Here is a 136,104-nt window from a genome sequence, read left to right on the forward strand (position 1 = left end):
TGCAAATGTTTCAGCCTTATCTTTTGCACTGATGTTCTGGGCTTCCCCATCATTGAGGATGGAGATATTTTTGGAGCGTCCTCCTCCAGTGAGTTCTTTAATTGTCCACCACCATTCACAACTGAATGTGACAGGACTGCAGAGCTTAGACCTGATCTGTTGTTTGTGGGATCACTTAGCTCTCTCCATTACTTGCTGCTTATGCTGCTTGTCACAGAAGTAGTCCTGTGTTGTAGCTTGACCAGGCTGACACCTTTTTTTTAGGTATGCCTAGTGCTGCTCCTGCCATGCCCCCCTGCACAGGGTTGATCCCCTGACTTGGTGGTAATGGTAGAGTGGGAGGATATGGGAACCTTGAGGTTACAGATTGTGGTTGAGTACAATTTCTGCTGCTGATGGCCCACAATGCCTCTTGGATGTCCAGTCTTGATTTGCTAGATTTATTTGACATCTATCCCATTTAGCATGGTGGTAGTGCTGCACAACACGATGGAGGGTATCTTCAATGTCCTTGGTCTCCACAAGGACTGTGCGGTGGTCACTCTTACCGATACTGTCAAGGACAGAAGCATCTGCGGCAGACAGGTTGCTGAGGACAAGGTCAAGTATGTTTTTTCCTCGTTAGTTCCCTCATCAACTGCCACAGACCCAGTCTAGCAGCTATGTCCTTTAGGACTCAAACAGCTGGTCAGTAGTCATGCTATTGAGACACTCTTGGTCATGGACATTGAAGTCCCCCACCGAGAGTACATTCTGCACCCTTTCCACCCTCAGTGCTTTCTCCAAGTGATATTCAACATGGAGGAGTACTGATTAATCAGCTGAGGGAAGGCAGTACATGGTAATCATCAGGAGGTTTCCTTGTCCATATTTGACCTGACGCCATGAGACTTCATGGGGTCCAGAGTCAATGTTGAGGACTCCCAGGGCAACTCCCACTTGTTTACCACTGTGCCACCACTTCGGCTGGGTCTGTCCTGCCAGTGGGACAGGACATACCCAGGAATGGTGATGGTGGTGTCTGGGACATTATCTGTCAGGTATGATTCCGTGAGTATGAATATGTCAGACTGTTGCTTTGACTAGTCTGTGAGACAGCTCTCTCAATTTTGGCATTAGCCCCCAGAGGACTTTGCAGGGTCGACAGGGTTGTTGCCATTGTTGTTTCCGGTGCCTACGTGGTCCGTCCAGTTTCATTCCTTATCCAATTTTCTGTAGCAGTTTGATACAACTGAGTGGCTTGCTAGGCCATTTCACAGTGCTTTTAAGAGTCAACCACATTGCAGATGTGAGGCTCATTCCCATAAGTTAAAATGTTCATTTTGGAAACAGAGTACGGGAAGTTTATTAATAATAATTCATTTATAATTTATTTTTAATAAATCAACAAAACCTTCTTATTTAAAGATTCCAAGTTAAAACATTTAATTAACAGAAGGTACCCTAGCAGTGCGTTGGGACAGATCGCCCCACCTCTGCCCTATCAATCTTACTGGAAATGTTATTTGGTGGCAATGAACTCAAAATGCCATAGATACACAGCGACACTCCTCAATCAGCCTCCTCATTTGTGCATCTTGAGGTCCTCCTCCCACTTGTTCTGACACGGCCCTGATATCTACCCCACCTTAAGGGGGCGGGGATGCATCTCCCCGACCACAACCTCCCAGTTGTCCCTCAGCCCTTACTCAGTCTGTGGGTATCCTGACACAGGCCCTGCAGTAAGAGCTTGGCATGAGGCGGAGGTAAGTGCGTGTCTCCTTCGGGGTGAGGTGGTGGTCAGGAGTTGGTGAGGGGTCATAGTAAAGGTATTCTGCACTGAGCCCAAAGCAGATACCTACTACCATGCAACTGGCACTGTCAATACCAAGTGGCCCATGCACTGTTTCAGGAAATATATTTAAAAGATATATCTGTGCAATAGATCCCGATGACACCATAAACATCTTGAACTCTTTCCCTGAAAGTAAATACAGCTCACACTGAGCACTCTCTCCTTTGCATCCCACAGCTTTGGCAGGCCACACTGACAGTTCTGACATATTTGTTGGCTAACTACAATTTGATATACTCCCAAATTGATCGTTCATGTTACACATCACTGCTTGGCTGTTTGGATACCAAGTAGATACTGATAGATCACAGCTGCAGGGCTCTGCGAGACTGCCAGTGTGAATAACACTCCCCACCGCTATACCCAATCCCCATCGGCATTTGGACTGCTCTATCTGCCACCCAGACTTTGCTGAAAGTTAATACAAAAGCAAAACACTGCGGGAAATCTGAAATAAAAACAGAAAATGCTGGCAATACTCAGCACTTCAGGCAGCGCCTATGGGTAGAGAAACAGAACACTATTTTTCTCTCCCCACAGATGCTGCCAGACCCGCTGAGGATTTCCAGTATTTTCTGTTTTTATTTCTGGTGGAAGTTCCTCAGGCCCCATTTTGTGATCAGGTTGGACTCCACCCCTGTCCCCTCACCTGGTATTAAGAGTGACTGATATTTTGATCAACTGACTATGTCAGAGGTGAAGAACGCCACCTCCACTCCCTCCCCCCCTCCCTCCCACTCCTCCACCCCACCCATTTCATCAATCTGTCAACATCCTCTAAAACCTGTTACTATCCTCCCCACTTCCTACATTTCCAGGTTTTGTGCCATGTACAAACTTTAAAATTATGTCTTCTATACCCACGTTTAGGTTATTGATATATGTCAAAAAGAACAATGGCTGCAAAACCGATCCCTGGGAGGAACTACTTCAAACTTCCCTCCAATCTAAAAAACACCCTTTTAGCCATTGCTCCTTTAATTTCATGGGCTTCAATTTGAGGTAAAATATCAACTGGGGTCCACTTTACATCATAGCACCCTGATTTCCATATTCATATGAATCAGTTGGACACTTTGGGCAGGTGGGGGATTGGCCCCTTTCAAAGTGGCACTGGCCACATTGGCAGTGTCATGGACTCCATTCTGAGGCCTCATTGTTGTTCTTGAGTCACTATAAACACTTCCTCTTTTTAACAGTATTAATTGGCATGAAATTTTCCTGTGTTTTTCTGCATCACATCTTGAAAATAATGTTTCCATTAAGATATAAACATTAAATGGCAATAGTAAATATTGCTACACTGAAGATGCAAAGCAAATCCACAGCAGTGTCACATGGAGCAGTGCTGGAGTGAATGATTGGGATGGTGAGTGAGCTAATGAGGTGAGAGGAAAAGTCTGAGACTGAAGGTACCAGCCTTGAGAACAAATGTAGTCTCAAGCCTCCCTCTTCTCCAGGCCCTTCATTATGTCTAATGATTCCAAGGTGGCCTCCTCAGATTCACTCAAGGGGCCTTCCACATGATGGGGGCTTCTTCCAGTCAGTATCCAATTCCTTCTGATACATCATTCCAAATGTGCCAAAGTCAAACACAGTAAAATAAGTTTTGATTGTGTCAGTGTCAAACATGCATTAAATTTAAAGACTATAAACAAATACATCATCAATGTAAACGTTACCTTTTTCTTATCCATCTTACTCTCTATCTCTTTCATCATCCAGAGATAATGATGGTTTTGTTTTCCCTACATTTCCTCTTGTGGGAATGCATCTCTCTTTAAATGCAGCCAATTGTGTTTTGCCTGCCAATCCTTGATTCCAATTTGCTTGAGACAGATCTGTTCTCAGTCCACTGAAATTAGACTTCTTTCTTTTTTACTTTATACTGCTCCTTTTTTCTTTCCCATGCCTAATCTAAACTTTATGATAGTATAATCTCAAAATGTCCCCTAAATGTTCCCCGACTGACACTTGATCCACTTGACCCTCCCCCCATTCCCCAGATCCAACAATGCCTCTTATCGCATTGGGCCGGAAACATACTGATCTAGAAAATTCTCCTGATCACACTTCAGAAACTCTCCCTCTGTGCCCTTTACACCATTATTATCTATATTTGGATAATTGATGTCTCCAATCATCACTACTTTATGGTTTTGCACCTTTCAATAATTTCCCTGTAAATTTGTTCCTCTACATCTTTCCCATTAGACAGTGGCCTATAGAATACACCCGGTAGTGTAATGGTACCTCTATTGTTTCTTAGCCCTAACCAAATGGATTCAGTCCTTGAATCCTTGAAGGATTCCTTCAACAGTTTAATATTCTACTTAATCAATGGTGCCACTCCACTTCCTTTCACTCCTTCCCTATTATTCTGGAACAACTTGTATCCAGTGACCTATAGGAACCAGTCCTACTGTTTTCTGAGCCAGGTCTTTGTTCTCACCATGGCCTCAGATTCCCATTGCACCTACAGCTTACCAACCTTATTTGCCACGTTTTGTGCATTTGCAAACATGCACTGTAAACCTAATTTGGATTTTTAAAAAAATGTATTCTTTCCTGGGATGTGGGTGTCACTGGCAAAGTTAGCAGTTGTTGCCCATTCCTAATTGCCCTTGAACCGGTTGGCTTGCTAGGCCATTTCAGAGGGCAGTTAAAAGAGTCAATCACATTGTTGTGTATCTGGAGTCACATGTAGGCCAGACCAGGTAAGAATGGCAGATTTCCTTCCCTAAAGGACATTACATAAGAACATAAGAAACAGGAGCAACAGTAGGCCACTTGGCCCCTTGAGCCTTCTCCACCATTGAATAAGATCATGGCTGATCTGCTTGTGTTTCGAATTCCACATTACCATGCCAATAACCTTTGATTTCCTTACCTAACAAGAATCTATCTACCCCTGCCTTAAAAATATTCAATGACCCTGCCTCCACCAGCTTCTGAGGCAGTGTTCCAAAGTGGTACAACCCTCAGAAAAAAATTCTCATCACCAGATGAGTTTTTATGACAAACAATGATAGTTTCACAGTCACCATTACTAAGACCAGTTTTAAATTCCAGATTTAATAATTGAATTTAAATTCCACTAGTTGCTGTGGTGGAATTTGAACCCAACCCCAAAACATTAGCCTAGGCCTCTAGATTACTAGTCCAGTGACATTACCACTACACCACAGTCTCCCCCCATTATTGCATTAGCTCTGAGTCTGACCTCATCTAGTACCTTACTATTTATTACTCTGGTGTTATATGTCTCTCCTAATCATTTGTGCACTTTGTGTTTCCTTTCTAATGCTACATCCTGTTTCCCATCCCCCTGTTCAAACCCTCTCCCACAGCACCAGCAAATTGCCCTGCAAAGACATTGGTCCTGGCTCTGTTGAGGTGCAAACCCATCAGGCCTATACAGGTCCCTTCTTCCCCAGAACCAGTCCCAACATCGCAGGAATCTAAACACTCCCTCCTGCACCATCTCTCCAGCCACCTGGTGTGTGCTCCTATTTCAATGCACACTAACACGTGGCACTGGGAGTAATCTGGAGATTATGAACTTTGAGGTCCTGCTCATTAATCTCTTTTGTACCTCGCTAAAATATGCCTTTAAGACCTCATCCCTCGATCTACCATGTCGTTGGTCTGATATGAACCACAATCCCCCTTCAGAGTGCTCTGCAGCCACTCCGTGACATCCTGGACTGTGACACTAAAGAGTCACATAAAGAGTCATACCATCCTGGAATCACATCTGCAGCTGCAGAAATGCCTGCATGTACCCTTATCGAGTCTCCTATCACTATTGGTTTCCCAATCTTGTTCCTCACCCACTGTACAGCAGAGACACCCATGGTGTTGTGGCCTTGCTGGTGACTACACTCCCCAGAAGAGCCATCACTTTCACCATTACACAGAACTGAAAACAAGTTAGACAGTATGGGACGCACTCAGGGGATTCCTGCACTCCCTGCCTAGTCCTCCTTGTCTGCCTGGCAGTCAGCCATTCCCTGTCTGCCTGCAAACCCATACTCTGCAAACTGACCATATCCAGATACAATAATAACTTATATTTATATAATGCACTTCACGCATTGAAACATCCTAAGGAGCTTCACAGTAGCATTGTAAAACAAAGTAATACGCAACTATGAAAGTCAAAACAACTAACTGAATTAAGATGTAAAATGGCAGGATTTAGAATATCAATGCTATATTTCATCTGCACAATGAATAAACCCTTACAAGGTACAAGGCAAGGTACTGCACATGCTAGAAATCTGAAATAAAAACAAATTGCTGGAAATACTTAGCAGTTCTGGCAGCATCTATGTACAGAGTTAAGGTTTTGAGTTGAATATGACTCTTTCTCAGAGTTCTGACAGCCTAGTCAAAGAGGTATATTTTAAGGAGTGTCTTGAAGGTGGGACATGAGGAGAGATGGAAAGCTGTAGGCAAGGTATTTCACAGCTTGGAGCCTAGGTAATTGAAGGAGTGGCCACCAACGGCGGAACATTTAAAATCAGGGATGCACAGGAGGCCAGAATTAGAGGAGCGCAGAAATCTCACAGGATTGTGTGGCTGGAGATGATTACACATAGGGAGGGAGAGGCCATGGAGGGATTTGAGAACAAGGATGAGTATTTTAAAGACAAAACTGCTTGACCGGGAGACAATGTAGGTCGGTGAGCACAGGGGTGATGGGGGAACAGGGCTTGCTGCGAGTTAAGACACAGGCAGCAGAGTTTTGGGTGCCCTTAAATTTACAGAGGGTAGAATAGGGGAGACCACCCAGGAGTGGATTGCAATAATTGAGTCTAGAAGTAATGAAACATAAAGGAGATTTGCAGCAGCAGATGAGATAATACAGGGCCGAAGAACAATCCAGGGGGTTACCATTGACCAGAAACTGAACTGGACCAGCCATATAAACTGTGTCTATAACAGCAGGTTAGAGGCTGGGAATTCTGTGGCGAGTAACTCACCTCCTGACTCCCCAAAGCCTGTCCACCATCTACAAGGCACAAGTCAAGAGTGTGATGGAATATACTCCACTTTCCTGGATGAGTGCAGCTCTAACAACACTCAAGAAGCTCGACATCATCCAGGACAAAGCAGCCCACTTGATTGGCACCCAATCCACCACCTTCAACATTCATTACCTTCACCACTGATGCACAGTGGCAGCAATGCATGCTGTAAATGGTGTACACTGCATCAACCCACCAAGGCACCTTCAACAGCACCTTCCAAATACACAACCTCTACCACCTGGAAGAACAAGGGCAGCAGATACATAGGAACACCTCCACCAGCAATTTCCCCTCCAAGTCACACAACATCTTGACTTGGGACTATATCACCGTTCCTTCACTGTTTCTGAGTCAAAATCCTGGAACTCCCTTCCTAACAGCACTGTGGGTATACCTACACCACATAGACTACAGCAGTTCAAGAAGGCAGCTCACCACCACCTCCTCAAGGACAATTAGGGCTGGACAATATATGCTGGCCTAGCCAGCAAAGCCCATGTTCTGTGAGAGAATCAATAAAAAATGTTGGGTGATGTTACGAAGGCGGTCAAAGCGATGGCATGAATAGGAGGTGCGAAACTCATCTCGGGATCAAATGTGACACCACATTTCGAACGGACTGACATAATCTCAGATTGTTGCCAGGGAGAAATGGAGTCAGTAGCTAGGGAAAGGTTACGGAACAGGATTTCTGTCCACGTCAGATACATGCTATCCATGTCTGTTTTCTCTGTGGACAATCGATTGTATAAGACACTAGTTAGGCTTCATCTGGAGTACTGCATCCAGTTCTGGGTGCCATACTTGAGGAAGGATGTGAATGCATTGGAGAGACTACAGAGGTGATTCACAAGAATGATTCCAGGGATAAAGAACTGTAGCTATGAGGATAGATTGGAGAGGTTGGGGAAAGTAAGGCTGAGAGGAGACTTGATAGAGGTATTCAAAATCCTGAGGGGTAAGGACAGGGTAAATAGTGAGAAACTGTTCCCACTCAAGACAGCATCAAGAACTCCAGGGCACAGATTCAAAATAATTGGCAAAAGGAGTAAGAGTGATCCGATGAATTTTATGTCTGAAACAAACTTCCTGAGAGGGCAGTAGGGACAGATTCGATCAAGGTATTCAAAAGGGAGTTGGACGGCTACCTGGAAAGAGAGAATGTGCTATGTTATGTTGATACAGCAAAGGAGTGGGTCTAGGTAGAATGCTCTTTCAGAGAGCCAGTGCAGACGCCATGGGACGAATGGCCTCCTTCTGCACTGCAAAGATTCCGTGATTCAAATGTTGCTCTGAGGCTGCCAAATCCACGACAATGATGGCAAGCGCTGCTCAAACTCCCAAACCCAGAGCCATGATGCCATTTCCTGCACACAGTTGTCCAGGACACGAGAAATGCTTTCCATGGGACTGAGGAACATAGAACTTAGGAGCAGGAGTAGGCCATTTGGCCCTTTGTGTCTGCTCCACCATTCGATAAGATCATTGCTGATCTGATTGTGGCCTCAACTCCACTTTCCTATCTTGCACCATTACCAGCTCCCTCCACTGCTCTCTGGGAAATAGAATTCCACAGACTACAAATATATCTGTGCATATCCATACATTTATCCCACCATTAGCCAGGCTCACCAAGGCCCCTCACTCCAGAATTCCTAAATCCCTTGCTCTTTGGTGAAGTCTTTGATCACCCCTCCTGATCCCGTGCAACAATTTTCTTTATTTTGCCTCTATGAACCTGCTTAGGATAAAATAAAAAAAGAAAATGCTGGAAATACTCAACTCCTTAACATGAAGAAGGGGGCTGTTGAGAATAATCAGGGGAATGTTCCACCTCGGCCACATTTACGGTGCCTCCCCTTTACCGTAATTTCCAGACATCGGCGCAGAAGCCTCTGACGTCAGGTATCCCCGCCCACCTCCTCCGCGCGCTCACGCCCCTTACCCCACGCATGCGCAGCCACGCTCTCCCGGCGGGCTCTACCCAAGATGGCGGAGCAGGCGGTGAAGGTGGAGGCCGGAGGCGGCGGGGAGGGAGTGGTCGACAGTCAGCACCTAGTAAACGGCGGCCCGGAGGATAAGGAGGAGGAGGTGGCTGAGGAGAGCGCCAAGAAGAAAAAGAAGAAGAAGAGAAAGGGGAAGAGTGGTAAGGAGGAGGGGAGAGGGTAGGCCGCAGTCCGGGGAAGAGGCAGAGGACCCGGCTTGCCGGCTGGAAATCAGGCTAAAAGTCTCGGCACAGAACAGAAACACTCCGTGACCGTGTCAGCAGCTGGAACTTAATCTCTCTCATGGCTTCCCCTTCGCCTCCCTGGCTGCCCTCTTACCACCCCCTGGCTGCCCCCTTACCACCCCCTGGCTGCCCCCTTACCGCCCCCTGGCTGCCCCCTTACCGCCCCCTGGCTGCCCCCTTACCGCCCCCTGGCTGCCCCCTTACCGCCCCCTGGCTGCCCCCTTACCGCCCCCTGGCTGCCCCCTTACCGCCCCCTGGCTGCCCCCTTACCGCCCCCTGGCTGCCCCCTTACCGCCCCCTGGCTGCCCCCTTACCGCCCCCTGGCTGCCCCCTTACCGCCCCCTGGCTGCCCCCTTACCGCCCCCTGGCTGCCCCCTTACCGCCCCCTGGCTGCCCCCTTACCGCCCCCTGGCTGCCCCCTTACCGCCCCCTGGCTGCCCCCTTACCGCCCCCTGGCTGCCCCCTTACCGCCCCCTGGCTGCCCCCTTACCGCCCCCTGGCTGCCCCCTTACCGCCCCCTGGCTGCCCCCTTACCGCCCCCTGGCTGCCCCCTTACCGCCCCCTGGCTGCCCCCTTACCGCCCCCTGGCTGCCCCCTTACCGCCCCCTGGCTGCCCCCTTACCGCCCCCTGGCTGCCCCCTTACCGCCCCCTGGCTGCCCCCTTACCGCCCCCTGGCTGCCCCCTTACCGCCCCCTGGCTGCCCCCTTACCGCCCCCTGGCTGCCCCCTTACCGCCCCCTGGCTGCCCCCTTACCGCCCCCTGGCTGCCCCCTTACCGCCCCCTGGCTGCCCCCTTACCGCCCCCTGGCTGCCCCCTTACCGCCCCCTGGCTGCCCCCTTACCGCCCCCTGGCTGCCCCCTTACCGCCCCCTGGCTGCCCCCTTACCGCCCCCTGGCTGCCCCCTTACCGCCCCCTGGCTGCCCCCTTACCGCCCCCTGGCTGCCCCCTTACCGCCCCCTGGCTGCCCCCTTACCGCCCCCTGGCTGCCCCCTTACCGCCCCCTGGCTGCCCCCTTACCGCCCCCTGGCAGCCCCCTTACCGCCCCCTGGCCGCCCCCTGGCCGCCCCCTTGCCGCCCCCTGGCCGCCCCCTTGCCGCCCCCTGGCCGCCCCCTTGCCGCCCCCTGGCCGCCCCCTTGCCGCCCCCTGGCCGCCCCCTTGCCGCCCCCTGGCCGCCCCCTTGCCGCCCCCTGGCCGCCCCCTTGCCGCCCCCTGGCTGCCCCCTTGCCGCCCCCTGGCTGCCCCCTTGCCGCCCCCTGGCTGCCCCCTTGCCGCCCCCTGGCTGCCCCCTTGCCGCCCCCTGGCTGCCCCCTTGCCGCCCCCTTGCCGCCCCCTGGCTGCCCCCTTGCCGCCCCCTGGCTGCCCCCTGGCTGCCCCCTTGCCGCCCCCTGGCTGCCCCCTGGCTGCCCCCTGGCTGCCCCCTTGCCGCCCCCTGGCCGCCCCCTGGCCGCCCCCAGTGATAGGTGGAGATAACCAAAAGATGTCACAGACAAAAGGACAAAGAGGTGCTGAAGGTGGTGATATTATCTAAGGAATGTGATAATTAAGGATAGAAAGCAGGACAAGCAAGGTACAGATAGCCCTAGTGGGTGTGGGGTGAAGGAATCGAAAAAGGCTAAAAGGTAGAGATAAAACAATGGAAAGGAAATACATTTAAAAATAATGGAAATAGGTGGGAAAAGAAAAATCTATATAAATTATTGGAAAAAAAAGAGGGGGATCGGAAACGGGGTGGGGATGGAGGAGAGAGTTCATGATCTAAAATTGTTGAACTCAATATTCAGTCCGGAAGGCTGTAAAGTGCCTAGTCGGAAGATGAGGTGCAGTTCCTCCAGTTTGTGTTGAGCTTCACTGGAACAATGCAGCAAGCCAAGGATGGACAAGTGGGCATTAGAGCAGGGTGGAGTGTTGAAATAGCAAGCAACAGGGAGGTCTGGGTAATGCTTGCGGACAGACCGAAGGTGTTCTGCAAAGCGGTCACCCAGTCTGCGTTTGGTCTCTCCAATGTAGAGGAAACTGCATTAGGAGCAACGAATGCAGTAAACTAAATTGAGGGAAGTGCAAGTGAAATGCTGCTTCACTTGAAAGGAGTGTTTGGGCCCTTGGATGGTGAGGAGAGGGGAAGTAAAGGGGCAGGTGTTGCACCTGCTGCGGTTGCACGGGAAGGTGCCGTAGGAGGGGGTTGAGGTGTAGGGGGTGATGGAGGAGTGGATGGAATGCCGCCGGGGGGGTGAAGGGAAGATGTGTTTGGTGGTGGCATCATGCTGGAGTTGGCGGAGGATGATCATTTGAATGCGGAGGTTGGTGGGCTGATAAGTGAGGACAAGGGGGACCCTATCATGTTTCTGGGAGGGAGAGGAATGTGTGAGGGTGGATGCGCGGGAGATGGGCCGGACACGGTTGAGGGCCCTGTCAACCACCGTGGATGGAAAACCTCGGTTAAGGAAGAAGGAAGACATGTCAGAGGAACTGTTTTTGAAAGTGGCATCATCAGAACAGATGCGATGGAGGCGAAGGAATTGAGAGAATGGAATGGAGTCATTACAGGAAGCGGGGTGTGAGGAGCTGTAGTCGAGGTAGCTGTGGGAGTCGGTAGGCTTGTAATGGATATTGGTGGACAGTCTTATCACCAGAAATTGAGACAGAGAGGTCAAGGAATGGAAGGGAAGTGTCAGAGATGGACCATGTGAAAATGATGGAGGGGTGGAAATTGGAAGCAAAATTAATAAATTTTTCCAGGTCCAGACGAGAACATGAAGCAGCACCAGAGTAATCATCGATGTACCGGAGAAAGAGTTGTGGGAGGGGGCCGGAGTAGGACTGGAACAAGGAATGTTCCACATACCCTATAAAGAGACAGGCATAGTTGGGGCCCATGTGGGTACCCATAGCCACACCTTTTATTTGGAGAAAGTGAGAGGAGTTTAAGGAGTGTGAGAACAAGTTCAGCCAGATGGAGGAGAGTAGTGGTGGATGGGGATTGTTCGGGCCTCTGTTCGAGGAAGAAGCAGAGAGCCATCAGACCATCTCGGTGGGGAATGGAGGTGTAGAGGGATTGGACGTCCATGGTGAAGAGGAGGCGGTTGGGGCCAGGGAACTGGAAATTGTTGATATGATGTAGGGTGTCAGAGGAATCATGGATGTGATTCATCCTGAGTTATGATCCCCGCATGTAAACATAGCACTCTGCCGGGGTCTGACTGAGGCCAGTGCCGGAGAAGCAGAACTTCCTCAGTTCTCTATTTCAGCTCTCGAGATGACATTCAATCTTTGATTACTTTCTTCGCCTGAGCAAGTTGCTTCATTTAATATCAATAATATTTATACACCTTCACAGAGAGAAAGTTTTGTCAGAATTTTTATTGCAGCTCAGATTGTAATTCCAAATAGATGTGATCTGCTTGCTTTCTAACCCAGAATGCATGTCCTGTTACCCCAGTCTTAGAAATTTAAAATGTAAAGGAATGAAGGAAAATCTTGGATATCAGTTCCCTTTCTAGTGCTAACAGACTATCTTCCAGTTAACTAAAGGAAGAGGGAAGAAAGACACATTTATATGGGCCTTTCACACCACCACTGAAGTACTTTTCGAGAAATCGTCACAGTTGTAACAGAAGGAAACTGAATTTTTCGAATTGTTCTGTTAGTTCACTTTATTACAGAAGTGTTTGTTGTTCAGTGAAACTATGGTGTTACAGAAACTATATCAAGAAGCATACAATATTCAAGTTTGAGAATTCTGAATTGCTCGCTTATCAGAAAACAAAATGTAGCTGGGTATGCTTATGAATCTTCACTTTGTAATCAAGTGGTTATGTTTTTCAATTTTTGTTCAGTTATAAAGTGTTTGAGAATGGCTTGATGCCAAATTTGCTGCAGTACTATAATTCTAAACGCACATCCCATGTTGTTTAGACATTTAAAGCACTTTAATGCTGCCACTTTGTTTGGTTTGGATCTCAGAAGACCAGTATCGCTGCATTTACACTAACCCATTCAGCTCACCTATAGCAGGATTGAAGAAGCAATGTTTTTCATGCATGTATAGTTCTGACAACCAGATGAGAAAGTCGAATTTAGCAGCTAAACATCAGGTGTCAGTACATTGACCCAGGCTTCCAGAATCCATACCGGACAGGCACCAATGCAAATGTTTTATCTGTAAAGAAAAGGAGAGCTACTTTGTGTAGAAACATTGTTTTAAAATATAAATCCAAGTACAGGTGTTTACAGAGGTGAACATGTTTCAAATTTCATCCAAGGAGCTGTTTATTCTATTTTCACTGTCCTAAGGTGGTATAAGGGAAAGTATCTACATTAAATATGAATATCTATTCTAAAATATGAATATCTGTATATTTACTTGTGTCAGGCACCCTCATGATGATATATGCTTTAAATTGCTGGCTAGATGCAGCCAAGAAATTTCTAGATGACAATACCCAAGCACTATTAGGTTCCCTTCTGGTAGTTTCATAATACAACAATAATGGAGTTGTTTGCTAATCACAGCAATTAATCTCTAACCATTAGTCTACAACAGCCACAGACATGAGACAAGGAATCTCCCGTGGTGAAGAGCTTTGGAGACGATAGATTCAAAATCACCTGTTCGTCCCGATCATGCTGGACTTAGTACATATCAAGCCTCAAACTAGTCTACCCCAAAATGTTATTTTCTAAATGGAATCTATTTAATTTGCTTTTGAAAGATCCAATACTATCATCATCTGTTGTCGTCTTAGGGAGCATGTTTCCTAAATTGAGCACAAGGTGAAACAATTTGTGAAGGTCTGTATAATCCATCCCTTTAAAATCCAAACAACAACATTCATATCATCTCTCAACCTTCTCTTTCGCAGTGAACATGCCCAGTTTGCATGATCTCTCACCGCTGGGGATCAGAAAGGAAGTAGGTTTTCTCTAAAAGAAGATGGATTCCACTATGTGCCACATGTTATACCCTGAACATTTTCCATGCAGCCTCTAAAACATAACGAGGGACGACGGACACAATTATGTTTGGAGATATTCCCCTTTATAATATCTAGGATTATGAAACAATGTGGCTTTGCAATAAACAGACGGGTATACTCTGGAATCTCCCTCAGTCGGTATCGTGTTTGATCCTTTAAAACTGAATTGTCTAAATAAAAAAAACTGTAGCTGCTTAATTATGTTTAATTACACCAGCTTGTTAGTAAATGATTCCCCTACAGTTCAGCAATAAAAGGATATTGCCTCAATGGGAATCTCCAGCATAACTGCAGTGTCAACCTGCCTATTGAAATGCTGTCGACATGGCCTGACATCATGCTACTGGTTGTCTACAGGGTTGGGTTATGCCAATAGGTTTGCATAAACTTGGCTTGTATTCCCTTGAGTCCAGAAGGATAAGAATGATCTAACCGAGGTGTTTGTAATGATAATGGGAATCAGTTAGGTTGGTGCAGAGAAACTATTTCCTCTGATGGAGAATCTAGAACAAGTGAGCATGGTCTTAAGGTTATAACTAACAGATGAAATGGTGATTACTCAGTTGTCTACCTGAACCACATCAAGTGATAATGAGGCAGATGGACAAAAACTCGGTTAAACATTTTAAGGAGCTTCTCAGAGGAAAGAGACATAGAGGGCCTGGCAGGTTTAAGGAGGGAATTCCAGAGTTTAGGGCCAAGTTGCTGAAGGGATGGCCACCAATGATGGAGCAATTAAAATGGGGGATGTTCAAGAGGCCAGTATAAGAGGAATGCAGCTATCCCAAAGGGTTGTGGGACTGGAGGACATCAGAGTTGGAGGGTGTGGCCATGGAGGGATTTGAAACAAGGAAGAGAATTTTAAAATCAAGACCTTGCCTGCCCAGGAGCCAATATAGGTCAGCGAGCACAGGGGTGATAGGAGAACATGGCTTGGTGTTAGGGCATCAGCCACAGAGTTTTGGATGACCTCAAGTTTATGGAGGGTAGAATGTGGGAAACCAGCCAGAAATGCAATGGAATAGTCTAGTCTAGAGGTAACAAATGAGGGTTTCACCAGCAGATGAACCAAGATAGTTGCGAAGTTTGGTGATGTTATGGAGTTGGAAATCGGCAGTCTTAATGATGGCACGGGAGCTCATCTCGGGATCACATGTAACACCAAGGTCGTGAACAAACAGGCTTGCTCTCAGACTGTTGCCCAGGTGAGAGATGGAGTCAGTAGCGAGGGAACAGAGTTTGGAGTGGTGACCGAGAAGCAATGGCTTCAGTCTTCCCAGTATTTATTTGGAGGAAATTTCTGTTCATCCAGCACTGGATGTCAGATAAGCAGTCTGATAATTTAGTAACAGTGGGAAGGAGTTGAGAGAAGTGGCGGTGAGGTAGAGCTGGGTGTCATCATTGTACAAGTGAAAACTAACACTGTGCTTTTGGATGATGCTGAAGAGGGGCAGCCTGTATATTAGAAATAGGAGGGGGCCAAGGATTGATCCTTGAGGAACACCAGAGGTAATGGTGCGGGAGCAGGAAGTGAAGTCATTGCAAATGATACTCTTGCTATGATTATTTAGATAAGAAAGGAACCACGTGAGAGCAGCCCCAGCCAGTTGGACGACAGTGGAGAAGTGTTAGGGGAGGTTGGTATGGTCAACCATGTCAAAGGCTGTAGACAATTCGAGGACGAGGAGGAGGGAAAGTTTGCCTTTGTCCCAGTCACATAGGATATCATCAGGGACGTTTGATAAGAGCCATTTCATTAATAATCCTTAATGTAATTAATATCATTTGTTGCTTCGAGGCAACCTAGAGTGAACATTTTGTGTAGACCAGTACCCCATCCCTGGGGACACTGATTGGGGAACAGTGAATTATGAATCAATTTCCCTTTTCCTCATGTCATGGGAAATGCAACCTCTTGCTCATAAGCTCCTTCTAATCTGTAGTTATCAGATGTAAATGTGCAGCGGGGACAGAAGTAAATGGAATGTGCCTGTATTTAGTGTTGTCTGCAGGCATCAGATGTCTTCAGTTCAGCACTTAGAGTTTATAGTAGCTCTGTAATTTAACATTTGAAACTTATTCTCTGAAGGGCCGCAAAATGAATGTGAAAAAGAATCTGCAGGAGTTGATGATGTAGCAAAACAGCTGGAAAAGCAGGCCCTTGAGGACAAGGAGAAAGAGGAAGATGGGGAAGAAGGCAAGTAGACTGTTGAACGAAAGGAACTTCTGCGCTGAATGTTTTAGTTACACTAAAGAGAAGTACACTTGTTGATTTAAAACCTTTTTACCCAACAGAAGGAGATGGTGAAGGAGAAAGTTCCGCAGCCAAAAAAAAGAAGAAAAAGAAAAAGAAGAAAGGACGTGAGTGGGCTTTGAACATCCTAAGAAAGTTGTTGTGACAGTTCAGGTTCACTGGGCTCTAAACAGTGTCTCAAGTGAATAAATACATAGAAATACACAGCACAGAAACAGGCCATTCAGCCAAACAACCCATGTTGGCATTTATGCTCCACTTGAACCCTCTCCGGTCTTTCCTCATTTAACTCTATCAGTATAACCCTCTATTTCTTTCTCCCTCATATGCTAATCTTACCGCCCCTTAAATAGATGTACTAGTCGCCTCAACTATTCCCCATGGTAGCGAATTCCACATTCTCACCACACTCTTTTTGAGGAGAAAAGTTCTGAATTTCTCATTTCATTTCTTGGGCACACCTATTTGCTCTTCCCAAAAACTGTAAGCACACTCAGAGCCTCCCCTATCAAAACCTTTCACAATTTTAACGGCCTTTATTAGTCACCCCAAACTTCTCTTTTGAAAAGAAGGACCCGGCCTGTTCACCCTTTCCGAATGGATAAAACTTTGCATTTCTTGTATCACCCTTGTAAATCTTTTTTGCATTCTCTCCAGTGCCTCTACGTCATTTTTATAAATTTATAGCCACAACTGTAGACAGTATTCCAAGTGTGGTGTAACCAAGAAACAAGTTTAGCATAGCTTCTTTAGTTTTTAATTCCATCCCTCCAGAAATAAATGCTAGTGCTTAGTTTGTTTTTTAAAATGGCCTTTGTGTTTAGATTCTTATTTTCCAAGTAATGTGTGGATTTATTTTTCTTAAAATATAACATCTCACATTCAATGTTCCCTTTAAAATTTAGTAGTTGTGTGTGGTGCCTTTAAATTTTTTAGTGTGGCTGCACACTTTTTACTTACTTCAGGGGAAGGCCTGTGTGGTGCCTTGCAGGCTGCTGTGTGACCATGCATCCATGTAGCTTTGTGACCGCATTGCTCACATTGATCTTTTCTGTGAAATTCATTTGCCAATTATATTGCCATTCTGCAAGTTTATTAATGTTGTCTTGTAATTTGTTGCAGTCCTGTTCAGTATTGACTCACCCCAACCACTAATTTGGCGTCATCTACAAATTTAGAAATTGTGTTTTTGATTCCAACATCTAAATCGCTAATATAAATTGTGAACAGCACTGATCCTTGTGGGGTCCCACTTCCCACCTTTTGCCATTATGTGTTGCTACACTTGATCCCTAATCTCTGCTTCCTGTCTAGCAATCCATTCTGCTACTTGTCCCCTAAATATGCAAGATCTGACCTTATTCATTAGTCTATCATAAGGCCTCTAATCAAAGGGCTTTTAAATATAAGTTGCATCTACTGCATTACCCTTGTTTATTACAATGAGGTTAATCAAGAAGAATTTCTTTGAAAATCCTAGCTGACTATTCATTATTTCTGTTTTCTATGGGTTTTTCTGTTTTCTCTTTTAGTGGCATTTCCATTATCTTTCCTGGTCTATGGTTTCCTGGACATGTTCTATCCCCCATCTTAAATATAATACCGGGGGGACACACAGCTTTTCATTGTAATTGTCAGTGGTTTAGATGGAGCGATAGAGAGCCGTATGTTCAACTTTTCTGATGAAAGTGAGTTAGGTGCCAGAAGTGTAAATGGAAGCAGAAAATTGCAGAGGGACATTGCTTGATTAAGTGAATGGGTAAAAGATGGAGTTCAGTGTGGGGAAGTGTGAGGTCATCTACTTCGGACCTAAGAAAGATAAGTCAGAGAACTTTCTAAATAGTGAGAAGCTAGTGATTGTGGAGGAGCAGAGAGATTTAGGGATCTAAGTAGAGAAATCATTAAAAATTGGTGGTTGGCACAAAAATAGATTCAAAGGCTAATGGAATGTTGACCTTTATCTCAAGGGGCCTTGAATACAAAGGAATTAAAGTTAGACAAAACTTTGGTTAAACCCCATCGGGAGTACTATGTTCAACCTGGGACCTGCCCCTCCGGAAGATTGTAATGGTCTTGTATATGGGGCTGTTCAGATTCACATGCATGATACTTGTACTAAAAGGGTTAAATAATGAGGACAGTTTGTAAAGATCAAGCCTGGAGTAAAGAAGATTGAGAGGTAATCTCATTTCAGGTGCTTAAGATGGTTAAAGGATTTGATCAAAGCAGATAGAGGAAGCTATTTCCTTTGGTTGTTGAGTCAGATAAGGGGACATAACCGTAAAATGTAAGCTAGGTCATTCAGGGTGGATCAAGAAACACTTTTCCACACAAAGGATAGTGGAACTTTGGAATTCTCCCAGAAAAGCTGCTGGGACTGGTGGCTTATTGAAAATTTCAAAACTGAAATTTTCAAGTTTTTGTTAAGATTTTTAAAATTCTTTCACAGGGTGTGGGCATCGCTGGCTAGGTTAGCATTTATTGCACATCCCTATTTGCCCTTGTGATGGCAGCATAGAACAGCCTTTTTAAACTGTTAAAGTTAGTGTGGTGTAGCAATACCCACAGTGCTGTTAGAAAGGGAGCTCCAGGATTTTGACCCAGCAACAGTGAAAGGAACGGCGATATATTTCCAAGTTGAGATGTTGTGTGACTTGGAGGGGAACTTGCAAATGGTGGTGTACCCATGTCCTGCTGCCCATGTCCTAGGTGGTAGAGGCCGCGGGTTTGGAAGGTGCTGTTGAAAGATCCTTGGTGATTTGCTGCAGTGCATCTTGTACATGCTACACGGTGCTGCTGCTGAGAGTTGGTGGTGGAAGGAGTGAATGTTGAAGGTGGTGGATGGGTTGCCAATCCAGTGGGCTGCTTTGCCTTGGATGGTGTCGAGCTTCTTGAGTGTTGTTGGAGCTGCACTCATGCAGACAAGTGGAGAGCATTCCAACACTTTCCTGACTTGTGGCTTGTAGATGTGGACAGGCTTTGGGGAGTCAGGAGGTGAGTTAGCCGCTGCAGGATTCCCAGCCTCTGACCTGCTCTTGTAGCCACAGTGTTTATATGGCTGATCCAATTCAGCTTCTGGTCAGTGGTAACCCCACCCCGGATGTTGAAATGGGGGATTCAGTAATGGTATTGCCATTGAATGTCATGGGGAGATGGTTCTGTCTTGTTGGAGATTGTTACTGCCTGGCACTTGAAAGGTGTGAATTTTACTTGCCAATTATCAGCCCAAGCTTTTAAGGTTTGTGGAACATGGTGGGCAGGTGAAGTTCAAATACAAACCAACCATGATCATATTAAATGACAGAACAAGTCTGAAGTGCTAAATGACCTTCTGTTCCTCTGATATGAGACAGATTTTAACGCAACTTGGTGTTTTATACAATGGTTAACCTGTGTCTTAATATGCTTTTATCTGTGAACAGCAAAAGTTCAGACAGATCCTCCTTCCATTCCGATTTGTGAGCTGTTCCCTTCTGGTGTATTTCTTAAAGGGCAAGAATGTGAATATCCACCTTTACAGGATGGGTAAGTTCTTCATCCAGATACTAATGTGTCTCTATATATTTTGAAATTAGGCAATTTTTCCCGCTCCTCTTGCTTTTACTCCAGATGTGTTCTAGATCAGAAAATGCCGTTTGATTTTTTTTTTTCCTAGGTGTTTGCTGCTATATGAAAGTAGTGGCCATTCTTCACATAAACTACAAAGAAAAGACAATTTGATCCTCATATTTTGTACTGGAGGATGTTGTATTGATGGCTTCAATAGCATTGCATAGTCATTGCTATTGAATCTATGAGAGGTAAAAGGGACATTCTTGAATGGCACCATCAAATGAGGGATGTTACTACTTGGAATACTTGCTTATCTAAGGAAGTTGGTGTTTAGTAACCCCAGGTCAGGTATAACGTGGTTAGACACAGTTTAAAACTCCTCGACTCTTTGCATCAATATTTTTTTTGAACTTCAACTTCACATAATCATGCTGCAGTGCACTGTGAAATGCTTCTATTTCTCATCCTTTGGGCACTGTCTGACTAGAGGGTGCTTGCTTATGTAGGCAAAGCTTAGAAGGAGCTGGACCATGATCTTCACACACATGTCATCAAAACTCCATAGCCAGCAGGGATAAAAGAATGTTATGCCATCACTGTATTTGAACTTTTAAGAAGATTCATTCTGGAATAGAAAATTCTATGTCATTTGGAAAAAAAAACACACATTTGTTGATGTCTATGGCTCCATGAAAGTAGCAGTAAGTCTACAGTGAAATCAGTACAAGTTAAAATTGATGTTTTGAGCCCTCTTATTATCTTTACCAATAAATTTATTCAAATAAGTTTTATTCAGTTAATTGTCTTGTTTTTGCCCTTGTATGAACAAATAACTATCTGGAAGCATTAATTATGGCAAATTTAAACTAGTTTCTGAAAAAACAAAGCCTTTCCAAAAGTAGTTGTGAAGGGTGTGGTAAATTCATTGTCTGGAATATAAATTGAAGCTCCAAAGAATGTATCACCTCTATTTTATTAATGACTTGCAGGTGACCCCTGTCAAGGTTCATTTATTGGAGTTTTGCAATATCACCTTATCTTTAGTTAAGCAAGTGATCATAGTGCTGGTCACTGCGTTGAGACCAAACTCTTTAAGGCCAAGTCATAAAACCTGCTTAACAGAATTGCAAGTCTTGAAATGATTTGCAATTGGACAATAGTTTTTCATAGTGATGAAAGTTAAGGACCAAAATGGCAATTTTAATTTGCCAGTTGAAGTTTTTTTTATATTTCTTTCTCATAATTCGTAGTTTAGCCTGAAATAAATATTGATATTTTCTGCCTACTGGAGAGATGAAGGTTGAACTGAACAGTTCACCCCGTACTTGGTATAACCAGTAGTGAAGGAGGGGCAGTAAGCATAAAGTGAAATTTCAGTTCAGAAAAGGGATAATCTTAAGTAAAGAGTGTTTGGAAGCAGCTTAATTTATAACAAAGGGATATTAGTTTTAATATCTCTTGACCTTCCTTATAGTTGGCCTGTTCTGTTAGGATCAGTAATCTTTATTCTCTTCCCCCTCACCACCACCTGGCATTCAGACGTACATCTGCTTGGCGCATGACTAGCGAAGAGAAGAAAGTGTTAAACCAAGCCAGTGAGGAGATCTGGAGCGATTTCAGACAAGCAGCTGAAGCACACAGACAAGTGCGCAAGTATGTGAGGAGCTGGCTCAAGCCAGGCATGACCATGATTGAGATCTGGTAAGTGAAAAGTCCTGCCATTATTGATAAGCAGTGGGTGCAGTAGTGTATGACTATGTTACTAGCCTAGTAATCCAAAAAGCATGTGTTCAAATTCCACCAAGGCAGTTTGAGACCTTGAATTTCAATTTTTTTTTTAATGATAGTAAGAGTGAGCGTGAAGCTGTCAGAATTCTCATACAGACCTAACTGGTTCAATAAAATCCTTTGGGGAAGGAAAGCTGTCATCCTCTGCTGCCCTTTTTGGAGATGCTCCCATTCCGAGAATGAAATGTAAAAAAAACTGTTAGCCCCTCTGTTTTCCTTATTTGGAGCAGGAAGGGTGAGCGCCTGATCTGCTGTCCAGTCACTAATTGACCGCTGATGATGATGCAGTCACAAAGGACAAAATCTGTAAAGCAGAATGCTCCGTTGTACTGATCTCCTCTATCTAGATCATCGTGGAACACCGATATAGACATGGTTATTCTTTCTGATTTTGCCAAATTATTTTTCTTTAAATAATTATAAAGATTATTAACAATGTATACAGTTGGGACTTTAATGAGGAGGAAATGTATAGCTGGCAGTGTGCAAACTCCATATGTTATTGCTTTTGCTTTTAACCTAGGTTGAATGTATGCTTCATGTTCCATCTAATAGGGTATGGTAGCATAGTGCTAATGTTACTGAACCAGTAATCCAGAGGCCCAGACTAATGATCCTGAGACTTAAGTTCAAATCCAACCATGTCTGCTGGGAATTTAAATTCAATTAATAAAGAAAACTCGAGTGAAAAGTTTGTATCTGCAACAGTGACCATGAAACTATTGAATGGATGTTAAAAAAAACTCATCTGCCAGCAACCTGAAATAAAAGTAGAACATGCTAGACACACAGCAGGTCCATCAGGATTTGAAAAACGATGTGACAGGCTGATCCTTTACCCATGAAACTGGTGAAAGATTTTTTTGTAGCTTAACCCAATGACCTTTCTAACCCAATGAAATCAGTGCAGCCCATGAAGTAACTGATAACATGGTACAAGCTTGCTGTGTGATACCTTTACATGCCAGGAGGAAAGAATAACAACCAGCTTTCATTTTACAGTGAAAAGCTGGAAGACTGTTCCCGTAAGTTGATCAAAGAGAACGGATTGAGTGCTGGCCTGGCGTTTCCGACGGGCTGTTCCCTCAACAACTGTGCAGCTCACTACACACCGAATGCAGGAGACCCAACAGTGCTCCAGTACGATGATGTTTGCAAAATTGACTTTGGAACCCACATCAATGGTTGGCCAGATTTGATTTTAGGCTGGACTTTCTGAAATGTTTCAAATCTCTTTGGATTTTATTTCAGTCGATGCTTAATTTGACTTATCTCCTCCACAGGCCATATTATTGATTGTGCTTTCACGGTCGCATTTAACCCCAAATATGACAAGCTTATAGAAGCTGTTAGAGATGCTACTAATACTGGTATCAAGGTAAGCTAGAAATATCAATTTTGTAATAAAATAAAAGTTGTATGTGCTGGAATTGAAATCAAAAAGAGAACGTGCTTGGTAGGTTGGCGAGAACAATAATGCTTTGGACATGAGCCCTTTGTTGGAACTGGATGAGTGCCCTGAACCTGAAACATTAACTGCTCCGTTCTCTTCAATGGTGCTGACTAATCTGTTGAGTGTTTTCCAATATTGTGTTTGTGATTAAGTTAAAAATATGTTTAACCCATTATCCACAACCAATAGAATGCTTCTCCTTCCCCAGCTGAAAGCAGCTAACATTGGCATATAGCTGGGACCTTCCCAACACTAATGTGTTGAAGGGCATTTGTCATTTTGCTCACCTTGTGGGGATATGATTTTACATTGTCATGGTGTTGGTAGCCATGTTTTTATTAAATAATGACCAATTGTAGTGAGACTAGCAGACTTAAACGCTGGTACAGTGGCTTATTAACCTGACCAGAGCTTCAGATGTTAGTAAATTGGGGACCTGGATAGAATATCCCAAAAAATTGAAATAATTTACATTTTAGCAAAAGTTGTAGTTCAGATTAAATATTGTCTTTCACAAGTCAGGTGTGCCAACCTGGATCAGTTGGTAACATTGCCAGTTGTCACAAAAGATATGAAGTCCGTCCAAGTTCATCAGTAGGAAATGGGTTTGACTCCCAGTCCTGGGGTCATGCATATAACCTGGGCCGACAGTCCAGTATTGAAGAAGTGCAGCACGGTTGGGGATGCCATCTGACCCAGCACAGAACTAGAAGCATCACACATAAAACACATTTTCCTGAGAGACTGGCTAACTCCTTTCACATTTCCAAAGCAGTTCAACCATCCCTTCAATGCCTACGCAGCATCATTCCCAACAGCATAGCTACTTTTTACCAAATGACTTGCAAACGATATTTGGTGAGAATGAAAAACTGAGGTTTGATATTTAACAATCAACCCTTTTTTGTGAAAACAAGGCAGATAAATATCCCATTGTGTTAGAGCAAGGACTGAGAGCATGAAACACTCTTCAGAATATGTTTATCAATTTGGCATCTCAAACTATAAACTGTATAAAATGCACATGAAAGGCTGTGGGAAGGCTCTATCATTGGATTGGGGGTGGGCTGTGGTTGGGAAAGCTGGATTATGCCGCATTCCTGTAGGCTACTCCACTTTACCTAATGGGTCTGTAAAGTGGCACAGGCCATTCTGTGACCCAAGGCTCTCATTTGATAGAAATAGATGTTTTTGTCTGTCATTCGAATCTGGATGTGTTCTTTACTTTAGAATGCAGGAATTGATGTTCGCCTTTGTGACATTGGTGAATCCATCCAGGAAGTCATGGAGTCCTATGAAGTTGAAATTGATGGCAAAACATACCAAGGTATCAGCTGTTTAGATTGCATTGGAGCATTGTGTTTCCCCTTTGCCCATCTCCTGGTCAGGTGCACTCGGCATTTGCAGCACTCCTGTTGTCAGCTCATCTCAACTCAAACCTGGAAGCTATGGGTCTGTGTAGTTTGGAAACTCTCTGTCTTTAACCAGCTGAGCCCTCACTGAGCTCCTTGACCAAGGTTTCATTTGTATTCTGGAATTGACCACTCATTGCATTCAAAGATCTGGCATGTTGCCATAGTGAAGGCTATCTAGATGTGTTAAAGTGTGCATCCCTGTTCCAAACTCCATTCCAACCGGCTCCATCCCTCTCCCTGGCAACATTCTGAGATTAAGCCAGCCTGTTTGCACCCTTGGTGTCACATTTGATCCCAATGTGAGCTTCTGACTTCGTACACATGCCATCTCTAAGATCATCTGTTTCCAACTCCATAACATTGCTCAACTTTGACTCTGTCTCAGCTCATCTGCTGCTGAATCCTCATTTATGCCTTCATTACCTGTAGACTCAATTATTTCAATGCACTCCTGACTGTTCTCCCACATTTTACCCTCTGCAAATCTGAGGTCATCCAAAATTTTGCTACCCATAAACTTGCAGCAGGTCCTGGTCTCACACCATCCCATCCCTGTGTTCACTGACCAACATTGGTGCCTGATCAAGGAACATCTTGATGTTAATCACGAGTTGATCAGGAGTTTTCAAATCCCTCCAGGGCCTCACCCCTCCCTACTTCTGTAATCTGCAGCACCACAACACTCAAGATATCTGCACTCCTCTAATTCTGGTCTCTTGTGCATTCCCAATCATAATTGCTCCACCATTGGCTATGCCTTCAGTTACCTGGGCCCTCAGCTCTGGAATGCCCTCCCTTCACCTCTACCTTGCTTTCCTCCTTTAAGACATTCCTTAAAAACCCACTTCTTTGACCAAGCTTGTGATCAGCTGACCTGATAATCTCCTCCTGTGGCTTGGTGTCATATTTTGTTTTATAATGCTCCAATGAAGCACCTTGGGTGTTTTATTGCATTAAACGTGCTATATAAGTTTTCTATAAAGTATATGCTCATGTGTGCCTTCTGAAAAGTTTGACTGATTTATATCTCAACAGTAAAACCAATCCGCAACTTAAATGGACATTCCATTGGGCAGTACAGGATACACGCAGGGAAAACAGTTCCAATTGTTAAAGGTGGAGAAGCAACCAGGATGGAGGTAAAGGACAATAAGTTCTGTTCGTTCTTCAATTTCTTAACCTACCACAAAGGCTGTGTCTGCAATGAAATCTTGGGAAAATCACTGTCTTTCCTTCCTGTGCTTTGAAGTCTACTTCAATGTTGATCAGTTCTTTTCCTAATCACCTTCAGAATCGCCTGCGTTAGGTGCAGAAAGTAGTAAACTTGCACCCTTTTTTATTTCCCAAAATGGCTGAGATCCATACATCCTAGAGAAACATGTCATTCAATTATGTGTCATGTCTTATAGTCTTTTGTGCATCACATTGTGCCCCAGCAGGCCTAACATTGTGTACATTGAAGGTTCTTCACTGAGTGAACAGGGGAAGTTGAGATTTAAAGATTTGGCCATTGTCTCCCTGTTTCTCATTTAGGAAGGCGAGGTGTATGCGATAGAGACTTTTGGCAGCACAGGGAAAGGAGTTGTTCACGATGACATGGACTGTTCGCACTATATGAAGAACTTTGACGTTGGCCATGTACCGATAAGGTAAGTCTATAAATGTTTTGGAGCAGATGATCAGTAGGGATGAGACTTGTATTTTCAACATAATTGTCTTAATTCCAGCCCAAACATCTTCAGCTGCCTCAGCAATGATCTTCCTTCCATCGTAAGGTCAGAAGTGGGGATGTTCGCTGATGATTGCACAATGTTCAGCATCATTTGCAACTCCTCAGATATGGAAGCAGTCCTTATCCAAATGTAGCAAAACCTGGACAATATCCAGGCATGGGCTGACAAGTGGCAAGTAATATTCATGTCGCGCAAGTGCCAGGCAATGACCTCCTTCAACAAGAGAATCTAACCATCTCCCCATGACATTCAATGGCATTACCATTGCTGAATCACTCACTGTCAACAGGGGCATGGTTACCATGACCAGAAACTAAACTGGACCAGCCATGTAAATACTGTAGATCCAAGAGCAGGTCAGAGGCTGGGAGTTCTGCAGTGAATAACTCACCGCCTGACACCCCCAAAGCCAGTCCACCATCTACAAGCCACAAGTCAGGAGTGTGATGGAATACTCCCCACTTGCCTGGATGAGTGCAGCTCCAACAACACTCAAGAAGCTCAACACCATCCAGGACAAAGCAGCCCACTTGATTGGTACCCCATCCACAAAAATTCACTCCCTTCACCACCGACACAAAGTAGCAGCAGTGTGTACCATCTACAAGATGCACTACAGCAACTCACCAAGGTTCATTTGACAACACCTTCCAAACCCGTGACCTCTACCACCTAGAAGGAGAAGGGCAGCAGATGCATGGGAACACCACCTTGTGGAAGTTCCCCTCCAAAGCACACATCATCCTGACTTGGAAATATATCACTGTTCCTTCACTGTTGCTGGGTCAAAATCCTGGAACTCCCTCAACAGCACTGTAGGTGTATCTACACCACATGGACTGCAGACTCACCACCACTTCCCCAAGGGCAAATGGGATGGGCAATAAATGCTCGTCTTGCCAGCGACAACCACATCCCATGAATAAATAAATTTTTTTAAAAAGTGAAACCATTTGATATGGTAAGCAGGCTTTGTGTTCATGGTAATATCTTCTGTCCCAGTCAGGTATTTGTGCAGTTGAGCAAGTGTAACCATTTCATTGTCTCTACACTGGAAAAGTGTGATCACATTCCATCAATATTGACTAGGGTAAATTGTTGTGTTTTAACAAATTCTTAAAGAATTCCCATCTATAACACACCTTGTACTAAAAATGAGTCAATGGAGACAAGTTTGGGTTATATTAATTCCATCATTGCATTAGTAGGAACAACTAACATCAAGACCTAGAGTCTACTTAGTTGAGCTGGGTATCTCCGCACAATTCATCCAAAATTGGCAAATTCAGTGCAAAGATTGCAGAATGTTTAAGTGTAAGTTACATTTAGAGCAACTCGGGTTTCTGTAAAAAATCCCACTAGAATATGGCCATGCATCCAGACCGAATTAATTACCGTTGCAAGCTTCCATTAATTGTACCTGTTTGCGAACCATCAAGAAACTCTAAGTAAATATTATGCTTTTTTTTAGATGGAAGCATACGAATGGACATATTTTTTAACCACTTTGAATATAATTTTGAATATACTAAATCTACAGTACACCAATGGAACTAGCAAATAGTTTGTATAGTTTTTTTAGTCATTTCATTAATCATCAGGTTACTCAGATGGTGGTTAAATACTTTTGTGATAAAAACGAAAAACTACTGCGGATGCTGGAAAACCAAAACAAAAGCAGAATTACCTGGAAAAACTCAGCAGGTCTGGCAGCATCGGCGGAGAAGAAAAGAGTTGACATTTCGAGTCCTCATGACCCTTCAACAGAACTGAGTGAAGTTAGGAGAGGGGTGAAATATAAGCTGGTTTAAGGTTGGCGGGGTGGGGAGAGAGAAGTTGGGGGGGGTGGTTGGAGGGACAAGCAAGCAGTGATAGGAGCAGATAATCAAAAGATGTCACAGACAAAAGGAACAAAGAGGTGTTAAAGGTGGTGATATTATCTAAGAAAATGTGCTAATTAAGAATGGATGGCAGGACACTCAAGGTACAGCTCTAGTGGGGGTGGGGTGGAAAGACTGACAGGGTATTACAGTTATAGATTTAAAAATAATGGAAATAGGTGGGAAAAGAAAAATCTATATAAATTATTGGAAAAAACAAAAGGGAGGGGGAAGAAACGGGAAGGGGGTGGGGATGGGGGAGGGAGTTTAAGATCTAAAGTTGTTGAATTCAATATTCAGCCCGGAAGGCTGTAAAGTGCCTAGTTGGAAGGTGAGTTTACGTTGGGCTTCAGTGGAACAATGCAGCAAGCCAAGGACAGACATGTGGGCAAGAGAGCAGGGTGGAGTGTTAAAATGGCAAGCGACAGGGAGATTTAGGTCTTTCTTATGGACAGACCGCAGGTGTTCTGCAAAGCGGTCGCCCAGTTTGCGTTTGGTCTCTCCAATGTAGAGGAGACCGCATTGGGAGCAACGAATGCAGTCGACTAAGTTAGGGGAAATGCAAGTGAAATGCTGCTTCACTTGAAAGGAGTGTTTGGGCCCTTGGACGGTGAGGAGAGAGGAAGTGAAGGGGCAGGTGTTGCATCTTCTGCGTGGGCATGGGGAGGTGCCATAGGTGGAGGTTGAGGAGTAGGGGGTGATGGATGAGTGGACCAGGGTGTCCTGGAGGGAACGATCCCTACGGAATGCCGCCAGCGGGGGTGAAGGGAAGATGTGTTTGGTGGTGGCATCATGCTGGAGTTGGCGGAAATGGCGGAGGATGATCCTTTGAATGCGAAGGCTGGTGGGGTGATAAGTGAGGACAAGGGGGACCCTATCATGTTTCTGGGAGGGAGGAGAAGGCGTGAGGGCGGAAACGCGGGAGATGGGCCGGACACAGTTGAGGGCCCTGTCAACGACCGTGGGTGGAAAACTCGGTTAAGGAAGAAGGAGGACATGTCAGAGGAACTGTTTTTGAAGGTAGCATCATCAGAACAGATGCGACGGAGGCGAAGGAACTGAGAGAATGGGATGGAGTCCTTACAGGAAGCGGGGTGTGAGGAGCTGTAGTTGAGGTAGCTGTGGGAGTCGGTAGGCTTGTAATGGATATTGGTGGACAGTCTGTCATCAGGAATTGAGACAGAGAGGTCAAGGAAGGGAACGGAAGTGTCAGAGATGGACCATGTGAAAATGATGGAGGGGTGGAGATTGGAAGCAAAATTAATAAATTTTTCCAGGTCCCGACGAGAGCATGAAGCCGCACCGAAGTAATCATCGATGTACCGGAGAAAGAGTTGTGGGAGGGGGCCGGAGTAGAACTGGAACAAGGAATGTTCCACATACCCCATAAAGAGACAGGCATAGCTGGGGCCCATGCGGGTACCCATCGCCACACCTTTTATTTGGAGGAAGTGAGAGGAGTTAAAGGAGAAATTGTTCAGTGTGAGAACAAGTTCAGCCAGACGGAGGAGAGTAGTGGTGGATGGGGATTGTTCGGTCCTCTGTTCAAGGAAGAAGCTAAGGGCCCTCAGACCATCCTGGTGGGGGATGGAGGTGTAGAGGGATTGGACGTCCATGGTGAAGAGGAAGCGGTTGGGGCCAGGGAACTGGAAATTGTTGATGTGATGTAAGGTGTCAGAGGAATCACGGATGTAGGTGGGAAGGGACTGGACAAGGAGAGAGAGAAGGGAGTCAAGATAACGAGAAATGAGTTCCGTGGGGCAGGAACAGGCTGACACGATCGGTCTGCCGGGACAGTTCTGTTTGTGGATTTTGGGTAGGAGGTAGAAGCGGACCGTCCGAGGTTGGGCGACTATCAGGTTGGAAGCTGTGGGAGGAAGATCTCCAGAGGAGATGAGGTCAGTGACAGTCCTGGAAACAATGGCTTGATGTTCAGTGGTGGGGTCATGGTCCAGGGAGAGGTAGGAGGAAGTGTCTGCGAGTTGACGCTCAGCCTCCGCGAGGTAGAGGTCAGTGCGCCAGACAACAACAGCACCACCCTTGCCAGCGGGTTTGATGGCAATGTTGGGGTTGGACCTGAGAGAACGGAGTGCAGTAAGTTCAGAGAGAGACAGATTAGAATGGGTGAAAGGAGCAGAGAAATTGAGACGACTAATGTCACGCCGACAGTTCTCAATGAAAAGATCAAGAGAAGGTAAGAATCCAGGTGGAGGGAGACTATTGGAGTGAGTAAAAGGATCCGTTGAACGGGGAGAGGACTCCTGCCCAAAGAAGTGAGCATGGAGACGAAGACGGCGGAAGAAGAGTTCAGCATCGTGCTGAGCCCGAAATTAATTGAGATGAGGGCGTAAGGGTATGAAACTAAGTCCTTTGCTGAGCACTGAACATTCAGCATCGGAGAGGGGAAGGTCAGGGGGTATAGTGCAGAACACCTGTGGTCTGTCCGCAAGAAAGACCCAAACCTCCCTCTCGCTTGCCATTTTAACACTCCACCCTGCTCTCTTGCCCACATGTCTGTCCTTGGCTTGCTGCATTGTTCCACTGAAGCCCAACGCAAACTGGAGGAACAGCACCTCATCTTCTGACTAGGCACTTTACAGCCTTCCGGGCTGAATATTGAATTCAACAACTTTAGATCTTAAACTCCCTCCCCCATCCCCATCCCCTTCCCGTTTCTTCCCCCTCCCTTTTTTTTCCAATACTTTATATAGATTTTTCTTTTCCCACCTATTTCCATTATTTTTAAATCTATAACTGTAATACCCTGTCAGTCTTTCCACCGCACCCCCACTAGAGCTGTACCTCGAGTGTCCTGCCATCTATTCTTAATTAGCACATTTTCTTAGATAATATCACCACCTTTAACACCTCTTTGTTCCTTTTGTCTGACATTTTTTGATTATCTGCTCCTATCACTGCTTGCTTGTCCCTACAACCACCGCCCCCCCCCACCAACTTCTCTCTCCCCCACCAAACCTTAAACCAGCTTATATTTCACCCCTTTCCTAACTTCACTCAGTTCTGCTGAAGGGTCATGAGGACTCGAAACGTCAACATTTTTGTGATAAACCCATTTTCAGCTGTATTAATCAAAGTGCACCAAGTTATCCACTTTAAAACATATCCCTTGATGTATTTAAAGTAAAAGTTTATTTTAAGAAGGACATTCTAAAATGCTGCCTGATTGCACCGGTTCACGGCAGATTTCATATTCAGCGATTATGAAGTGTGTTTGAGTGGTAACTCAGTGCATTGTGGGGTGGGGCAAGAAAAGCACCTCAACTGGTGCAGATTGTGCTCATCGCTGATTGCACCAAAGCAGAAACTCTACCTGTAACTGTTCAAAGTAGAATTAATAAAAAGTGAGAACTGGAATCTTTTTGGTTCATGTGGTATGCTTCCTTTGAAACCCAAACCAGAGAAAAAAGGCTTGGAACTAAATTAGAGAAAGGAAAATTTAAAATGATTGCTGTTACTCTCTCGGCTACTGTTTGTTACTGAATGAGTGTCATCTGGGTTAATAATACTGAATGACTGCTTCAGCCTTGACCAGCAATCCATTTTTAACTATTGACAAATGCAGGTTCCTTACTAAACAGATTAATTGTTGTTTTCCCCTTATACTGATATTCTTGCGACTGTCCTGATGAGTGCAAGACAAAAAGCTAGAACTCAAGTTCTGTACTACCAAACAACTAGATAAATTAATGTTTGTCATGCTGTATTTCTCTAGGCTTCCACGAGCAAAACATCTCCTAAATGTTATCAATGAGAACTTTGGGACCCTTGCTTTCTGCCGCCGATGGCTAGATCGTTTGGGTGAGAGCAAATACCTCATGGCCTTGAAGAATCTGTGTGATCTGGGTATAGTGGACCCATACCCTCCGCTGTGTGATATCAAAGGCTCGTACACGGCACAGTTCGAGCACACCATCCTGCTTCGCCCAACGTGTAAAGAAGTTGTGAGCCGTGGGGACGATTACTGAGCGCATCCATCGTTTGACTTTGCTGTGCTGAGAGGCTGTGAATGGTTCCACCTGCATCGTTCTACCAGTTTGTTTTAGTATGGACCGGGTTTACGTTTGCCATGTTTGAGGGTGACAATAGGGAGGAGAGATTGTATTTCCACCTACCACAAAAATTTTTAATAAAAGGTTTCTGATGTCTAGGAACTTTTTTTATGTTGATGGGACTTTCTCCTTACGCTTACCCGCTGATGGATTAATATAGAACATAACTAAGTACTGGCACCTCCAAGTGGATTGTGATATCCCCCCACAAAATTGTCTGCTGCTGGATTAATGCAGAAAGTCTAATCGGGTACTGACATTTCAGGAGCATGGGGTGCTGCTTGCTGTAAAATAAAAAGTAAATAAATGCACCTCCTATACGAAGAGTTCTACTTTCCCCAATATTTCACAGAGGCTCCTTTTTATATAGAAAATGGTGTTGAATATAACTTATGCCAATACCTGCACTCTTGACTCTGTCTTCTAAATTCCCTGGCAAACAATTTAATAAAAATAAAAATTAATTTCCAGTGTGCTGTCACCGGCTATAATCATCTTTATGTCACAATGCAGAAGGTGGAGTGCCTGAGGAAAAGGAAATCCATGGGCATATTTTTCTGCCATTTCAGATTTTTTATTTTAATTAACTGTATTTGTATACTGAGACTCAAATTACAGCCACAGGTTTATTCGGGGCCTCCAGGCTGATGCACTACCTGTCAGGACAGCCAGTGAGGTTTGTAAATCACCTTCAATTCCTATGAGTTTTGCTAAGTAATTTTTGTGTGATTTCACTGCTGCTGAGTCTAGGCCCTTTACAAACACAGGGATATGGGGAATTAGACTGTGTCCTTTATCAATCCTGGAATGTCCTTTGCCAACACTGGAATTAAGACTTTGGCTGCAGTAGTAGCCTGGCCATGATTGTGCAAGGGGCTGGTATGAAGCACTGCTGAAGGTGGAGTCTCATATTTTAAGACTGATGAAGTGCTATGTTAGAGGATTGGGAGCTTGAAGTTGGAATTTGTAAGCACTAGTTGAATGGTTTAAAAGGTTTTTAATTTAAGAGTGGGTTGTGTGAATTTTCACATTCTGTGGAAAAAGTTGTCAAATCTTTAACAGAATAATGAGCGTTAATCAGAGCAATGTGCAGTGGACATCAGACTGATGGAACAATTCAAAAGCATGGTTACAAAAAGGCTAGCATTTAGCATTTTACTGGGTGTTCAAGTATGTAAAAAAAAAACTGGTGAACTGATGTGGTTTCGACTAGTGTGCAGTTTGTCGAGAAATGGTTTGTCTTAGAAATAGTCACTCCTGTGGCACAAGCATTTTTTCATTTAACGTATGGACCGTCCCCAAAGTGAGTTCAGTCATGGATCAGTGGTAGCACACTCACCTCAGATTCAGAAGATTATGGGATCAAGGCCCACTCCAGGCACTTGATATTATCCAGGCTGACAATTGAGTGCAGCTTATGGGATCCTGCTTTGTGCAACTTGGCTGCTATTTGTACTGGGTAGCTAAAAGAGGTATTGGGTGTAGTTTCGTGGATAGAAGTCATGTTCAGAGTTGACTGGTGATTTGTGCATTTAATCTAGTCTAACCCTTTAGTACAGTATTGAGGGAGTGCTGCATTGTCAGAGGTGCTGTATTTCCAATGAGACATTTAATCAAAGTTCGATGTCCCCTCTAGGTTGGATGTGAAAGACCCATGGTACTTTTTGGAATAAAAGAGTTCTCCTTGATGTCCTGGGTCATATTTATCATTAGCCAACATGCTAAAATTGGTCATTGTGCTGTTTGTGGGAGTATGCAGTGTGCAAATTAAGTATTGCATTATCTACATTACAGCAGGGGTTAACTATGGCATTGGAACATGAAAGGTACCTCATAAATGCAATTGTTTTTTTTTGTTCATTCGTGTTTTGAAGGTTATTGCATACAAAGGACCCTGGCTGGATTGAATGAAAAATTTAAAAAGTTCAGTAATGTCCCAATGTGAATCACGTGCAGTTGCTCAGTTTTAATTGATGCATAGGTTGTATTTTTTTCAATGTGAAATTCAAAATCTGAGCTGGGATGATGGTAGCTTTGTTCCTTTGTCTTTGTGAAAATAAGATGGATGTCATCAATAGTGATCAAATGATAACAGCTGTGTTTAACTTTTCATAATATTTTTTACACCTCTTATCAAGTAACACCCCCACCCCCCTCCCCCGTCAATGATTATATCGTAGGACTGGCAAATCCAGGGGTTGGGTTCAAATCTCATGGCAATATGAAATTTAACTCAATGAATTGGTAACTTGCAGACTGAAATTTACCAGGTTGTCACAACACAACTGGTTCACTGGAAACAGTGGCATCATGCTGGATTTGGCAGAGGATGATCCTTTGAATGCAGAGGCTGGTGGGGTGAAAAGCGAGGACAAGGGGGGGATCCTATCATAGGTCTGGGAGGGAGGGGAAGGGGGTAAGGGCAGAGGTGCGGGAGATGGATCACTGCTTCACTGATGTCTTTCACAGGGAAAGTAACCGATCATAAAACAGACTGGGTAAAGTCCCAGCAGATCTTGGGATGCACTGTAAATACCATTTACATTCTAAGCAGTTTTAAAAAAATGCATATTTGGCGCAGTATGACTGGCCAGCAGTGAAACCAGCCTCATCAGACCAAAACAAGACAAAGGAAAATCCATCTACACAAATAAAAACAGCAAATGCTGGAAAAACTCAGTAGGTCTGGCAGCATTTGTGGAGAGAGTGTTAACATTTCAAGTCCACATGAATTCTTAAGAGCTAAAGAGAAGTAGAAAGGATAAAAAGAAATGAATAAGTAAAAAATTTTTTACATGGATTAAAACACAGGTAAAGATGCAGGAGAGAGTTCATGGTCTGAAGCTGTTGAACTCAAATGTTAAGTCAGGAAGGCTGTAAAGTGCCTAAGCAGATGATGAGGTGCTGTTCCTCCAGTTTGTGTTGGGCTTCACTGGAATATTGCAGCAGGCCAAGGATGGACATGTGGGCATGAGAGCAGGATGGTGTGTTGAAATGGCAAGCGACAGGAAGGTCTGAGCAAAGGTGTTCCGTAAAAAGGTCACGCAGTCTTAGTTTAATCTCTCCAATGTAGAGACGACAAAATTGGGAGCAGTGAATGCAGTAGACCAAATTGAAAGAGGTGCAAGTGGAAAGTTTGGGTCTTTGGACGGAGAGGTAAAGGGGCAGATATTGCACATTCTGTGATTGCATGTGGAGGTGCTGTCAGAAGGGGATGAGGAGTTGCAGGTTATGGAGTGGACTGGAGTGTCACAGAGGGAACAGTCCCTAAGGAATGCTGACGGGGGGTTGGGGGGGGAGAGATGTGTTTCATGGTGGCATCATGCTGGAATTGGCAGAAAAAGCAAAGGATGATCCTTCAAATGCAGAGGCTGGTGGGGTGAGAAGTGAGGAAAAGGGTCCCTATTATCGTTCTGGGAGGGAGGGGAAGGAACGAGGGCAGAGGTGTGGGAGATGGGTCGGATACAGTTGACGGCCCTGTCAACCACAGTGGCGGGGGTGGGTGAGGAATCCCCAGTTAAGGAAAAAGGAACAAATGTCAGAAGTGCTGTTTTGGAAGGTAGCATCATCGGAACAGATGTGGCAGAGGAAGTGGGAGAATGGAATGGAGTCCTTAAAGGAAGCAAAGTGTGAGGAGCTGCAATCAAGATAGCTGTGGGAGTCGGTGGGCTTCCAATGAATATTGATAGACAGTCTACCACCAGAAATGGAGACAGAGGTCAAGGGAGGAAAGGGAAGTGTTGGAGATAGGCCATGTGAAGATGAGAGTGGGGTGGAAATTGGAAGCTAAATCAATAAATTTTTCCAGGTCCAGACAAGAGCATGAAGTGGCACCAATACAGTCATCGATGTGGGAGGATGCCCCCTCCCCCACACCTTTCATTTGGAAGAAGGGAGACAAGCTAAAGGAGAAATTGCAGAAAATAAAAGCTCATGGTGTAGGGGGTAACATATTGGCAAACATAGAAGATTGGCTAGCTAACAAGCAGAGTGTTGGCATAAATGTCTTTTTCTGGTTGGCAGCATGTGGTGTGCCACAGGGATCAGTGCTGGGGCCTCAACTTTTTACAATTTACATAAATGACTTGGATGAAGGGATCAAAGGAACGGTACTGTCATCAGCAAATTTAGCAAAGATAGGAAAGTAAATTGTGAAGAGGACGTAGGGACGTTATGCTTCAGTTGTACAGGGCATTGATGAGACTACATCTGGAGTATGGTGTACAGTACTGGTCTTATTTAAATAAAGATGTCAATGTGTTAGCAGTTCAGAGGTTTACTAGACTAATAGCAGGTATGGGCAGGTTGTCTTAGGAGGAAAAGCCAGATAGGTTAGGCTTGTATCCACTGGAATTTAGAAGAGTAAGAGGTGACTTAATTGGAATCTTTAAGATCCTGCGGGGTCTTGACAGGGTGGATGTGGAGAGGATGTTTCCTTTTGTGGGAGAATCTAGAACTAGGGGTCACTGTTTAAAAATAAGGGGTCACCCATTTAAAACAAATTAGAAGAAATTTTTTCTCAGAGGGTTGCGAGTCTTTGGAACTCTCTTCCTCAAAAGGCGGTGGAAGCAGAGTCTTTGAATATTTTTAAGGCAGAGCTAGTTTTTGATTAACAAGGAGTGGGTGAAAGGTTATAAGGAGTAGGCAGGAAAGTGGGGTTGAGGTTACAGTCAGATCAGCCATGATCTTATTGGATTGCAGTGCAGACTTAAGGGGCTGAGTGGCCTACTCCTAATTCGTATGTTCATATGTATTGTTCAGTGAGAACACAAATTCATCCAGGCAGAGGAGTGGTGGTGGTGGATGGGGATTGTTTGAGCCTCTGTTCAACAAAGAAGCAGAGAGCTCTCAGACTATCCTGCGGGAGGGGACGGTGGTATAGAGGGACTGGGCGTCCATAGTGAAGAGGAGGAAGTTAGAGCCAGGAAACTAGAAATTGTTGATATGACGTAACTCATTTCTTCCTATCTCGACTCCATTCTTTCTTCCCTTGTCCAGTCTCTTCCCACCTACATTCATGATGTATCAGAGGAATCATGAATGTAGGTGGGAAGAGACTGGGCAAGGGGAGAAAGAATGGAGTCAAGAAAGGAAGAAATGAGTTCCATGGGGCAGGAACAGGCTGACACAATGGGTCTACCAGGACAGTCCTGTTTGTGGATTTTGGGAAGGAGGTGGAAGCGGGCTGTGCGGTGTTGGAAGACTATGAGGTTGGAAGCCGTGGAGGGAAGATCTCCAGAGGAGATGAAGTCAGTGACAGTTCTTGAAACAATGGCTTGAAGTTTGGTGGTGGGGTAGGTAGGAAAAAATGTGCTCAGCCTCTGCAAGGAAGAGGTCAGCACACCATACAACAGCACACCACCCTTGTCGGCAGGTTTTATAAGAAAGTCAGGGTTAGACCTAAGACACAGAGTGCAGCAAGTTCAGAACGAGAAAGGTTAGAGTGGGTGAGAGGAGCAGAGAAATTAAGACAGCCAACAGTTCTCAATGAAAGATCAAGAGCAGGGAAGAGGGCAGAGAGAGGGGTCCAGGTTGAGGGAGAATACTGGAGAAGGGTGAAAGGATCCGTCGGACAGGGGGAGGGCTCCTGCCCAAAGAAGTGAGCACGGAGACGAAGGCGGCAGAAGAGTTCAGCATCGTGCCGAGCCTGAAATTCATTAAGGTAAGGGCATTAAGGGGATGAAACAGCCCTTTTCTGATTACATTCAACTTAACTGATTGGGGTATCAAAGTAATAGATCAACTAGCTACAATCTGGTGTGACAATATTCTATATCACTTAGTATTCCTTGGTTATGAAAGTCTTTGTATTTAGTGACACCACTCCGTGTTTGGGCATCTGGATGCTTACCAGGTTAGAATTTTGAAACATTAAGCAGAGATATTGTCCAGTTATACTTCGCACCCTGGACCAGATTTAAATCTGGTTCACGACTGAATCAAAGGTAATACTAGGTCCCTCAAGTTAATTGCCTTGTATACTTGCCGATGAATGAACAGCAATTTTGGGTGAGAAGTTCAATTAAAAAAAAACAATTTCCCGTCTGGTGAAGGTGGAGTTGCAGCTGCCTACAGTACAGGAGGTGAAACAAGCAGTTTGACGATCACCACATTCATGTTAGATGGAATCGCAGTTTCCAGGAAACAATGTTTGTACCTGGAGGTGTAAAAATTTAACTGGAAGTAAATGCTCACAGCTGCAGTTTATTTTAAAGATCATTTTATTGAGGTAAAATATCTAGAAGTTGAGGTAACAATTTTGCATAGAATTACTTTAGGACAACCAAAATTTACAGCTAGCAACATGAGTAAGTTTGTCAAATAACAAAATCAGCTTTGAGGCTGATTATTTTATATTGTGCTACGTCACATAGCTGAACCTGTTCATTAAAGCTAGGTGCACATACATGCAAAGATTCATCTCGTATAGGATCTGCATATTTGAAAAACACAGTAGAACCTTGAATCCAAACCTTGATTATAGAAAACCTTGGACTGAAGCAACAACCTTCCATTGTCTGCTTTCATTTTTCCCTGTCTCCTAATTTTTTTTGGCACAATATTAAACTATAATTTTTTTTAAAACTATAACTTAATGGTTTAGAAAAATTCCCTCATCTCCAAGATGACTAAAAAAATTACTGCATTCCACTGTATTTTGCTTAAAAAAGTTCAGTAAAAATTAGAATATACTCACATATTGTACAAAAGTTCCAAAGACAGATGAACAGAATTTAATAATCCCAGTAAAGAGAATAGATGATATTTAGCCCTCAGGGCACCATTGTTCGAACTTAATTTCAGATAACATTAATGTAGCATATACTGCTGAAGAATATTTTTCAACAACTGCTGAGGGAGGTTTATGTAAAAAAAAAATCAGACCACTGGCAGTATGGTATTAGATCCAAGGACTATACATAGCATGAGGTTGGGGAGGTTGATGAGGTTTTATAAATGTAGGAGATCAACCCTCGTCATGATAACAAAGTCAATGGAAATCATATGTGGGATGACACCAAAAATTAGGAATAAACAGGTTGGCATGGATTATGCAATGATGATCAAATTTATAGCACAGAGATACTGTACCCTTAATAGAAGAGTTAAATCATTAGCTCAGAAGTTAGTATAAAAAAGCCTTTAAAAATATACCTTAATATTTGATTTTTTAGTAATCGGGAGTATGTGGATTCACAGCCACATTGTGCCTCACTCCCAAACGGACCACATCACTCTGGGGAAGAGTTAAGTGATGAGGCAGAAAAAGAGGAAAACATCAGGGAGTCAGAGTCAGAATGCTTGCGACTGGATCTGGGTGAAGGCGAGACTGGAAAATAACAGTCTCGGAGAAATACTGATCCAAAACAGATTTTTACAGTGCCTGGTACATATCCACTATGAAGTGAAAACTAAACCAAGAGTAAAACTAGCAAATATTAAATGCCACACTCCTGTGACAGGTTTGTGAACCCTAATATATATTTAAAAATCATAGACCTCGTGATCCTTTTAAGTTTAGGAATTTCATATATTCTTACTTAAAAAAAAATACACACTGCGACACTGACTTGGAAATTCTGAAAATAAAGAAATTGAAGCTTTCAACAAAATGCTGAACAGTTCAAATTACAATAGGCTGATTTGGTTGTCTTTACTGGACAGTACAAACAGAATTCAAAAATATAAAACTCCCTGTGAAGGGACTTGCTGAACTTTGCGATTGGCAGATACTTTCAGGTTTGCATATAAAAAGTACAGGAAAATGGGAACAAAGTTACCTTTGTTATCTTACACAGCTAGTAAATATTGCACATTTACCCAAAACATGGGTCAGTGTCCATCAATTTGGCCATAAAGATCTGCACAGGCTCGGGAGGATTTCACTACCCTATGTGCAGTCAGTATTTTAAAACTTAAGTATTTTAAAAGTTCAACAGCAGAAGGGCATCTAGCAGCCCCCTTTTAAAGCACAGGGTAACTCAAATTAATTTCCTGGTTTCCACAACCAAGTTTCTCAAAAATACTGCTGTTCGGATGTTTCTCTACATTAAAAATGCTGCATAAATGCAGTTATTATCATTCCTACATTCAAAGTAGTGCATCTCCAGCACTTTACATTCAAGTTTAGACTTCCCACTCAACTTTCAATGGATTTCACCACTCTTGGTTCAAGAGAGATATCATTATTCCAAGGTACAGGTTAGAACTGCATAAAAATATATCAGAAGAATAGCAGCTCAAGATGGTCACAATAAAGCAAAGGAAGATAGAGGTGTGAGGAGACAGACAGGATTACTTCAGCAAACAGATACGATGTACTGAATACCTTCTGTAAACATCTATGGGTTTTTTAAAAATTCTTTCATGGAATGTGGGCGTCACTGGCAAGGCCAGCATTTGTTGCCCATCTCTAATTGCCCTCGAATTGAGTGGCTTTCTGGGCCATTTCAGAGGGCAGTTAAGAGTCAACCACATTGCTGTGGGTCTGGAGTCACATGTAGGCCAGACCAGGTAAGGACAGCAGATTTCCTTCCCTAAAGGACATTAGTGAACCAGATGGGTTTTTACAACAATCAGATAGTTTCACGGTTACCATTAACAAGAATAGCTTTATATTCCAGGTTTATTGATTGAATTTAAATTCCACCAGCTGCAGTGGTGGGATTTAAGCCCATGTCCCCAGGGCATTAGCCTGGGCCTCTGGACTACTGGTCCAGTGACATTACCGATGACATTATCATCCACATAAGTGGAGAAAAGAGTTCAAAGAGCAGTTACAGTGAAACATCAGTGAAAGTTGCACGCAGCATTACTGCTTTTACAATCCTTGATGCAGTTCCCTCACTCCCTTCCCCAACTGACTGCACTGAGTCAGCAACTATTTTCCTGCTCTCACATGGGCACAGGCCTCAGGCACTGGGAATATGTTGGTCAGAACCAATGTTTAAGGTCTGGTTCTGCTACACTTTGGCAGGGATACATATTAGCATTGTTCAAACGTACTGTGACAATACTTGAGTGCCAAACAACCACATTTATCAGCTGTCAGGATAAATGCATCCACTAAACAAAGCACAAATAGATGAATATTGGGAATAAAATTTAAGTACATTAATAAAACCCAGTCTTTGTTCTTTAGATTGCAAATAGAAGTGTTTTAAAATTATAAATGCATGGACAGGTGACAGATAGGTGACTGTGTCCAATAAAGGGACCTAGAATGAGTGAACATAGCTACAAATTGTATGAGATTTAGATAAGAGGGCAGGAGGATCATTTTTACAAGGAGATGAGAGGCTGTGGGTTTTGGTTATCAGTTGAAGCTGAGACTGTTGAGATTCAAAATTAGGTCGGATAAGTGGGTGAAGGAAAGATGAAGAAAGGATATGGGGTAAGCAAATGTGATTAGAACCATTTGTTCAACAACTGATTGGGCTGAATGGCTTGATTCAGTGCTGTAGCTTCTAGATATCTGTGTTGGTTTGTAAATATAACCACTTTATTTCACCCCTTCTTTGAAACTGCAACAATTGCAAATATCAAAGTGTCATTTCAGGATGCTGTAATAGAGGATGTCCTCTCTTCAATTTTTCCTCCAGGACTGAAGAATATCACGCAAGTTTTGAACTGTTTAGGTGCACAAAGCCAAAAGCCCTGGCTGATGTCTGACCAATGTGGTGAATGTTCAGAGTTGGTGTAGGTCACACTGCTGTGTCTGGTATTAGTGCTCAGTGGTGGGTTCAGGCTCTGGCCCTCAACACAATAATTACAGCACATGATAGGAAACAACACTGACAGCTGCCATCATTCCCAATTTCAGCTGCTAGGTGGAAGCACTAAGATAATTTATTAAATGGTAGAGGAGGCTCGAGGGGCTGAGTGGCCTACTCTTGCTCTTTGTTCGTATATATGACTCCGGACTATTTGTTGTAGCAAAGCAGGAAGGACAAGAGTTTCGGATAGCAATGAGAGGAAAACACAGGGGACTGAGGAATCACAATGAAAGACGACCAATATCCCTCTATATCACTTTCTACCATCCTGGCAATCACATGACACAAAGGAGTTGTTATATAAGAACATTAGAGCTAGGAGCAGGAGTAGGCTGTTCGGCCCATTGAGCCTGCTCCGCCATTGAATAAGGTGATGGCTGATCGGACTATGACCTCAACGCCACCTTCCTGCCTGTCCCCCACCTCCCCCATGACCCTCAACTCCCTTGTCGATCAAAAATCTGTCTAACTCAGTCTTGAATATATTCAATGACCCAGCCTCCACTGCTCACTGTGGCAGAGAATTCCAAACACCAACGAGCTTCTAAAAGAAATTCCTCCTCATCTCATTTTGAAACTAAGCCCCCTAGTTCTAGATTCCCACATGAAGGGAAACATCCTCTCAGCATCTATCCTGTCAAACCCCCTCAGAATTTCATATACTTCACTATGATAAACTCTCATTTCTCTAAACTCCAATGAATACAGGTCCAACCTGCTCAACCTGTCCTCAAGACAACACATTCATCTCCGGAATCAACCTAGTGAACCTTGTTGAATAACCAGAGCAATCAATTTTTATCAATCAGGCTACAGCAGACCGAGACATAAGGTGAGGCAAACCCCAGTAATGAAGAGCTTTGGGAACCATAGGTCCAAAGTCACAAGCACAGGACGTATCCACTGTCTACTGGCTCATGGTCTACATTATTCAGTGCTAAAAACAATCATATTTCCTTTCTCAGCTCTCTCTTTTTCGGTGAGAACATGTTCACTTTACATAAATCGCTCCTCATAACCCAATGCCTCCATGGCCTCAGATAGAGTTTCCAAGTCAATTCCAAACTGTCACAGGCCAGAGGTAATTCATGAGTGGGCTATTTCTTTAAAGTTAATTGTTTTTAGATACAATTATTTCTAAAATGAAAGTAGATTGCAATACATGGTGGAGAGGTAATGAAAGTGGATAACAGTTCATGATGACTGCCACTTGAAAGGGGAGGCAGAAAAACACTCAAAACAAAATTAAAGATTACTTTTCCATTTCAAAGTTTCAGAGAGGGGACACACCTGAGATTCTGTTGACTGGGCTTAGCCAGAGTGTGTGTACAACAAAGGACCATCCAGACACTAGTTTAATACTCTACTTTTCCATTTTTTCTGCAAAGCGCCCTGCACATATTACAGTAAAGCCCATTACAAGACAGTGAATCTGTAAGCATCACAAAAATACAATTCAGTGTTGGAGCAATGAGAAACAGGCAAGCTAGTTTATTTCAGAGACCTGCATGGTAGAAATATTAATACTATGTTAGATAGTGTATTGCCCATCAATTGGGGCGAGGACTTGAGCTGCAAACTTCACACAGTGAGTTGATCTATCGAATTCTACTGACTAAATGTATGAAAAATAGAAACACACTCTTGCTGTGGCTATTACGAGAACATTACTGCATGTGAAAGAATTAGAAGCATTTACTCAAATTACTCCCAAGTACTTATTTTGTAAGATAAAAAAATACACTACAAAACTATGAATGTACTGTACACATGTTCAAAACGAAAATCACAGCTATACCTGCATAAATGTCTATAAAGTACAAAATCCTCACAAAACCAAAATGGTGTAAAAACTTTAGGACAATGCTGCCTCTGTGCTTGGACTGTGCTTAAGAAAGTAGTTGCAACATACAGAATTTCCAAGCTTCAGTCACGGTGATGCTGGTGTCGAATTATTTCCAGGTGAGGCAGGTGGTGATGGTACTTTAATGTTGTGAGGAAGTCGGCGAGTATAGAAGAGGATGTAGGCCTGGGCTTTACAAACTTCATCCACAGTACAGATTGTCACTGTGGAATCGTTACAATGGACCCACAATCCTACAAGAGACTCAAAAATCCCAATTACTAGGTAAACTGAAGTAATTAGTTATATAACGTTGAACACACATGCACAGATTTATATCACAGCAACCGTACTGAGGTGCTAACAATCTTCTGCTAACTCTCCTAGCCAGCAATGCAAGTGAATGGCAACTGTTGGCAGCATATTTGACCATGGAGGGCGTTGGAACCAAGTGAGGTGGGGGTAAAGAGGAGAACTCAAATTTATAGATCAAATGCAAGTCCATTGTGTAATCTGGTGGTACTGTATTGGTCAAAGCGGTAGGACACAGCACTGCATCCAAGACCCTCTCCCAGTGTGTAGCCCTGGGGGAGACAAGTGAGACATTGCAAGCTGTTTCTACTTTTGGCAGTTTATCGACAGTGGAAAGAGCAGGCACCAAAGGATATAGGTCATGGGTCAACAGCCAGCTCTCTTCACTAAATTTATAAAAGGAGAAAGAGAAAAATGGTAACCATACCTTACCAAAGACAAAGTGAACCCATAACTTAAAACCTGCACTTAATGCCCAGGAGCCAATAATCAGACACTGAAAATTACAGAAACTCACCGGTGTAGCAGTATACTCCCAAAATTTAAGTTAAGGCAAACTACTGGGGCAGAGTGAAGCACGGATCCCCAGGCAAATCCCACTCTTGGTTGGGTGTGTTTACTGTCACTTCTTCCATAATTAAGTAATTAGCCATGGTCCAGAAAGGACCTCAGACATTTCTCTCTATTAGAGAGAGAAACAATTAGTTATATATAGCTTGACAAGGGTGGGGCAAGGCAAGGAAGCAGGTGTCCATGAATACCACAGCCAGTCTGGGGATATGCTGTTAGCATCATTCTGTATCACACTCTAGCTATCTAGCTAACTGAGCTAACCAATGCCCATGTTTACAATTACAGAACTGATATAGATACAATTGTGACTTCCATCACCACTGAAGGATCCAGCATTGGGCCATGTGCTGTCTAATAAACCTGCAGAGGTTTTTGTGGGGTGGGGGTAGGAAACAGAAACCACAAAACAGCCATTTCTTTACCCACCCAGAAGATTTTTGATACAATCATACAGATGCAACCCTCTGATTATCACTACAGATAGAGTTCTGCTCAGTACTCTGGGCAAATGCGTATTCGATAATTGATAAAGAAACACGGGATAGAATATTTTCACAATACTATATAGTGAAACTAATTTGTTCTCAGTTCCTACACTGCTCATATCCCAATCACACAATTTCAAAAGAAACATTTAAGTACATACCTCCATCTGTACTGTAGCAATATGCGGTATAATGTCCTGAGCCAAAGCCCTTTCCGTGATGCATGACCACAGCAGCCAGGTCGTATATGAAGCAGTTGGGCCCAAGGGTTCCTGCCAACTCTCTGCAGCAGTATGGTTCCATGTTTAATACCTGGTCAAAGCTGACATGTACTCCTATCTTCTCACGGTGATTGCGACCTGACCACCTGCAACAAAAAGCCCAAAGAACTGAATACAGAATTACAAACAGAATTACAAACCTAAGAGCAAGGAGCTTCATTTAACTATTTTAAAAAAATAACAGTTCACTTACCGGAAACGTTTGAGGTGTAATCGCAGAACCTGAGGTAGCTTGTGAACCATTAGTTGTTTCTGAGCTTCAGTCAAGATCAAGGGTTTAGAAGATGACTTTCTGCGTTTCCCTAGGACATGAAGCAATATTTGAACATCTCATACTTCATTAGGTAAGGTTCCAATTTAGTTCATGAAATGCTGCGTCACCCAGAGTGAGGCCTTGTACAGGTGAACTAATGGCTAGAGTTTGCATTTTGAGTTTAGTTGCACAGTTTGTGTTCTGTTGAAATACTGTATGTTCTAAACCACAAATCGAATGAAACTGTTGCCAGATACAAAGCAGACTGAAGTCTGTCAGTCTACTGACTAAATTGCAAAAACGAAATACTTTAAAATCGAAAGCATATATCCCACATTCAGCCAGGCTTATATATAACCCAAGTGATGAAAGTTTCTGACTGTCATTCATTCTAGAGATCCCAGGCACTGTTTCCACACTGGTATGAGTAGCACATGGTAGTATCTGTATAGTAAAGTCTAAACCAAAATGTTTTTGGCTCTGAACTCTACTCAAAAAAAAAGACATTTAAATTGGTTAACAATTGTAGTTTTCTAAATTCTTACCATCTCTGGAAGTATTTTCTCAGACCACACTTATAGCATAGCATTAAAAATGACACACCAAAATCAAAAATATTTCAGTATCTATTTTGAGAAAGTTATTCATTTCATTGCTGTTCGTGTTAGTGTGTGCGTGTATTATATTTCCCAGAGCTAAATCACTACCATGAAGCACTTTATGATGCACAAGTGATAAGACATTGTATTAATGCAAGTTATTCTATATGTAATACATGGAATTGGATAATATTATAATTTGTAAAATAACCCACCCAATATTGTGTCAATTATAATGACCCAATCTTGCGATTCTATTTCGCTTGCTGTTTCTCTTATGATTTATTGTACTCATGAAGCTGCTGTGTTGGTAACTGGCAGTTTTAATTTCAGGCAACTCTAGTCAGCATTGAGCAGTCCAAGGTCAAGTGGAGCAAAGTTTTTTTAATTTATTTACGGGATGTGGACCTTGTTGATTAGGCCAGCATTTATTGCCCTTGAGGTGGTGGTGGTGAGCTGCCTTCTTGACTGCTGCAGTCCCTGTGGTGTAGGTACCCCCACAGCGGTTAGGGCAGGAGTTCCAGGATTTTGACCCAGTGGCAGTGAAGGAACGGCAATATGTTTTCAAGTCAGGATGGTGTGTGGCTTGAGTAAAGATCCTTCACTCCTCTCCAACTCTTAAAACAAACCTTCTTCACCCATCATATGTACTGCAGTTGCAGACAAGACTGTTGCTGCTTCTTAGGCTGTCCCTCAGGGTCAAGGATGACTTGCTTCCACACTAAAAATGAGTTCTCAGGTGACTGACGAGTCCAATGTACAACCTATAGTCTCTGTCACAGGTGGGGCAGACGATGGTAGGGAGAATGGGTGGGTGGGGTGCTCGGGTTGCCATAAGTTCCGTTTGCTGTTGATGCTGGGCTTCAGCTAGCCCTTGGTGATGGGACTCGAGGTGTTCAACTCTTACCGGATGCTTTGCCTCTACTTCAGGCAATCCTTGGCCAGGGCTTCCCGCTGCTGGCCAAGAATGGAGAGATGCTTATCAAAGACAGAGAGGCAGTCAGCACCTGCTGGAAGGAGCACTTTGAGGATCTTCTTAACAGAGACTCTGTCCTCAACACAAGTTCCTCAACTGCATCTCGCAGCATTCTACCTGCCACCATCTCAGCACAAACCTAACCTGACATGAAAAGGGTAGAAAAGGCCATTCGACAGCTAAAGAGAAATAAGGCATCAGGAATAGTTGGAATCCCCGCTGATGAACTAAAATTTACTGAACTGGGGACAGCTTTGTAGACACATTCTCACTAGGAAATAGGTTTGGGACGTCCATCAGGTCCTTTTCAACGCATCAGTCTAAGCGAGGTCAACATCTAGGTGACTGAGGCCAAAAGCTAGTTTCTGAAGGAGGATACAGAACTATGACACTTCAAATGCAATATCCCAGCCAAGAGAATAGAAATGTAACCTAATCTTAAACAGCTGTCAAACAACTCAATCTGACCACCAGAGGATGTACAAGTGAAACCAACACTCATTCAATAGCATACCTGAGATAAAGAGCTGAGCTGAGGTACTGGCCTAAGGTACTGGATTAGAAACCCACATCACAAGTTCAAATCCCAGCGTACAGGTTATGAAATAGAATTCAATAAGCCTGGCAATTTGTGGGAATACGAGAAAAGAAAATAGCTAAAATCCAAACTGGTCTACTAATGTCATTCAGGGAAGGAACCTTGTCACCCCTACCCAGTTTGGACTACATGTGATTCCAGCCCCTGACTATATATATACTACATCCTACATATGTATACTACACTACAACATAGAAACCAACTCGTTAACAAATAGACATTTAACACCAATTATGGGTTATTTTTGTGAATATTGCATAATTCATCAGCCTTCAGCAATAAACAGCAAACACCGCTGAAAGAAACCATTGTTTACTACCCCCACAATGAAAAACCAACACAGAAGCTGCCTTACAAGAGCATCTTGTGATTAACTGTTTAATTTCCCAAAATTGCATAGAGTTTACAACATTAAACAGGCCATTTGACCCAATGGCTCCATGCTGATTGTGATTCACATGCGCTTCCTCCCACCTATCCCACCATATTCTTTTATTCCTTTTCTCTTTCGTGTACATATTTACTCCCCCTTTAAATGTCTTTATGTTATTTGTCTCAGCTTAATGCGCTCAGGGCAATTAAGGATGGACACTACGTGCTGCCTTGTCAATGACCTACATCCCAAGAAGGTAAAGAACTGGGAACTGTTTTGGACAATTGTGGTTATGATTCTGTTTTGAACATAGTTCCCAACTGCTCAACGACATGCTCACTGACAAGGATACTGAGCTGGTGAAAGAATTAACCAGCTACATAATGTGTCAAGGCTGACACAAAGTTAAGAATTGCTGTTTGTGTCTGGGCTTGTCTTGCATTCATAAGCAAATAGAAAATGGACCAAAAAAAGGCAAATACAGGTTGTAAATCATGCAAGTGCCAGCAATAAACTGCAAATATTGTTGACGAAAATCCCCTCTGCCCCAGCCACCTTAGCTCATTGCTTTACTTAGTAGCTGCTGAAACTGAAGGCTCCCAGGGGACTAACCAGGCGCTGAGGACGAGGTTGCTTGTTGGTCTGTCTGCTAAACTGAAAACTGGTTTTTAAAAAAATGGATATTTCAGGTGCAAATACATGGGATAGGCCAGTTCTCCATGTGTCTGCAAGTAGCAAGTTAGTCCAGAAAAGGTTTAAGCAACTTGCCAACCACAAGCAAGACCAGGTAGCTTCTTGTAGCCATGAATGCCTGTACAGCATTATTTAGTGCTTAGTAAACTATATCTTCCTGTGGTTTTTTTTTGCAGTTCCCACATTATAGCATAACAACCAACTCATTAACTAATGGACTTGTAATACCAGTTATGGGTTATACTTGTGAATACTGTATAATTCATCAGCTTCCAGAAACGTATAGCAAACATCATTGAAAGAAAGCATCGTTTTTACTGCCCACAATGAAAAACCATCGCAGAAACTGCCTTACAACAGCTCCATGTGACAAGAGTTGTTTAATTTCCCAAGGTAATATAGAATTTACAACATTAAACAGCCATTTGACCCAATGGCTATATGCTTATCGTGATTCACATGCGCTTTCGCCCACCTATCTCACCATAACCTTTTATTCCTTTTCTCTTTCATGTATTTAGCTTCCCCTTTACATGTCTTTGTTACTTGCCTTAACAACTCTAGGTGGTACATAGTTATGAGGGCTGGGTTGCCCAAGGTAGATTGGGAAACTAGGTTAAAAGTTACAGAAAACGCTGGAAAAACTTCATTCTGAAGAGGAGCCATACGGATTCGAAACGTTAACAGTTTTTTTCCTCTCCACAGGCGCTTAGACCTGCTGAGTCTTTCCGGCATTTTCTGTTTTTGTATCAGATTTCCAGCATTCGCAGTATTTTGCTTTTAGGTTGAAAGTTATGCCAGTAAATAAGCAATGGCAAACGTTTAAGAAATTAATTCAATATGCAACAAATGTATATTCCCTTAAGGAGTAAAAACTTAATGGGAAAAGTACAATGACCCCAAATAACAAGGAAAGTTAAAGATAGCATCAAATCAAAGGGAGAGATTGTTGCTAGAAAGGATAGCACATCTGAGGATTTTAAAATTCTGCAAAGTACGTACAAGAAAATGATAAAAGAGAATATGAGCGTAAACTAGCAAAAGACATAAAAACCGATTGTAAAAGCTTCTATAGCTATGTAACAGATGAAGCAGAGACAGGACAAATAATTGGTGAGTCCTCACTTAATGTCGTAGTTGCACTCCTGAAAAGTGTGACTTTAGGTGAAACAACTTTGAGCAAATCAGATTTTCTCATTAAACAAGTTCAAGGGGTTGAGAGATTTAAACATTCACTCCTTCTGCCACCAATGCATAGTGGCAGCAGTGTGTGCTATCTACAAGATGCACTGCAGCAACTCACTAAGGCTCCTTCAACAACACCTTCCAAACCCATGACCTTTACCACCTAGAAGAACAAGAGCAGCAGATGCATGGGAGCACCAGCAACTTCAGGCTCCCATCCAAGCCACTGACTTGGACATACATCGCTGTTCCTTCACTGTCGCTGGATCAAAATCCTGGAGCTCCCTCCCTAACAGAACTGTGGGTGTACCTACACCCCGTGGACTGCAGCGTTTCAAGAAGGCAGCTCACCATCAGCTTCTCAAGGGCAATTAGAGATGGGCAATAAATGCTGGCCTAGCCAGTGACACCCACATCCTGTGAAAGAATACAAAAGTACTGAGCTGCAAATCTCCAGAGCACAGTCAATTTACATTGCTCCATCATTTGCTTTGCACTAACTGCAGTTCTGTTATTTTGTTGGGTTTGCGCATTAATAGTCCATTAAACTTGCTGTTTGCTAAGGTCCCAGACCCCCATTGCTCTGGCCAATATTAACTTTGTACTTGGAGCAAGCTACAATGCAAACAATCTGAGCTGAAGGGTGCTGGAAAAAGCTTAACTGAAGTGCATGTACAAGGTGCCCTATTCCTGAAAGATCTAGCCCATTACTAAATTTAGAGATGACAAATACATGATGGATAACAGAGATTTAAATCAACTGAGCAAAGGAACAAAAACTCTCAATAAATTTATGACAACAGATACGGAAGATGATAGTAAGCATGCATAAAAGACCCAATTCTGTACTTTTGTTTATTAACAGGAGTGAAAGTGGCACTATCACTGCTCTAAACCCATTGTAAAGCAGTTGCCAATATTATCAGTTGCAGGGCTGCATCTTGAGGCACCAGATTACATGATACTAATAAGGCAAACTGTAAACCCTAATACAAAAAGATTTTATGTACATGGGCATTGCCACAGCAGAAAGTCAGTGGAGAGCAACAAGGGTAATTAAATTTAGAAAAAGAGAAAGCTGACAGCTTATTTTCACAGGAGAAAAGGCAGGATTCGAAATACATGTCTTTTGACTACTTATGATCGAGGAAGTCATGTAATAACTGCCGAACAAGCAAATTTGATGGACTGAATGGTTTCTCAATTCCAAGCTTCATGTTTTTAAAGAGAAAAATCCTATAAAATGGATGAATGAGGGCATTTTATTTTCATTTTAAAATTTTACTTGGCTCACTGTGTTCTCATATGCTGCTAAAACAGGTGAACAGTTAGAATGTCACACCAGATAGGTCAGGATTAAGCCCTTAATCTAAGTCCATTCAACAGACCAGTATCTTATGAATTTGGTTAGAAGTATCACTTACAGTTGTATTGGTTGGGGAAAACTGCTTTGAGCAGACACAATGTTATTGGATTATTAGGTATTTATATGCATGTATATTCCAATTCCTCATTTAACATGATTTGTCAGTATGCATCCTGCAAATGGTTAATCGCCTCATACTAATACACGCCTAATACTTCTTTTAATGCCCTTTATTCCAATTAAGCTGTCACAGGATTTTGAATGTCATATCAGACTTCCAGTCAGCAGTAGATTAATAGGGGCAAGCAGACACTCCATGGTAGTAAAGTCTCACACAAGACTAATCAGGAACTTTTGGAGTCATACCAGTTTTCCCAAGCTGACAGATGGCATACAACCTCAGAATTGATTATTCAAACTCAACTCATTCCATCAACAGACAGCTTATTTTCATCTTTAGCAATCACCTGCCTTCATTCCCATCTCACTGCTGCTAATACTGAAATTCCCATCAACATTTTCATTATTCCTCTCTTGCTGGCCCGAACGTCATTATACAAACTCCTTGCTACTCAAAGCTCCTTCACCCATATCCTATTATATCCCAAACTAAATTCCGTTTACAGATCCCTCCACCCCACCACTCCTGTTAATCTCCATTTGTTCCTGGTCAATGTGCTGATTTTTAGATTCTTGTTCTCACATAAATCCCTCAGTTACCATACCTGACCCTAAACTATCCTATATTCCCCACACATTCAATCCTTCACCAATTCTGGCCTATTGAGTATGCCATTCTGTTTCACCATCAGAACAGCCCTCAGTTATCCCAGCTACCCCCCGCCCCACCCCCTCACCCTGACAACTGAACTCCATTCCTAAACTCCTTTGATTTGTTTTACTCTCTCCACCATCAAAGGCATCCTTAAAATCCACCTGTTTGACCATGTTTTCTTCCTGACTCATCTCCCAATTCTCACTTGAAGTACCTTGTACTTTGTTAGGTTAAAGGAACTATGCAAGTCCAATACATTGCCATTCATTGTCATGAATTAGTAATAATATTTGTGCAGTTGATTGTTATAACAGCCTTAAAACGATTAAGCAACATCCTTAGCTTCAGATTTTTGAATGAACTCAAGTTCAGGCAGGAAGCAAACTCAATATCATGAAGCTTTTTTTCAAATCGTCTTTAGAATCTCTATGCCATTCTTCAGCTGACGTTTATGCCTCGGTCAATTGTGCTTTTAGCGGTTACTGAGTGAAGATCACCTCTGTCCAATGTCTCCTTTCAATGAAGGAGCAGCCTCATTCAGGCTGCGGAGATTTCACTTGAAATTATTACTGAACAGGATATTCAGAGGGCTTCACAAGCATGTTGTAGCAAGGGGCAGGGAGTCAGGTGGGGAAAAGAAATCATTACATTATAAATCAACCAGAACAGGCGCATATTTTCCTCATTAATTACACAAAGTTAGATTAAATTGTCAGCAGTTTAAAACATAGCTAGTGCCAAATTTTAACAATCTTTTACTGTGGTGCAAATTCAGAATGAAGAATACTACATTGCTCTTTAATGATTATATCTCCAATGTACATACATACGGAGTACATCCTCTTTACTCACTGTTGCACTGGTTACAGGCATAAATTTTCCCTTCCAAGGCCTCTGTCTCTGTGAATTTTGCCAACATTTCCGTCAATAAGCAAGAATACTGGGAAGCAGCTTCTTTTCCATTGCAGTGGTATCTCTCAGGAAATTCTAGAGAAAGGTCCCAGAAGGATTCAATCGTGTTGGATTTGTTGTCGCAAGTAAGGCATGTAACCTGTTTCAGAAGGATACGAGTCAGTGATATAACTACAGTGATTTCAAACTATGTAATTGCAACTCAGATAATGTATCCAATTCTGTACAGTAAGGAGCACTCCAAGTTCACATCTTGGATGTCCGAGTTCAAGTCCCATCTAGTACTTCCAATAGAAACAGGTGCTGTTTATGAAGCTGGCTCAAGTTCCGATTTTACCGCAAGGGGAAATAAAATGATTAATATTTTGTAGCTAATTTTTGGAATACTAAAATTTGCCAATTTTTCAGCAAATGTACAATCAGTTGATTGATTTATGTTTCTGTTAGGGATTTAAAGCATTCATCCTGGGTTTTCTGGACAAGGCCACGAAAGGAATGTTTTGAAAGGAGAAAAACAGTGGATTTGTTCCCAACATTTCAGGGAAATTGAGAATTCTGTAGAACAGGGGAATCTCTAAAGACAGACATGTTTGATGTGCTCCACAAAACCAATCTTTATCCCACTGCAAAGTCTGTCATTGTAGCTAAAAAGATGCACAGTGCAGTGCTCTCCATCCTCATAAAACTCTGTAGGGCCATTTCAAGTGCAGTTCTGTGGGTTTGGAGTTACATGTAGGCCAGACCAGGCAAGGACAGCAGATTTCCTTCCCTGAAGGACATTAGTGAACCAGGTGAGCTTTTCACGACAATCCAGTAGTTTTGTAATCATTATTGAGTCCCATAATACTGAGACTAGCTTTTTATTCCAGATTTTTAATTAATTGAATTTAAATTCCACCAGCCACCATGGTGAGCCTTAAACTCATATCTTTGACAATTAGTCTAGCCCACAGGATTACTAATCCAATAAGATTACCACTGTGCCACCATTCTAAGATTTTGTTTTGAAGTGATATAGGCTACAGACAATCGCTTGATTTTGCAGCCAGCAGTGAATAAACCATGCTTGCCATTCATTACTCTTATAGTTGCCCACAGAAGTTTTGAGAGTCTTTGAGCAACAATTTATGGTCATAATACAGAGAACCTGGGATCTGAGAGAGCAGGGCAAGCAACAGTGTATTTCTTCAACCAGTTTGAAGAATACAAAGACAAAATACTACAGATGTCAGAAATCTGAAATAAAAACAAAATTTTGGAAATTGTCAGCAGGTTTGGCAGCATCTGAGAGAAAGTTAACTTTTCAGATCTGTGCTCAAAGGTTTAGTACAACACTGGGAAATTTAGGCATAGGTGGTCTTGTGGCACAGTGGGTAGAGAGAAATAGTCAACTCTGTTTCTGAGCCTGAAGCTCCAGGTTCATGTCCCACTCCAGGGCTTGATGGCCACAGAAGGTGTGTTCATAATGTGGCCAAGCAGGTTGATTATCGACTTGTAAATCCTTCCAATAAGTCTGTGGTGGTAAGGGAGGGAGAGTCCTCTGGTCAGCCAAGTTTGATGCAGAGTGGCACACTGTATAAAGTAACATCCTCAGACTCACTCACCCAAGCAGGACCACAGGAAGCTGCTAATAAAAGCGGTACATGTGCACATCTCATGTATGTCACAGCACACCTCCTTGTCACATAAATGAGAACATTTCTTACAGTTTTTCTCTGGATTTCCTCCAATATAGTTTTTCCAATTGAACCCTATGCACAGGGAGCCTCATTGACAGATAATACCTTATTACCACTGGAGCCTGTCCACATGATTTATTGATTTGAGTAATCACACAAACTAATAAGAATCCAGACATGTTATCCAAAATTCAGGCTTCAAATTTGAAAGGCAAATTTCGGGAGGAATCTGTGCAGTGTATGGTCAAAGAATTAACTCCAGCCCAGGATTCTTATAATTGATATTAAGAGGACAAAACTATACCGAAGTAGTAGAATAATCCATTGTGTATGAAATGGTACAATGCTTTCACAAATCATTTGATTTATTGCTAACAACATTAAAACAGAGTGAGCAAACCATTCTCCATATATGCTTCAGCAATCACACTATCACATCCAAACTTCTAGACCATGTAAAGCAAATCATGTCTTGCTGGCATCCAACTTTGGGGAACTATGAGCACCTGACAATCTACTGCAAACCAATTAACCTGAAATGGAGCTGATGATGGAACAGAAATTGATCACAACATGTGCTAATTTGTAAACATATTTTCTTCAATAGAAACAGCAGCTATTGTGATCAAGTGTTTTGAAGTGGTTAGACTAAATGATCAGTGACTGCCTGGATGCAAGTCAATTCTCTGTTCGAAACTGAGCCATTGGGTTTTTGGGTGAAAAGCCATCAAAATCCCAGGCTTCAGGGCATGTTAGAATTAATCACACATCCTTCATATATCCTCTAAAATTAAAAAAGCCAAGATTTTAAGCATACCATTCCTGGACCTAAAGAATAATTCTGTACATTTTTTTTTGGTCCTGCACCAGTTGCTCAGAACTTATAAAGAGATCCACATCATGGACATCACAACTGAAGTCAGAAACCTCCATACAGACCCTAACTAGAGGAGAGTGACTATAGACCAGGCTTGGTGCCCAATCTCGTATCAGTGTCAGCAAACTGGAAATTCCCCAAGGAAACAGGAGCCCTCTTAAAAATCCAATACAGTTTTTCCCACACCAAGTATCCGCAAACTGGGTGATTACCTCCGTCTATTAGACTACAAACAATGAACTATGGATCTTCAAAGTTGTTGCTGTCGTCTTGATCTCATACAATAAACTTTTCTCGTGAACAAAGGTTACTTATGAAGGGAGAATTTTGCTTGGGTTTCCTATAACAGTGAAGTCAAGTCAATCTTGACAGAGAACCAAACTGAAGTAAAATACCTAGAATTTAAAGCCCTGGTTGCTAAGCTACCACAATACATCAAGTATACTGATATTATGACGAGAAGCTCCTTCCCCCTCAGAATGATATCTATCTGCTACATTCAGCTGTTTCATAGTATTACCACCCATATGAAGATAAGTCATGGAACAGAATAAGAACATAAATAGGAGTAGGCTGTTCGGCCCCTTGAGCCTGCTCCGTCATTCAATAAGATCATGGCCGATCTGATTGTGGCCTTAACTCCTTTCCTGCCTAACTCCATAACCCTGACTCTCTTGTTGACCAAAAATCTGTCTAGCTCAGCCTTGAACATATTCAATGACCCAGCTCCCACTGCTCTCTATGGTAGTGAATTGCAAAAATTAACATCCCTCTGAAAGAAGAAAATCTTCATCTGCATCCATAAGGAGACCACTTATTTTTAAACTGTGCCCCCTAGTTCTAGATTTTCCCATGGAGATGGGGAGGCGAGACATCTTCTTAGTATCCTGTCGAGTCCCTCAGAATCTTATATATTTCAATAAGATCACCTCTCACTCTTCTAAACTCCAATGGGTATAGGTCCAACTTGCTCAGTCTTTCCACATAAGACAACCTGTTCATCCTGGGAATCAACCGAGTGAAGCTTCTCTGAACTGATTCCAATGCAGAATTGTTTCTATATAGTGACAGATTGCAAAATGTTGCCCAAGCAGAGTGTTCACACACACTACGCAGTTTACTTGTGAAAGCAGTACTTTGTATCAAGCCACGCTTTTAATATGACGAAACCTATGTGTAAGGTTGTAGCAGGAGTGGTGTATTAAACAGTCCCATCTCATTGCACCAGTATGATTTCAAGGCTAGCACAGGTAACTCCAGTTTTCACTGAGCTCCCATTTGGTAAGCCACTGTGGAGGGAGGAAACTGCAGCAACAAAAGTCACATCAAATCACCAATCACATCAAATTAAAATGGATATCAAGCAGTGGAAGGATGGAAGTGATCAAAAAGGCATGTTCAAAAAACAAAAAAATGCTGGAAAATGTCCATGTGGCTCATAAAAAGGACAGGAAGTGGGTGAGAACCTTTTGGTGCTGATTACAAATACTGAGAAAAATTATAATGGCAGCCAAAGACTGGATATTAGACCCAGCTGCAATTGAAATATTAATATAAAAATTAAATTACAGTCTTCGTGCAAGTAGCGAGCAGACTTGGCTGTGCAACATATTGCAAAATTCTGCTGTTTTACATTATGAGGCCAGTTAGTGGCCATTTTCCTAGAGCAGAGAGACTTGACCACTGATGGGAAAAGGCTTTGGCTTCTCAGTAGCCACACTGCCCGGTGAAAATACAGTGGCTGTAGATACAAAATTCAACCCTCACTCCAAGAGAGCAAGGTCCGCCTGCAGGGTACAGGAATGTTGGCTTTAAATTGTGTTTTTGAAGTTCAGCTCAAAGAGCCAAGCCAAGGTATAGAACTCAATTTTAAGGGAAGACATCCACGAGGATTAAACGTTTTACAAAGAAACCTATTCTCCGGAAATATCTCTGATGCAACAAAAACCCACCCCATAGGTTTACCTGACAAGCTCATTTATTGCCTTCCTGATTAAATTTGAATATAAAAATGTAACTGAACATAACATTGAACAGTTCTCAGAACAGGCAATTTTGTCAGATTAATTGGATATTCTGGAGTTATAGTATGGAACAGTGAGCCCTCATCAAAACTTGCTCTGATGAATTATCTAGGAGAAACTGGCAGATAAAAAGTATAACCAAGCACTTGCGACCTAAAAATTGCACCCACCTTCCCTAAATCTGCTACAAACAGCAGGGTTCTGCCCACCGTTAAACAAAGGCAATGCTGAAAGCTTAGAGGGGGTGAAAGTGGGGTGAGGAAATACAGGGCCATGGAGGCGTGACCACCCCCATTCTCCTTTTGAAGTGCAGATCACAAATAAATGAGGTGGATAATATTGATGAATAAGCTCAGAGCACAGGAGCCTCAAGGTTATAAGCTGACCATTTAACTGAGGGACATTTGGGCATGCTTAAGTGTCCATCACACTGGCTATAAACAGTGTCCTCTACAAAATTAGATTGGACTATTTTCGACTTGGCAGAGGGAACACAATACATTCAGGGTAGGCTCAGAATATTTCTCCCACAAAGTGGTTCGTAACTGCCAAAATCAAAATGCAAATAAATGTTTTTTACAACACATTTAAGCATCTGTTTGATGAAGGCAAAGAGAAAGGCTTGAGGAATGTTATGGAGAAATTAGATAGAATAAAGTTTGCAAGTTATGTTTTCATGTCACAATGACATACATGTTTTACTCCAGTGAAAATCACTTTGGCTGCTACTCAAATACACATCTGGAAAATGAGAAATAGATTAGGTATAAGATGAGCTTGTCTGTCCAGGCAAACGAGAGGATAAATGCATTGTGTGGTGTGGTATTTAGCTATCCAGGATAGTTCAGTCTGTTGTCTGCTTGCATGTCATGCAAAAGTCATGACTAAACAAGCTGACACAAGACCAGCTCAATGTCAAAGTCAGCAATCATCACTTAGAAATGTTACTTCAAACAGGAATTGTGAAGAACCAGTCTCTGTGTACTGAAATGGCCTCAAGTGGGCTTGATTGGCTCCAGTGTCAACAATTCAAATGTAAAATTACAAATGATTCATGAAGACCCAATTATCAAGATGGACATGCACAAAGTTATAGAGAAAAATGGCCTTTAATGGGTCCAAGGCACATTCTTTTAGCTATGTCAAGTAACTTGATCTTAGTTCAGATAGCTTTGGGGCAATATAGCTCACCTTAGTGTGATCAGTCTTATTTTGATGGAGAGCAGAAAGAGAACAGAAAAAAAGCAAAAAAAAAACAGGTTCCTACTGATGATGGCTTGCACATAATGTAACTGCTGAAAAGTACACAAATGGAGCAGGAGTTACATAGAGTGCCAGAGAGTAGAAACAGGCATTCAACCTAGCTGGTCTATGCTGGCATAGATGCTCTAAACGAGACTCTTCCCACCTCTCTTCCTCTAACCTAATATACTTTTGTGTACTGTTATTGAACAAAATACACATCTTGTGTAGTAAATATCACCCTTGACTCCCTGTGTTAATGTTCCAATAGTCTATTTCCTGATATCTGTCACTGTTCCCTGGATTTCAGCCCAGACTGCTTTACAGATGTAGGAAAGGACACACTTAGTAGATCTGAATGATAACATTTTACCAAGGAACAAAACTTGCATTTATATAGCGCCGTTCATGATCTTAGTGTTCTAAAGCACTTTGCAGCCAATGAAGTTCTTTTGAAGTATAGTCACAGTTGTAGTGTAGGGCAAGTTAACTCTAGAGTCAGTAAGACTGTTCCCACTAACCTGTGTGGCTCTGTGGCAACCCAGAAGCTCCTGCATAGGCCGAGCACAAGTTGATCCCTTTAAGTTACGTGTGTGGGGATGCACAAATGAGTTAAAGTACCCGCACACTTGAGTGAATAGGCCAGACGCACAAGAAAAAAAAGGGAATGTTAGTAGCAATGATGAATACACTTTGAGAGCAACACTAGATGCAAAGCATTGTTAAACTAAAATGCTCTGAATGCTTTAAAATGCTCTGGCATTGCTGTCTATGCACATTTGAAAAGAGCTGCAAAGGTCTGTCCTGGGATGCTTGAGCGATAGAGCAATTTACTGGATATACAGACAAATACAAATTTGCTGAGATCCTGAGCAAACTCACCCAGAGGAATAAGCAGAGAGAATGAATTTCTGATGTAAAGGCCTGAAAGAATCCTAAAGCAAGTGCCTTAAACAGTCCTGGGGTAAGCAACAATCCTGAAAACTGGTCTGAAACCAATAAATGTCCCCTTTTCTTTTCGAATACAAATGTGCATTGATTCAGAAGTTAGGTTTGCGACCTAATAGCACCTTTAATGCAGAAGAATGTCACAAAGCACTTCAGAGGCATGAAGCAAGTGTACCAAAAACAGAGTTATGAGGGAGAAGGAAAGGAACATTGAGAGGCTGAAAGGTCCGGGGAAGGAATTCTAGAAAGTGGGGCCTAGACATGAAAGCATAGCTACCAAAGGTGATGGGGAAAAGATGTGGTGGACAATCAGAGCAGCAGAGAATTCAAGGGACAGGGAGCTGTAGGAGAGATAAGGAATGTGAGACCATGAAGAGTTTTAAATATAAATGTGAAACTTACAAATTTTACACCTTGTGGGACCAGAGGTCAACGCAAATTAGTGAGGATGAAAGCAATGGATGAGTGGTAGGTGCAGGATAGAATACAGACAATGGAGTTTTAGATGAGCTAAGTTCATGGGTGGCGGCAGATAGGAATGGGAGGCCATCTAATAAAATACTGAAGTTAATCAAGTCTTGCTGAAAAAAAGAGGCATGTCGAAGAGTCCACTTGCCAACCAATCAGCACTCTCTTCACATACAGTATAAATTGTTGTTTCCCCTTGTGCGGGTATTCTTGCAAAGTGTCCTGATGAGTGCAAGACAAAAAGCTTTGACATGTTTCTTTGTTGAGCAATACTCAAGTTCTGTACTACCAAATGACTATTAATTAAGTCTGCAGGCGACAACAGTATTTACCATTGTTTCTTTGGACCATGAACTGAGATAGATAGAGGCAGGTTGATGTTAAATGGTGAAAGTAGACCCTCCTTTCATGAGGAGGATATAGGAACAGAAGCTCAGCTTGGGGAAGAACAGGATGTCAAAGTTCCTTTCAGCCCAAGAAGATGGCCGTGGAAGGAAATACAATTTGTGCATGTATTTTGGGGGTGGGAGCCAAAGACAATGGGTTTCCCCAATGTTTAGTTGGAGGAAATGACAGCTCATTCAAGATCAGATGTCAGACAACTTGTCTGACAACAGACATTAGTGTTACGGGATGGGTTAAAGAGTAGAGCTAGGTGTCAGTATATGTGGAATCTGCTCTGATGTCTGTGGATGTTGCCACCAGGGACAGCATGTTGCTAAGGATGAGAGGGGTTAGGGTTAGTGAAGAGAGAAGTAGGGAGCATTTTTATTCAGGAGGTGTGATGACTATGGGTTTGAAAGTTATTAGGACAGCCATGGAGAAAAAGAAACCATTTACAATACTAGCTAGCACAGAGAGCAGAAAGGAAAGCTAGTTTCAGTAATGGTGACCATGAAACCGTTCAATGGTAACCCCCAGGATATTGATAGTGGGGGATTCAGTGTGGCGATGCTTAGATTCTCTCTTGTTGGAGATGGTCATTGCCTGGCACTTGTGTGGTGCAAATGTTACTTGCCACTTGTCAGCCCAAGCCTGGATACTGTTCAGGTCTTGCTGCATTTGGACATGGACTGCTTCAATATCTGAAGAGTCACGAATGGTGCTGAACATTGTGCAATTTTCAGTGAACACCCCACTTCTGACCTTCTGATGGAAGGAAGGTCATTGAAGCAGCAGCTGAGGATGGTTGGACTGAGGTATGGTACCTGAGCTCAGCTAGTCCCTTTGTTTAGGACATATAAATTCAAACATTCTCAGTGGGACCAGCACTGAGTGGATGGCCTCAACAAAGTGAGAGAGTTTGGTGAGCTGAGAGAGTTTGGTGAGGAGGGGAGGGAGGTGCTCCTTTGCTTTTTCTAACTTTTTCACCCTGTTGCTCTGCTATAGGGGAAGAAGCCAGCTGTTTGGTGGGTATCTGGTAAATGGTTAAGGTCTATTCTATTTCTAAGGTTTAAAATAGTACAGGGGTTTGTGATAAGATTAATACATAAAAGAAAATAAATAATTGAATAAAATAATTAGGAAATTAATTAAAGCAAATGTGTGTGGCAGGACAGGTAATGTGTCATGGCTACAGCATGTGGGAGCTCTTGGTCACCAGTGTTATCCAGGGCAAGCAAATCTGTAGTAAGTGTCTGCAACTTGAGGAGCTCCGGCTGAGTCACTGAGCTGCGACACTGCAACACATCAGGGAGGTGGAAAGTTATTTGGATGCTCTGTACCAGGAAGCGGTAACACCCGTTAGGAAAGGGTCTTCTAATTTGGAAGGTCATCAGGGACAAGAGGGTGTGAGTGTAGCTGAGGTAGGTAAAGGGATCCATAGGGCAGGGGTGCAGGAGTATCAGCCTCTGCAATTGTCCAACAGGTTTGAGATTCTTTCAGCTTGCTTGGTTGAGAGTGGGGACTGCAGGGTGGATGAGCTGACTAAACATGGCATTGCAGTACAAGAAGCCACTTAAGTGGGGGGAGCACAAAGGAACATAGCGGTCGTAGGGGACAGTATAGTAACTGGGATTGACACTGTTCTCTGTAGCAAGGAGTGAGAGTCCATACGGCCGTGGTACCTGCCTGGTGCCAGGGCTCAGGACATTTGCCCAGGGCTGGAGAAGGACTTGCAGTGGGAGGGGAAGGGTCCAGTGGTCACGGTCCACGTAGGTACTAAACACATTGGCAGCTTGAGGAAGGAGGTTCTGCATAGACAGTATGAGTTAAGTGAAGAAGAGTCATACAGACTCGAAACATTAACGCTGTTTTTCTCTCTCCACAGATGCTGAGTTTTTCGATCATTTTCTGTTTATATTTACTAAATAATCCTCAGTGTGCTAAAAATTACACTGACAACCAATTTAAGATCGTCAGTTGGGTTCAAAGTGCGGCACATTTGCGTGTACTGGAAGCTACATATATCAATACACAGGGCCCTGTTCTTTGCAGACAGAAAGAACATGTACACACATTACGCCTATTTCAGCTAAGTAAGTGACAGCCATTCGCTGACTCATTCCTCAGGGCAATGCCTTGACCAATCAGGGTCAAGCTGCTTGGTTTAAATTTCAAACAATGTTTGGCAGTTAACTATCAGTCACCATCACTGGTGCATTCTCCATGGCAAAGCCTCTACCAGTCAGAGTCCACTTTCTAACCAATCGGCAGTCTCTCCTCAGAGTATAAATTGTTGTTTCCCCCTTATATTGGCATTCTTGAAGTGTCCTGATGAGTGCAAGATGAAAAGTTTTGACATGTCTCTTTTCATCAGCAATACTCAAATCTAAAACTGAGGTATTTGACATGACGAACAACATTACCAATGCCCTCAGTCCCCTGTTCTACTCCAGCAAAAAGATTTAAAGATTGAATCTGGATTCCATTATAAAAAATGTCACTACATTTTTTATTTACCAATCTTCTCAGTTTACTCTGCATTTTACAAGTTTGTGGCTTGAACTACATCCAGTTCTAAATGATGTGCAACCGTAATACTCAGCATCTAAATTTTAACATTTAAAATTCCACTTAAACGAATCTAGAACAGGCATCATGCAACTGACATGAAGTGGCCTGACAGCTTCAAGCACGAATTTACAGTTGGAACTGATGAGAGGCATTTAAAAAAGACTTCACATCAATATCAGTCATGGTTCTATATACAGCTTCTGATAGTTTCTCATGCTAATCTGCAGCACTAGTTTCTTATTAACCAAATAAGTAACCTACATACTTACATTTGAAACTCAAGTGCTTTAAGACAAAGTTTGGACGCATACCAACTTACACAGCCTCGTGGCTTTCAAATTTTCCTACAAGGATTCCCTGTAAATATGGATGCCTCAGGAACCTCACCCTACCCTAATTTCCAAAGACAATGCTAGCTAATCAAAAAGGAAAACAGTGCTATCATTCCAAAAAAACATGAGTAGACCAACAGGAATGAGTCAACAGATACAGAAAAACCACAGAAATTAGATAACTTCAGATCCCTGCATAGACACCCTAGTGCCTCAGAACCACAGCTTGAAAAGACTATGCAATTAAAACAGCTAATGAGAGTAATTGTCTTAAACTAAAATCAGTTTAATGCAGAGGTGGTGAAAAATGTTGAAATTAAATTGGCAATAAAATGGAAGAGTAGCAACTTGGCAATCAGAAATAAAGCATGTCATTTTATTTCTGGCTTATTCTTACGGCTTTAGTAATTTAGGATTAATATTACCCTAATAAAGTTAAATGAGCATTTTAAGGTTATTACAGTAATATAGGCAATCATCCCCAGAGGACAAAAGTTTCCTACAATCATCATCCAAGTTAAATCAGTCTAAACTTCATTGCTATGATGACAGAGGATAAGATTCTGTCTGATGCATCTTTTCCAAAGCTCCACGTGTGAACCCGTCCAAGCAGATTTTCCCCCCCAGCCACTGTACAGAGACCATCCTTATTGAAGTCACAAATTGACGTGACCACAAAAAACTACCCTTCCTCATTCTTCTCTACTTGCCTGAAGTCTCTGATACAGTTGACCACATCTTCCTTCATCAAGCTGGCTGGGACTGCCTGGCTCCATTCCTATGCATCAGCAAATCTCCTATAATGGCTTCTCTCCCCTCTCCATGACTTGATACCGCCTATGTTTCACCTACATGCTTTCCCTCGCTGACATCATCTGAAAACATATCAGGTTGCACACGTACTCTGATAAAATTCAGCTCTAACTTAGCACCAACTCTCTCTCGGTACAACCCAATATTAGAAAATGAGAAATTCTTCCAGCTAAATATTAGAAAAGCTAAAACTATCAAGTTTGGTTTCCATCACAAACTCCATTCCCTAGCCACCATCTCAATCCCTCTTCTTCATAACTGTCTGAGGCTAAAATTGATCCTTTGTAACTGTTTGAGCCTTGGCTGAGCTTCAGGCCCACACCCTCTCCATTAGCTAGACCCCTACTTCCACCTAACATTACCCATTTTCACTCCTGCCTCAACACATTGGCTGCGGAACTCTTCATTCATGCTCTTGTTACCTCAGATTCCATTATTCAAATGGTCTCCTGTCCTTCCATCATGTATCTTCTGTAGACTTGAGGTCATCCAAAACTCAGATGCCTGTATCCTAACTTGTCCCAAGTCCCGTTCACCTGTAATTATGCTCTCTGACCTGCATGTGTTCCAGGCATGTCTCAAATTTAAACTCTTATCCTTTTCCAAAATTCCTCAATGGCCTTGTCCAACCCTATTTTTAACCTCCTCTGGCCCTATTAACCTACAAGATCTCTAATCTCTTGGGGAATCCAGATTTTTACTACTTCATTGTTGCCAGCTATGCCTTCAGCTGTCCGAGCCCCAACGTGCAGCATTCCCTTCCTAAATCTCTCTACTCTTGCTCCTCTTTTAAAATGCTCCTGAAAACCAACCTCTGAGCATGGTCATGTGCCTGTGAAGCACCTTTGGATGTTTTTCTTGGTTAAAAGTGATGGATAAATGCATAGTGTTGTGTAAATTGTATAATCACAAATATTTTCAAAAAGTCTTCTCTGCAAATCACAGTTGGCCTTTCAGGAACAAGCTAACTATTGTAATGTCAATGTAGCAAATGTGTCACCCTTGGTTAAGAAAGAAACGCAAGGACATTCCTAGTAGCTACATGTCAGTCAGTTTAAAACAGTGGTGGGCAAGGTTCTAGGAATAATAATCATAGAAAAAAATCAATAGGTACTTGGGAGAGGTTTGAGTTAATTAAGGAGGGGTGGCATGGATTTATAAACGGCAAATTTCACTTGACTAATCTGAGTTTTTTGATAAAGTATCAGAGAAAGTTGAAGGGATTGCAGTAGATGTTGCCTATTTGGATTTTAAGAAAGTATCTGATGAAGTATCACAAAATGTTGATTAACAAAATTGAGGCTCATGGAATAGGAAGGTCAATGTCCAATTGGATAAAATAGTTGCTTAAGAAAGGAAAACATACAAGGGCAGTGGAAACAGAGGTGATCAATAATTTCAAAAGGATATTGGATGGGTACTTGAGGGAAATAAACTTGCAAAGCTATGGGTTTAGAGCTCAAGAATGGGATTGACTGGATTGCTCTACAGACAACTGGCATGGATTTGATGGGCTGAATGGTCTCCATGACTCTCAGATAAAGAAGAGGTACTAGAAAGGTTAGTAGCACTTTAGGTACCCAGTCTGGATGGAATTCACCCCATGTCACTGAGGGAAGAAAGAGTAGAAATTATGGAGATGCTGGCCACATTCATTCAATCCACTTTATACATGGGATGATGCCAAAGGACGAGAGGATTACAAATGGTGCAGTCTTGTTCAAAGGGAGGAGAATAAACCTGGCAATTCCAAGTTTAACATCAGTAGTAGGAACCTTTCAGAACAATAATCCGGAAGAAAATTAACAATCACTTGAACAAGCTTGGATTAATAAAGGAGGGCCAACACTATTTGTTGTTGGGAGCAAATGGGAGTATATTGATGAGGTAACAGAGAGGGTGGATGTGGGAAGTGTAGTTAATGTGCATGGGCTTCCAAAAGGCATTTCATACAGAGTCACATAAGAAAGAGGATTATCAAAACTAAAGCCCATGGACTAAAAGGGGCGTGGTTACAAAATTGACTGAACAATAGAAAATGTTACGGTGAATGGCTGTGGGTGATAGTGATGCTTTGGACAGGGTGAAGAGGGCAGCAATGAGACTAATTCCCAGTCTAAAGCCCATCATAGCTTTCAAGATAGGCTATAAAAATGGAGGCTGTACACTGTAGAGAAACAGAGACTTACGGGTGATCTGATTGTGGTTAAGATGATGGAGGGAATAGGTCATGTTCCAGTTGACAGTTTGTTACAATTAAACAGGCTAGGGAGGATCAGGGGTCACAAATTTAAGTCGTGCAAGGCCAGATCCAGGAAAATAGGAATGGAATGGGTCATTCAGTCCCTTCAGTTCCACCATTCAGTTAGATCTCAACTCTGCCTCGTTTCCAGAAGCCATGTTACACATCAGGAGGTGGCTCTTTTCCAGAGGTCCACTATTCTTAGGGAACAGGCTGCCAGCAGATGCAGATTGTCTGAATACCTTCAAGCAAAAGCTAAACTTGTTTCCTGCTGAGGTACAGATCACATTTTACTAAAGTTCAGTACTGCATATCAGTATTGAAGGGGAGATGATCTCCTGGAATATTTTTCACCATGGCAAGGATCAGAGAAATGTCCTAGATTTTCCTCCCAAATTTGTTTCTCACCTCTCCTAGGAAATCACGCTGTTTTGGGTGGGCTGGAGGGTATATCACACAATTGTGTGGGTCTTTTCCCATCCGCCATGGTTAGAAGAATGAGATCCATCACTTACTGAGGGCTGGATGCACAGGAACAAATCTATTAGCTTAAAACTGTTTTGTTATTCTGTCTGCATTACCAAACATGTAACTGAACAGCAAAGCTAACGAAAAAGCTCTAGGAGACATTAGAAATTGAGACACCTACAAGAATGATGCAAGATATAAATACCAAACAATTTAAAATGAAAAGTATACAAAAAAATAACAGTGCAGTCCTGAAGGGCAGTTGGAGGAAATCTGAACCTGCATCTGATCACATTATATTCGATCTTGGAGTGGTTTGTGCTAAAAATTGTTAAGTGCTCCATAACCCATGACATTAGTGCACATATTGCTTAACTCCATTTTGTTTTAAATTACAAATTTACAAACTGAGACTTCAATCTACTTATGTGAATATCTACTTTGGCAGTTGTTCAATTTCCACAGTAAACTAGAGTTCATTTCTGGATTATGTGAACTGTCCCACATCAGAAGAGGATAAAAAAAATATCTTGGCCAGCCCACAGACAGATAGAACACTAATGAATGTTGGCGTTACAAGAATTTACCTCTTCCCTTTGCAGCCAGAAGACACCAGAGGTCAGAGCTGTTACGTGGAGGAAATATAATTGAGGGAAAATCACAAGGATAAGAAAGCTAACTCAAACAAATATTTTCCGTGTTGTCTTTGCACTTAAACTTCTCCCAATTTTCTACTATCTTTCCAAGTTGGTGCTTTATGCTAGTATATAACTTAAATGGCCACAAGACAATCAATTTTACAATAGAGAAGAAAGGCATTTAACCAATCACACTTGTGCTGCTAGTCCTCAGACAGCTAGGTCCTTTTTCCCTTGCCCATTCACATTTTTCCCCTAGCGCTTAGCCAATTGCATTCCAAAAACTGTATCATGCATAACACTGAATTGGAAGGTTCAGAAGGTTATTTGGCATGGGGGTTATCAGTCACTGCCCTCAAAAAAGGCTACATGGCAGCTCTTCAGCTGAGTGCGAGGAAACACACACAATCACTGGATAGTGATAAAGAGCACAATGCTAACTGATCTTTTTTCAAGTCAAAGTGGACAGAGGCAAATTTTTGAGCCAGTCAAGTTCAGCATGAATGAGAGATTAAACGTGGAATTTCCCAGGTCTCAGCAGTTCCTGACAGTGAGAAAGTCAGTCCTTAGTTGCTTGGGACTTTGGTTTTACATAAAGAATTAACATTGTCTCAACTTGCCCAATATAAATTAAATATGACAAGTAGTGAACATTATGAGGTTATACATGCTCAGCAAGATCTCATAATAGGTTCTTCAGGGCTATTTTCTTGTGCAGCCTTTTGTTTCTGAACTAGGATAGTAAAGGGAAACATAGTTTACCAAAATATTACCTTTATTGCTGAGCTGATTTACAAGATTTTTAATTAAAACTGCACCATCATTTGACAATCAAATAATCAGAGAACACCATATTAATGGTTTGAGAAGTAACATGACCATTACCTGGCTGAGTAGCTGTCCATGGAAAATGGTGTTAATCACAGTCAGAACTCTCTTGATAAGCTTTCGCTGTGATATTGGAATAGGGGCTGTACACATTGTTCTTGTGGCTTCCAACTCCTGTTGTACTTTATCCAACAGCTCACAGAGGAATTCCTGAGCATCCTGCTGGGCATATCCACGGAAGGTTGGGATGAGTCGCCATACACAGTGTAGCATAGCAAAGGGAGATACCAATGCCCACTTGCCAGACCACATGACCAGAAAAAGGGTGTGGAGTTCGTGGCACAGAGATATATGCTTTGAGCTTGGCTCCTTTAGTTGAATCAGCTCCCTATTTCTGCTTCTAGATGCTCCCCCACTTAATCCTTCTGAAAGACTTGGTCGTCTTGACCCCTTTTCCTCATCTATCAAAGATGTACCTGTACTTGAATTAATGTCACTAATCAAATATTGCTGGCTAGAGGACCTAGTTTTCCCATTTGCTGTACTGGTCAGCAGTTCTTGGGTTTGACTTAAGTCAAAATGCAAGAAACACTCACAAAATATTTGCAAGTGACTTAGCACTTGCAGAATGGAGTTCATATAGCAGGTATTTCCCAGGTTTCTCAGTCCCGTCACACCAGGTGTGACAGTTGGTCTCCGTTTAATAGGGGAATCACCAATTTTTTTCAACCTAACTGTGCTTGAGGTAAGGCCAGTTGTTACTGCTGGATATTTTGCTGATGTTCGTGGAGCTGATGTGTCACTAATTTTAGAGGGTTCATTTATACGGGAACTCTTTCGGGGTGGCGTGCTCAGCAACTCGGCGTGCAGCCGCCGTTTTAGCTCTTGTCGTCTTTTTCTGGCTTCTTCCCTTTTCATTTCAGCCTCTTCCTTTAATCGTTCTTCTTCAAGTCTCAGCTTGCCACTGCATGTCAACGCAAACCAAGACTGGAAGACTTTAGACATGAGCAACTTACGCCGATGCCAAAGTGCCGTGAACATCCTATCTTCATTCCGCAGCTGCGCTTGTGCACACCCCCGAGAAAGGTAGGAGTCATCACCTCCTGCCATTGACCGTAAAGTCCTGCCACTTCGAGTTGTACAGTCATAGTTCTGGCTCTTAATTGCACTTAATGTGCTCCGCAACAATTTTAGATCACCTGTCGCATTGTCATTCAGCACATAATCATCACAAACGTAACAAAATACATACAATTCATTTACTTCCAAGGCCACGGGGTGCTTACTTTCCTGAAAATGTTTTAGTGCATGTTCTTCATTGTATCGTCCACAAGCAACATGTGAACAATTGAGACATGCCCACATTGATTCTGTAGTATTGCAGTCCAAACAATGCCATTTTTGGGGGTTTAGGATTGAATGGTCCTGGGCAAGCCGAAGCCGCCCTACATGCTTGCATCTATCCATTGATTTCACGTGTTACCATTCTGAAAGATGCATGACAAACATCCAATATGTTAACCTGCAAGATATACAAAAGAAACTGAGCATGGATAACAATCATGAAAGTTCTCAATATCATAACTTAAACTTCCACAAGCAGGAAATGTGTGGCACAGTGTGTTGGTGCTTCAAAGTAAGTCAAAGTGCTAAGGGGCAATAAATTAAAAATTCCTCCACATGGAAAATTGACCGTTATAGAGGCATGCAGAGAGATCAGATATTTTCCCCAGATTTGGATGATTATTTACACAGGCCACAAGGACTCAAGCATAGTCTTCAGCTGAAAGGTGGCACTGCCTGAAGCCTGGTCACAGACCTCCCAACTTCCCTGACCAAAATTTGGTGCATGGGAGTCTAAACAGCAATTTTGAAAGAAATTTATCAGTTGCCCTTGAATTAACACTGTGCGATTTTCCAGCTTTAAACATATGGTTCTTTTAATTTTCCCCACCCATTTCAATCCATGGGAAACTATTGTTAAATAACTCGCCATTGCCTAAATTCACAAAACAATGATACACTGGCAAGTTACTGAAGTCATAAGAGCACTGTGGAATTGAACAAAAGCACAAGTTAGTTGTATTCTCACTAAATGAGACAGAACAAGAGACCACCCAATGAATGTTAGCATTAGAGATATGATAGCACTTTCTGTCAATGAGTTGATAAAGTACATTATGCTGGGTTCACTAATGATTTAACAGTGAAAAAGATAATCAATTATATGCATAACATATTGTAATGCCCATAGCCAAAGCTCATTTCTATGATTTTGAAAAAACTGATGGCCAAACTGATGAGGTTTCATTAAAAACAAAGTTGGGGGCCAGGGAAAAATTTTCCTTCAAGCTACTAAACTTCTTTTTCAGAATTTTATTTTAAAATTTTTGAAAGAATGTCATTTTTCCTACTGGTATGATATTCCTTCCCTGCTACACTGCTCCAATGCAGAGTAAGAGACAACAGGGGCCACAATGTGAGGGCAGCTGTATAGGAAATCTGCAACATCATGGTTCTCTACACCAACCCCCGCTAAGGTTCACTGGTTTTTGCACTAGTTTAAGGTTACAGTTCTCATTGTTTACCATGGAACCACTCCAGAACGTGCAGACAAAATACAGCGGATGTTGGAAATTTTAAAAACGAAATGCTGGAAATACTCAACAGGCCAGGTAACATCTGCAGAGAGGGAAATAAAATTAATGTTTCAGGTCAATGACCTTTCATCAGCAGCAGAAAAAGCTAGAAATATAATAAATTTAATTTAAGCAAGTACAAAGGAAGGGAAAGTGGGCAGGAAAGAACAAAAGTAAAGGTATATGACAGAAAAAAGCGAAATACTATGGATGCTCGGAATCCGAAACAAAAACAAAAATTGGTGGAAGAACTCAGCAGGTCTGACAGCATCTGTGGAGAGGAAGACAGAGTTAACGTTTCGAGTCCGCATGACTCCATCAGAAAACAGAAAATGCTGGTAAAACTCAGCAGGTCTGACAGCAGCTGTGGATCTTCAGAACGGTTCCGACAATTAGTACATTCTTTGCTCTAGTCCTTCTTGGGTCCCCTCCCTCACTTCTTTTTCTGGTACATTGTTGATTAATGGTGCCATTTCGCACTCTCACTAAATTGGAAAATTACATCAATTTTGTTTCCAATTTCCAGCATCACCTTTACATGACCCATCTCTACTTCTCCCCTTCCCTTCCTTGACTTCTGTCTCCAATTCTGGGGGGTAGGTAGTAAACTAATATCTACTATAAACCCACTGACTTCCGGCAGCTACCTTAACGACATTTTCTCCTACCCCATTTCCTAGAAGGACTCTATTCCATTGTCCCAGCTGCCACATCTGCTCTAGCAATGCCATGGTCTGTACCAGTGCTTTCAACATGGCTTCCTTTATCTCAACCAAGGATTCCGCTCCACCATGAGTGAAAGGACCCTCAATCATATTAATCCTATTATTTGCATTTCTGCACCCATCCCTTCCCCTCTCTTCCAGAGCTACAATGGGGTTTCCCTGGTCCTTACTTCCCAACCCACCAACCTCCACCTTCAACAGATCATCTGGCATTTCTGCCATTTCAAGCGCTAACACCATTACTAAAAACATTTTCCCCAGTTTTCAGAATTCCAAAAGGGCCGTACCCTCTGTGACACCCTGCTCCACTCTTCAATAAACCCAAACACCACCCCCTTCTACTTGCCAAAGCAACTTCCCATCCAAGCACAAGAGACATAATACCTGCCCTTTTATCTCTCCCCTGCTCACGGTGCAGTGCTCCAAACACTCCTTCCAGGTGAAATAGCAATCTAAAGCAAGTTTTCAATTTAGTATAATGCATTCACTGCTCACTATACAGTCTCATTTACATTGAGACAACCAAATGCAGATTGGATGATTGCTTGGAGAGACACCTCAGTTCAGTCCGCAAGCATGACCCCAAGCTTCAGGTCGCAGGTCATTTTAATTCTCCTTCTCACTCCCATCTCGGTCTTCAGCCAACACCATTCTAATGAAAGTCAAAGGGCAGCACCTTATTTTCTGAGTAGATGCTTTATAGCCTTCTGGACTATGTGCTGAGTTCGACAATTTCAGATCATAACCTCTTTGCTCATTTTTTCAGATGGAAACCAAGAACGATGATTCTGCTGTTGCCATTTACACCTCCTCCAGACCCATATTTTGTTTCTTTACTTAACCCACTGTCATCCTTTTGCCTTGCACCATCATCCCTTCCTTCCACAGATCTTCCCGTTTGTTCTTTCCCTGCTTCTGTACTTGTTTAAAACCTTTTACACCTCAACCTTTTCTAGTATTGGTGAAGGGTCATCAAACTTGAAACGTTAAGTCCCCAAAGATGCTGCCTGAGCTGTTGACTATTTCCAGCATGTTCTGTTTCTATTCCAGATTGCCCATTGGCAATATCATCAGAATGGTCTAGCACTGAGGGAGTCCTAACCCACTCCAAAAAGAAAATGTTTAAAATTCTACAGAATCAACTAATTTATTCTGTAATATGGTGTGCTTTCAACAGAAAGTGTTCCTGCAACACTTTCTTTCACCTTTAAACCTCCGTGTTTCAATGGATGCTGTCAGTCATCCATTCTGGTTAAATCACCACTGGTTAGAAATCACTTGCACAATGAGTGTTTAATACCTTCATAAAATATTCCTTTGTTTGCCATTTCAGCAGAGGTGATAGATTTCCAATTGCCATTTGACTTGGGCACTGGAAACAACACACCCGGCCCTGTTGACCCTGTAAAGTCCTCTACTAACATCTGGGGGCTTGTGCCAAAATTGGGAGAGCTGTCCCACAGACTACTCAAGCAATATGACAGTTATATTCAAAGAATCATGCCTTACAGCCAATGTCCCAGACTCCACCATCACCATCCCTGGCTACATCCTGTCCCACTGGCAGGACAGACCCACAGAGGTGGCAGCACAGTGGTATACAGTTGGGAGGGAGTTGCCCTGGGAGTCCTTAACATCGACTTCAGACCCCATGAAGCCTCAAGGCAACACGTCAAACATGGGCAAGGAAACCACCTACTGATTACAGCCTACCATCCCCACCCCTCCTCCAGCTGATGAATCAGTGCTCCGCCATGTTGAACAGTACTTGGAGGGAGCACGGAGGATGGCAAGGGCACAGAATGTACTCTGGGTGGGGATTTCAATGCCCATCACCAGGAGTGGCTTGGTAACACCACTACAGATCGAGCTGGCCAAGTCCTGAAGGACATATCTGCCAGATTGGGCCTGCAGCAGGCAGTGAGGGAACCAACAAGAGGGAAAAACCTACTTTGCCCTGTCCTCACCAATCTACCTGTCACAGATGCATCTGTCCATGACAGTATTGGTAGGAGGGAACACCCCAAATTCCTTAGGGAGATGAAGTCCTGCCTTCACATTAAGAATATCCTCCTTTGTGTCATGTAGCACTACCACTGTGCTAAATGGGATAGATTTTGAACAGATCCAGAAACTCAAAACAGTGAGCCATCTACAGAATTGTATTCAGCCACAATCTGTAACCTCATTGCCCCAGCATATCCCTTACCCTAACATTACCCTCAAGCTATGTATCAACAGAAAATGCTGGAAAAGCTCAGTAGGTCCAACAGCATCTGTGGAAAGACAGAGTTAACGTTTCAGTGCTCTGAAGAAGGGTCATATGGACTCGAAACGTTAACTCTGTCTTTCTCTCCACAGATGCTGTTAGACCTGCTGAGTTTTTCCAGCATTTTCTGTTTTTTTTTCAGATTTCCAGCATCTGCAGTATTTTACTTCTATATTAAGCTGGGTATCAAGCCTGGTTCAATGAAGAATGCAGGAGGGTATGCCAGATGCAGCACCAGGCATACCTAAAAATGAGGCATCAACCTGGCGAAGATACAGCACAGGGCTACTTGCGTGCCAAACAGTGGAAACAACATACGATAGACAAAGCTAAATGATCCCACAACCATGGATAAGATCAATGCTCTGCAATCCTGCACATCCAGTTCGCGAATGATGGTGTACAATTAAACAATTAACAGAAGGAGGTGGCTTCACAAACATCCCATCCTCAATGACGGGGGAACCCAGCATATCAGTGCAAAAGATAAGGCATTTGCAACAATCTTCAGCCAGAAGTGCCGAGTGGATGATCCATCTCGGCCTCCTCTTGATGTCCCCAGCATCAGAGATGCCAGTCTTCAGAATTCAATTCACTCCACCTGATATCAAGAAACGGCTGAAAGCATTGGATACTGCAAAAGTCCTGACAACATTCCTGCAATGGCACTGAAGACTTGTACTCCAGAACTAGCTGTACCCCTAGCCAAGCTGTTCCAGTACAGCTACAACACAGCTGACAATGTGAAAAATTGCCCAGATATGTCCTGTCCACAAAAAGCAGGACAACACCAATCAGGACAATTACCCCACCCCATCAGAGTTTCTTGATCATCAGCAAAATGATGGAAAATGTCGTCGACAGTGCTATCAAGCTGCACTTCACAGCAATAACCTGCTCAGTGACAGTGAGTTTGGGTGCCACCAGGGCCACTCGGCTCCTGACCTCATTACAGCCTTGGTTCAAACAGACAAAAGGTTTGAACTTAAGAAGGGAAGTGAAAGTGACTGCCGTTAACTTTAAGGCAGCATTTGGTCAAGTGTGGCGTCAAGGAGCCCTAGCAAAATTGAAGTTTATGGGAATCGGGGGAAAATTCCACGGGTTATACCTAGCACAAAAGTCGGTTGTGGCTGTTTAGAGGCCAATCATCTCAGACCCAGGACATCACTGCAGGTGTTTCTGAGGGTAGTGTCCTAGGCCCAGCCATTACAGATGCTTCTCTCCATCATAAAGTCAGAAGTGAGGATGTTCGTTCTTGGTTGCACAATGTTCAGCACCATTCACAACTCTTTAGATACTGAAGTAGTCCGTACCAATATGCAGCAAAACCTGGGCAGCATAACTAGCAAGTAACATTCGCATTAGGGGGATATAATGGCATAGCGGTAATGTCACTGGACTAGTAATCCAGAGGCCCAGCCCTGAATATTGCTCTGGGGGCATGGGCTCAAATCCCAACCATGACAGCTGGTCAAATTTAAATTCAATTGAAAATAAATCTAGAACATAAAGCTAGTCTCAGTAATGGTGACCATGAAACGACTGATTGTCGTAAAAAAAATCTGGTTCATTAATGTCCTTTAGGGAAGGAAATCTGCCATCCTTACTTGGTCTGGCCTACGTGACTCCAGACCCACAGCAATGTGGTTGACTCTTAAATGCCCTCTAAAATGGCCTTGCAAGCACTCAGTTCAAGGGCAATTAGGGATGAGCAACAAATGCTGACCTTGCCGGCGATGCCCACATCCCATGAAAAACATTCAGGCTTGGGCTAAGTGGCAGGTAACAATCGCACCACACAAATGCCAGGAAATGACTATCTCCAACAAGAGAGCCTCTAACCATCTCCCCATGACATTCAATGGTAATGCCATCACTGAATCCTCCACTATCAACATCCTGGGGATTACTATTGACTAGAAACTAAACTGGACAAGCCACATAAATACCATGGTTACAAGAGCAGGTCAGAGGCTAGGAATCCTGTGTTGAGTAACTCCCACCTGACTCCCCAAAGCCTGTCCACCATCTACTAGGCACAAGTCAGGAGTGTGATGGAATATTCTCCACTTGCCTGGATGAGCGCAGCTCCATCAACACTCAAGAAGCTCAACACCATGCAGGACAAAGCGCCTGCTTGACTGGCACCCCATCCACCACCTTTAACATTCACTCCCTCCACTACCGAGACACAGTGGCAAGTGTGTACCATCTACAAGTGCACTATAGCAACTCACCAGGGTTCCTTTGAAAGCATCGCCCAAACCCATGAACTCCACCACCTAGGACAAGGGCAGCAGATGCATGGGAACAACACCACCTGCAATTTCCCTTCCAAACCACACACCATCTTGGCTTGGAACTATATCACCTTTCCTTCACTGTCACTGGGTCAAAATCCTGGAATTCCCTTCCCAGCAGCACTGCATGTACCTGCACCAGATGTTCAACAGCGGTTCAAGTTGGTGGCTCACCCCCCACCTTCTCAAAGGCAATGAGGGATGGGCAACAAATGCTGTCCTTGCCAACAATGCCCACATCCCATGGAAGAATAAAAAAATTGCATAAGTTGTGAATAGAAAAATGCCATGTGAATGTATTGTGAGACTGTCGAGACTGACAGTAATAATTTCTACTTTTATAGAAGGGTATTGGGCCTTACTGAATTATAACCTAATTTGGCCAGAACATTCAACAATTACTCAAGAATTGCGAGAAAGTTGCTTTTGTTGTGGTTTATTTTTACATAACCATTAGGTTAACATGCGGTATGTCATTTCCTGACCCAAATGATTCAAATGCTATTGTTTTACACTAGTTATTGCAAAACAGAGAAACTTTAAAAAAAATCTTTCTACACCTACATGCAATTCCATCAGTTACGTGCATAACTGGAGAGAACCTGGACAGTCAATGAATGGATCAAATCCCTAGGTGACAGATGAGCCTCCGTTTAACATTTCACCCGAAAGCGGGCGCCTCCGATAACAGCACTCCTCCAGTTCTGAAGTGTCACTCTAGGTTATTTCCTCATCTGTAGTGGGATTTGGGGCCACAACCGTCTGACACAGCGTTACCAACGGAGACAAGCTGAAACTATTGAAATAGGCAGTGGTGAGACTTTTCTGCCCCTCTAAGCCTAGGGCCTTTAAATGTCAGTTTTGCACACACAAATGCATTAAAAAAATCAGTGGAATTGGCAATGGTTTACAGGACAGATTAAGCACGATCTAAAAACTAAATTGTAGACATGTCCATTTTAAAAAAAACATCCCATTATCCATCAGAAAGGAAGGGGCCTCCCTGGGTGTGATGGAAATTATGGCATAAAATTTAAGAATGCCCAAAATTTGGTTTTACATGTATGGTGTGTAATCTAGGCCAAGAATCAAGTGCATTAGTCAGGGTGTGCTGCATGGTGAAGAGGTGCAGTCTTTCAGATGAGGTGCTAAACTGATGTTCTAACTGAAAACTCTGCTGGTTCAAGTGGATATCAAAGATTGCACAGCACTATTTGAAAACAAGGGTTTCTCCCACTGCATTTTCCGATGGCAATTTAAACTAAAGAAAACAGACTAGTCTTTCATATGATGGATGTTTTCAGGGTACTGTGGATTCAGAACAGCTGCCATGTTCACTGCCATAACATTCAACACGCCAAAAGTTTAATTTCAATTCATGTAGTGTTTTGATGTGAAAGGGGATACCCAAGAACAAACATTATAGTACAGAATTACTCTTGGCAAAGGAATGAGGATAAGCATAGAAATAAAAACCAATGCTCTGTTCCAGAGGAAATCGTGAAACAATGGGCTGTTCACTAAGAGGATATTCTCAAAAATCATAGTAAATAAGCAAGGTGGTAGATAATTGTAGTATGCCTAATGGAACCATTAAAACCTGTTGACTGGCAGTAGCAACCTGCGTCCAAGTACCATCATCCACAGGCAGGATGGAATGAATTTCACCACTCAGTCCACAATAAATATTATGGCAGGTTAGCTCAGCATATTGAATGCACAGTTGCAACACAGACTGGGAGGACAGGCAATACTGGATTTAGCAATGAGTACTGTGCCAGAAATAGTTAATATTTTGCAAATCGTGACCAAAATGTGATGGATCCTGATGCATTATAACCTCTCCAGTCCAGAAATCTGGAGTCTGGAAACATCAGTGATCTGGAAATTTTTTGAACAGACCCACGGACTCGCCACTTGACTGTTGGGGACCTGCAACAAATCAGGAAAGCATGGGCTCAACAATTTTCAGACGGAGGGTAAAAAATGGCAGGTGATAGGGGGGACATGGTGGTGGTGCAACGCAGAAAAACTCAGGGTAAGGTTGCAAAGCCAATTGATATCCAACTCTAGAGTGTCCCTGTCAATCTGACTGTCTGTCTCTCTCTCTGTCTGTCTATTTCTCCATCCATCTTTCTTGCTTTCTCTCCCTGGCTCTCTCTTGCTTTCTCTCGCTCTGTCTTTCTTTCTGTCTGTCTCTCTTTCACCCCTTCCTCTCCTTTTGTAGTGGTGCTTTTGAGCAGACCCAAGGATTCTCAGGGTAGAGTTTGATTTTTTTTTAAACCCTCCCATCGTATCTTAAAAAAGTGCAACAGAAACATGGAAGATACAGTATTTGGATAAGTAAAACTATTTTTATTACTTCATAATGTTTTTCACTGTTTTATGCTTCAAGTAAATAAATATATTTACGGCGTTATCCAGTTCACTCACTTGTGGTTAGGCAGTCTGGCGTCAATCCAAAATCCAGAAAATTCTAAAATCCAGAAATGACTTGGCCCCAAGCATTCCAGGCTGGAGAAGTCATAGTGGATTCAGTTTGAGGACAAGAATCACAAACTGTAATTTTAAATTTAAGTCAGGCAAATGTAGTGTCCCTTGTTGTGTTTTAAAAATATTGCACAAGTACACTTGTCTTTAAAAACCCAACAATTTCATGTAACATACCAAAATGCTTCAAGAAACAGAAACATAGAAAATAGGAGTAGGTCGCTCGGCCCCTTGAGTCTGCTCCTCCACTCAACACGATCATGGCTGATCCCCTATCTCAGCATCGTACTCCTCCGCTCTCCCCATACCCTTGACGCCTTTAGGATCCAGAGATCTTTCTATTTTCTTCTTAAATATATTCAGTGACTCGGGGTCCACAGCCTTCTGTGATAGAGAATTCCACAGGTTCACCACCCTCTGAGTGAAGGAGTTTCTTATCTCAGTCCCAAATGGTCTACTCCATATCTTGAGACTGTGACCCCTTGTTCTATACACCCGCCCCCCCCCCAGCCAGAGGAAATATCATCCCTGCATCCAGTCTGTCTAGCCCTGTCAGAATTTTATATGTTTCAATGAGATCTCCTCTCATTCTTCTAAACTCCAATGAATACAGGACTAGTCAACCCAATCTCTCCTCATACAACAATCTTACCATCCCAGGGATCAACCCAGGAACCTTCGCTGCACTCCCTCTATGGCAGGCTAAAACTGCACACACTACTCCAGGTGTGCTCTCACCAAGGCTCTGTACAGCAGCAAGATATCCTTGCTCCTGTACTCAAGTCCTCTCGCAATGAAGGCCAACATACCATTTGCATTAACTGCTTGCTGCACCTGCATACTTGCTTTCAGTGATTGGTGTACAAGAACACCCAGGTCCCTTTGTACATCAACATTTCCCAATCACCATTTAAATAATACTCAGCCATTCTGTTTTTCCTACCAGATTGGATAACTTCACACTTATCCATGTTATACAGCATCTGCCATGTATTTGCCCACTCACTCAGCCTGTCTAAATCGCCTTGAAGCTTCTTAACACCCTCATCGCTCACATCCCCACCAAGTTTCATGTCGTCAGCAAACTTGGAAATATTACATTTGGTTCCATCATCCAAATCATTGATATATATTGTGAATAGCTGGGACCCAAGCACTGATTCCTGTGGTACCCCACTAGTCACTGCCTGCCACGCTTAAAAAGACCCATTTATTCCTACTCTCCGTTTCCTGCTGGCTAACAAATTCTCAATCCAGGCCAATATATTACCCCCAATCCCATGTGCTTTAATTTTACACACTAACCTCTTATGTGGGGATTTTATCAAAAGCTTCTGAAAATCCAAATACACCACATCCACTGGTTCTCTCTTATCTATTCTGCCAATTAAGTCCTCAAAGAGCTCCAGTAGGTTTGACAAACGTGATTTTCCTTTCAAACATTCATGTTGACTTTGTCTAATCCCATTGATATTTTCCAAGTGTCCCATTGTCACATCTTTTATAATAGGGTCTAGCATTTTCCCTACTACTGAGATTAGGTTAACCGGTATATAATTCTGTGTTTTCTCCCGCTCTCCTTTTTTAAATAGTGGGGTTACATTTGCCACCTTCCAATCTGCCAGGACTGTTCCAGAATCTACAAAATTTTTGAAGATGGCAACCAAGATATCCACTATTTCCACGGCCACCTCTTTTAGTACCCTGGGGCGTAGATTATCGGGCCCTGGGAATTTATCGGCTTTCAGTTCCATTAATTTCTCCAGCATATTGTTTTAGTAATACTAATTTCCTTCAATTCCTCCTTCTCACTAGGTCCTTGGGTTCCTAGTATTTCTGGGGAGTTATTTGTGTCTTCCTCCATGAAGACAGAACTAAGATAGTTGTTTAACTACTCTGCCATTTCCTTGCTTTCTTTTATAAATTCTCCCGTTTCAGACTGTAGGGGACCTGCATTTGTCTTCACTAATCTTTTTCTTTCTACTTACTTATAGAAGCTTTTACAGCCTTTTAAGTTCCTTGCAAATCTACTCTCATACTCTAAATTTCTCTTCTTAATCTCTTGGTCATTCTTTGCTGAATCCTAAACAGCTTCCAATCCTCAGGCTTGCTACTTTTTCTAGCAACTTTATATGACTCCTCTTTGGATCGAATACTATCCTTAATTTCTTTTGTTAGCCATGGTTGGGCCGCTTTTCCTGTTGTGTTTTTGCGTCAGAAAGGAGTGTGTACCTGTTGCAATGCATACATTCGTCCTTAAATATTAGCCATTGTCTATCCACCTAATTTCTAATGAAGTTCGCTTTTGTGGAGAAGCGATCAAAAGATGTTTAATCAGGAGTTATGTTGCTATGGAAATACATGGAGCAGCAGTCAGGTGTTTCCCAGAAAGAGGGAAAAATCTGAGTGAAAATGGCTCCAAACTGCACCTCCTGGAAACAAGTGTTACACTTCTTCCAGCCAGCTGGTGAAGGAGATGACCAGAAGTCAATCTTTACTCAGTTTCAGATTCAATCGCAAAGCGAGATATTATAAACGTTAAGCTCCTAACCCTACAACAACCCATCAATGTTAATAAGTGAATAATAAAGAGTGCCAAAAGGATTTAGTTTTTATTACAGTGCCCCTTTAAGGAGCTGTCAATTTGTTGCGCAGATTTTACTCAAGGACATAAAGAGTGCCGCAGGGACTTGAGTGCGTCACCAGCCCTTGGAACGTAATTTTAATTTGACAGGTTTCCTTTGTAGTTTTGTTATAGTTTCAGTGTCCCTTTAAGCGGTTAATTAGTTAATTTCTTCATTTGGTTTCAGTTTACTCAAAAGAGTATAATGAGTGCCACCCACCCCACCTATAGACACAACCTTAATTTATACAACAGAGCACAGTCACCACGTAACTCAAGCTGACTGGGATAAAACTATGTGGAAGGGTGTAAAATGACTCATCCTAGCAAGCTGTGCCATGGCTAAAAAGACAATGAGATGAAGGGATAAAAGAGAAATGAAAAGCAAAAAAGATAAGTGCAGCCTTCAGAAAAAGATGAATCAATATTGGGGGGGGGGGAAGAGGAGATGAAAGAAACTTGAATATGATTATGGCAATAATCAGAAATCCTACATTGGACCTTGCTACTTCTGAGTGAAATGAAGAATGCTATTCCTTCACAAACGTACCATTGGAGTAGCCTTTTTAAAAATCTTTGTAAAAGGCAAAGTAATTTACAAGAGACATACAACTTGAAAAAAATATATAAAATTTATTTTGCTGCGAGCCTCAGGGTTCAACAAAAAACACTGGTTTGAAATTCAATAGAGCTTCTGATTATATATACAGAAGGTGATACTAGTAACAGTTTTGACCTCGAGGACTAGAGTCAGGAGACATGAAAACTAGGTTAACAATAAGCAATATAGGAATAGAATGTGATGAAGTATAAACACAATAAACACTACTAGTAGTAACCAATAGTGTCAATATACCACCAAATGTCAATTGGTCTTAAGGAAGCACTGTAATTCACCAGCAACAATAAGAACTTTAATCAGTTTTCTGAACAATACTAAATAAACGATATGTAATGGGATCAGAATAGATTAATTTAGCATGTCTGACACACTTCTGCATAATTCTTTGCTTTTAAATTTACATAAGGAACTCCAGTCGGATTGGAAAAAGGGCAAAAAACAGACCACAAAGTGTAGAGAGAAGATACCATGAAAAACAGAATAAATGAAAAAAATAGGAAAAATGTACAGTTTTAAGCAGCATATATTTTAAGATTGCACTCATGACTTTGGTACCAGGGCGAGTAATATTTGGCACTGAACTTACAATTAATGCAAGACATGCAACATGGGTCTAAAAACAAAGCTAAAGCCATTTAGATACTATTCCAACGTTCACCTGACCTTCCCACCTAGCACCCTTGATAGGAACACAGGAAATAGGGGCAGGAGTAGTCCACTCAGAGAATTCCAAATATTCACCATCCTGAGCGAAGAAATTACTCTTCTCAGTCCTAAATGACCAACCTCTTATTCTGAGACTGTCTCTCCTGGTTTTAGAACCCCCAGCCAGGGAAACATCCTTTCTACATCTACCCTGTCAAGCCATGTAAGAATTTTGTAGGTCTCAATGAGGTCACCTCTCATTCTTCTAAACTCTAGAAAATACAGGTCCAGCAGGTTCAGACTCCTCAATCTCCCCTCATAGGACAATCCTGCCATCCCAGGAGTCAGTCTGGTGAACCTCTGTTGCACTCCCTCTATGGCCAGTATATCCTCCCTTAGGCAAGGAGGCCAAAACTGCACACACTATGCCAGGTGTGGTCTCACCAAGGCTCTATACAACTGCAGCAACATTTCTTTACTCCTGTACTCAAATCCTCTTGCAATAAAGGCCAACATACCATTTGCCTTCCTAATTGCTTGTTGCACCTGCATGTTAGCTTTCAGTGATTTGTGAACAAGTACACCCAGGTCCCTTTGGACATCAACAATTGTTTATAATAATAAAAAGTGTTTGTGTAATTGATAGTCAGGATAAAAGCTGTAGACTGTAGAAAGACATCAATAAACTGATTGGTTGGGCAGAGAAGTAGCAAATTAAATTCATTCCAGAGAAGTGGGGGGTAATGCATTTGGGGAAGGCTAATGAGGCAAGGGAATAGACAATAAATGGTTGGATACTAAGTGTAGAGAAACAGAGGCACCTTGCAACACATGTCCACAGATCCCTGAAGATGGTAGGACAGCTAGATAAGGTGGTCAAGAGTGCATGCAGGATACATGTCATTATTTGCTGAGGAAAAGGATATAAGAGGGAGATTATGCTAGAACTGTATAAAACACGAGTTAGGCCACTTCTAGAGTACTGCATACATTTCTGTTCACCACATTATAGGAAGGATGTGATCTCACTCAAGAAGGTACCAAGGAGATTTACAAAGATATTGCCAGGAATGAAGATTTTAGCAATGCAGAAAGATTGGAAAGGCTGGGGTTGTTTCCTTTGGAACAGAGGAGGTTGAGAGGTGATATTGAGGTGTATAAAATTAAGAGGGCCCCAGGTATAGTGCATAGGTAGGACCTATTTCCCTAAGCCAAATAGTCAATAACAAGAGGGCATAGATTTAAAGGATTAGAGGGGAGTTGAGGAGAACTTCTTTCACCCAGAGGGTGGTGGGGGTCTGGAACTCACTTCCTGAAAGGCTGGTAGAGGCAAAAATACTCACTGCATTTAAAAAGTACTTGGAAATACACTTCAAGTGTTGTAACCTAGAGGGCTACAGACCAAGAGGTGGAAAGTGGTTTTAGGCTGTGTAGTTTTTTTTGGCTGGCATAGATGTGATGGGCTGAATGGCCTCATTACGTGCCATAAATTTTCCATATTTCTAAATCTCTCCATGGCCTCAGTCATCCTTATCCCTGTAACCACTTCCAGCATCGAAGCTGCCCTGTTTGTGTGCATCTTAAATGAACTGCTGCTTGATGCGTGGCCTGTTCATCCCATGCATGGCACATTCCTGACTGCTGCATGGTCAGCCCTTTGTGGTACTGCGCTTCTCCAATTGTGGCCTCTTGAACATCCCTGATTTTCATTGTTCCACCAGTGGCAGCTGTGTCTTCATCTCGCCAGGCCTTAAGCTCTGGAGATATTGCTTTAACACACTGCAGCTCAGTGATTTGGGCTCATGAAGGAATGCAACAACTGGTTTCACAATTTTCTCTGCTTAAGGACTGCGCTAAGTCTATGAGTCAGTGTCCTTCCCAACAGAAAACACAACAGTATTTGAGATCAAATGAAATGAAAACTGGGTTGGAACTCAAGTGTAAAAAGTGGAATGATGATTTTTAAAAGCATTATCTCTGGGGAAAAATAAGTTTCAACTGCAACACAGAGTAAAGGAGTTTCAAGAAGACAAGCAGAACTCTCCCGTCCCCTTTCAACATTCCGAGGATTGTTCCCTCCACAATGATCTGGTCCACTCCTATATCACCCCCAACACTCACTTCCCTTTCAACTTGCAACACCTGCCCTTTTACCACCCTCACCGTTCAGAGCCCCAAACAGTGACTTGCTTGTACTTCATTAAATTTCAATACTGTATTTACTGCTCACAGTGTGATCTGCTCTACACCGGCTGTTCAGCACTTTACAGCCTTCTAGAATCAACACTTGAGTTCAACGATTTCAAGCAGTAACCCCTGCCCTCATTTTGTTTCCCTTCCCTTTGCAGGTTTTAACTTAAACTGTTCTTATTTTTGCGTTCGGCAGGCAGTTGTCGATTCTGCCATTCACACCTCCTCTAGACACAGCTTCTATTTCCTTTCTTGTCCCGTTACCACTTTGCTTACTGTGTAGCTAGAAGTTTGAATTCCAGTGCTGTCACAGTTAAGATTCAAGGGTTATCAATAGAACGTTAACTTTGGTCTTTCAGGGAATCGAAAGATATGGGGAGCAGGTGGGAAAGTGGAGTTGAAGCCGAACATCAGCCATGATCGTGTTGAATGGCTCGACAGGCCGTTTGGTCTATCCTGCTCTTATTTCTGTATGTCCTTTCATATTCAGGCCAGCATTTTTAAATAGGACTCTAGCACCTCAAGCCCAGTAATGCAACAAACCCAACTAAACTTGCATCATGAGGCAGCTCCATCCAGGGCCAAGGAGCAAATTTTAATTTTAGCAGGTACTTGTTAATTTGATGGTGGCATATATTTCCCGAGGAGATACACCAAGACTCTACTGGATAACAAATTTCACACCATCAGCACACTCACACACTATAAAAAGCTTAGAACCACATACTTACTAACATTTTGCTAAAAGGCTCGTCAAATACTCGTTGTTTAGACTAGTAGCTCCTCTCATTGAGGTTTATGAAAATATGCAGCTTAGTTCTACTTGTGAGATTGACTGTAACTTGCTCATCACTTTCGTTTGCTAGTTGAGTCCCTCATTTGTGGAAATTCATTGTTGTTGAGCACCTAGATTCAAAGATTAGGCTTAAAATGAGGTTGGCAAGATCCTCAGGGAGTTTATACTTATTTGGCAGTATCAGAAGTAAAGTCATCAAACAAAGGTAGAATATACATGGCCAATTACAAATAAAAAGCACTGAATATGAATCTTAGTGTGTGGCTCAGTTGGTAGCACACTCGCCTCTCAATCCAAGGTTCTGGGTTCAAAGCCCACCCCAGGCGGGTTTGAGTGCAAAAATCTAGGTTGACAAACCAATGCAGCACTAAGGAGTGCTGCTTTGTTGGAGATGTTGTCTTTCGGATGAGATGTTAAACTGAGGGCCCTTCTGCCTGCTTAGATGGGTGGCACTATTTTGAAGAACAGGGAATTATCCCTGGTGTTCTGATTAATACTCATCCCCCAGTCAACATCACATAAAACAGGTTATATGGTCATTATCACATTGCTGTTTTTGAGAGTCTGGTTTGGTGCAAATTAACTGTCATGTTCATGCTGCTGCAAGACAACAGTGACTACACTTCAATAAATATTTCACTGTTCATGAAAAGTGCTATATAAGTGCAACTCTCCCTTTCGCCAATGTTTGTTTTCAATATGCAATTAATCATTAGAAATACTGCCCACTTGCACCAAAATTAGCACATTTCTCCAAGAATACAATTAGCTTAATGAAACACAAATTGTTGGAATATCCTGGCCAATATTCAACACTTGACCAACATCACTAATACAGGTGGTCTGGTCATTATCACATTGTTGTATGTGGGAGTTTGCTGTGTGCAGATTGGCTGCCAGGCTTCCTACTTCATGACAGTGGCTACACTTAAAGTACTTCATTGGCCATAAAGCTCTTTGAGAGATGTGGAGGTTTTGTAAGGTGCTAGATAAATGCAAGTCTTTGTTTTTAACTTTATGTTGCTCCCATTTACAGGGCCTGAAAGTGTCTTGTTTTACATAGGATCATCAGAAATGGGAGCAGGCAGCCATTTAGCCCCTCGAGCCTGCTCCACCATTCAACTAGATCATGGCTGATCTTGTACCTCAACGCCATCTCCCCACACTATCCCCATATCTCTTGATATCTTTAATATCTAGAAATCAATCTCTGTCTTGAACATTCTCAGTGACAGTCTTCACAGGCCTCTAGGGTAGAGAATTCCAAAGATTCACCACCCTCCGAGTGAAGAAATTCCTCTTCATCCCAGTCCCAGAGGAGAGTGCGAGATGAGAATCCTGGGACAGGCAGTCAGCAGCACCTAGATGAGTGTGCGAGAGGACCACCCTGGGATGGACTGTCAGTAGCACCTAGAGGATCTAGTCTGTACTCAAGCAGGAGTAAGAATAAAATAAAAGCAAGGGTCCATATTCTATTTAGTTAAGATATGTCTGGGGAGCTCAGTTCCGTGATTTGCACATCCTGCGCTATGTGAGAAATCCTAGACACCCCTGGCCGTCTGGATGACCATGCGTGCAGGAAGTGCCTCCAGCTAGAGCAACTCAAGCTCTGGGTTTTGGAGCTTGAGCGGCAACTGGGGCCACTATGGTGCATTACGAGGCTGAGAGATTTGTGGATAGCATGTTTCAGGACGTGGTCACCCCACAGCTTAAGAGCAAGCAGAGGGAACGGGAGACCGCCAGACAGAAGAACGGGACCAGGCAGGTAGTGAGAGAAGTGCATCTTGCTCGCAAAACATTTTTCGGCCTTGGAAAATGGTGAGTGACGGTTCCTCTGTGGAGGCCAACCAGAGCCAAGGCCATGGCACTATGGGTGGTCCAGCTGCTGGGGGGGGTGGGGAGAAAGAGTGTGGAAGAGCAGTAGTAGTAGGGGATTCGTTAGTGAGCAGAGCAGACAGGCGCTTCTGCGGCCATAGGCATGACTCCAGGATGGTATGATGCCTCCCGGGTGCCAGGATCAAGGATGTTACGGATTGGCTGCAGGGCATTCTGAGGGGGGAGGGTGAACATCCAGAAGTCGTGTCCATGTTGGGACCAATGACATAGGACAAGCAGACTTCAGAGCATTAGGTAGGAAATTGAAAAGCAGGACTTCATGGGTAGTAATCTCTGGATTACTCCCGGTGCCATGCAGTAGTGACTACAGGAACAGAAGGATAGAGCAGATGAATGCGTGGCTGGAGTGATGGTACAGGAAGGGGGTCTTTAGGTGCCTAGGGCATTGGGACCGTTTCTGGGGGAGGTGGGACCTGTACAAGTTGGACGGGTTACGTAACCAACATCCTCACGGGAAGGTTTGTTAATACTGTTGGGGCAGATTTAAACTAAATTGGCAGGGACATGGCATCCTGAAAAGTGGTTCAGAGGGGAGAGAAACTGAGATGGAATTAGAATTTAAACACTAGTGAGTGAGTCTGGGAGGCAGAGGAAACATAGGCTAGATAAGAAAGAAGTGAGTTTAGTAAGGCTAAATGGAATATATTTTAATGAAAGGAGCCTGAGGAATAAGATAGATGAGCTGAGGGCACAAATAGGCACGTGGGAGTATACCATAACTGTGACCGAGACTTGGCTAAAAGGGCAGGATTGGCAGCTCAACATTCCTGGTTATAGGGTTTTCAGACGAGATAGAGAGGGGGATAGAAGAGGAGGGGGTGTGGCAATATTGATCAAGGAATCAATTAGGGATGATATCTTGGAAGGATCATCAAATGAGGCCATATGGGTAGAAGTAAAAAAACAAAAAAGGGGCAAACACGCTGTTGGGTGTGTACTATAGGCCCCCAAATATTCAGGGAGAGATAGAGGATCAAATATGTAATCAAATTTCAGAGAAGTGTAAGAATAATAAGGCAGTAATAGTAGGGGATTTTAACTACCCAAATATTAACTGGGATAGTTTTAGTGTGCAAGGTAGGGAGGGAGCAAAATTCTTAAGTTGCATCCACGATAACTTTTTAGCCAGTACGTAGAAAGCCCAATTAGGGAGGAGGCAGTTCTGGACCTAATATTCGGAAATGAGCCCGGACAGGTGGAAGGCGTTTCAGTAGGGGAGCATTTTGGAGATGGTGACCATCTAGGTTTAGGATAGTTATGGAAAAGGATAAGGTTGGGCCGGGAATAAAAGTTCTAAACTGGGGAAATGCTAATTTTATTAAGATGAGATACAATTTGGCCCAAGTGGACTGGGAGCAATTACTTGCAGATAAAACTGTGTCAGAACAGTGGGAGGCATTCAAGGAGGAAATAGCGAGTGTACAGGGCAAATATGTTCCCATAAAGACAAAGGCAGGGACCATGTCAGGAGAACTCTGGATGTCAAGGGACATAAAGGTTACGATTAAGGAAAAAAGAGGAGCTTATGGCAGATACCGAGAGCTCAATATGGCAGAGTCCCTAGGGGTATAAAAAGTGCAGGGGGGAACTTAAAAAGGAAATTAGGAAAACTAATTGGTAGATAGAATAAAGGAAAACCCAAAGGGGTTTTTTAAATATATAAAGAGCAAGAGAATAACTAGGGAAAGAGTAAGGCCAATTAGGGACCATAGAGGTAATCTGTGTGGGGAACCAGAAGACATAGGTACAGTCCTCAATGATTGCATTGGTCTTCACAATGGAAAAGGACGATGCAGGTATAGAGAGTGGAGGACTGTGAAATATTAGAGGAAACTAACAGAGAGAGAGGAGGTACTAGCGGGTTTAGTGGCCTTAAGAGTGGATAAATCTGCAGGCCCGGATGTGATGTATCCCAGGCTGTTGAGAGAGACAAGGGAAGAGATATCGGAGGCCCTGGCAGTAATTTTCAAATCCTCTCTGGCCACAGGTGACGTGCCAGAGGACTGGAGGGCTGCTAACGTCCAATTATTAAAAAAGGGAAGGGACAGACTAGGAAATTACAGGCCAGTCAGTCTAACCTTGGTGGTGAAAAAGTTACTGGAAAGAATTCTGAGGGGCAGAATATATCTGCACTTGGAGAGACATGGATTAATCAGGGATAGTCAGCAAGGATTTGTTAAGGGAAGGTTGTGCTTATCAAATTTGATCAAATGTTTTGAGGAGGTAACCAGGAGTGTTGATGAGGGTAATGCATTTGATGTGGTCTACATGGACTTTAGCAAGGCTTTTGATAAGGTCCCTCATGGCAGACTGGTCAAGAAAGTAAGAGTCCATGGAATCCAAGGCAAAGTGGCATGTTGGGTCCAAAATTGGCTGAGAAGCAGGAAGCAGAGGGTGTGGTAGAGGGATGTTTCTATGACTGGAAGTCTGTTTCCAGTGGGGTTCCGCAGGGCTCAGTGCTGGGGCCCTTGCTGTTTGTGGTGCACATAAATGATTTGGACTTACATGTAGGGGGTATGATCAAGTAGTTCGCAGATGACACAAGAATTGGTAGGATGGTAAATAGTGAGGAGGATAGCTGTAAAGTGCAGGAGGATATCAATGGACTGGTCAGGCGGACAGAGCAGTGGCAAGTGGAATTCAACCCAGAAAAGTGGGAGGTAATGCACTTGGGGAGGGCTAACAAGATAAGGGATTACCCTATGAATCCTGGATAGGGTAGGACCCTGGAAAGTGCCAAAGATCAGAGGGACCTTGGTGTGCAGATCTACAGATCCCTGAAGGTAGCAGAGCAGGTAGATAAGGTGGTTAAGAAGGCATATGGGATACTTGCCTTTATTAGCCGAGGTATAGAATACAAGAGCAGGGAGGTTATGCTGGAACTGTATAAAATGCTGGTTAGGCCACAACTGGAGTACTGCGTGCAGTTCTGGTCACCACATTACAGGAAGGATGTGATTGCACTGGAGAGGGTGCAGAGGAGATTTACCAAGATGCTGCCTGGGCTGGAGGGTCTGAGTTATGAGGAAAGATTGGATAGGCTGGGGTTGTTTTCCTTGGAGCAACAAAGATTGAGAGGGGACCTGATAGAGGTGTATAAGATTATGAGGGGCATTGATAGGGTGGGTAGGAAGGCACTTTTCCCATTATTTGAGGAGTCAATAACCAGGGGCCATAGATTTAAGGTAAGAGGTAGAAGGCGAAGAGAGGAGTTGAGGAGAACTTTTTTCACCCAGAGGGTTATGGGAGTCCGGAACTTACTGCCTGAAGAGGTGGTGGAGTCAGAAACTCTCGTAACATTTAAGATGTATTTAGATATTCACTTGCATTGCCATAGCCTCCAGGGCAATGGGGCAAGCGCTGGAAAATGGGATTAATTTGGTCAGATCATTGTTGACCAGCGTGAACACGATGCGCCGAATGGCCTCCTTTGTGCTCTAAACGTCTATGAGTCAGTAATAAATCTCCTTATTCAGAGACTGTGTTCCCTGTTTCTGGATCTCTCTGCCAGGGAAAAATCCCCCCTGCCAGGGCACCCACTCACCACCAGATCCCCTCCCTCCAAACCACCCCTCCTCCTCCCCTCCCTCCAAACCACCCCTCCTCCTCCCCTCCCTCCAAACCGTCCCTCCTTCCCCCCTCCCTCCCCCGTCCCTCCAAACCGTCCCTCCTCCCTCCAAACCGCCCCCTCCTCCCCTCCCTCCAAACCCCCCCTCCTCCCCTCCCTCCAAACACCTCTCCCTCCCCCCTCACCGCCCCCTCTTCCCCAACCCCCCTTCCTCCCCCTCACCGCCCCCTCTTCCCCAACCCCCCTTCCTCCCCCTCACTGCCCCCTCCCTCCTCACCGCCCCCTCTTCCCCCTCCCTCCTCACCGCCCCCTCTTCCCCCTCCCTCCTCACCGCCCCCTCTTCCCCCTCCCTCCTCACCGCCCCCTCTTCCCCCTCCCTCCTCACCGCCCCCTCTTCCCCCTCCCTCCTCACCGCCCCCTCTTCCCCCTCCCTCCTCACCGCCCCCTCTTCCCCCTCCCTCCTCACCGCCCCCTCTTCCCCCTCCCTCCTCACCGCCCCCTCTTCCCCCTCCCTCCTCACCGCCCCCTCTTCCCCCTCCCTCCTCACCGCCCCCTCTTCCCCCTCCCTCCTCACCGCCCCCTCTTCCCCCTCCCTCCTCACCGCCCCCTCTTCCCCCTCCCTCCTCACCGCCCCCTCTTCCCCCTCCCTCCTCACCGCCCCCTCTTCCCCCTCCCTCCTCACCGCCCCCTCTTCCCCCTCCCTCCTCACCGCCCCCTCTTCCCCCTCCCTCCTCACCGCCCCCTCTTCCCCCTCCCTCCTCACCGCCCCCTCTTCCCCCTCCCTCCTCACCGCCCCCTCTTCCCCCTCCCTCCTCACCGCCCCCTCTTCCCCCTCCCCTCAAACCCCCTCCTCCCCCTCCCCTCAAAACCACCCCCTCCTCCCCCTCCCCTCAAAACCACCCCCTCCCTCAAAACCACCCCCTCCTCCCCCTCCCTCAAAACCACCCCCTCCCTCAAAACCACCCCCTCCCTCAAAACCACCCCCTCCTCCCCCCAAACCACCCCCTCCTCCCCACTTCCTCCAAATCACCCCCTCCTCCCCCCTCCCTCCAAACCTCCCCCCTCCCTCCAAACCACCCCCCTCCCTCCAAACCACCCCCCTCCCTCCAAACCACCCCCCTCCCCGTTCTCCTCCCCTGGACCCCCCTCTCCACCACATCCCTTTGCCCCCATCCCCCCTGCAGATCCTCTCTCTTTCCCCCTCCCCCCCGACCCGACCGCCCAGGGATCCTCTCCCCGCTCCCGGTAACATCGAAGCTGACCGGCCTCTGTTGCCCTCCCCTGACTGATGGAGATGGGGGGGCTCGCTTGCCAGGGCGGTGAATGAATATCGCGGCCTGTTTCTTACCGGCTGGGCTGCTCGGTGTGCCGGAGGCTCCATCTGCCCGGCCTCTCGGAACCTTGTTTTCAAACCGCCGCCATTTTGTAACGGAGCCGCTTTAAGGCGCGAGCGCCCGGGCTGCGGGTCGCGTTCTGCGTCACCTCGTAACGTGCTGCGTCACACGCCACTGCGCAGCGTCCTTTGTCACCTGCGGGAATCTCACCCTGGGGAGACCTGTCAATCACTCGGTGCCTCGGAGTTTGCTTAGATTATGGTTGGTGTGTGCACTGCGCATGATTCACTGTGTGCACTGTGCAGCCTCATGTTTAACTGAACTTTGTAGGTTTCCACTATGGTAGAATGTGGGAGACATGCCAGGCCTCATGGTGCCTGGGTTGAGATTAAGGCCTTGGCATAACACCCTTTTGTCTACGACATCTTTGGCAATCTCTTCTTTGCCTCCACCTATCACTGGCCCTCTATCCAGCTCTACCTGTCCCACCCCTCTTTAAACAGCTTATATTTCACCTCATTTCTATTTTTTTTAGTTCTGATGAAGAGTCATACGGACTTGAAACGTTAACTGTCTTTCTCTCCGCAGATGCTTTCAGACCTGCTGAGTTTTTCCAGCTATTTTTGTTTTTGTTTCAGATTCCCAGCATTCGCAGTATTTTGCTTTTATCTTGGCATATAGTGTCGACTAAGGGATGGTAAGGACCTCTTATGAAAGGTCAGAAAGGCTGACTCTGACTCTGGGAGAGAATTAGCTGGTTTGGTGGCACCTTGCATTTGACCTCATGTGAAGCACGCGCTGGTGAGAGTTGGGAGCCTCCCTGGCACACATGTTACTACCTGGTGAGCTGGGCTGTGCAGTGCCATCTTCATCGACTGGCATCTTTTGAGGCGTCTCATGCTCATCTTGCTGCTCTGAGGATACCGCTCATCCAGTGGCCTCCTCTGGCTCCAGCACGTCTCCCCTCTGGAGCACCAGGTTGTGCAATAGATAGCAAACAATAATGATGTAGGACACCCTTGAGGCTGGGTATTGCCGGGCTCCCCCAAATCTATTGGGACAGTGAAACTCTGTCTTCAGAAGGCCAAGGGTCTGTGGCCCCTGTAGTCATATGTGTCCTCTGCCTGTGTGTTGGGATTGCATGCAAGGGTCAGAAGCCACACCTTCAGTGGATACCCCTTGATGCCCAGGATCTGGCCATGATGAGGTCAAAGCTGAGGCAATTGGATCTCTCTAAGAATATAGAAGTCATAGCAGTTTCCCAGAAACCTCAGGCACATCTGCAAGATCCACTTATGATGGTCACAAAGAATTTGAACATTCAGGGAGTGGAGCCCCTTCCTGTTCACGAAGCCTCCTGGCTGCAGTGAGGGAGCCTTGATGGCCACATGAGTACAGTTAATGACCCCCTGCACCTGGGAAACCCAGCCATGGGCCCGAAGCCAACAGCTCTCTCGGCCTGACTGGCCTGATCTGTGTAATTGTGATATACTGACCAGCCTGACAGTACATGGCATTGTGATCTCTTTACAGCAATGGGCTGCAGATTGAAGGATCATCTCCAGATGAGCCCTGGAATGAGCCACAAACAAAAATGTTGGTGACGCCCTGCTCCTATGGGAGCCCATTCAGAGTTGCAAATCCGAGCACACCCCATTCTGATTGGCATCATCATGCGAAAGATTGGCATAATTGCCAACCCTGCCAAACAAACAATGGCCTGTCTAATGTATTTGAAAGCGGCTGACTGTGAGATTCGGAAAGTGTCTCATAGAAGCATAAGGGTAGATTTTATGGAGGAATAGATTATGCACCCCTCCAACCTAAAAGTTGGTCGGTACCTTGCCGACCAGACATCCAGCTGGCCCGCAGTGATATTACACTGGGGGTGGCCTTAATTGGGCCAGAGTGGGACTCCTGCTCCATAACATTGGAAGTTCCGTCCTAGAGAACTAGAGAGCTGCTGGCCAACCTGATTGGGCCCTCCCATCATGTGACCACGCCCCCCTCGCCATTCCCCCCCCCCCACCCCCACTCAGGGCCTCTCTCCTCTGAACCTCCTTCCCCACCCCACCGTGCCCCCGCACCCTCCCTCCCGGGGACCCTCGTCCCACTCCTGGTAACCTTGAAGCAGCCTGGCCGCTGTTGCTTCCCCCTGACTGTTTGAAGGGTGGGGAGGACCAGGCACGCTTGCCACGGCAGTGAATGAACGTTGTGGCCTGTTTTTTTCAGCATGGCCTCGGGCTCGGCTGATCGATGTGCCAAAGGCTCCATCTGCCCAGCAGCTCTTAGTCCCAGCAGCACCAGAGGAGAGTAGTGGCCACTGCTGGGACTACAAGCAGACAAGCAGCCTGTTAGACTTCACTTCAATGGGCCATTTGTGTAATCAATAAAGCTTACATGATCAAATTGCACTGTATATAAGCTCAGTGATGAAAAGCCTTAATTTGTATGTATTATTGGGGTGATTCGTAGACTTTGGGTTCTGTTGTTAAAAAAGACTTAAAGTTGGCATCGCTTTAAGTGCTTTTTTTTTTATTCATTCATGGGATGTGAGCGTCGCTGGCTAGGACAGAATTTATTGCCCATCACTAATTTCCCTTGAGAAGGTGGTGGTGGTGAGCTATAATGTAGCTTTGAGAAAGAACACTTGGAGTGAACTGAAGTTATAGCTCAGACACATTTGGGCTCCAGTAAGTCTAGCTCAATGGTAAATAGATGTTAAAGCTACAAAGCTGATTGACTAGAAGAATAATCTGAGGGCAGGACCTCCTCCAGTTAATGGGTACAAATTAAGGTTAGATTGTTGTGGGGAAGATAGGAGGCTCTTCTTTGGTCAAGAGTTTCAAATATTGGGTTAGAAGTTTTTAGTCCTGTTGAAGCAGGTGTTTCATACTCGTGTTAAATGTTGCAAAGGTACCTGCATAAAGGGAAGAAAAATAAGTGTGTATCACTGAGGTATTTGCTCTTGTTGCTAACTCTGCTTCAAGGTGTGAAGAGATCAAAGAATCACAGAATCAAACAGTGCAGAAGAGGCCCTTCGGCCCATCGAGTCTGCACTGACATGTGAGAAATACCTGACCTACCTACCTAATCCCATTTACCAGCACTTGGCCCATAGCCTTGAATGTTATGACGTGCCAAGTGCTCATCCAGGTACTTTTTAAAGGATGTGAGGCAACCCGCCTCCACCACCCTCCCAGGCAGTGCATTCCATTCCGTCACCACCCTCTGGGTAAAAAAGTTTTTCCTCACATCTTCCCTAAACCTCCTGCCCCTCACCTTGAACTTATGTCCCCTCGTGACTGACCCTTCAACTAAGGGGAACAGCTGCTCCCTACCCACCCTGTCCATGCCCCTCAGATCAGGAAGAGCAGACTGCCGCAGGATCATGGCAGCTGCCTGAGGATCTTGTACACAGTTAATTAAACATTATTTTTTGTTGCAGCCCAGCACTCATTAGCGTGTAAGGCCTTGTGGTTGATGAAAACTGCTGGGTAATCTGGGGCTGTGCAAATTGCCATGTATTAACAAACACCTCCACAGGAATTTTTTGCCGGTGATCAGGTGTTGAAATGCTCTGAAGGTGTGATATTTAAACTCTTCTCTACCCGTCACCCAAATTGGAACTCACATTCCTGCCACAAAATCTAAACCTGGATAAGGAGGTAATGTGTGGTCACTACACCCTCTTATGACCCATCCTCAGGTCACTGCTGTGAAAGCTGAATTACTGAAAAATAAATGGGATTACAAGAATCACTGATTCTTCATCCTATCTAATTCTGCTGTTAGTAGTTAGAGACTCCAAGCCATATGAACCTGTGCACTGACAGGGGTGAGGGGTGGTTTGGACTACATTCAAGGCGGACAGTGATGCTCAATGGTGGAAAATTGATAGTGGGGGTGTGTGAAAGTATGGGTACCATTCTCATTCCCCATTCTCAGCCCCTTATTCTCACTTGCTATTCTCAGACCCCATTTTCAGAACCTCATTCACATGTTCTCATCTCCCCCATTCTCGAAGCCTATTATCTGCTTCATTCTCACACCTCATTGTCACTAACCCATTTTCACACCCCATTCTCACTAACCCATTCTCACACCCCATTCTCACTAACCCATTTTCACACCCCATTCTCACTAACCCATTCTCAAATCCCATTCTCACTAACCCATTCTCAGACCCCATTCTCACTAACCCATTCTCACTGATCATTTTCATTCCCCATTCTCAGCCCTACACTCACTGCCCCCATTCTCAGATCTCCATTTGAAAGCCCCCATTCTCAAAACACGATTTCCAAAGCTCCATATTCTCAGGCCTCCCCATTCAGAGACATCCCCAATTCTCAGACCTCCCATTCTTAATCCTCCTCATTCTCGATGCCCCTCATTCTCAAACCCCCATTGTAGATGGCCCATTACCAACTCCCCCATTCTTGACCTCATTCTCAGATCCCCCAATTCTGGACACTTCCATTCTCAGACCCCCCCATTCTCAGACACCTCCCCCCCCCCCATTCTCCATTCTCTACTCTTAGCTCCCCATCAGAAATATGGAACAGCTACTGACTGGTTAATCTGTTTTTGTGATATTGGTTGAGGATTAAATAACGGTCAGGGCAGGGGAGTGAACTACCCTGCTTCTCCAAATCACGCCGGGGAATCTTTCACATCCACCTGAGCAGACACTCTGAATATATCCTTAAAGGGAATTATCGAGACTTCTGTCTCCCCTTCTCCCTGAGTTAGGGAAGAAGACTTTTTCAATGCAAAGAGAATGGGTTCCTCCACTGACCTGGAGACTCTCACTAACTAACTGCTCAGGAGGTCACAGGCAGGAAACCCCTTTGTGTGTGCTCCAGGTGCCAGACAAGGCCGGCCCAATAATCTGGCCCAAAGAGCACCTGAAATTGGTCCTTGGGCTTCATCTTAATAATTCCAATTGCCCCTGTTGCAAAGGCCCTCTAGGAGGAGGGGAGAGAAGAATGGGCAAAATGAGGTCCCATTTCTCCCCTGCTCATTATTCAATGGTGTGTCACTCTGAGAAGCCAGCAGGTGGCAGTATTGCTTTATGTTCAGATATAAGGAGGGGGGGTTGTGAAATTAGGCTCTGCAGCATCTGAGTTCTGGCCATTACTCTGCAGACTTCCGATGAGACTTACGCCAGACACCATATTTGTAAAGTGAGTTTGTGTGCGCAAAGGCAGTTTGTACTTAGTAACCACCAGTATCATACAGAACAGGCAGGTGGCCATGTCAATCAGCAGGAATCTCATCTGACACCAGAGATGCCATTTTGAATCTTTAAGCTGCAGCCGAGACCATCTCTTAACCTCACCCAGAAACATAGGATTTAGGAGCAGGAATAGGCTATTCAACCCTTCGAGCCTGCACCGCTACCCAATAAGATCAAGGCTGGTCTGGCTGTGGCCTCAGCTCCTCTTTTCTATCTGCTCAATACAACCTAGAAAGAGAAAGAAGAAACCCCAGCGACATTTAGAGGGGCCTTGAATTACATTCAGCTTATTATTATATGGGAGTGGAGGGGAGGGGGGGAGCTCAGTGAGGGGAGGGGGGGAGCTCAGTGAGGGGAGGGGGGGAGCTCAGTGAGGGGAGGGGGAGCTCAGTGAGGGGAGGGGGAAGTTCAGTGAGGGGAGGGGGAAGTTCAGTGAGGGGAGGGGGGGAGTTCAGTGAGGGGAGGGGGGGAGTTCAGTGAGGGGAGGGGGGGAAGTTCAGTGAGGGGTGGGGGGGAAGTTCAGTGAGGGGTGGGGGGGAAGTTCAGTGAGGGGTGGGGGGGAAGTTCAGTGAGGGGAGGGGGGGAAGCTCAGTGAGGGGAGGGGGGGAAGTTCAGTGAGGGGAGGGGGGAAGTTCAGTGAGGGGAGGGGGGGGAGTTCAGTGAGGGGAGGGGGGAGTTCAGTGAGAGGAGGGGGGAGCTCAGTGAGGGGAGGGGGGGAAGTTCAGTGAGGGGAGGGGGGGAAGTTCAGTGAGGGGAGGGGAGAAGCTCAGTGAGGGGAGGGGGGGAGTTCAGTGAGGGGAGGGGGGGAAGTTCAGTGAGGGGAGGGGGGGAGCTCAGTGAGGGGAGGGGGGAGCTCAGTGAGGGGAGGGGAGAAGCTCAGTGAGGGGAGGGGGGAAGTTCAGTGAGGGGAGGGGGGGGAAGTTCAGTGAGGGGAGGGGGGAAGCTGAGTGAGGGGAGGGGAGAAGCTCAGTGAGGGGAGGGGAGAAGCTCAGTGAGGGGAGGGGGGAAGTTCAGTGAGGGGAGGGGGGGGAAGTTCAGTGAGGGGAGGGGGGGAGCTCAGTGAGGGGAGGGGAGAAGCTCAGTGAGGGGAGGGGAGAAGCTCAGTGAGGGGAGGGGGGAAGTTCAGTGAGGGGAGGGAGGGAAGTTCAGTGAGGGGAGGGGGGAAGCTGAGTGAGGGGCAGCTGAGTGAGGGGAGGGGGAGCTCAGTGAGGGGAGGGGGAGCTCAGTGAGGGGAGGGGGAGCTCAGTGAGGGGAGGGGGATGTTCAGTGAGGGGAGGGGGGGAAGTTCAGTGAGGGGAGGGGGGGAGTTCAGTGAGGGGAGGGGGGAAGCTGAGTGAGGGGCAGCTGAGTGAGGGGAGGGGGAGCTCAGTGAGGGGAGGGGGTAAGTGCAGTGAGGGGAGAGGTGGAAGTTCAGTGAGGGGAGGGGGGAGCTCAGTGAGGGGAGGGGGGGAAGTTCAGTGAGGGGAGGGGGGGAAGTTCAGTGAGGGGAGTGGGTAAGTTCAGTGAGGGGAGGGGGGGAAGTTCAGTGAGGGGAGGGGGGAAGTTCAGTGAGGGGAGGGGAGGGGGGAAGTTCAGTGAGGGGAGGGGGGGAAGTTCAGTGAGGGGAGGGGGAAGCTGAGTATGGGGAGGGGGAGAAGTTCAGTGAGGGGAGGGGGGAACCTCAGTGAGGGGAGGGGAGGAAGTTCAGTGAGGGGAGGGGGTGCTCAGTGAGGGGAGGGGGGAAAGTTCAGGGAGGGGAGGGGAGGGGGGAAGTTCAGTGAGGGGAGGGGGGGAAGTTCAGTGAGGGGAGGGGGGAGCTCAGTGAGGGGAGGGGAGGAAGCTCAGTGAGGGGAGGGGGGAGTTCAGTGAGGGGAGGGGGGAGTTCAGTGAGGGGAGGGGGAGAAGTTCAGTGAGGGGAGGGGGGGAAGTTCAGTGAGGGGAGGGGGGGAAGCTCAGTGAGGGGAGGGGGGTAAGTTCAGTGAGGGGAGGGGGGAAGCTCAGTGAGAGGAGGGGGGAAGTTCAGTGAGGGGAGGGGGGGAAGTTCAGTGAGGGGAGGGGGGAGTTCAGTGAGGGAGGGGGGGAGCTCAGTGAGAGGAGGGGGGAAGTTCAGTGAGGGGAGGGGGGAAATTCAGTGAGGGGAGGGGGGAAGCTCAGTGAGGGGAGGGGGGAGTTCAGTGAGGGGAGGGGGGAGCTCAGTGAGGGGAGGGGGGAAGCTCAATGAGGGGAGGGGGGAGTTCAGTGAGGGGAGGGGGGGAGCTCAGTGAGGGGAGGGGGGAAGTTCAGTGAGGGGAGGGGGGGAAGCTCAGTGAGGGGAGGGGGGTAAGTTCAGTGAGGGGAGAGGTGGAAGTTCAGTGAGGGGAGGGTGATGCTCAGTGAGGGGAGGGGGGAAATTTCAGTGAGGGAAGGGGAGGAAGCTCAGTGAGGGGAGGGGGGGAAGTTCAGTGAGGGGAGGGGGGGAAGTTCAGTGAGGGGAGGGGGGAGTTCAGTGAGGGGAGGGGGGAAGTTCAGTGAGGGGAGGGGGAAGTTCAGTGAGGGGAGGGGGGGAAGTTCAGTGAGGGGAGGGGGGGAAGTTCAGTGAGGGGAGGGGGGATGTTCAGTGAGGGGAGGGGGGAAGTTCAGTGAGGGGAGGGTGGGAGTTCAGTGAGGGGAGGGGGGGGAGTTCAGTGAGGGGAGGGGGGGAGTTCAGTGAGGGGAGGGTGGGAGTTCAGTGAGGGGAGGGGGGGATGTTCTTTTCTGTGTTTGTTTGGTCTCCGCCAACATCAATGCCGACTGCTGCCACTGCACCTGGGGCCTGGGCCCTCAGTGCTCTGCTTGCAGTGTCAACAATCACAGCCAATCTTAAAGGGAGTTGCTGAAGGGGTTTCAGGAAAAGGTAATCAGATGTTATTTAGAAAGATTTTTGATGAAGCCAGATGGAGACTCAAGACTGGCCTGTCTGAATCCCCAAATGTTGTTGTGGGCACCCACTTTCTTCTATGTAACTTTTGATATATTTACACAGTTGCTCACTCTCTGTATTTAACATAGAACAAGGCTGGTACAGTACCTTCCAGACCACTGCATCCTCACACATGGGATCAGTTTAATGGGAACGTTGCAGCCAAGAAGTCCTATTTGTCAGCTGGCAGGGTGTAGAGCTGACCATTGGATGTTAGAGGATTTCAGTGGAGGGCCCGTTTGGCTCCAACTTTAACATTATTGGGTGGAATATTCTGTGCCCACTGGCAGCCAGTGTGGTAGGTGGTGGGCGCGGACAATGTGACGCGATCAGTTTCACGATGGCGGGAAGGCAGGTCACGATCGTCCGCTCAGCCCACCGATAGCGGAGCCCATTTCCCATCAACGCTCAGCGGGGAGCTCATTGTAATACATCAGCATCTCATTAAGAGGCCATCCCGCAAGGCTCTGGATCCCCACCGGATCCTCCGTCCATGTCAGCGGGAAAGCAGGTCGACGTGTTTCACAACAGCTCACAGGTGACGTGCACTTGGCAGCCTTCACTTTGGGGGAACTGGAGGTGAGTGAACAGCATCGTCCTGCAGAGCTCACCAGGGTCGCCTGTTGCTTTGCAGGCTTCAGGGACGCCGGGGGGCCAGAGTGAAGTACCACCCAAACTCGGAGGCAACTGTTGCCGCAGGGGGTGTCCAGGGGCAACTGCTGCCCTGGCTTTGGATCTCGCCCATAAGAAATCGAGGTGGGGGCAGGGTAAGCGAGGGAAGTGGCCACACGGTAGGGACACCTGCATAAACTGACCATCCCTCTGAAACTGAGACAGATCAGGCGCAGCCACGGTGATATGATTGGGGTCAGGCTCTAGCCTGCCTGCCCAGGCAAGCAACGCGGAGACACCAAAGGGTCACCAAGCGCTCCAGACCTTAACCCCCCCCCCCCACCACCCACCCCCACTGGTACAGACTGCGAGTCCTCCACCACTTTACTGAACCGCGGGGCAGTTTGGCGGCACACGTTGTACAATCTCCTGGCCAACACTGGCCATGTAGCAGTCACTGCTGGAGGTGCTCACAGCCCCTTGCAATCTCAGCATCCCGGTTTGGACCAGTGTCCCCCATGTCACAGGCTGACAGGGCAGCCATGCATTGCACTCATCTCTGGCCATCCGAGGGGTGACCAGCAGTCTCCGGGAAGCATTAAGGGTGGTCACACAGGGCCAGGAAAGGTGCTAAGAGCAGCCATGATAACTGAGTCTCTCTCGCTTTCATGCTGCAGGAGGACCACGTCAGGATCATGGCTCCTGGTGACCCAGCTGTTTGCCTGATGACCTACAGAGAGCATAGAAGACAGAGGAGAGAGTGACTGAGGCTCCTGGCTGCGCAAAGGCAGGAGCAGTAACCTCATGAAGAAGGGGCAGCTGGGGCTCCACACACACTGCCCAGGAGCGACAGTGAGGCTGGTCGGTGCCTAGTGACACCCAGGGTCTATAGACGCCACCTGCCATTCCTGCAGATGACTGAGAACCAGTGTCGCCAACGACTGCGCATGTCTAGGGAACTGGTCACTCTCATCTGCCACTTACTGCAGGACTTAGTGCCAAGGGGACATGGAGGGCATCCAATGCCAGTGGCTGTGAAAGTGACTGTGGTCCTCAATTTCTATGCCAGTGGCTCCTTTCAGGGCTGCACAGGTGAACTCTGTGGGATTTCACAATCTGCCACCCACAAATGCATCCATGAGGTCACAGATGCCACCTTCTCCATGGCACACAACAGGACAGCCAGGAAGCAAGAGCCATTGGATTTGCCCTGATCTCAGGTTTCCCACAGGTGCAGGGCGCGATTGACTGCACTCATGTGGCACTCAGATCTCCATCGAAACATACGGTCAACTACATCAACCGCAAGGGCTTCTACTCACTGAATGTGCAGCTGGTGTGCGACCACCAAAAACACATCCTGCAGGTATGCGCATGGTTTCCAGGGAGTGTGCACGATGCCTACATCCTGAGTCGGTCACAGATCCCTGGAATCTTCCAGGGTCCACAGAAGCTGAAGGGCCGGCTCCTCGGGGACAAGGGCTACCCGCAGAGGCCGTGGCTGATGACACCTGTGCGGCGGCCTCAGACTGCAGCAGAGTGACGCTATAATGAGGCTCATGCAGCAGCTCACAACTTGGTGGAGCAAATCATCGGGATGCTGAAGATGAGGTTCCGGTGCCTGGACTGGTCTGGTGGAGCCTGCAGTACAGTGCGCAGAGGGTGTCACACATCATCATCATCTGCTGAGCCCTTTACAACCTGGCACTGCAACGGGGAGAGGAGCTGGCTGAGGAGGAGATGGAGGAGCTGGAGGTCTCCTCAGTTGAGGAGGACGGCAGGCGGGGTGAGGGTGATGAGGTCCTCAGTGGTGATGATGGTGGGGATGAGGCTCTCGCTCTGGCTAGACGAGGCAGGCACTCTCCAGAGGCCCTCATAGCTGCCAGATTTGTGCAAGATGATGACAACATGCAGTGAGGTGTCCCCATAGATCCTCACATCACAGTTGTGAATGTTTGACTCCAGTCTGGCTTATGGCAGCACCAAAAGCCTCTGTGAGAATGCTCCTGTCACAGAGACACAGTGGAGGCCCGATCGCAGGAGGATGATGACGACATGTAGTGAGGATACTCCATAGATCTTCACATAGCCTCTGAGAATGTCTGACTCCTGTCTGGCTGAGGGCAGCTTGCTTGCGCTGTGTGATCAGGGGCGTATCATAGAGACACAGCCATGAAACTTTAGACGCATTTGATGCTGTATCCGCCTTCAGCACCTGAGCACTTCAGGAGCTGGTGCACAGCATCACTGGTCGCAGATGCTGGTGCAATGGGGGCCAGCCCCACCTTAAAGGTATTGAGAACACACAGAGAGAATGATGAAACTCTGTGACGCCTGCCCACAACATTCTGGCAGCAATGACCAGCACCATCGAGGTGCAGGCATCAGGAGTGTGAGGCTGGACCACCACTTTGGTCTGAAGGCTGCACAAAGCACAGGGAAGAGGCCCTGGACTGAGGCACCTGCCTTTATCTTGTACAGAAAGGTTTCACCTCTGAGTGACACAAACACTGCTCATCAGAACAAGGAGCCATAGGCAGGGAGACATTCTTGGGAGTTTATTGACAATAGTGAACATTATGTACAAGTGATTAACACTCGTGCCCAGGCTGTGTAACTACATTTTCTTAACTTAGAGGTGTCAGCTGTGGCTCAGTTCATAGCACCCTCGCCTTTGAATCAGAAGGTTGTGGGTTCATGTCCCACTCCTGGAAACCAAGAACTGTGAATGTACTCGAAAGAGTTACTTTTCCTTAACCGTCCTAACCCTGCTGCTACATCTTGATGCTCCCCGGACATCCACAGCAGTGGCGGAGGCAGCCTGCTGACTGCTACGCCCTTTCTGTGATGACCTTGGCAAGCGTCCTCTGGAGGGCTGAGACCTGGATCCTCCCGGCCTGCTTTCGGGGTGCTGATGTGTGGCAGTGGCACCTTCCTCAGCCTGTGGAGCTGGAGCTGCGGAGCTCACAGGAAGAGGGGATTCGGACGGGCTGGACACTCCCAGAGTCACCTGTGTGGATGGCCCCGGGGTGTGCACCTGCTGATCCTTCTCCCTATGGGTGTCCGAGGGCCCCTGGCTGACTCCGTGAATGGAAGGGGTAGCTGGAGTGAGATCGAGCTGCCCAGCACCCCTCTCATGTACACACTGTCGGAGGCCAACTATGGCATAAGTGATGGAGTTGAGCCCGTGCAGCAGTGCAGGAGTGACATCCTGGACCAAGGTCTCCATGGCAACCGCCACCCTGCCAGTGTTGACCTCGGTGCTTTGCAATGCCGATGCAATCACCTCAGCCTGAAGGCGGACGGACTCCTCCATCGTGGCTTGCAATCTGAGGGGTGCAGCGGACATCCCTTCCTGATGTTCCTGAGCTTGGCTTTGCAGCTCCAGCAACTGAGGTATGACCGAGTCCAGAGGCTCATCACCTGACTCGCACTCAGCAAATTTCTGGCCTCCAGCAGCCCTCCGAGTGCCGGGGACCTGGGAAGTCCCTGCCTCCAACTGCTGTGGATCAGACAGTGTGATGTGCTCACCAGATTGTGATCCCGGGGCTACTCTAAAGCTAGGTCCCACCGAGCTGTGTATCTCTGCGCTGGAGGAGGGTGTGGGTGAACGTTGTGACAGGAATTCAGGGAGGGTGCCTCCAGATTCCTCCTCAGAGGTTTCTTCGGGGCTTGATTGGAGGCCCTGGGTTGTGGACTCTGTTGGCTGTTTCCCAGATGTGCCTGTGAAAGCAAGGGGAGATAATTAGTGCATGGCAGTGACCTGTGAAACAGGATACATCACTCACAGCATGGTAGTCTGATGGATGTTGCACTGCTGGAACAAAAACAGAATTACCTGGAAAAACTCAGCAGGTCTGGCAGCATCGGCGGAGAAGAAAAGAGTTGACGTTTCGAGTCCTCATGACCCTTCAACAGAACTGAGGAATATTAGGAGAGGGGTGAAATATAAGCTGGTTTAAGGTGGGGGGGGGGGGGGGGGGGGGGGGGGAGGAGGGGGGGGAGAAGTGGTAGGTGTGGCAGGGAGTTGTGGTTGTAGGGATAAGCAAGCAGTGATAGGAGCAGATAATCAAAAGTTGTCACAGACAAAGGAACAAAGAGGTGTTGAAAGTGGTGATATTATCTAAACGAATGTGCTAATTAAGAATGGATGGTAGGACACTCAAGGTACAGCTCTAGTGGGGGTGGGGTGGAAAGACTAACAGGGCATAAAAGGTATAGATTTAAAAATAATGGAAATAGGTGGGAAAAGAAAAATCTATATAAATTATTGGAAAAAACAAAAGGAAGGGGGAAGAAACCGAAAGGGGGTGGGGATGGAGGAGGGAGTTCAAGATCTAAAGTTGTTGAATTCAATATTCAGTCTGGAAGGCTGTAAAGTGCCTAGTCGGAAGATGAGGTGCTGTTCCTCCAGTTTGCGTTGGGCTTCAGTGGAACAATGCAGCAAGCCAAGGACAGACATGTGGGCAAGAGAGCAGGGTGGAGTGTTAAAATGGCAAGCGACAGGGAGGTTTGGGTCTTTCTTGCGGACAGACCGCAGGTGTTCTGCAAAGCGGTCGCCCAGTTTACGTTTGGTCTCTCCAATGTAGAGGAGACTGCATTGGGAGCAACGAATGCAGTAGACTAAGTTAGGGGAAATGCAAGTGAAATGCTGCTTCACTTGAAAGGAGTGTTTGGGCCCTTGGACGGTGAGGAGAGAGGAAGTGAAGGGGCAGGTGTTGCATCTTTTGTGTGGGCATGGGGAGGTGCCATAGGTGGGGGTTGAGGAGTAGGGGGTGATGGAGGAGTGGACCAGGGTGTCCCGGAGGGAACGATCCCTACGGAATGCCGCTGGGGGGGATGAAGGGAAGATGTGTTTGGTGGTGGCATCATGCTGGAGTTGGCGGAAATGGCGGAGGTTGATCCTTTGAATGCGGAGGCTGGTGGGGTGATAAGCGAGGACAAGGGGGACCTTATCTAGAGCTGTACCTTGAGCGTCCTACCATCCATTCTTAATTAGCACTCTTTGTTCTTTTGTCTGTGACATCTTTTGATTATCTGCTCCTATCACTGCTTGCTTGTCCCTACAACCACAACCACCCCCCCCCACTGACCCCCCACTTCTCCCCCCCCCTCCCCCCCCACCTTAAACCAGCTTTTTCCACCCCTCTCCTAACTATACTCAGTTCTGTTGAAGGTTCATGAGGACTCGAAACGTCAACTCTTTTCTTCTCCTCCGATGCTGCCAGACCTGCTGAGTTTTTCCAGGTAATTCTGTTTTTGTTTGGATTTCCAGCATCCGCAGTTTTTTGTTGAACTGCTGGATCCTCACTTGGTAGAGCAGCGCCGACCTACTGTCAGCACAGTACAGGTCCAGATCCTCGCTGGCCAGCTGGATGGCTCTGTTTTCAAAGTCTGTGAAGACCTTGATTTCGGTCATTCCGCCACTGGTCTGTGACCTCTCCCTCTTGTTGTGTGCCAGCTTGTCCTGCATGGATAGAGATGGAGAGAGTGTAATCAGGACGCCTGCCAGGCCAGATGATAAGTATGCTTGGCCTGTGTGGGTGGTGAGTGGTCCCATGGACGGGATGAGGACAATGATGGTGAGTGTGAGAGAGTGAATGGTGATGTCCCTTGAACTGGCAGTGAGTGAGGGCCCTGTGGATTTATACAACCGGATTACATTAAATAGCAATAAACTAATCCGACCTGTTTCATTCTTCAGTCTCGGTCAAGGCGATCGGACTTGGAATCTTCACGGCTGTATTTACAACTCTCTTGAGGGTGCTCTGAAGGTTAAGTGGAGACAGGTCCCATTGTTATACAATTTGACCACCTCTGCGTAGCTGCTCACTGGTGGAGGCCATTTGAGTGTTTAGTCCATTTCTAATCTTTCGCCCTGCTCTCTACAAGCTTTGTTTAATGCATGTGCCAGGTAGCCTTTGCAATCTTCCATAACTCTGCCTGCCCCGTACTATCTCTTTATTGTGCTATGTGGTGTCTTAGCAATTGTCTCCTTATCTCGGTATGGGCTTCCTCTTGACTTAAATGTTTATCATTCTCTGTCTTTCGAGTTTTCAAACTGCCCTTGTTTGTACATTTTCCTCTTTCCTCCACATTCAATGTTCGGTTAAGATACTAAACTGCTGGGATGCTTTGATCATTTAAACAATTTTACAGTAGTCTAACACTTTGTCAAAGTGGCTGCTGTGTTTCCTCCATTATAACTGTAATGGTTTCAAAAGTAGTTCACTGGCTGGAAAGCGCTTTTGGATACCGTAAGGCCATGACAGGTGCTATATAAATGCAAGTCTTTCTTTTTGAAATAACATCCTACCAAGGTTGCTACCAATCCTTACCAAGGGGCTGTTATGGCACAGCCGATGGTAAATGCTAAGCTGCTCAAATCCCAAAGGGAAACTTGAAACAACTGCCACAACCATTTTACAATTTGTATAAATTTTGAGATACGTGCCTTGAATTCAGTACTAATAAGACCACCGAGTCTTACAGGTTTCTTACAAAACTAAATTAAACCATTTGTAATAAAAAAAAATGATTTAAGCACATACACCGGTTTACAAATTACTACTATAATAACTTCTAGCTCCCCTAGTTAATCTAACTCCCAGTAACACCTCCGTTAAGGCAGCAGTAAAACACATTGGGCAGAATTTTATGCCAGCAGGATTTTATGGTCCCGCCAAAGTCAATGGACTTTTGAAGGGCTCGCCGGATTTTACAACCCTGCTCGTGCCACAACTGGGCCTGTAAAATTCCGCCCATAGATTTTAAAAGACCCAGGCAAAGTAACACGATACCCTGAACAGTCGAATTCAAAGTGAGTTTTCTTAACTTCAGTTCCTGCAGACAGCAGTTTGAGGCTTAGAGGCTGGAGGCTTTTAACACTTGTGAGATCTTTTTTTTTTTGTAAAAATATACTTTATTCACAAAATATCTTCAATCACATTCAAAACCATTTCAAAAACAACATTACAAGGGTACAATCCAGGTTAAACTTTTACAAAATGTATCACCAGGTGCATCAGTACAAACAATATTACAGTCATTTACAGCCTTTCATTTTGATCTGTACAGCCCGAGGGGCTCTAAACAGTTCCCAGTCTCTCGGTGCGCTGTGGTAGAAAGGTCTTAGACAGCGACCCTTCCCCATTGCGCCTTTGCGGCAGCTGCCCCAAGCTTTAGTGCGTCCCTCAGCACGTAGTCCTGGACTTTGGATTGTGCCAGTCCGCAACAATCGGTCGGGGACAACTCTTTGTGCTGGAAGACCAACAAGTTTCGGGCAGACCAAAGCGCGTCTTTCACCAAGTTGATGATCCTCCAGCTGCAGTTGATGTTTGTCTCGGTGTGTGTCCCTGGGAACAGCCCGTAGAGCACAGAGTCCTGTGTCACAGAACTGCTCGGGATGAACCTCGACAGCAACCACTGCATCTCTCTCCAGACTTTCTTTGCAAAGGCACAATCCACAAGGAGGTGAACAACGGTCTCTTCCCCACCACAGCCACCTCGAGGACAACGTGCAGAGGGGGTGAGACTCCTGGCGTGTAGGAAGGATCTGACGGGGAGGGCCTTTCTCACCACCAGCCAAGCCACGTCTTGGTGCTTGTTGGAAAGTTCTGGCGATGAGGCATTCTGCCAAATGACTTTGACAGTCTGCTCGGGGAACCATCCCACAGGGTCCACCCTCTCCTTTTCCCTCAGGGCCTCTAGGGCGTTACGTGCTGACCACTGCCTGATGGACTTGTGGTCAAAGGTGTTTTTCTGCATAAATTTTTCCACCAGGGACAGGTGGTACGGCACGGTCCAACTACTTGGAGCGTTCCGCGGCAGCGTGGCCAGACCCATCCTTCGCAACACCGGGGACAGGTAGAACCTCAGCACGTAGCGACACTTGGTGTTTGCGTACTGAGGGTCTACGCACCGCTTGATGCAGCCGCACACAAAGGTGGCCATCAGTATGAGGGCGATGTTGGGCACGTTTTTTCCCCCTTTATCTAGAGGCTTGTACATCGCGTCCCTGCGGACACGATCCATTTTCGACCTCCAGATAAAGCGGAAGATGGCTCGAGTGATCGCCGTCGCGCAGGAGTCTGGAATGGGCCAGACCTGCGCCACGTACAGCAACAGCGAGAGTACCTCACACCTGATGACCAGGTTCTTACCCGCAATGGAGAGGGAGCGTCGCTCCCACATGCCCAGTTTCCTCTTCACCATAGCCACTCGCTCCTTCCAGTTTCTAACGCATGCCCCGGTCCCTCCGAACCATATCCCCAGCACCTTCAGGCCGTCAGCCCTGACAGTGAAGGGGACAAAGGATCGGTCAGCCCAGTTCCCAAAGAACATGGCCTCGCTCTTCCCACGATTTACCTTGGCTCCCGAGGCCAGTTCGAACTGGTCGCAGATGTGCATCAGTCTGCGCACCGACAGCGGATCCGAGCAGAAGACGGCGACGTCGTCCATGTACAGGGAGGCTTTTACCTGAGTGCCTCCACTGCCTGGGATCGTCACTCCTCTTATGCCCGGATCCTTCCTGATGGACTCGGCAAAGGGTTCTATGCAACACACGAAAAGGACAGGCGAGAGAGGACAACCCTGCCTGACTCCAGATTTAATCGGAAAGCTATCTGTTTCCCACCCATTGATTGAGACTGCGCTACTGATGTTAGTGTAGAGCAGTTGGATCCAATTTCGAATTCCCTCCCCAAAGCCCATTTTGGAGAGCACATCCCCCATGTAGGTGTGCGATATTCTGTCAAAGGCCTTCTCCTGATCCAAGCTGATGAGGCAGGTATCCACACCCCTGTCCTGTACATAGGCAATCGTATCCCTGAGCAGCGCCAGGCTGTCAGAGATCTTCCTGCCTGGCACAGAGCAGGTCTGGTCAGGGTGAATCACCAATTCCAGAGCGGATTTGACCCGATTGGCGATGACCTTGGACAGAATCTTATAGTCCATATTCAACAGTGAAATGGGTCGCCAATTTCTAATTTCCTCCCTTTCCCCCTTGTGCTTGTAGATGAGGGTGATGATGCCTTTCCTCATGGATTCTGACATACTACCGGCCAGGAGCATACTCTCGTACACTCCTAGCAGGTCTGGGCCGATCAAGTCCCACAGAGCCGAATACAACTCCGCCGGCAAGCCGTCGCTTCCGGGGGTTTTACTCTTCTCGAAGGACTCGAGGGCCTTAGTCAGTTCATCAGGAGTTAGCGGTTTGTCCAGGCTCTCCCGCGTACTGTTGTCTAAGACCTCCGTGATAGAGGACAGGAAGGACTGGGAGGCCGTGCTGTCCGTGGGCTTCACGTCATACAGTCCGGCATAAAAGGATTTGCTGATCCTCAGAATGTCGGACCGTGATGACTTTACTGAGCCGTCTTCTTCCTTCAGGCTGCTGATCACAGAGCGCTCTCTGTGTACCTTTTGGAAGAAGAAACGAGAGCACGTCTCATCCTGCTCCACGGAGCGGACTCTGGAACGGAAGATGATCTTGGAGGCCTCCGAGACAAAGTGCGAGGCTTGCTGGCCCTTCACCTCTTGGAGCTCCTCCTTGACATCGACCCCCATCGACTGCAGCCGGAGCAGATTCTGCATCTTTTTCTGGAGTCGGGACATTTCCCTCTGTTCCTTTCTAGCTTTCTGGGTGCCTTTGAGGATGAAAAACCTCTTGATGCTTCCCTTGATCGCTTCCCACCAGTGTGTCAGGGACTCAAAGAGGGGTTTCACGGTTCTCCAACCTTTGTAATCCCTCTTGAGCTCCTCAATGTTCTCTGGGGTCAGCAGTTGCACATTTAGCTTCCATGCCCCCCTGCCCACCCTCAGGTCTTCCTCCAAGTGGCAGTCCGCCAGTAGGAGGCAGTGGTCAGAGAAGAACACCGGCTTGACCTCGGTGGATCTGACTGTGAATGCACGGGACACAAACAGGAAGTCTATCCTGGAACGAATGGACCCGTCTGGCCGCGACCAGGTGTATCTACGCTGCGCTCCGTCTGCAGGGTTGCTGAAGACGTCGTGCAGCTTGGCATCCTTAACTGTTTCCATCAGGGATCTGGACGTAGCGTCCAATCTGCTGCCGGCCCTGCCGGATCGTCCAGCCGCATCGATGATGCAGTTGAAGTCCCCGCCCAGAATGACCGGCCTGGAGGTCGCCAGCAGCAGTGGGAGCTGCTGAAAAACCTCCAGCCGCTCAGCCCCTTGTGCCGGGCCATACACGTTAATTAACCGGAGTGGAGCGTTCTTGTACATTACGTCTGCTACGAGGAGTCGCCCGCCCACCACCTCCTTGACCTCGGAGACGGTGAAGTTGCCTCCCCGCAGCAGAATACCCAGGCCGGAGGAACGAGAGTCGTTTCCGCCCGACCAGATCGATGGCCCGTGGGACCACCATCGTGACCATTGCCTGTAGGAGCTGAGGTGCGGTATCGCACACTCCTGCAGAAACAACAGGTCAGCTTTGACCTTGGCTAGGTAGTCCAAGGTCGCAACACATCGCGTAGTAGATTTAATGCTACGCACATTTATGGATACAATCTTTAAACCCATTTTAAAGCATTTATTCTCCTACCAAACCCACTGTCTCTGAGAGTCCCAGACCTTTGGTCTGCTCCTTCATACCCGTAGTGAGCTCAAATTCCTTCACTTTGGATGGGCTGAGGTAGATCTCCTTGGCCGTGTTCTGCTCCAGTGGCATCTGGAGGTTCACGTAGAGAGCGGGTTTTGAGATGACCTTTGCTGGAGAAGCTTCTCCAAAACTCACCCCCTCTGGGGTGTTGCTGTTCCCGGCTTCCTGGAGCTGGGGTGCGATGATTGCCTCACTGCTCCCAGATTCCAGGGGCTGTGGTGCACTGGCCTCCTCAGGTTGCAGGCAAAGTTGGGGTGCGCTGGTCTCCTTGTTGTCTCCAATTTTCTGGAGCTCGGGTGTCTCGTCCTCCAACGCCCTGGAGCTTTGCCGCCTCTTCTGTCGGTGCCGCTCTGGCACTTCATCATCCGAAGAGCTGCTGCCCTTGTCATCCGTGTCGGATGGGAGACGCCTCTTGCCGCTTCTCTGGGAAACGCCTTTGCTTCTTCTTCGCTCCCTCTTACTTTTCTTGTTCTTCACCGTCCGCCACTCCCCCTGCTGCTTTTCCACTGCTGCCTCCTCCTCCATTGATTCGCTGTCCTGAGGACTGGGGGGTTCAGGGGGTAGTGCTGTTGATTGGGTCTCTGTTGCCTCAATCTCTTTCTCCACCTTGTCTCTCTCTGTGTCCTCCTTTGTCCCGTTGAGCTCCCTGGGGGCCTTGGTGGTTGGAGTGACACGAAACATTTCTTCTGCTTCCCCCTGGTCGGCTTTGGCTGCCTGTGCGTAAGTACGGCAGCGTTTGGGGCAGGTCCTGTAGAGGTGACTTGCCTCGCCACACAGGTTGCAGCACTTGGCCTGTTTGCAGTCTTTTGTCTGGTGCCCTTCCTGTTTGCAGATCTTGCAGAGGGAGGCGCTGCAGTCGGCCGCCACATGACCAGCCTTGCCGCATGAGCGACAATGCTTGGGTTGCCCAGCGTAGACCAGGTAGCCACGGTTTCCCCCGATAGCGAAACTGGAAGGAGGGTGGAAAATGGCTCCCTTACCATCGGTCTTTAGCGTGACCTTAAACAGGCGTTTGCCTGTCCAGATCCCCAAGTCGTCTCGAATCTCGGTGCCGCTCCCCACCTTATCGAAGTACCTGGTGAGGAAGGTGACCACGTCGGCGACAGGGACGAAGGGGTTGTACACATGCACCATCACCTCACGTTCCCGTTGCAATGGCAGAGAAAAGTGCGGCTCTGCCGTCAGGATCTTCATCTCCGGCAGGTCTCTCTTCTCCTCGAACACCCTCAGGAGCCGGACGCAGTCTGCCACCCGCTTGAACGTCACGTCAAAATAACCGCCTTTGCGGGAGTCATGCAGGGTGAAGATCTCCGTAGCTTGGAAGCCGCACGCCTTCAACAGGATCCTCCTGGTGAAGAAGCCCCGATCCATAGGTGATCCTCCTTCGCTGTGGTTCACCGTGACTCGGACGGTGATAGGTAGCCCACGGTATGGATTTGGATTGCGATTGGTTATCGCCCTTCCATCCCGACCTTGCCTTGGCAGGACCATGGTGTCGCCCCTGCAACACTTGATCTTAGCCAAAAGGCCGAGAAGCGATCACTCACCTCACACAGACACTATTACTCATCCCAATGCCGTGTGAGATCTTAGAATTCTTGCCCTTATACACAACCTTCACTCCTTTATACACATTTCCCCTTTGAATGCAAATTACCATTGTTTCACTATGCCTTTAGACTTTACCTCTGTAATAATAAAAATCTATCATAGTACTAATTTTACCTGTAATCTTTGGGAAAAATAAACACATTGTAACTTAAATTCTCCAGCCTAGGTGAAACATTTTACCCCCTCTTTTAAATTCAAGCTAGCCTGGTTTATTTAAAAATGCAAATGTTCTTTTTAGACCTCACATTCTAAAATTTCACCCATGTTTACCTACGTAGCATTTCAAACCTAGCTTCTCATCTGATACATCAAAGCACCGAGACCAGCTGTCTGTAATTCAATTAACCCCCCCACCCCCGCCACACACACAGACCCATAGACACAGACCCCACTATTACTCTATTTTACAATAAATTCCAATAGCATTATGAAAATTATTATATCTTCCTAACATCCCCCTCCTTATTAAAAAAATGAACCATCATAATTTAAAAAGACAGCTTCATTTTCTGAACTCATCTTACATTACCTCCTATACTTATTACACTATTATATTATCAGAAGCATGCATCAACATAATATGTATACACAAATCCTTGGTATCAACATAAATCATTCCAGTCCAGTGTCCAGGTTTTAAATGTCCAATTTTCCCTTTAAGCTTCGAACTCTTGACAATGCATCTACAATCAGTTTTTCTCATCCAGCCACATATATAATCTGTAGATTAAATGGCTGCAGCAATAAACTCCATCTGAATAGCCTTGCACTTCATTCTCAAAAATTTGTCCAGAAACTTTAAAGGATTGTGGTCTGTATAAACAATTGTTTCTGACGAATTGTTTGCCACATAAATCTCAAAATTCTGCAATGCTAACATCAAATCCAAAGTTTCGTTTTCAATCATTGAATATGTTCTCTGCTGTACATTCAACTTTCGTGAAAAATACCCTATCGGTTCTTCAATTCCATTTTCTTCATCTTGTAACAGTATGGCCCCAATGCCTATATCCCTTGTGTCAACGGTTAACTTAAATTGCTTGGCATAATTGAGTTCTGCCAAAACTGGTGTTGTAGTCAATACAAACTGTCAAATGCCTTCTGACACTCCTATGTCCATTGAAACTTCTTGTTCTTTTTAATAGTTCAGTCAATGCAAAAATGACCACACTGCTAAAATTTGATAAAACCTACTCATGCCCAGAAATCTCAAAACTTCTCGTTTTGTTGTGGGCACAGAGAAATCCACAATAACCTTGACTTTCACATCTCTTGGAGCCACCTTACCATGTCCAATGGTATGTTCTAGATACGTAACTTGCACTTTTGCAAATTCACTTTTAGCCAAGTTCATCATCAAATTAGCTTCATCATCGACAAAACAATTCTTCCGGATGCTGTAAATGCTCCTCCCACGTCTGACTGAAAACTATCAAGTCATCAATATAAACAGCACAATTGCTCAGGCCTGCAATTACTTTGTTTGTCAGTCTTTGAAATGTTTTGACTTTAAACTGACATAGTCCATCCAGTGTCAGAAAAGCCGATATCTCCTTTGCTTTCTCCAATAATTCCTTTTAGCAAGTCAATCTTTGTGATAAATTTTGATTGTCCCACTTTCTCAATGCAATCTTCCAACCATGATATAGGATATGAATCTGCTTTTGTCACTGCATTCACCTTTCGATCATCCACACACAGTCTTTGTGTTCCATCCGGTTTCAGTACCAGCACAACAGGCGAATTCCAGTTACTGCAACTAGACTCAATAATATCATTTTGAAGCATGAATTTGATTTCTTTCTGTACTTGTGATAACTTTGCCGGATTTAATCTATAAAGATGTTGCCTTAGCAAAGATGAAACTGCTACAGACACATCATGTATAGCTAAATTTGCCCTCTCCAACTTATTTCCACAAATAGCTTTGTGTGACTGCAATAACTTCCCCAAATCACTTTGAAATTTGTCTGGAACGTAACTCAATATTACATTTAAATTTTCAAGTACCCCCTCATTATCCAATTCAATTAAAGGAAAGTTAATTTCAGAATCCTGCATTTCTACCTCTTATTATCCACAACCCCAAACACCTCCTTTTGGTCCTCTTCTCTGTCAAAGTACTTTTTACCAGCTGCTTCTTTCTTCTGTCTGGAGTATTTATTAAATAATTTACTTCACTCAGTTTCTTTTCAATCCTGTAAAGCCCAATAAACTTTTCCTTTAACGAGTCACCCAGTACTGGTAACAGAACTAGCACTTTCTCCCCAGCAACAAAACCACAAGCTGTAGCTTCCCTGTCTGCCCTCACTTTCATCACTTGCTGTGATATCTTTAAATGTTCCCCCATTGGAGTTTCATGAGCTATCCTCAGAATCTCATTTCTATATCCAAATGGTATTACAATCTGATGCACTTTCCTCCAGCTTTAATTTGCTGTAACATAATAAGTCTGCCATCTTCTCATTAAAAAATTACCCTTAAGGTAATAACATTCTGGAATGCATTCTGCCTCTGTTTCTGAGTAAGCTGTTTGATATAACTGTCTGATTTGCAAATCCTTTTTCTGTAATTCTACTAATTGCCTTGAGTTAAACACTCCAGCTGCATTGTCTTCCAATCTTTCTTCCGGAACAACCGTATCAAACTCAGTGTCAGCTAATTTGATTTCTCACACCTTCTCTCTACCTTTGAACTTCCTGTTCTTCTTGTTTCAACCTATGGGCCTGTGATCTTGTTATCGCACAATCTGGAAACAATCCAGGATGCTCTCTCTGCAACACTTCTGTTGAAAACACTTCTATAGGTTGATCAACTACTATAGGCATCACCCACATCTGTGACCAGCTATATCATTACCCAAAATAAATTGAACCCCCACAGTGGTCATTTTTTCCACTGCTCCAACAATCACCTCATCTGTTTTCCACTTACTCCTTAAATTTACCTTCCGCAATGGAATAAATTTAGCATCTCCATGAACCCTATTTATTTTCACCTGTTCCTGCAATGCTCCCTCTGAACAACAAATATCACTATCCCACAACATTAAGGGTTGACTAGCCCCTGTGTCTTTTAAAATTCTAATATCATTACCTACTTTTTAAGACTTCCCCTTCACATACAAAGTCTTTAACCATTTCTGCAACCTGCTCCTCAGATCTCCCTTGGATAACTTGTGAACTCATTCCCACTTCTTTACCTATCGCTGATTCTTCCTGTTTTACCTGTACACAAAACGTTGTTTTTCCCTGAGCCTGAACCTCAGAAACCACAATACTTTTACTTCCAGAACTTTTCTGTACCCCAATAGAACCATAGAGCCATAGAAAAGTTACATCACAGAAGGAGGCCATTTGGCCCATCTTGTCCATGCCAGCCCAAGGACACCCAGGTGCCCTTTCTAATCCCACCTTCCTGCACCCAGCCCATAGCCCTGCAGCTTACAGCACTTTAGGTGCAGATCCAGATACTTTTTAAAAAGTTTAAAGTTTCTGCCTCTACCACCAACTTGGGCAGCGAATTCCAGACACCCACTACCCTCTGCATAAAAAAGTTCTTCCTCATGTCCCCCCTACACCTTCTGCCACTTATCTTGAATCTATGTCCCCTGGTTCTAGAATTCTCCATCAAGGGAAACAATTTTATCCTGTCCAATTAAGGCCCGCCCAGTGTGAAACGCGAGTGGCAGAGCTGCCTGCGCAGGCAGGGGAGGAGGGCGAGCGGGCCGAGCGCTTCATAATCTCCCTGAAATATGGAGCTGCCTCAGGGAGATGAAGAGATATGAAAAAAAAATTTTAAAAAGTGAAATGTAACGAAAACATGGCCCCCTCATGTGACTCATGTTATTAATGAAAAATTAAAGTTTTTTAAAAATTTGCTTTTGGAAACCTCATTCTGCCCATGGATGAGGTTTCCAAAAAAGTGCAAAGGCCGCTTGGCCTTTTCGCCTGCCCACCAACTATTAGGTTGGACACGCAGCAAAAAATTTAATTGAATTGATTACTCAATGGCCTGAATAGGCCTTTTAATTGTCGGCGGGCACACTGCCGGCTCTGGCGTGTGCCCGCTGACCGAATTATTGTACGACTGCACGTTAACGTTGGCACGCTCAGCCGACGTCAACACGCTTCATTTCATGCTCGAGCAGGTCAGGTACACACCCGCCTGCCGAGCAAAAATTTCTGCCCATAATCAGCAGCTATCTCTGATGCTTGTCTCGGCATTTGAACCTTTTGTTCCTCCACATGTTCTCACTACTCAAGGAATTGAATCTTTAAATTCTTCCAAAAGAATTACCTCTCTAAGAGCTGCATATGTCATTGTTGTTCTTAATTCCCATATCCACCGGTCGCAAACACTTTGTTTTACTCTTTCAAACTCAACATAAGTTTACCCAGGCTATTTTCTCAAATCCCTAAATTTCTGCCTGTATGCCTCAGGAACCAACTCATATGCACTCAAAATAGCCTTTTTTTTTACCACATCATAGTTTACCGACATTTCTTCTGGCAGTGAAGTATAAACCTCTTGTGCTCTACCCACCAAGCTGGATTGTAACAACAATGTCTAGTTTCCTGTGACCATTTCATCTGTTTAGCTATCTTCTCAGATAAAATAAAGAATGCTTCCACATCTCTTTCCTCAAACTTCAGAAGAGCTTGCACAAATTTAAACATCTCCCCCTGGGTTTAAGGTTAAAGGTTTCCTCATCATCAGAACTTTCCTCAGCATCTGATGTCTCCTTTTTAAAATACAGCTCTTTAAGCCGATACTCTCTGTCTCTTTCCTTAATTCTCCCTTCCATTGCTAACTTTTCTTTCTGGAGATCAAGTTTTCACATTTCCATTTCTTTTTGAAAGAATCTTTCTTTTTCCCTTTCTTTTTCTGCTGCCTCGATTTCCAGTTTTTTTCATTCCCAATTCTTTTTCCTTTTCATTTGCCTCCAATTCAAGTTTTCACAGTTGCTTTCCTTACACAAGTTCAAGTATCTTCATTTCTAACTGAAGTCTCACTACCTCCAGCTGTGACTCATCAGTGTCAGGTATCACTTCCAACTTCAAATGCTGTGCTATACCTTCAACCATGCCTGCTTTCTTTGCCCCTACAGGTAACCTCAACTGCAAGTTATCTGCCAACTCTGTTAACTTATCCTTAGATACTTTTTGTGACCAGATTAGAGTTATATCTTCTACTTCTAAAAAGGTTTTAGTCGTGGATACAGCCATTTTTGCAATCTCACCACTTTAAAAATACCTCACACCAACTCCTGAATTCAAAGAGCTTCTTGTATTTGTAACCTTAAAATTCACCAACTCCAAACCAATCAAAGAATTTCAAATATATCCTGGAAAGAGCCCCCAATTTTGTTATGGCACAGCCGATGGTAAATGCTGAGCTGCTCAAATCCCAGAGGGAAACTTGAAACAACTGTCACAACTGTTTTGCAATTTGTATAAATTTTGAGATGCGTGCCTTCACGAGAATGATCCCAGGAACGAAAGGCTTAACATATGAGGAACGTTTGAGGACTCTGGGTCTATACTCGATGGAGTTTAGAAGGATGAGGGGGGATCTGATTGAAACTTACAGAATACTGAAAGGCCTGGATAGAGTGGACGTGGGAAGATGTTTCCATTAGTAGCAGAGACTAGGACCCGAGGGCACAGCCTCAGAGTAAAGGGAAGACCTTTTAGAACAGTGATGAGGAGAAACTTCTTTAGCCAGAGAGTGGTGAATCTATGGAATTCATTGCCACAGAAGGCTGTGGAGGCCAGGTCATTGAGTGTATTTAAGACCGAGATAGATAGGTTCTTGATTGGTAAAGGGATCAAAGGTTAGGGGGAGAAGGCAGGAGAATGGGGTTGAGAAATTTATCAGCCATGATTGAATGGCGGAGCAGACTCGATGGGCCGAATGGCCTAATTTCTGCTCCTATGTCTTATGGTCTTATGGCCTTGAATTCAGCAGTAATAAGACCACCGAGTCTTATAGGTTTCTTACAAAATTAAATTAAACCTTTTTTAATAAAAATATGATTTAAGCACATACACAGGTTCACAAATTACTACTATAATAACTTTTAGCTTCCCTGATTAATCTAACTCAATTTCTTGCTTTCTTGACATTGATAGTAAAGATTTAAAATAAATTATCCCTTCTTTTCTCAGTAGGAAGATTCTCTGAAATTGTTTGCCCTTTCCCTGCTGATTTCACTACTTTCTTTTCATTAATTACACAATGATGCTATATAACTCACCCTGGGTCATACCACATCATAATTATTTCAACAAGTGCTTTACTGATCAGTGACTAACTGGCACACAATGAGCAGAAATTTTCGCTTGGGGGGTGGACATGCGCCTGACCTGCTTGAGCGTGAAATAACACGCGTTGATGTCGGCCGAGCATGCCAACGTCAAAATGCAGTCACATGATAGTTCGGTCGGCAGGCATGCGCTGGAGTCAGCAGCGTGCCCACTGACAATTAAAAGACCTGTTAAGGCCATTAAATAATCAATTAACCTAAATTTTTTCGCCACCCGTCCAACCTAAGGTAAAGATAGGGTAAGTTTGTTTTTACAAGTCTAAGAGCTAGAGTAATGAAACAAATTTAATCAATTCTGGGAAGGAAGCATCTCTGAAGAGATTGGTTGAGAGAATAGAGAGATCAAAGGGAATGAATGCATTTAAGGAAATACTGATGCCTAGGTGGGGGTAGCTGGTCAGATCTCACAGAAGACAGCAGGATAGCTGGGCAGAACTCCCAGAAGATAGCAGGATAGCTGGGCAGAACTCCAAGAAGACAGTGTGAACAAGGCCAGACCTGAAGACCCAGTTGTTGTCAGTCTCAGAGGACACCTCAAGGAAAAAAGCACTGTGGTAGAAATTACTGGACTCTAGATTTGAAAATCTATATGGATAGTTGCTAAACAGAAAAGGGGAGGTTAGCTCTGAAGGTAAAGTTAAGATCTTGTGTAACTGTTTTAAAGTACTGTTCACTGTGTGAAGCCATTCTTGTGTTTAAGTGTAATTGTGTTTTAATTTTTTTGCTTTATTCTTTTAATAAATATTTACTTTACCCTAAAATCAACACAAGTAGTCAGGGACATCATTTTCTGATTTTAGAACCTCTCCTCATACTACACAAATTTCAAAAACCATTTTGGCAGCTGTTTCAAATTTCCCTCTGGGATGTGGGCAACTCAGCATTTACCATCTGCCATGCCATAACAAGTAGATCCCACAATGTACTAGAGAAGGATTAAGGCTGCAGAGTTGTGGTTTTTGAGGTGAATGATGAAGATATCTTGGACAAGTCAAACTACCAATGAGGAGGTGCGAGTAAAATCTGAGATCAAAAGAACTCTGCTGACCAAGATCAGGAAGAGATAGTTGGGGCAGCATGTTCCCCCCGTCGGGGGGGGATGTGTGGGAGCGGGCGTGGGTGGGCGGGTTCCCGATCGACGCCCCCGGTCAGGGGCGTGCCGCCATTTTATGTGGGCAGGCCAATTAATGCCTGCCCAATTAATGACGTCCGCCAGGAAACGCTATGCGCTCCATGTACTGGCGGGAGGGTGGGTGGGGGGGGTGTATTCCCTGAGCCAGGAGTGAGCTCTTTCGCACACGTGTGCGAGAAGGCACACTCATCTCCCTGCGGCAAAGTGCTGCCTCAGGGAGATCGGCTCAAATTTGAAACTTCAAATAAAGATGAGAAAAAAGTTTCGCTGCCATGTCCCCTCATGTGACACTGTCACATGAGTTGGGGCGTGTCCATAACTTTTATTTCGAAATATTCTGGGATTTTTAAATCACTCATGAAACCTCATCCCGCCCATGGATGAGGTTTCATGCTTTTTCTTAAGCCCGCCAGGGCTCCCGGCCTGCCCGCCAACCTTAAGGTTGGACGGGCAGGTCCATTAATGATTTCAATTAGTTTTTTAATGGCCTTAATAGGCCGTCGACAGATCGGCGGGCACACAGCCGACTCAGCTGCACGCTCACCGACCTGAAAATCTAAATGACGCGGGGTGATGTCAGGACACACGCCTGACGTCATCCCGCGTCATTTTACACGTCAGTGAGTGGGCCCCGCCCCCATTGGCTGAACAGAAGATTCTGCCCTTGGAATTTCCTGGGCACGTAATAAGAAATAAGATTTAGAAAGTCTGATGCTGATGGAAAAGATCGATGGTAATGAGAGATAGAGATGGACAAAAAGAGATTTTTCGAAAGTGCTTCACAAACTGGATGAATGTACCACCAACGAAGATGATCCACGTCTGCAGAACAAGATTAACATGGAGGCCCGTGGTGGCCAATGCCCTCTTAGGGAATGGTACCTTTAGAGAGAGAGAGAGAGATGTTCCAAGGAACATCCATATTGTTTACATCAGCATCCTGAACAATACTCTCTAAATGGCCCCGGGCACAACTCCTCCCTTATTGTGTGACACCCACTCACTAAGTTCATGATAATCAGGAGATTCCCCATTTAAATATCTAGTGAATAAACCACAGCTGGGGATATTTCACCTGATGCATTTGGGAGAAATATTCTCTCTCTGTGCTGTAGTTTGTGGTTCATCCTCTGAATCTTTTCCATTAACTTGGAGGTTTCTGAACTAATTTACTCTGCAATTTTTCTGTAATTGGAAGACCAATCAAGACTTGAAGCTTCTGGCACCTCCAATTCTCTGTCTCCATCTGAGCTTTTCTTTCTATTGTCGCGTTCATCAATACACCAAAAATCAAGCAATCTCCCCACAATTTTCCTCCCTCGTTCCTTTTTGGGTCCAAGTATGTCATACACTTTTCTCATCCTCACAGGGTTGAAATGAAGACTCTGAACACAGCCTGTTACATTAACTCATTCCTTCCCAAGACTTCAACACAATGGAGCTCTTTACCTCCCTCATTCCTTCCTTGTCTCTACAATTCCCCCATTGTTCACTCGACCCACACGAGGTCAGTGTTGGAGTATGGTGTGCGGTGTTACTTAATCAGTTGGCTGATTTACTTGAGAGAAAGTGAGGTTGAAGATTGTAGGAATAAATTTAGGCATTGGGTGATTTGTTAGGGGATGGGTGCTGTTACATATAAGATGATGCATTACTTCTCAAAATGATAGGATTTAAAGCATTTATTGATTTTCATAGGAATTAAGTATCCAGTAATAACTTCTAATGACAGTAATGAAACATACATTTACGACAATACCTTGTAAGTTTACTGGAGAATTTAAAGGTGTCATAGTTTTGAGTTTGAGGATCTTTAAGGCTGATCAGGCATCAGCGAATTCTGAGGTAATTCTCCTATCATGCAAAGCATTGGTGAGACCACACCACGAATACTGTGTGCAGTTTTGGTCTCCCTATTTAAGGAAGGATGTAAATGCATTGGAGGCGGTTCAGAGGAGGTTTACTACATTGATACCTGGAATGAGTGGGATGTCTTATGAGGAAAGGTCAGACAGACTGGGCTTGTTTCCACTGGAGTTTAGAAGAGTGAGGGATGACTTGATTGAAGTATACAAGATCCTGAACGGCCTTGACAAGGTGGACGTGGAAAGGATGTTCCCTCTTGTGGATGAGTCCAGAACTAGGGGGCACTGTTTTAAAATTAGGGGTCGCCCTTTTAGGACAGAGATGAGGAGAAATTATTTTCTCTCAAGAGGGTTGTGCGACATTGGAACTCTGCCTCGGAAGGCGGTGGAGGCGGGGTCATTGAATATTTTTAAGACAGAGGTAGAAACATAGAAACATAGAAACTAGGAGCAGGAGTAGGCCATTCGGCCCTTCGAGCATCCTCCGCCATTCATCATGATCATGGCTGATCATCCAACTCAATAGCCTGCTCCCGCTTTCTCCCCATATCCTTTGATCCCTTTTGCCCCAAGAGGTTCTTGTTAGGCAAGGGAATCAAAGGTTATCGGGGATAGTTGGGAATGTGGAATTCGAAACACAAACAGATCAGCCACGATTTTATTGAATGGCAGAGCAGGCTTGAGAGGCCGAAAGGCCTACTTCTGCTCCTATTTTGTATGTTCGTATTCTTTTATAGCTTGTTCTCAACCCTCCTATGTAGGAATCCACATGTTTTGTAGCATTGGCCAGGATTTTTCCTATGGCGGACGGGCTGAGCAAGAGCAGGCGGGGGCGGGCGCGGAGCCAATCGCTGCCTGTGATTGGCTCCGCGCCGCCATTTTATGCGAGTAGGCCAATTAAGGCCCGCCCACCGTAATACGCGGCTGGTAATGCTCAGCGCTACCTGTGCGGGGTGGTGGGGCGGGGGGGGGGAGGTGGAGGAAAGGAGGGAGAGTTGGGGTCTGCGCATGTGTGTGAAAGAGTGCAGAAATCTCCCTGAGGCACAGGGCTGCCTCAGGGAGATTAAATGGATATTAAAATAATTAAAGAATTGATTTAAACATTTATTTAATCATGTCCCCTCATGTGACTGTGTGTGGCCGACTCTGGCGCACGCCTTCCGAACGAAATATCGCAATGGCGTGCGATGATGTTGGGGTGCACACCCGGCGTCATTGTGCATCATTTTACACGTTGGCGCGTTGGGCCCGTCCCTGCATGCCGACTGGAAAATTCTGCCCATTATCTCATTTAATTAGCTCTTTTGGCCTTTATCGCAACAGGATTTGAGTACAAGAATAATGATGTCTTGCTTCAATTATATAGAGCCTTGGTGATATCTCACCTGGAGTATTGTGGATGGTTTTGGTCCCCTTACCTAAGGAAGGATATACTTGCCTTGGAGGGAGTGCAGTGGAGGTTCTTCAGACTGATTGCTGGGATGGTGGGACTGTTCTACGAGGAGAGATTGGGGAGACTGGGCTTGAGTTCTCCAGAGTTTAAAAGAATGAGAGGTGATCTCGTTGAAGTTACAAAATTCTTAAGGGACTAGACAGGGTAGATGCAGAAAGGATGTGTCCATTGGCTGTAGCAGGGGTGGGGGCAGTTGGAGGACAGTGTCTAGAACCCGGGGACAAAGTCTCAGAATAAGGGGTAAGCCACTTAGGACTGAGATGAGGAGGAATTTCTTCACTCAGAGGGCAGTGAATCTTTGGAATTCTCTATCCCAGAGGGCTGCGGAAGCTCAATCATTGTATATGTTCAAGATTGAGATCGATAGATTTCTAGACACTAATGACATCAAGGGATATGGGGATCGTGCAGGAAAGTGGCATTGGCACAGATGATCACCCATGATCTATTTGAATGGCAAAGCAGGATCGAGGGGCTGAATGGCCTACTCCTGCTTTGGTGTCCCTATGTTCTCGTTACTGTACCATGTTCCTTATCAATTACAACTACCAAAACTTCTGTCTAGCTTCACCTTAACTGAACTGTCAGCCAGAGTCAGTTACTGAGAGATTGATGAACAAGTATCCCCTACAGACGACATTGACCACATTCTTTACACAGATTTGTCCTTGAACATCTGGGAGAACCCCCCTGAGTGGTGTGGGATCTTGAACGTCAACCTAAGAGCAGGCAAGGCCTTGATTTAACATCTGGCATGAATGACCATGCCTTAAGCAGTGCAGCATTCCCTGAGCCCTGCACTGAAACATCGACCTAGAGGTATGTGCCCAAGTCTTGGGTGGGACTTGAACCCATAATCTTACAAACTCAAGGCAAGGGAGATACCTGATTAAGGCACTGCTGACACTTCTGGGTGGGCTGGATACTGCCCTGCCAAATAGTTCTAAATGCTTAATACATTTGTTTGAAATTCTGATCATTGACCTGAAACGTCAACTCGGTAACTGTCTCCATAGATGCTGCCAGAACTGCTGAGTATTTCCAGCATTTTTTGTGTTCGTTTCAGATTTCCAGCATCTGCAATATTTTGATTTTGTTTGAAATTCCTCCCTGCTACTGTAACACAGGCATTAATCTATTCAATAGTTTTTGTGCTAGGTTCTCACATGGGAATTTCAAAATGTCATGTGTTCCTTGTCTCAGTTACTTTAACATAAAAATTCGGGATACCTCCTTTTGTCAGAGCTTCACCTACGAGTTTAAATTTGTTACAAAGTCCTCCCACCTTTCTTGTGGCAGCTGATTACGTCCACAATCAGGCTGAGGAATTCCTGAGGTTTAATTCCTCCTGCAACAAAGAGCAGTTTAAACACAGGAATGCAACTTTAACAAAAGCAAAAATGCGATTGTCCAGCACACAAGTACTGTATTGTCTAGGTTTAATCCATCAAGGTCATTTCTTGACTTATTGTAGCGCTAGAATAGCAAACTGTGACAAAATTCTTTTATCTTAAATGTCATGCCAGAGTTATGATCAGAATGAACCTGTTTACAGACTTCGGTTGAAAGAATTCCAAGTATGTGTTCCCAAGAACCAGGGTTCTTCAATATTAGAGCAGCTACACAGCAGTGCTAGTGTCACCTTGACACAAATCCACAGGTCCTGGCGAGGTGTCACCCATGGCACCCAAAACTCTTCCCTCTAAGTCCCAGCGTTGTGGGTTCAAACCCCACTCCAGAGATTTTGAGCGCATAATCCAGGCTGATACTTGAGGGAGTGCTGTACTGTTGGAAGCACCACCTTTCTGTCGCAGGAGGATGCGAAGGATCCTCATCCTGCAGTACTCTTTGAAGGGGATCAGGGAAGTTTTCTTGGTGTCTAGGACAATATTTATCCCACAACCAACATCACTAAAACAGACTAACTGGTCACTTATTTCATTCTTGTTCCTCAGAGCTGCTGTGTGTAAATTTGCTGCTGCGTTTCTTCCATGAGAATAGGGACCCCACATCAAAACTGCCTATTTTGTTGTAAAACCACCTTGGGACATATTGAGGGGCGATGTAGAAATGTCAGTCTTTCCTTTGTCAATGGTCTAAACTATGCACAGTTGTTCTGTTTTGTTCTCTCACCCCCACAGATATCCTAGTAGATTGTATCAGAAATGGAGAGAATCCTTTAGGGTTTCTTCCTAGCACTGCAATCAGTGTTAACAGGATCTACATCAGATGGTGAAGTGAAAGTCAAGAACACAAAGCCTTTCCTTGCTGAGAGGATTTATTAACTTAGTTCAGGCTCCTTAGACAGCACCTTCCAAACCCTCGACTGCTACCATCTAGAAGGACAAGGGCAGCAGATGCATGGGAAGACTACCACCTGGAAGTTCCCCTCCAAGCCACACACCATCTTGACTTGGAAATATATCACCATTCCTTCACTGTTGCTGGGTCAAAATCCTGGAACTCCCTCCCTAACAGCACTGTGGATGTACCTACACCACATGGACTGCAGTGGTTCAAGAAGACAGTTCATCACCACCTTCTCAAGGGCAATTAGGGATGGGCAATAAATGCTGACCTAGCCAGCGATGCCCACATCCTGTAAATAAATTTTAAAAAATAAACCCAGTGTCCCAGCTATCCCCTATTTATGTGTGTTCAAATACCCATCACATTGTTTTGCTTAACCATATAATTGACATTTACAAACCATAACAATTTAATTAATGAAGCATTGACAGTCCGTTCCTACAGGAGGAACTGTTTTTTCTTTATGGTCACTCATTTCACACATTCAAAGTTCAACTGCTAGAAAAAATTATTTATTTATACATGAAGTGCTTTAGCAAGAAAACCTGAAGTAGCATTGGTGTCAGATCTGATTACCACTTCTCAATGGTCAGCTCAGTTTGCGCCTGTCTAATGTTTCATTTTGTAATGATATAGAATCACAATAGCTTGCATTACACTTATCAAAACCTTTTGTCCTGAGCTGGAATTCAACACCTTACTGCTGTTGTTGGCTGACAGGACAATGAGCACTGCTGTCCATTGTCCACCCGAATATGTGTGAAATTCATTTAATCAAACACAAAGGCAAATTTTGCTATGTAAATACAATAGTCTTCTACTCTCTTAGAATTCTGAGCACCACTCCTATTTTATTTTTGAAATAAATAAAATACTGAAATAAAAACAGAAAATGCTGGAAAAACTCAGCAGGTCTGGCAGCGTCTGTTGAGAGAGAAACAGAGTTAGCGTTTTGAGTCCGTATGAATCTTCTTCAGAGCTAAGGAGAAGTAGAAATGTGATGGATTTTATACTGTTTAAGAGGGGGAGGAGCAGGTGGAGCAAAATAGAAGGTTGGGGATAGGTGGGAGCTCAGGAAAGACTGAAAAAAACATGGACACAAGACAAAGGGAGTGTTAATGGTAGTGTTAAAGACTAAAGAAGGTGCTGATGATGGCATAAAGGTAATATAGTAGATTGTGTTAATAGCTCTTTGCCCATAGCCTGTAAATCTTTTTCCTTCAAGTATTTATCCAATTTCCTTTTGAGAGTTATGATCGTCAGACAGCACATTCCAGATTGGAACAACTCACAGTGTTAAAAAAACATTTCCTCATGTTGCCTCTGGTTCTTCTGTCCTCTGGTTACTGATCCTTCAGACACTGGAAAGAGTTTCTTCTTATTTATTCAATCAAAACTATTCATGCTTTTGAACATCTCTATCAAATCTCCTCTTCACCCCAGCTCTCCAGTCTCTCCACATAACTGAAGTTCCACATCCCTGGTACCATTCTGGTAAACCTCTTCGATGCTCCCTCGAAGGCCTTGTCATCCTTCTGAAATAGTAGTGCTTAGAGCTGAACATGGTACTCCTGCTGAGGTCTAACTAGTGTTTAGCACAACTTTTCTCCTCTTGTATTCTCCTCTCCTCCAGTACATTGGTGACCATTGACTTTGTCCATGATTATGCTTGGCAAAATACTGCAGTGGTTTGCAACTCTCCCACTCTTACCGCCTGCCATCAGGCATATTGGAAGGATTCACAGGCTGACAATTGACCTGTTTGGCCATGTTATGAACATGCCTGTGGCCATCAAGTCCTGAAGTGGGACTTGAACCCGCAGCTTCTAGCCCAGAGATTGGGATGCCATCCACTGTGCCACAAGACCTCTCTCTTTTGTGTTCTAGGCCTTTATTAATAAATTCAAAGTTCCTATAAGGTTGTTTCAACTTCCCTTCAACAAGCCTCCTTCAAATATTTGTATCTAGACACACCAGCCTTTATGTTCTGCATCCCCATTAAAATGGTACCATTAAGCTCACATATCCTCTCCTTATTTTTCCTTTCAAAGTGTGTCACTTCACAACTCTCAACTTTAAATTTCATTGGTCAAGTGTTTGGCGATTCCCCAGTCTGTCAATGCCCTCCTGAAGTCCGTTACTGTCCTTCACATTGTTTATTACATTTCTTAATTTTGTATTGTCTGCAAACTTTGAAATTGTGCCTTGTCTGCCAAAGTCCAGGGCATTGATATATATCAACAAGAGCAATGGTTCTAATACTGACCCCGGAGGGACACCACCATGTACTATCCTCAAACTGAGAAACAACTGTTCATCATTACTCTTTCCTTTCTGCCCTTGTCCAATTTTGTAACTATGTTGCCACTGTCCCTTCAGTTCAATTAGCTTTAATTTTGCTAATAAGTCTATTGTGTGGTACTTAATCAAATATTTAATTGGAGGAAGTTTCAGTTCATCCAATGCTGGTGTTGGACAAGCAATGCAACAATTGGAGAGAGAGGCAGGGTCGTGGAAGATGGTGGTGAGGTAGAGCTGGGTGTTGTCAGCACACACTTGGAACCTAATGCTGTGCTTTCAGATGACGTCACTGAGTAGCAGTAAGTAGATGAGAAATAGGAGGGGGCCAAGGATTGATCTTTATGGGCTGGGGCACGAGAGCTAATGTTGCTGGAGCAGGGAGAGAAACCATTGCAGGCGATATTCTGGCTATGATTAGATACATAAGACTGGAACCAAGTGAGGGCAGTCGCACCCAGCTGGACAAGAGTGGGGAGGTGTTGGAGGAGGATGGTGTGATCAGCCATGTCAAAGGCAAAGGTCGAGAAGGAGGAGGAGGGATAATTCACTATGGTAATGATCACATTGGGTGCAATTTGCAAATTTGAACCAATTCCTTTCAGTACTTTGGCAGACGTGGTAACCTGAAAGAAGAGAATCAAACAGCTAGCACAGGCACGATAGGCAGAATGGCTTCAATCTGTGCTGTAAGATTTGATGATTCTATAAATGACCGCCACACTAATCAATAGCTGTTTTGCTGGAGTTGCAAAGATTAAGGATAGCGGGTCAGCTTTTCTGCTGTTTACTCAGTATCTCATACCTACTCTGTTATGTGGTCACTGTAGATTTCTGGAATTTCACCACCATCTGTTTATTTGATAAGGTTGTTAACTTGCTGACAAGTTCAATAACAAAGATGCTCAAGATGCAATTTATTGAAAATGAGTTCCTTTCCCTATCGCCTTTGATAAGAAGTCAAGTACAAAATAAAAAAATATATCTTGCTACAAGATATCAAATGCTTCACAGTGAATTACACCCTGTAACAGGACAAATACCAATTTATTTTTAGTAACTGTATCTGTTGATGCAGCTGTATTTTTAAGGGTTTTCATTATTTCCATAGTTTCCAATTTGAGAAATTAAAGTCAAGGACACTTTTTCTGTCACCCAAGAAGGTTGTTACTTGGATCCCTCCTTCACCTAGTTGGCGGGATGTTCAGATAGCTCTATTCATGATATTGAGTCTCGAGCCCTTTGGACTGAATAAATACAGTGTAGCCATGAGTCAACGTGCTTCCTCCTCACACACTTGTGGGAGACAGTAACGTATGCTCCTGTTAAAGAGTGGAGGGGAGGCAGTGGCGTAGCTGGACTAGTAATCCAGAGGCCCAGACTAATGCTCTGGGTTTGAATCCCACCCTGGCAGCTGGTGGAATTTAAATTCAGTTAATACATCTGGAATTAAAAACTAAGTCTCAGTAATAGTGACCATGAATCAATTGTCATAAATACCTGTCTGGTTCACTAATACCCTTTAGGGAAGGAAATCTGCCATCCTTACCTGGTCTGGCCTATGTGTGACTCCAGACCCACAGCAATGTGGTTGACTCTTAAATGCCCTCTGAAATGGCCTAGCAAGCCACTCCGTTGTATCAAAACTGCTACAGAGTCTACAGAAAGGAATGAAACTGGTCAGACCACCTGGCGTCGGCGTAGGCACTGGAAACGTCAACGGCAAACCCAGACCTGTCGACCCTGCAAAGCCCTCCTTACTAACATCTGGGGGCTTGTTTCAAAATTGGGAGAGCTGTCTCACAGTCATACTCACGGAATCATATCTTACAGACATTGTCCCAGACACCATCATCACCATCCCTCAGTATGTCCTGTCCCACTGGCAGGACAGACCCACCAGAGGTGTTGGCACAGTGGTATACAGCTGGGAGGGAGTTGACCTGGGAGTTCCCAAAATCGACTCCGGACCCCATTAAGTCTCATGGCATCAGGTCAAACATGGGCAAGGAAACCTCCTGCTGATTACCACTTACTGCCCCAACTCAGCTGATGAATCAGTGCTTCTCCATGTTGAACACCATTTGGAGGAAGTACTGGGGGTGGCAAAGGTGCAGAATGTACTCTGGGTGGGGGGGGACTTCAACGTTCATCACCAAGAGTGGCTTGGTAGCACCACTACTGACTGTGCTGGCTGAGTTCTATATGACATAGCTGCTAGACTGGTTCTGCAGCAGGTGGTGAGGGGACCAAGAAGAAAAAACATACTTGACCTCATCCTCACCAACCTGCCTGCCGCAGATGCATCTGTCCATGACCGTATTGGTAGGAGTGACCACCGCACAGTCATTGTGGAGACGAAGTCCTGCCTTCACACTGAGGATACCCTCTATCATGTTGTGTAGCTCTACCACCGTGCTAAATGGGATAGGTTTCGAACAGATCTAGCAACTCAAAACTGGGCATCCATGAGGCGCTGTGGGCCATCAGCAGCAGCAGAATTGTATTCGAACACAATCTGTAATCTCATGGCCCAACATATCCCTCACTCTATCGTTACCATCAAGCCAGGGGATCAACCCTGGTTCAATGAAGAGTGGAGGAGGACATGCTAGGAACAGCACCAGGCATACCTAAAAATGAGTTGTCAACCTGGTGAAGCTACAATACAGGACTACTTGCGTACCAAATAGCATAAGCAGCAAGCAATAGACTGAGCTCCATAGATTCCATAACCAATGGATCAAATCTAAGCTCTCCAGTCATGCCACATCCAGTCGTGAATGGTGGTAGTCAATTAATCAACTCAATGGAAGAGGATGCTCCACAAATATCCCATCCTCAATGATGGGGGAGCCCAGCACCTCAGTGCAAAAGATAAGGCTGAAGCATTTGCAACAATCTTCAGCCAGAAGCGCTGAGTGGATGATCCTTCTCGGTCTCCTCCTAAGGTCCCCAGCATCACAGATGCCAGTGTTCAGCCAATTCAATTCACTCCACATGACATCAAGAAACAGCTGAAGGTACTGGATAGAGCAAAGGCTATGGACCCTGACTGAAGACTTGTGCTCCAGAACTAGCTGCACCCCTAGCCAAGCTGTTTCAGTACAACAGCTACAACACTGGCATCGACCCGGCAATGCGGAAAACTGCCCAAGTATGTCCTGATCACAAAATGCAGCACAAATCCAACCCAACCAATTACCACCCCATCAGTCTACCCTCGATCATCAGCAAAGTGATGGAAAATGTCATGAGCTATCAAGTGGCACTTACTCAGCAATTGCCTGCTCACTGATGCTCAGTTTGGGTTCTGCCAGGGCCGCTCAGCTCCTGACCTAATTACAGCCTTAGTCCAAACATCCAAACATGGACAGAAGAGCTGAATTCAAGAGGTGAAGTTGGAGTGACTGCCCTTGACATCAAGGCAGCACTTGACCAAGTGTAGCATCAAGGAGCCCTAGCAAAACTGGAATCTGGGAAAACTCTCTGCTGGTTGAAGTCATACCTAGCACAAAGGAAGATAGTTGTGGTTGTTGAAGGTCAATCATCTCAGTTCCAGGATATCACTGCAGGAGTTCCTCAGAGTAGTGTGCTAGGCCCAACCATCTTCAGCTACTTCATCAATGACCTTGCCTCCATCATAAGGTCAGAAGTAGGGATGTTCACTGATGATTGCACAATGTTCAGCACCTTTTGTGACTCTTCAGATACTGAAGCAGTCCATGCCCAAATGCTGCAAGATCTGGACAATATCCAGGCTTGAGCAGACAAGTGGCAAGTAACATTTGCACCACACAAGTGCCAGACAATGACCATCTCCAACAAGAGAGAATCTAACCATCACCTCTTGACATTCAATGCCATTACTATTGCTGAATTCCCCACTTTCAACATCCTGGGGGTTACCATTGGCCAGAAACTGAACTGGAACAGCCATATAAATACTGTAGCTACAAGAGCAGATCAGAGGCTGGGAATTCTGAGGAGAGTAACTCACCTCCTGACTCCCCAAAGCCTGTCCACCATCTACAAGGCACAAGTCAGGAGTGTGATGGAATACTCCCCTCTTGCCTGGACGAGTGCAGCTCCATCAACACTCAAGAAGTTTGACACCATCCAGGACAAAGCAGCTGCTTGATTGGCACCACCACCTTCAACAAACACTCACGAAGCAGCAGCTTAGCAAGCCGCCTTTAACAGCACGTTCCAAACCCACAACCTCTGCCACCTAGAAGGACAAAGGCAGCAGATACATGGGAACACCACCTGCAATTTCCCTCCAAATCCCACACCATCCTGATTTGGAAATATATCGCCGTTCCTTCGCTGGAACTCCCTCCCTAACAGCACTGTGGGTGTACCTACACCACATGGACTGCAGCGGTTCAAGAAGGCAGCTCACCACCAACTTCTCAAGGGCAATTAGGGATGGACAATAAACGCTGGTCCAGCCAGTGACACCCTCACCCCGTGAAATAATTAAAAAAAACGTTCTCACTTAATGACCAAATTGGAGCAGCTTTATCATAAGCAGAGGGTTAAAACACGTATGGTAGCATAATGGTTACATTATTGGAATTTTTAATTAAGCCTTGGACTCTATCGCTGATACTTGGTGCCTCTCACAATTGTCTTTGAGAAGGTGGTGGTGAGCTACCTCCTTGAACTGTTGCAGCCTGTGTAATGTAGGGGCATCCACAATGCTATTTCATGTAACATCTATTGAGTGGTTTGCTAGGCAATTTCAGAGGGCCGTTAAGAATCGACCACATTGCTGTGGATCTGAAGTAATGTGCAGGCCAGACCAGGTATCTGAAAAGGAAGAATGTGCAGGGTTATGTGGAGAAGGCAGGGAGATGGTACTTGATGAATTACTCATTGGGAGAGCTGGGTCCAAACACGATGGGCCAAACTCAGACAGCAGATTTCCTCCCCTGAATTAAACCTTGTGGACTTTTATGATAATCCAGTAGTTTTATGGTCATTATTAATGCGGCTAGCATTTTCTTCCAGATTTATGAATTAACTGAACTTACTGGGGAGGCGGCGGTGTAGTGGTATTGTCACTGGATTGGTGACCCAGGGTAATGCTTTGGGGACCGGGGTTCAAATCCCACCATAGCAGACAGTGGAATTTGAATTCAGTAAATATCAGGATTTAAAAGTCTCATGATGACCATGAAACTGTTGTTGATTGTTGTAAAAACCCATCTGGTTCACTAATGTCCTTTAGGGAAGGAAATCTGCTTACCTTCCCTGGCCTACATGTGACTCCAGACCCACAGCGATGTGGTTGATGCTTAAAAATGATCTCTGAATATGGGCAATTAGGGGTGGACAATAATTGCTAGCCTAGTGATGCCCACATCCCAGAAACAAATAATTAAAAAAAAATTCCCTCAGTTGCCATGCAGGGATTTGAGCCCTTGTCTTTGGATTGCATTACTAGTCCAGTAACATGACCACTTTGCTATCATACCCCTTAAATACTCAGGAGTTCCCCAAAGCATCCAATCATTGTCTACCGGTAATCATACACTTATTGAAGATTAGTTCAGGTTATTATTCTGCTCATCTATGTCTTATGTCTTAAGTGCAGTCAGAACTAAAACCCATTTATATATTGCAGAAGGGTAGGTAGCGTAACAGTTATGCTGCTGGACTGGCAATCCAAAAGCCTGGACTAATAATCCAGTGAGTTCATTATCCCACAATGGCAGTTTGAGAATTTGAGTTGACTATGGTTTCAGTAAAAGTGACCATGAAGCTGTTGGATTGTCGTTGCTGTTGCAAATTTTGATTCTTTCCAGGAATTCCGTAATTGTCTTCTGATGAAGCGTCCTTACTGTGGTACTGACAGAAAACTAGGAGCAGACGGCGGTCATTCAGCCCCTCCAGTCTGTACTACCAATCTATAAGACCCTGACTGATCTGTATCTCAACTCCATGCACCCATATCCATAATACCCTTGCTTAACAAATATCTATCAATCTCTGTTTTGAGTGAATCGCCCCAACATTCACAGCCTTTCAGGGGAGAGAGTTGCAGATATACCCTTTGTGTGAAGCAGTGCTTTCTCATTTCACTCCTGAACTGCCTAACTCTAATTTTAAGATTTTGTCCTCTTGTTCTGGACTTCCCCATCCCCAGAGGAAATAGTTTCTCTGTAGACTATCAAACTAATATTTCAAACACCTTCATTAGATTACGTCACAAAGTGCTAAACTCAGAGGAATACAAGCCAGTTGCCCTCTTGCCACTCAATGATACTAGAGACAGATTTTTGATGGGTAAGAGTATCGAGGTGTGTGAAGCAAAGGTAGGGAATTGGAGTTGAGGTGCCTGATTGGTCAGATAGAGGGAAGCAGGCTACAGCATTTCTTTCTATTCTTAAATTGTGTACATGTTTTAATACTTGGTTTAACTGCAAGGTATATTTGAGGAGATGTACTGAGGTGTTGAGTTCTTTTTCTTATAATTTATTACATTGAAAACACTGGGGCTAAAATCCCAATTGTACCTCCCCTCCCCCCTCAATTACAAACAAAGTAAAGCAGAACCCATGACCTCTGAGCTGAGGACCTCTGCACAATCCCAAATTGCAGACATGCTGCATTAACACATTTGGGCTGAATACCTACTCCACTCATGTCAGCCTGCTGATGGAGGGCTGGAAAACCAGGTGACTCATAGGCCACTGCAACACGGCAGGTGTAGCCATGGGAACAGGCCTCTCAGGAAAGGTCAGATCCCCAAATGGAGCTGCTCAAATTTGCTATTGGGTGTAGTATAAAGGGTTAATATTAAATATGTTACTATATAGTTTACATCATCAGTGACGTAAGATCACATGACAACAGAGCATGGAGAGATAGTTCTATGT

General features: G+C 44.7%; 2 protein-coding genes across 2 annotated transcripts; one reads left to right on the top strand and one right to left on the bottom strand.

Annotated features, from left to right (window-relative positions):
• The first annotated feature begins 8,824 nt into the window (after positions 1 to 8,824).
• Positions 8,825 to 32,318, top strand: metap2a (methionyl aminopeptidase 2a). Its single transcript, XM_078553717.1, has 11 exons — positions 8,825 to 9,016; positions 16,165 to 16,272; positions 16,371 to 16,436; positions 19,752 to 19,854; positions 21,421 to 21,582; positions 22,672 to 22,853; positions 22,953 to 23,047; positions 24,353 to 24,449; positions 25,573 to 25,676; positions 26,071 to 26,186; positions 31,884 to 32,318. Exons 1-11 carry the CDS (start codon positions 8,860 to 8,862, stop codon positions 32,134 to 32,136), a joined length of 1,443 nt encoding a protein of 480 aa, XP_078409843.1. The 5' UTR covers positions 8,825 to 8,859; the 3' UTR covers positions 32,137 to 32,318.
• An 11,019-nt stretch (positions 32,319 to 43,337) lies between these two features.
• Positions 43,338 to 92,979, bottom strand: usp44 (ubiquitin specific peptidase 44). The gene is made up of 6 exons (XM_078553718.1): positions 92,846 to 92,979; positions 68,792 to 70,256; positions 53,161 to 53,359; positions 45,684 to 45,792; positions 45,371 to 45,576; positions 43,338 to 44,093 (listed from the first exon to the last, which is right to left on the bottom strand). Exons 2-6 carry the CDS (start codon positions 70,199 to 70,201, stop codon positions 43,927 to 43,929), a joined length of 2,091 nt encoding a protein of 696 aa, XP_078409844.1. The 5' UTR covers positions 70,202 to 70,256; positions 92,846 to 92,979; the 3' UTR covers positions 43,338 to 43,926.
• Between the last annotated feature and the right edge of the window lie 43,125 nt (positions 92,980 to 136,104).

The sequence above is a fragment of the Cetorhinus maximus genome, chromosome 12, assembly GCF_964194155.1.
Source record: "Cetorhinus maximus chromosome 12, sCetMax3.hap1.1, whole genome shotgun sequence".
Taxonomy (NCBI): Eukaryota; Metazoa; Chordata; class Chondrichthyes; order Lamniformes; family Cetorhinidae; genus Cetorhinus; species Cetorhinus maximus.

Bases quoted from the DNA above. Each gene is read 5' to 3' on its own strand.
- usp44 (XM_078553718.1), bottom strand. From the start codon at position 70,201: ATGGATAGATGCAAGCATGTAGGGCGGCTTCGGCTTGCCCAGGACCAT. The intron at 53,360-68,791 runs GTAATGGTCATG...CTTCTGAAACAG, and splicing joins ATGGACAGCTACTCAGCCAG to GTTACATGCCTTACTTGCGA. The intron at 45,793-53,160 runs GTGAGTAAAGAG...TTCATGTCCTAG, and splicing joins TGCCTGTAACCAGTGCAACA to GGAAACGCAGAAAGTCATCT.
- metap2a (XM_078553717.1), top strand. From the start codon at position 8,860: ATGGCGGAGCAGGCGGTGAAGGTGGAGGCCGGAGGCGGCGGGGAGGGA. The intron at 22,854-22,952 runs GTTGGCCAGATT...TCTCCTCCACAG, and splicing joins CTTTGGAACCCACATCAATG to GCCATATTATTGATTGTGCT. The intron at 25,677-26,070 runs GTAAAGGACAAT...TTTCTCATTTAG, and splicing joins GAGAAGCAACCAGGATGGAG to GAAGGCGAGGTGTATGCGAT.